The 118490-nt window shown below is 32.1% G+C and overlaps 1 long non-coding RNA gene across 1 annotated transcript; it reads right to left on the bottom strand.

Annotated features, from left to right (window-relative positions):
- Positions 1-35890: 35890 nt before the first annotated feature.
- On the bottom strand, positions 35891-104218 carry LOC135193351 (uncharacterized). Its single transcript, XR_010309174.1, has 3 exons — positions 103929-104218; positions 69817-69839; positions 35891-35912 (listed from the first exon to the last, which is right to left on the bottom strand). It is a non-coding gene; the product is annotated as an uncharacterized LOC135193351 (long non-coding RNA).
- Positions 104219-118490: the final 14272 nt, after the last annotated feature.

The raw sequence follows: 118490 nt of genomic DNA, 5'->3' as shown, positions 1-118490 counted from the left end.
GTACCTATTTAAAGCCTTAGATATATCAATGGGCGGTGGTCACCACTTACCATCAGGTGACCCATTTGCGACCTAACAATAATAAAAAAGAAATCACTGCCCGTTCCCATTTTATATTAAATATAAGAAATGTAACATTTCGGTATCATCACATATGTATCAGGTCTTCCCTCTTTTTCATTCGATCGGTAATAGAAAATAATAACGCGGAAAATCCAGATCACATCACTCATTCGATCCTTTTTTTTTTCCTGACCCATATTTTGCTATCAATATAATAGAAACAGGTCAATGTAACAGTTATGGAACGAACCAAAGATTGATTACCGTTATTTTAAGATCCGTCCTCGAGTAAGTTCGAAGATTTATTATTAAGAATTAAGTAGATCCGAGTACTTATTTCTAATAGCTACTTGATGAGAAGTTAAGAAATTGACTTTAAACCTTGGGTCAAATGAATCGGGACCAAATTGATCGCCTTAATTGGATTCCCGTTCGAATGTATTGTTGATATATTGACGTTTTCCTTTCCTGAAAATTTTATTTTATTAATAAAAAATATATATACGTAAATATATTTTTTATCATCTAAATAAAGAGTATAAAACTATAAACGCATGTAAACTACTTAAAGTTTAAAAAAAACTTATATCGAATACCTTTCAAGCTTTTAAAGTTTTTAACGATTTCCAGCTGTCTGTAAGTTTTAGTTGCCAGAAGGCTTTATATAACATTCGTGTTTAGATATTAATTTACATATATAGATGACATATTAAATGAAACTAAATAATAAAGCATTAAAATAAAAGCCAAACCAGAAAAAAAAGCATTTCGTTTTGATAAGTAACAACAAGCACTACGTATACTTTAAAACAAAAAATAAAATGAGATAACATTTTTTTATGAAATATTGATGGCCAACATGGCCCATAGACATTGGCTCTGTAAGAAATTTTAATCATTCCTTACACATCCACCAACCGTGGGAACTATTTTATTATAGCCCACGTATCTGTAGTTACACTGGCTCCACTCACCTTTCAAATCGAACGCAACAATAAAAAGTATTGCTGCTTGGCGGTAGATTATATGACGAGTGGATAGTACCTACCCAGACAAAACTTAGAAAATTTTAACGACGTTCTCAAAAAAAATATTAAAGGGTTATGAAAATGCTAAATCGTTACGAATTTGCTGCAATTTGTTATTACGGAATAACAAAACCTAAGGTTATTAGCATAATTCACGTAATTATACGTTTATCTGAGTCGTAAGCTTTGAACAGCCCTGAAGGCGAGGCCTTCTAGCTCCCCAATCAATTACGAGGGTTTTTGTGACTCATTAATATAGATTGGTCATTGAGGCGTTAACGATTGCTATTAAATACTTTCGATGGATCAGCTTAACGTACTGGTCTTACAAAAATATATAAATGAAAAACATTTACGGTCTTAGTAATAAACGTCGATAGTGGCTTAATAGTGTGTTATTGACATATTCCGAGCATATCGAGAGCCGAGATGGCCCAGGGGTTAGAACGCGTGCATCTTAACCGATGATTACGGGTTCAAACCCAGGCCAGCACCCCCGAATTTTCATGTACTTAATTTGTGTTTATAATTCATCTCGTGCTCGGCGGCGAAGGAAAACATCGTGAGGAAACCTGCATGTGTCTAATTTCAACGAAATGCTGCCACTTGTGTATTCCACCAACCCGCATTGGAGCAGCGTGGTGGAATATGCTCCAAACCTTCTCCTCAAACGGAGAGGCCTTAACCCAGCACTGGGAAATTTACAGGGTGCTAATGTAAAAAAAAATTACATATTCCACCTGTTCCGACCTACTTGACTGCCTCATGGTCTATTGGCGAGCTTATACGGCTGCAGACCCTGAGATTCTGGGTAGAAAATTTAAATCAAATCAAAATATAATTTATTCAAGTAGACTTTACAAGCACTTTTGAATTCGCATTTGACAGAATTGTATTAAATGTAAATTTAAGATTCGTGTAGATTCTACCTAGAACCGGTAAGATCACAGATTACTCTTTTTCAACTGTTGACAAACATAATTATGTCAATTAAATATAATTAAATTCATATTATTCCTAAACCCTGAAAATCAAAAAGTCTTAGCTTTTTTTATCACCCATATAATCTTGTTGTTGAATAATATGCCTTATTTATTAAATCTTCTATAACAAAGTTGCATTCCAGTGCCACGGAAAACGCGCACGCGAAATCCGCCGCGCATTTAACAAATACTCGAAATACCTGATCCTGTTTGAACTGCGAGTGAATGCATACGATCGGAATATGGCGGATCTGCTATATATACGATACGATCACTTAGGACATAGGGCATATGTTTGTGCAAATTTATGCCAAATAATATTATATCCTACACAGTTGGCTAGTCTCCTTTGAGATTGGACTTCGTGACTCAACATCAAGAGATTACTTGCATAATCATTTGTCTCTTTCTGTTATCAGTGGAAAGAAGAAAACAGCATTATGAAACTATACAAAGACTTAATTTACTCGAATTGTTAATATAAATGATTATTTGCGTTTTATGGATATAGTAACGATTTAAATTTCATAATAAACTGATTTAACGAAGAAAGTCGTTGTCATAGCAAATTTTTCTAATGATTTCCACAGACAAACTTATGACATAGTGATATTAAAAATGTACAATTTAATGTGATTGGTGATACGTGAAGCTGTAATGAGAGTAACTTGCTTAAACAGTTACACATTTGGTTTTAGGGTTATCTAGGATCACTTGACACGTGTAATTAATTAATATGTAAAAAAGTGAGCTGATGTTGGTTACAGGATATATAACTTATAAATTAATTAACAAACAAAGTTTTAATTATATGGTTACCCAGGAGAAAACATGGAATATTAAAAATGTACTTTAATGTACCACGTGAAATTGTAGTGAGGTTTGATTTATAGAGGAGGTGAGTTTCAGGTTTATTCAGGGTCTTTAATAAGTTTTATTCATGGGTTCCCCAGGGAAATTAAAAATTAAATAAATTCATATTCTAGTGTTCCAGTTCTAGTGACAACTATCAATTATCCGGGAGAAAAAAAAATTCCATGTGACTGAAAAGTGAAATCGTGGTCATAGCTCGTTCAACATATTTACACAAAAAGGTTTAATTTATCGACGTGAACTGAACGCGTCGCGAAATTGCATTTTTCGCATTCAGACGGAACCTTTTAAAATATTTCATTGCGGTTTATAATTTTATTTCGCACTCGCATTTGAAATCCTCTTAAAATTCACTAACTTAACCCGATGCTTTTTTAAATTGAAAATATTATTCGATTTAATGTGATTTCAAGGAACGTATTAATAAAGTCAAAATGAAAACTTTTAGGGTTAATACATCACTTGAGTACGTTGGGGAAAAATGAATTGATATGACATCAATTCATTTTTCACGTTAAGTAATACTTTTCACATTTTTACCTAATAGGGTTTTAATTTTTAAACTGTAATAAAAGACTCTTGGTATCTATAAATTTTCACCAATTGTACCTAATCTTTGAGATACGATGATAAAAATCTCCGCTTTACTCCAAGCGCTACGGAAACAGAATAAGATGGCTAGACGCTTAAGAGCGTAGTTCACGCTAACTTACAAGAAACAAATAATATTTATTGCTGTGTCGTAGATAGTGCTTCTAGAAAACACTTGAAGTGTAATATATTTTTCATATACATATGAAATAAAATAATCATATACTTTATTAAATATCTCGTAGAAGTATATTTGAATTGTGATTTTATAAGCATTAATAAAATAATATACAATAATAAATTGTATTTACCTTTAAAAAACATATTTTTTTTATTATTTTCCACTGTCGACTCTTTAAGTCCCCAAAAACAAAACTATTTAAAGTTTATAAAAACGAACTCATAATTTTAATAATTTATATAATATCCCAATTATCTTTATATAGTATTCGTATAAGTAAGATTTTAAATGCGTCATCATCACAGGCAAGCATTAGATGACATTTTTGACGAACGGCTGACGAATTTATACATCTTCCTCAATTGACCAACCGTACCCATATCCATATTGTAGTTATGATATGTTTGATTAATTAATTATATTTATAAATATTCAACTTGATAAACTATTATCATATATTTAAGTGCATAATATTTTTTAATAAAATTTGTTCTTTTTGTAACGAAGTTCTTTCGTACTTCTTATATTAGAGTGAACTGGCAGAAATCGTCACGTAAGGAAAAACGTTGCCTCTTTTCTTTCGGCGATCTTTCCTTCTCTTTCTCCTTCTCTCTGTCTCTTTCCGATCTGTTTTGTTATTGTTTGAATTCAGATGTCGGTTTAATGATAATTTTATTTCTTGTTATTATTCTCAAACGTTGTTCGTATTGAGTGTCTATGATACTCCTCGTTTCTTTTATTGATAGATGTTTTGTAACATATTATTTATATAATAATATCTATGTTATTTATATAAGTAGGTCTTAATAGTTACAGAACACTCTTTATTTATTCCGGATTTACCTTAGCGTTGTTTTGTGGATAATTTATTTAGGCAATAAGCCGTTTGTAGCGACTTCACTATTTCGATCAATATTTTTATCGAATATATTTATTCGATTTTTGATGAGTTCTACTAACAAAAGTCGATTTCTTAAGTAATTTAACATTCGCTATTCAATATAAAAACTATTTGGTCTGTTTGTTTAAGTACATTGCATTATATTATCACAGCATACCTCGGTTATAGTTCCGTGTGGTTACGACGGAGTGCTGTTTAGTTTCGGTAGAATAGAACCACTTTATCTCGACCCGTGTACGTCGTGAGAGCCTACTAAGTGCATCTACCAGTACCATCAAGCACTTAAGAATTTCCACTACTCGTATTTTGTCGGAAAACTAACACTAGAAAAATATTCTCAAGTTTAAAAAGGTCAAATCCCATTACATGCAGTGTAGAACTACGGTGACTCCAAATAGAAGCTGACAGAACGTTAGGATTTTAATATAGAAGGTAAAGCTATTGATACCCAGCCTGAGCTCTATCTGGCCGCGAAGTGTAACGGCTATTCTCCAATGGGAACGGTCGCTGTGTCCAAATGTGACTAGGGGAACTCCATCACCATCAAGTCGAATTTATTTATATGTAACGGTAAGTAAATAAAATATTCATACCATGCGTTACTTTAATCAAATATGCAAGACATTCGTTGTTCAATTTTACTAAGAGCTCCATTTGTTACGTCCACAGGCTTTCGTTTTTGTCCCCTACATTTTAATTATCTAATTAACGTCCTGATAAAATCTAGTGTGCGACATGATTTCAATATACACTCGTATAGAACATTTATTCGTATTCAAAAATCGAATCACGCTTTAAACATTCGTTACCAAAACAAAATCAACATAATTAAAATCCGAGAATTTCAATGTTAGATTTTTTTTTTTTATTTCTTATTCGCAAAGATCCTGCTTTCGGCGCGAGTAATCGCCTTTTTTAAATTCAGAAATCTTTCCTACGGTTTTAAAATTGTGAGACTCTCGAAGCACACATCTTGAGTACGTTTTAAATTTTTCATAAGAAGTGGTTATTGCGAGACACCACTCTCTCGAATTTTATATTTTAAATCTCGAATATCTGCTAGAGTAATCTTTACTAACATGTACAAAATATTATATTTTATATTGTACAATCAACATTATTAATATTAATATGAATGTAACCTATACCCTGTACAAGTTAGCTTGATCTTTTTGACAGACGGGCTAGTGATGGGAAACAGAAACCTCCGATCGTAACAATAACTTAACAATGATCTTTGATAATGATTGTAATCGATATTTGTAACAGATACTGCCTGTCATTCGTGTCCTATCCGTCCGACCGATGTAACATTGTACAAGCGTCTATTATTTTCAGTGTTCCTATTTAAATTTTACTTTGAAGCAATAAAAAGTCTTAAAATTTTCTGATAACGCTTGAATCTTTAGGGACTTTTGTGTTATATGTATTTTTTAATATTTTATACAATTTTTAAAATTATTTAATTTAGAAAATAATATGTTCGTCATTGCAAAGTTATGTCGATCAGAAAAATTTACACCCGTCAAAAAGATCAAGCTAACTTGTATAGGGTATAGATCCGTTAGTTTTCAATTGTAACTCGGTGTTTGGTGCAAGCGCGTCCGGGTAGATACCCTCTTATCTTTACATAGTATAAAACAAAGTCGCTTTCTCTGTCCCTATGTCCCTTTGTACGCTTAAATCTTTAAAACTACGCAATGGATTTTGATGCAGTTTTTTTTAATAGATAGAGTGATTCGAGAGGAAGGTTTTTGTATATAATACATAGACAATATAGTTAAGTAACACTGATAATTTTAAAAGTTTCTAATGTGATGTCGTAAATTTATACATTTTTTTGCGCTTACATTGGAAACGCTGGCTGAACCCTACTAGATAGATCAAAATAATGTACTACAGAATTGTACACCTCAAAAATGTCTACAAAAAAGTCCGCGATGGTATATGTCTATCTCTTAAAGATAGCCCACAATAACATTTTTTTGTCATTTATTTTTTACCACAAATATTGGCCAATTTTCGAAGCGATTTTAACCTATACAGCATTAATCCTTATCCAATTAGGTACCTTAAATAAATTGTGCACTCAATATAGATCAATATGGCCCTTTACAGCATGTAATTTAAATGAATATTTTCGAAGATATTACAGTTTTAAAACGCAGGGACATAGCGGTTTGTCTTTCCTAATAAGTGAAAACTGTGTGCGTTGTACCTATTTGTTATCACTATATAGTATAAAACAAAATTGTTGCCGCTGACTGTCTTTTTCTGTCTATGCTTAAATCTTTAAAACTATGCAACGGATTTTGATGCGGTTTTTTTTAATAGATAGAGTGATACGAGAGGAAGGTTTTTGTATATAATACATAGACAATATAGTTAAGTAACACTGATAATTTTAAAAGTTTCTAATGTGATGTCGTAAATTTATACATTTTTTTGCGCTTACATTGGAAACGCTGGCTGAACCCTACTAGATAGATCAAAATAATGTACTACAGAATTGTACACCTCAAAAATGTCTACAAAAAAGTCCGCGATGGTATATGTCTATCTCTTAAAGATAGCCCACAATAACATTTTTTTGTCATTTATTTTTTACCACAAATATTGGCCAATTTTCGAAGCGATTTTAACCTATACAGCATTAATCCTTATCCAATTAGGTACCTTAAATAAATTGTGCATTCAATATAGATCAATATGGGCCTTTACAGCATGTAATTTAAATGAATATTTTCGAAGATATTACAGTTTTAAAAATTGCGGATCGTAGCGTTTGCGGTGGTACCGGCCGGCCGGTTCGGCGGGAGCGTGCTATAGGCGCGTCGGATGCCGCGGTTCTCCCTGTAGCACTTTGAATTTAGCAGTAATCGGACGCGGTTATTATCGGAGCTCTCTAGCGATTGAAATAACAATCCATACTTCCATACTAATATTCTAAATGCGAAAGTAACTTTGTTTGTCTGACTGTCTGTCTCGCTTTCACGCCAAAACTACTGGACCGATTTAAATGAAATTTGGTACACAAATAGTCTAGAGCCTGAGAAAGGACATAGGCTTTTTATTTGGAAAAAGTGCTGTGAAGGGTTGAAAAGGGGGATGAAAGGTTGTAAGTTGTTGAAAGTATTGTCATGTTTAGAATTTTTAGAACTAGAAGCATAAAACTTATATTTTAGGCTGTACACTTATAAAATAACATAATATCATGACACCCACTCGGGAGCGAATTTTGGATATTCTACCCCTAAATGGGTGAAATAGGGGTTGAACGTTCGTATGGATTTCTTTAAGTTAGAAACATTATTTTATTTTTGGGATACTGATTAAAAAGGAGTAGATACTTATTTAAGTGTTTCTGCATATTCTACCCCTACGGGGGTGATATAAGGGTTGAAAGTTTGTATAGAAGTCCGTCATTTTTAAGATAGAAACATGAAACTTTATTTTTGGGATACTGAATAAAAATGAGTAGATACGTATTTAAGTGTTTCTAGATAATCTAACATTAAGGGGGTAAAATAAGGGTTGAAAGTTTTTATGGGAGTCAGCCATTTTTTAAGTAACAAACATGAAACTTTATTTTTGGGATACTGATTAAAAATGAGTAAATACGTATTTAAGTGTTTTTTGATATTCTACCACTAAGGGGATGAAATAAGGGTTGTAAGTTTTTATGGAAGTCGTCATTTTTTAAGTTAGAAGCATGAAACTTTATTTTTGGGATATCGATTAAAAATGAGTAGATACATATTTAAGCGTTTCTTAATATTTTACGCCTAAAGGGAAAAAGTAGGGGTTGACATTTCGTATACAGGTGTTAGTCTGGAAGTCCGTCATTTTTAAGTTAGAAGCATGAAATTTTATTTTCGGGCTACCGATTAAAATGAGTTGATACGTATTTAAGCGTTTCTGGATATTTTACGCCAAAGTGGAGAAATAGAGTTTGACATTTCGTATATAGGATAGTTTGGAAGACCGTCATTTTTGAAGTTAGAAGCATGAAACTTTATTTTTGAGCTACTGATTAACAATGAACAGATACGTATTTAAGCGTTTCTTGATATTTTAGACCTAAAGGGCAAAATAGTTGTTAACATTTCGTATTCAGGTTAGTCTGGAAGTCTATCATTTTGAAGTTAGAAGGTCGAAATTTTATTTTTGGGCTACCGATTAAATATGAGTTGATTCGCATTCTAAGGGTTGAAATTCATACCAATGTGGTATTCAAAGAGGTATTACATTAACGTAACATTTTAAATTAATTTGTAAATATATTCATATTCTACGCGGGCAAAGCCGCGGGTAAAAGCTAGTATATTATAAATAAAACAGCAATATGGCGCATTTCGATTTGACTAACCATTCAAACAAATATATTATATATATGTCTATATTGGATCATAAATTTATTATGTCGGTTTTCCTTGTTTCGCTAAGTTTGATATTAATGATTGTAGATTCATATTAGTTATTTAAACTAATTTAAAAGAAATATTCACAACTTTCATAATTCATTCATTCAACATTCATAATTTCCACCAACCCGCATTGGAGCAGCGTGTTGGAATATGCTCCAAACCTTTTCCTCGAAGGGAGAGGAGGACTTAGCCCAGCAGTGGGAAATTTACAGCCTACTAATGTAATGTAAAAGAAATAGGCGAAGTGCGATAAAAATGCCTTAAACAAGTAAATTTCCTAACGATTACTTATTATGAATCTTCGTTCGTTTCTCTTGGACCCGAATAGCGTTCAAAACATTTCTCGAGCGACAAAAAACCCAGAAAAAGTGGTAACTACTTGGCATGTGTTGCAAAGATTAATTTTTAAGCTGAAATGTCTCGCACGCTTAGATTCATACTAAGCCATAAAACTTCAAAGAAGAATTCATCATTTCAATCGACAAAGTTTTTTTTTACAAACAAAGTTTTCCCGAAGTTGGTGGCGCATTAGAGATGTAAGGGATGATTGATATTCTTTACAGCGCCGTTGTCTGTGGGCAATGGTGACCACTTACCATCAGATGGCCCATTTGCTAGCAAATCTCATAGACAACGTCTATAAACTATTTTACACACCACTGGGCCTATAGGGCCCTGACCCACCGGGTCCAAATACACTGACACGGTAGATGCGCGCTACCGCTGAGGACATGCCCGGGCAAGGAAGCCTCGAGGCCCGTAACCCGCTTGGCTTAGGTCAAGCAGGAAGAACCAACACACAGCGACTATAAACAAGCATTATTTATTAAATATAAAAATATTATATATCGAAGAGTATCTTAAACAAATATTTACCAGTGATAACATCGGGCGTGCTCTGCAAATATACAAAGTACACTATCATAAATCGCGAGCGCGCATATTTTTTTCATATCACGTTTTTTCTTTAATCTTAGTTTATTTCCTATTTTCCCTATTGAAAAAATAGACACAAATAATATATTTGTATATTATTGGACTTACAAATGATGTATAGCAGTAGCAGTTGGTTATCTCTGATTTTACATTCGTATGAAGAAGAAGCACTTCGTAACTACGGTTATCTTTATAAGGTATTCATAAAAGAAGAAAATTATATCGAGTGATTTAAAAACAAAATCAAACAATGTGTTAAAGTATTTTAGTAATGATTTATTTGGTGATAGGCCTTGGTCCAAGTCCGTCTAGATATCACCCCCTGACCATATATTCCACCGTCAAGCAGCAATGCATAGTTGTGTTTCGGCTTGGGATATAACATCTTAATTCCAAAGCTTGGTGGCACATTGCAATGAAAGGAATGGTTAATATTTCTTACAGGCTTACTAATGACTTACCAGTGTCTCTGGGCGGTCGTGACCACTTACCATCATGTGGCCCATTTATACGCCCTTTATTATAAAAAAAAAGAAATTCAGAAATCCAAAATAATATTACATCATTTACAGATAGTTTAAAGTTACCTCTCTTCTCCTATTTTGCTGTGCCCAAAAATATCCAAAACTATCTTATTATGATAAGCTTTAAAACACACTTTGTCTAATGTAATATTTAATAATTGAGTAAAAAATATATTGACTGTGTTACATAAAAAAAATCCTAATCTATCAACGAGTTAGGAATCAAAACCTGTGTAGTATGTTACTAGTACTTATGTCAGTTTTCCCCGTGCTTACAAAGTAACCGATCGCCGATGAAGATTACAGCCAGAGATTTCAACGTACGGATTTCAATTTATTAAGATAATAGTAGCAATTGCATTTTTTTTTAAGATAATAGGTTATAGTGCTCCTTTTTAATGAATTACTAATGTTCCTATATACCCCTCTAAGCAAACTGAAAGCTTGTGCTAGGACTAGGGACGAAAATAGCCCAAGGAGTCAGGATCGAACCTGAACTTATCTAAACTATTAAACTATTGCGCTATTGACATATTCAAATTTAATTAAAATGACCTTGAAACCTTTGTGGTTGGTTCCCAACTGCCTCGGATTAAATAAACACTGTCAATCGTATTGGCACACAACCTACCTGACTTGGTTTTCACGGCAGCGAATCGTGCCTTAAACTAGCCTTTAATATCTTACCGTGCACGTCCGCTGTGCATTGAGGGTCACCCGATGAGGTTTGTTAACGTGCTCCAATGAACGTCCGAACAACATTGGCAAGCGTGCATACGAGTGCTTAGTCTGCCATAGGATATCACGGAAGCAAAATACTTGCTGTGTCTGTGAGGGTGCATCTGAGATGCACATAACTTTAGTAGTATTTCAGGTGTTCCAAATCTGAAGCCAACATATATTTTAAAGTAATATTTTTTGTTTTATATTATTAGATATGAATGGTTCATAATATCTTATTCATTTTTCAATAAAGGGAATATCTTAATTCTTAAAAAAGGATTTCAATTAAGTAATTTTACCAAACCAATGCCTGTGATTGTTCAAACCCAGGCAAGCTAAATTTCCTGTTATAATAGTGCTTATAATTCCTCCAGTGCTCTGCGAATATTATGTTTTCTATTAAATAATACTCCTTTTTTATATATGAAACTAGCTGTGCCCGCGACTTCTTGTGCGTTTGAATTTAACAAAAAAGTTATTGTTGTAGCCTTAGTTACTCCTTAGTTTTCATTTAGCAAAAAGCAGTTATTTTAATACTACAAACAGACACTCCAATTTTATTATACGTATGTATGTATAGATAATATGAATTATTAAAAGTACTAAATCGTTGAACAGAAGGAGGAAAGAGGCGTATAAATAGAGGTGGAGGATTTAAGTCCATTACATTGGTTTTATTTCGAAGCCTCGTTTAATACGATGACGTCAATCGTGAACAATCGTAGGTTAAATAACATGAGATTGTATTGCTATCACAAATCCTTGTTCTGATAAAGAGTTTCTATCGAATAAGGTTGTATTTCACTTTGTACGTCATTTAAAATAGAATTAATTATTGTATTTATTTTTTATAAATGTATCGAACGTTTTATACGGTTTGGTATTTGTAGTTAATGTGCATACTGGATTTGAATATCATACAAGGTAAATTATAATAAATGGCAAGCTTAAAATAAATATTTAAATTATTTCCCCTGAATGCAAAGCGAAACGAACTGAATGAATTTCAATCCAACTAACTTTGCTGTAACTATTTAACTAACGATCCGAATCGGAAATGTTATTAAAATATTTCGTCATAATATTTTTGACATCCAAACTTTATTATTTTTCATATTTATCGCCTATTTATTACTGTACATCGGGGTAAAGTCAATAAAAACTTTGGTTCTTGCGTTCTCAAGTAAGTATATAAATAAATTATTTACGTGAATAGCAATTACCAGCCCACTGTCGATTGCGTGTCGAATATCTGGACTCGACAGATCAAATTATAGTATTATTTGTAAGCCGAGATGGCCTGGTTAGATGATTTCAATCTTAGATTGTGGGTACTAACCTAACCTGCACGAGTAGTGAGTTTTCATGTGCTAAATATATGATATTATTTCATCTCGTGCTCCGCAGTGGAGGGAAGTATTAGGCTTTTATGATAGGTGTTAAGTGTCAGTCTCTTTATGCGGTTATACAAATAAATATATTAAAAATATTTACTATTACAACTCTTTGCTATGTACGTATGTAAGCTTTACAACCAGCCACGTTAGAACAGTATGCTGAAAACTTCTATTTAACTCTAAACTTTCTAGTTAAGTATTTTAGTATTCAGTTTTAGTATTCACGGGCACTTAAACTTAAACAAAAATATAGTTCTTTTTTTAAAACGATCTTAAAACTTGTGTTTGATATCGAAAATAATCTTCATATGGAAATATTGAATATTACAAATATATAGGTATAGACGTTGCCTCTGTCGGTGACAAAAAGTTAGTCCAGCAAATATTCTTACGAAACATTATTTAATTTCGATATAAATAATATATTCAATAATATTATATTACCATTTTATTTAAAATCACTTCATAAATAATAATAAAGTTAGTATCAATAAAAACTTTTTTTTTCGTGTTTGTTTTATAAATTTGTTGCTGCTACATAATGTATTATGAAGACTTTTATCCATAAATAAATGACTTATTTTCTCTATTCGAAAAACGAAATCTCCTTTAAGATAATGACGTCATCATCTTCGTCGATAGATAGGTGAAATAACATCAGAGTGTATTGCAATCTCATATCCTGATAAATAGCTCATATCTAAAGAGGTTGTATTTTAGTTTCTACGTCATAGATAATAAATTATATAAATGTTTATCTATTGTTCGGAATTCAACCGAAGCATATACCTAATATGAATTGTTTCAGGAATACTTGTATACTCTTTATTTTTATTGGTAACATAAACTGTGACAAACTGAGGTGAAAGTGGATCTACAGCTTTGATTATTTATATGTCCACATAGACAGTCAACGGTAAGAATACGAAAAAAATAGAGGCCAGTGGTTGACCACTAAGAACACTCACACTAGTAAAGTGGTGTGCCGTTTGGCGAGTGGCGAGCGTAGCTGTCACGCACACAAAAATAATAAAGTTGACTCGTTTGATTTAGATCTTTCGTAGTACGACACTTTATCTAGATACGTATATCTATTTTTAATATATATTTTTTTTCGTTTAATCATGTTTAACTTTATTTATAATTGTTTAAGATTTCCCTGAGTATACGTTTGTTGATCTCATTAATTGTATAATGTTGCCTATTTGATTTTATGTATGTTAGTCTTTTTTTTTTTATTTTAATATATGTGTAATTAGTATCAGTGCAAACTTAGCTGATGCATGTAATATTGTATATTATTATGCCATAAAAAAAATTATCTTAGCTGTGGCGTTATTCTGTGATAAGATACACGAAACTTACTTCAGCACACGAGGTGTTGCAATGTCATAGTTTGATATGCGTCACTGACTATAATAATTATAAAATATATAGGATACACGTATCAAAATGGCGTATCACCGTAAGTCGGTTATCAACATCACACGAGTGAGATAGGAAGATATTCCTTTTATTTACATAATTTCTTATTTTTTATAAATGTAAGGAAGTATTATTTTGTTATTTCGATTGATAAAATACCGCAAACCAAATTGTCATTAAAATTATAACCTTTTTTTTTCTTACTACCTTTGACAGTCGCATAAAAATATCACAGACTAAAAATGTTTCTGAATAAAACTTTAATTATAAAGCTAAAATTGAGGAACATTCACGAAACCTTCGAGTCATCATATTATTTTGGTTTTGTAGATAAAAAATAAATTTGTATGTGTAATTCTCTTCAAGTGGGCTTAGATAGATTCCCACGTTATTCCATAGCTTTATTCCTCGCACACAGCGATTCATTCTTTTGATAAAATATTACCACTAGTACGAGCTAAGCTCGGTACAATGAACGCGATCCTTTTCAATTTTTCTAAAGATATTTATTATATGAGAAACCTATGACGCCAGATTTAAAAGCTAGTAGATTTCAATGATATTAAATAGTATTTCTATCACAATTAGAACAATTTATTTTTTTAATCTATTACGGATATCGAGATGGCGCAGTGGTTGGTATACGTAGACATTAACCGAAGATCGTAAGTTAAAATTCACTTAGTGATTTTTTACGTGGAGATAACTTTCATTGGATGATGATTGTATAAGACACAAAATGTTCTATAATTATAGGTTTTTTAATTTAAAGATAGAAGTCGTTTCTTAAGACAGAACTCAGAAATATATATCTGAATAAAATGGGGAGTACGTTTTCAATTATAAAATTTAAGATATAAGACTACTAGTTAACATAACATTATGTAACAGATATATTTCTTTAATAATATTATAGGTATAAACGAATACACAATTTCTCGCCACGCCATCCTTCCGCCCGGACTGTGTGAACGCTCGCCTCACCTCATTTTCTCAAGAGTTTATTAAATCACCTTGTTAGCTGTATCTATATACTTTACATTGCTATCTTAAAACTGGAATTCATTAACAAAAAATGGTTGAAATTAATATCTTTCATATGAAAAAACAATGCATGACAATTATATTGAAATAACGATGTAAATTAAATATTTTGTGGTATTTTTAAATAAACGGTTTTTTAATTTAATATTATTTACTAATAATATATATATTTATAATACATTGACATATTATAAAACAAAGTCTATTATCTGTGTCAATGCGATAAATAAAAAAACTACCCAACGAATTTTCATAAGAATGGACCTCCAACGGACGTTGATTCGTGAGGACGGTTTGTGTATTATTCATAAAGATTTTGCGCAAATTGGCTAAAACATGACAATAGTTCTCGTTGAACCAATAGAGTTAAAATGTATTATAATATCAACGTTCAATGAGGATCCTCATTCTACCCATGTCAAGTTCGGACGAGTAAGAAGTAGAAGTTGGTTCTCTAGAATAAAATACTAACTTCTAGAGTCTTCTGTTTATTTCATTTCAATTCAATTTATTTCCTTACATTTGACAGACGGTTGGAACTTATTCCAACACACTAATCCAGTGTGGAAGTGGACACACATGTAGCAGAATTCTATCTGACATATGCTTTTTTCTTCACAACGTTTTCCTTGCTTCTTAACGCATATTCAAACTTTAGTTAAAATCAGATCCAACCACTCAGCCAATTCGACTCAATTTCAATAGATTCTATTGTAATATTACAAAAAAAATATCAAAATATAATTTTATTCAAGTAGACTTTTACACGCACTTTTCAATCGTCATTTTACAAACTATATTAAATGAAGATCCTACCGTTTTGGAATGTAGATTCTACCGAGAAGAACTGGCAAAAAACTCAGTAGTTACTCTTTTCTAATATTTAAAATACAAAGTTATGTTGATTAAATGCAATTATATTATATGTATATAATATATCCTGCTTGGAAGTCAACAAGTATTAGCTCCACGTTTTTAATCATCTATATAATCTTGTATTGAATAATATGCTTTTCTTATTAATGTATTTTTCACAAATTAAATGAATTTATGAATTAAAAATATTTGTAGAATTTTAGTATAGAAACGGATACCTTTCCCTAAGAAGGATTTATTGACTTTGTAGAGTCTCAAACTGCGTTATAAGCTTAACATTACGTCTCGTTTACATACAATGACTATCACCGATTCTATCGAAGTGATCAATATTACTGTGAATAGGTACATAATATTTTAATATAAATCTTTAAAATACAAATAAAATGAAATTTATGATTGAAAGTGATTATAATTGTTTGTGTGATTAGAATCATAAATAAATCTTATGTTTAATTTAACCCCCTTTGTTACAACCTAAAGCTTAAAATACATGTCAAAACAGTGTAACGTACATCGAGGGTAAATTTATTTGAATAAATCAATACTTTGATCCTTTAACCTAGTTAAAGTTGTTTTGGTAATCAGAAGAACTTCATTGTGTTATTTTAGTAGCATAGTATTATTATAAAATTTGTTAACTCATTGGTGTAGTGGCTAGCGAATTAATCTAAAGATTCTGAGGTTCTGGGTTCAACCCACCAGTCGATACATTAAAATGTTATTATGTCATACCCTGAAGAATTTCTTCTAACATACGATGCTTCGAAAAGCACAAAAAGACTTTCGTTCTAACGTCGACCTTTGTGGTCGTTTCAGATTGCCGTCTCATCAGATTATGACAGTAAATGATCAAATATATCATCTGTATTTGCGCACAAACTTATCATTACTACTATAAAAATGTCAAAAAATGAGCAAGACATTGGCACTGTAAGAAATATTGACCATTCCCTTGGAAACTAAGATATATGTTCTTTATACCTGTAGTTACACTGGTTCACTCAACCTTCATACGCAACCACAAGAATACTGAGTACTGCTGTCTAGAGATAGAATATCTGATGATTAGGTGATCCCTACTCAAACGGGCTTGCACAAAGCCCTACCATCAAGCAAATGATAAATTAATAAAAGTATCCAACCCAAATGTCCTGTCCTCTACATATTATATCGATATACATTTTTAATAGACATTCCTTGCAAATTAGAACGTGCAAAAGTTTCAATGACATGCGGCCCGCGGCTCGAAATCCGCTTGCCTGAATAAAAACGAAATTCAAAACAGTCATTCGTAAGTGGGTCGGCTAATACATCAATCATCCCCTCATTGCCCCGAACAATTTAAATTGCCCCAAGTAATACGCGACAAACTAATTTATTTGCCGGCGATATTATCCCACATTACTTACCAATTCAAATGATTACAGCGGATATTGCATACGCAGGCTGTAATGTTAACGAAAACATCTTTGATTGATTTGTCGTTTATAATATTCACGATGAATTATGATTACGAAGTTGGATATTTTTTTTATAAATCAGATGATTATTATTCGTTGGAATCAGCTAGAACAGAATTGGTTCCATTTTTATTTCCGATCATTTTTCGTATATATAAATGAAAAAAATATTATGTTAGTTTGTAAACGCACTTACTATTCCCCTACAAAAATGTAATGTTCTTGCTTCCCGAGGCGCAGTACTGTTAACTGGCATCTTTAATATATCTGGCTAATCATTAATTCTGGACAACTAAACTAGTAATTTTTTTAAATTATTATTCGACTCTGAGTTTGATCTTTAATACCTGCAGCCTTATAGCTTCCCAGATAGGGATCTTAAAAATACTGATCTCTCTGACGGACGTTTTCTTTATAAAAATATTTAACGTATTACAATTTATATGTTTAGTTGTAAATATTCACAATACACCATAAATATTGAATTTGTTAAATTCATAAGACATACCTTACACTATGGGTCTCGTACGATGGTATCGAAGACATTATGTCTCATGTACCAATTAAATTATCCGGGCCCTTCATCCGTCAAATTGAAATCCAGAAATTAATAGAAATGATTTATGAATGAGTAGTAACTACCAGGACTTACTAACACAAAATTAAAACTAGTAGCTAATCTAGAATCTGTTTTTTTGTTTTTTGCTACAAGATGGCCTTACCTATATCCTCTAAAAATTTTACTACTTATCTTCGACAGTACAAGCCTGTCTGGGTAGATATCATCCGCTCATTACATTTTCTACCGCCAAATAGCAATACTTAGTATTTTTGTGTTCCAGTCGGAAATTTGTATAAACTAGTATTGTACTACAGGCACAATTGGCATAAAATTTAAGTTGCCAAGATTGGTACCGCATCGAAGATGTAAGGTGTGGTTTCTATCTCACGGCACAAATTATTGTGCTCAATTGTTCGTCCTCCTACATCTATACAAATATTATAAATGTAAAAGTAACTCTGTATGTCTGTCTGTCGCTCTTTCAAGGCTGAACCGAACCGAATTTGATGAAATTAATAAAGCTACCTCTGTATGCATAACACCAGACACCAACTTCTAAAACGCGAGCGAAGCCGCGGCCTACAACTAGTTATTCATTAACAGCCTACGATTTAATCAATCGATTTTACAAGATAAATTAAATGTCAAGCTGTCAACGATTCGGGTTGTAGACTGTAAAGAAATGTATCGTCAATGACTCAGTTTTATGACTCTTTTCTATGCCTATCACCTGCCGACTAACCCCTAAAACGCGAGTGCGTTCGCGGGCGACAACTAGTATTCCATAAAAATAAGTTATCAGCAATAATCGCATTAGTATTAATGAAAACGGCAATAAAAATATATCTCCGCTTCGTAATTTTTACTCTTTGTTTATAAATTTTAAAATTGTAAGATATAAAACTTAGATGTGAACTGTCACTCGACGGTGTTACGAGCGACTGATAAAAACTTCGAGAAATATGGATAACCGAGTTATAACAAATAACATTCAACATTGTTTTGCGTCATTTGCATGACTAAAAATGCAGACAGAATGTAATAAAATTTTAGGTGTTGATAACTTTATTATTTGAATTAATTACTTTCGGAAATATTGTTATATAAGAACAATTATATTTAGCATTGATTAACTTCTGGTGTTTATTCGAAATTAAATTAAATTTTTATTCGGACAAATAAAAAAATGAAGAAACTCGAAACTCACTGCCACGCGTGGGAGTCAAATGTCAGAATGAGTACGACATTAACTAGGTATCTATCTGTACTTATAAAATAACATTTCCTGAGTGACTGATTCATCATTGCCGAGTGTAAACTATTAATGTTACGGCCATGAAATTTTCCTACATCCACTAAACAAGGAATTTAGAAATTCTACCTTTAAAGAGATGAAATAGGCATTTTTGAAGTTAGAAGCACGAAAGTAGATTTTTGGACTACATAAACATAAAACATAACATAATCAGCCTGTAAATTTCCCACTGCTGGGCTAAGGCCTCCTCTCCCGTTGAGGAGAAGGTATAGAGCATATTCCACCACGCTTTTCCAATGCGGGTTGGTGGAATACACATGTGGCAGAATTTCATTGAAATTAGACACACGCAGGTTTCATCACGATGTTTTCCTTCACCGCCGAGCACGAGATGAATTATAAACACAAATTAAGCACATGAAAATTCAGTGGTGCCTGCCTGGGTTTGAACCCGAAATCATCGGTTAAGATGCACGCGTTCTAACCACTGGGCCATCTCGGCTCATCTCGATTTTTGGACTACTGATAAAAAATCAGTAGATACGTAGTTATACAAGCGTTTCTGGATATTCTACCCGAAGGAGTAAAATACACACCAATGTTGTACATAAAAGGGGTCTTAAATTAACGTAATATTTTAAGTTAATCTGTAAATATATAAAATTCCACGTGAGCAAATCCGATCCGATCAATAACCGATAAAGAAACGAAGTGAATTCTCACAGAATCGCACCGTTGAAAAGATTTTATAGAAATTGTAATGAAATACTATTTCCGAAGTCCAAACGAACAAACACGTGATCATATTTTGTTTAGTCAATTGCAAGATGTGTTATTATTTTAGAAAATATCACACACTATTCGATTAAAAACGTACACATAAAAACTATATAATATATATACACCGAAGCGATTTAAAATATACTATGACAGTCGTCGGAAATGAAAATAACATCTTTCAAAGACATGAAAGAATCTCGCAATCAAAACATAATATGATTTTTCTTTACAATGCGAAAAAGGGAAATACATTTGAATTCAATTGAAATAAAATCTATGTTACAAATAGAATAAAAATCTGTTAATTCTGTTAAAATTGAATTACACGATTTTGTGGTTATGTTCAATTTACTAAGCCAGATAGTTCAGTGATTTGTTTAATAACATCCACGGACTCACAGTTGCCTCTGCCTTGTTTTGCTTCATGATTTTTGTGGCGTTTTACAATTTTCTTATTGACTAAACATCAGCAGATCTTTGCCGGGGTCGCCGTTCTTCTCAAATGACGTGGCCCACACAGATTAATTTTATTTTTGAGGGCCAGTGATTAGAACACGTTAGAGACGATTCCCCAAATTTGCTTAATTTGTGTTTATTTTACATCTCGTGCTTAACGGTAACGGAAAACATTTTGACCATAGCTGTATGTGTTGAATGAAAATTTGCAACAAGTGTATCTGCCAATTCACATTGGAGCAGCGTGGTGGAATTATCTCCAAACCTTCTCCTTCAAAAGCCTCAAAGGACGAAGCCCAAAAGTGGGCCATTTACACACAATAACTTCATACAATTTTTTTAATCATAGGACAGAAACGAAACATACTAAATAATAATTATTAAAAAATAAAAACTAACAAACATTAATCTTCAATTAACAAAATTCTTATACAGTTAAATTAAAAAGTCAACTCGTTTTAATAAAAAGTCAATAAAGGAATGCAAACCTAACGTGAAGGGATTATCGTTTATCCAATAAAAGGGTGATGAGGGTAAACAATTCCTATCGACTTTTAAATCTGGTAAGGCATGTAATACATGATACAGAAAAAAAAACAGGGATATAGAAAACGTGTCATTTACAGGATCCAATCAAAGTAAATTATTTAATATTCTTTAGAAAGCAGTTATATTATTACAAATGGGTCGGTATCTATAACAGGCGATCTCATCTTATCCCAATTTTACTTAGGGTCGGTGCAGCATGTCTTCTTCTTCCATACTTTTCTGTCGGACGTCATCTCACAAGTAACATTCTTTCTAACCTTTCAGACAATCCATCAATCGTTTCTTTGGTCGTCCCCTACCTCTATATCCATCCACATCCATGCTCAAACCTTCCTGAACGTGAGGAAGGAAGGTCTATAACAAACGGTTAAACTTACAGAAAAAAATCTCGGATATCTGAGAAAGTATGCTTAGAATTCGTCGTTCATTTAATTGGTGGTAGGTCTTTATGCAAGCTCACCTGAGTAAGTACAATACGAATTATACCGCCTAAAAGCAATTAATTTTGTTGTGTTCCAGTTGGAATAGTGAGTGGGCTAGTGAAAATGCACAAAGGACATACAACCTTAGTTTCTAAGGTTGGTAGCTCATGGTGATGTAAGGAATTATTAGTATTTTTTAGTGTTAACGTCTTTGGGCGGCGGTCAACAAATTTTATAAAAACAAATCAACAGACCGACAACCGAATATTTTCATGAAAAGCTGATGTTATTATGGTAAGTATGTCTATGAACATAGATAGAAAACATTTACTTACTAACAGAAGAACCAAAAAATATACAATTACGAGTATGTAATTCACTGTAATATGCTCATACAAACAGAATGAATCTCTATCAAATGGATGAAATCAAAGTTTAAATGAACGAAATATTTCAGTCAGTGTCTCCATTAAATGACAACTATATTGAGGTACATATACTGAAAATTAACAAATTAAACTAATTACCTAAGCCATAAGGTTAAAGGGTGCAAAGTTTGTATAGAGATAAATTGATGTAAGATGGTTTTAGTACAACAACAGAACACTTATATTATGCTAATTTAAATATGTATGTCTGACGGTGGAACTAAATATTATTTTTGAAATTTTTGAAGTTGAATTAAAATACATTTCAGAGAAGTAACCTGAAAGTTGCAATATTCGACGCACGTTACTTTGTGACAAAATGTAATTATAAATTAATTATTTCGATTACAATTTGAATTGAATTTTTCGCCTTTTAAGAATTCTATTCTTCCAATTTACAAGGGTCACGATACGTCCCCGATTCTATCCCGATCAAACTTCGAACGAACCCAGACTGCATCGTAGGGTTCATTGGATAGGAAAACGAATACACGTCAATGATTACACTTCGATTCGATTGCGATTAACTGACAATTTGTTAGCAGAATTGATCCACAGATAATTTTTTTTTTAATTTAAAAACTAAGCCTAAAAGATTTCTACGTTCTACAACATCATTATATTTTCAATATAGAGATCCTATATATATAGGAAATTGGTTAAACATTCCATATTCAGGTTAGTCTGGAAGTCTGCTATTTTTAAGTTAGAAATTTTATTTTTGGGATACAGATTAAAAATGAGTTGATACGTATTTAAACGATTCTGGATATTTTACGCCAAAGGAGGGAAATAGGGGTGACATTCCGTATTCAGGTTAGTCTGGTAGTCTGCCATTTTTAAGTTAGAAATTTTATTTTTGGGATACAGATTAAAAATGAGTTGATACGTATTTAAACGATTCTGGATATTTTACGCCAAAGGAGGGAAATAGAGGTGACATTTCTTATATACTCGTAGGATAGTCTGGAAGACCGTAATTTTTGAAGTTAGAAGCAGGAAACTTTTTTTTGATCTACTGATTAAAAATGAGTAAATACGTATTTAAGCGTTTGTTGATATTTTACGCCTAAAGGGAAAAAGTAGTGTTTGACATTTCGTATATAAGTTAGTCTAGAAGTCCGTCATTTTGAAGTTAGAAGCATGAAATTTTTTTTTGGGCTACCGATTAAAAATGAATTGATTCGCATTTAAGCGTTTTTGGATATTTTGCGCCTAATGAGAGAAATTGGGTAGACATTTCGTATATAGGATATTACGGAAGTCCGTCATTTTTGAACTTAGAAGCATGAAATTTTATTTTCGGGCTACCGATTAAAAATGAGTTGATTCGCATTTAAATATAATATACTATAATTCGCATTTACATAAAAATGAGTAGATACGTATTTAAGCGTTTCTTGATATTTTAGGCCTAAAGGGAAAAATAGGTGTTGACATTTTGTATACAGGTTAGTCTGAAAGTCCGTAATTTTGAAGTTGGAAGCTCGAAATTTTATTTTTGGGCTTCCGATTAAGAATGAGTTGATTCGCATTTAAGCGTTTCTGGATATTCTACCCTAAGTTTCTGGATATTCTACCCTAAGAGCTGAAATACAAACCACGTGGTATACAAAGAGGTCTTACATTAACGTAACATTTTAAGTTAATTTGTAAATAAATTCATATTCTACGCGAGCAAAGCCGCGGGTAACAGCTAGTTAAAATAATTGTATTAAAAACTGCGAGCAACCTTTGTCAAGTTAACGAGTCCTCATTTACCTTTGTAAAGACGAAATACACCGCATCAAATAAAGAACATATGTAATTGTGAAAAGTGAAAATGAAACAGTAGTGGGCTAGTGTAATTCTTAGTTTTTATAAAGTAGGTAGTAATCAGACACGATCGCCCTTAGACATTTGTCCCGTAAGAAATATTAACCATTCCGTATAACACCAATATCCCACCAACCTTGGAAACTTCTACCTCACCAAAAGACAAGGATAGCGAGAATTTGATACGTACGATTTAGTGATTGCCACTCTAGCTGCCATCTTGGAACAATACTACAAAAGAGGTTTTAGATAATATCCAGTCTCTCTAGTCTATCCGACGTCACTTAAGTAAGAAGTCACTAAACTTTTGAGTTTGATGAATGGTTCACGATTTAAAGGAACTACCACGTCAATCTCAACTATTTTTTTCAAATCGCAAAAACACTAAACTTATTATCGATATTCCAGTATTTACCGATTTCTTTATCCATTTTTCGGATCACCATCTAATTGGGCTTGCGCACTATAGCATCACCGCTATCATGTGATGCAGGGGGGGGGGGTATAACGATCACGTTATTAGGGGGGTCCCCTTGCGGTGGCATTGCGTATCAACTCAATGGCACCAGATATACCAGAAACATCACTAAAAAAATATCGGTGCCCTTTTCGTATTTGTAGGGCTCTAAGGGATACCATAATATCTCCTATGGAGATCCATCGTAACCAAATTGATTAAAAGGACATCATCATGATCATGCAATTTTGGGGTGTGTGTATATGCTTATTTATATTACGTAGCGTTTACCTTTAAAGTAAGCAAAACCGCATAATTTAAACATCCAATTAGTTGAACGTCTTACCAAGGGGTCAACGACTGACTTACTCATTAAGACTGCTTGAACAATCAAAGGGATCATAACAAAAACTACCTCTTTGACCGCTAACCAATTCATCTACCGTTGAGTAATTAGTTTTTCCTACAATTGTTGTCTAGCCTTTTGTTAAAGTTACTTTTAAATGAACACTTCTAGTGATATTGACATTGCTCTTGCCTTTTTTCATTGGTTGACATCACATAAATTACTCTGATCCCAATGTAAGTAGCTAAAGCACTAGTGTTATGGAAAATCAGAAGTAACGACGGTACCGCAAACACCCAGACCCAAGATGACATAGAAAACTAATGAACGTTTTCTACATCGACTTGGAAATGGAACCCGGGACCTCGGAGTGGCGTACCTATGAAAACCGGTGTACACACTATTCGAGCACGGAGGTCCGTAAAAATTTATAAGTGTGGCAATAATTATACTCACTAGCAGGATATTACTGTTTAGCCGTTGAATAGATTATAAATGGATGGTAACCATACTGGCACGGTATCACAAAGCCTTATGTTGATTTGTGGTGTTGGTTTATAAGCGTTTAGCTTAACAAATTAAATCACGACAAAAATTTTGAGCAATTATTTTTATTGTCAGGATAGGCTTCCCCTAATTTAGAATTATAGAGGTATAAAGCTGTTTCATATTGTTTTAATCTTTTAATGGTTCCCTCATTGGGTTTAATGGTTGCGTGTATTATAATTTGTGAACCATTTATCAAATATTCAAATATCCCTCGAATTTGTGTTTACCTAGTCAAATGCGAGTCGTACACGTTTGTAGAGTTCCGTACTAATTAATTATATATTAGCCTTGATTAATAAATGAGTGAAATCTAGTATTCTGTATTTGGGCTTGAATACTAGTTTCATTCAACAAAAGTACAAAATTACGTATTAATTTGCTAATGTTAAACAAAATTAAAATGTAATGGGTAAATGGTTACAATAGTTTATTACAATCCAACAGACAAAATTTCAATCGAAGATCGAGGTTCAGTTTTTATTTAATTCATCTTGTGGTTGGTGAACGAAAACATTGTGAGAAAAATTGCCTGTGGCCCGTGCCGCATAAAATTCTAACACATGTGTAACTCCAAACTAAATTTGTCTTGGTAGATCTTTGTACAAACCCGTTTGGGTAGTAACCCACTTATCTGATATTAAGCCGCCAAACAAATTTTTTTAGCATTGTTGCGTTCCGGCTTAAATGGTGAGTGACACAAGGGAAAAACATCTCAACTCCTAAGGCGATGTAAGGAATGGTTTACACTATTCACAGCGCCGACATTTATAGGTGGTGATGACCACTTACTATCTGCTGGCCTCTTTGCGCGTCCTTCTAACGTTGAATTAATAAACTCTGCTCCTTCAAAACGGTAACGGTATCGAATAATTGATCTCAGATTTTGAAACCAGTAAAAATACGATTCTCGTATGTAATACGTCCAAGATATCATTAAAATATTTTACAACATTTAATCCTTTTACGAAAGCGCTGTGAAGTTCTTGCAATAATATTAAATCGTTCACTGACTCGACGGGAAAATATAAATTGTTACCAAACACATTAAAGAAGACAGACACGCAATACACTTTTCTCTTTGAATGTACTAATATTAACAATAATAAAGCAGTCCGAACAAACATTGCACGGTGTAATGGCTGTGATTAAACATTATTAATTTTATTCACTGCCAAACATTGCGTTGCATTTTCACCTTTATAGCGATGTCCATAAAGGCGAAGTGTACGAAGTACATGTACGTTCATAACCCAAATAAGATTAATGAAAAATGATCGCTCGTGTTTATAAATTTCGGATATTTAAATTCATGCTGAGATCCTTAATGTGAAAGCGTGGAGGAATGGTATTGTTGATTTGTGCGATCTTTTTGGAACGAGTTACACGCAATATTAAAGTGTATCATAACCTCAATAATTTTAAAAAGTAAATGAAATAAATTACGTAATTCACTCCCAGGTATCTGCTTGAACATTTCGATGAAATAATATAATATGTAAAACCTATTTTAAGTAAGGCTTCATTAAAATAAAATAAATGGAAATGGAATACCCTCTAAATATTATATACGATTCAAATCTGTTGGTTTTTTATTAACTATCAAGAAACGACACTGAGTATAATAGCCATTCGCACAAGATTGTGACGTTTATTTACTGAAACAAATGATTTATAAAACTGACTCATTTATAATGATTTTTTCGTAAGTAACGCTGGTTAAAAAGTGGTAAGTATTTAACCACTTAGAGAAGAAGCGTTTTTGGATAAAAAAATAATAATATTTCTATCACATTGAATATTATTATTAAAAAGATTATCTTTAGAACGGTGTGGAACTTTCTTAATTCCGACATAGTATAATAACAAAAATTAATTACTTTTATTGTACAAAATATAATTTACATAATAACATAATCAGCCTGTAAATTTCCCACTGCTGGGCTAAGGCCTCCTCTCCCGTTGAGGAGAAGGTATGGAGCATATTCCACCACGCTGCTCCAATGCGGGTTGGTGGAATACACATGTGACAGAATTTCGTTGAAATTAGACACATGCAGGTTTCCTCACGATGTTTTCCTTCACCGCCGAGCACGAGATGAATTATAGACACAAATTAAGCACATGAAAATTCAGTGGTGCCTGCCTGGGTTTGAACCCGAAATCATCGGTTAAGATGCACGCGTTCTAACCACTGGGCCATCTCGGCAACAACAAAATATAATTTAGTAAGAAAATTTAATACGTCAATGTGCTATAACAGACATGATGTATGACTTTTTAAATTACGTTCTTAATAATATATATATGTCGGAGAAGCAGGATACCGAACAGTTGGGTTCGGGGATTGATCCGACATTTGGAACAATCATAATAATAGCAAAGGATTACAATAATTCATCTCGATTAAGAGCAAATGGGTTTGCAAGCAACCATCGCATTCCAGACGCTTGTCAAAACATAACGACTCGCGTTGCCATGACACTTACAACTCCATTCGGGGTAACCCGCTCTTAAAAGTAAATCAGCCATCAAACATTATTGCCAACTATTCATTAATTATCCAAATCAACAAATCAAAGTAATCTCGCCCCGTTATATATATATATATACTATTAATACGTGAACATTGATAATAATGATTTAATATTTATTAAGTATCTTTTTTATTAAAGGCGTAAGACAAAAATATTTGTCCCAGTGTTTATAGGGCGATAGCTGCTCATTAAAAAACGATTATGGTTTTAATTTTGAACAGTTCTAGCCGTAGATGTGCAGAAAATTAAAGAGGATTATTGATTGAAATTTAATAAATTGTTACAAGTCAACAGTGAAAATAAAGTTACTGGCCGGTTAAAGAACGGTGATACGGCTGTATAAGAAAAACCAAATTAAAGTAAATAATGTATGCTATTTGTCATTATAAATTTCATTTAAATAAGGTTTCATCATTTTGGGCCAAATCTATTATAGATTTCGACATAGCTACCTAAAAATAAAAAATAAAAACTTTTGAAAAAAAACGTGGAGTTTCGCGGTTGACTCATTAGTTTATTATTAATAAAAAGCTATTCATCTAAAATGACCTCATCCCCCCTCTATTCCTCCACATTACACATTCATACCATTATAATCGGTTCCCTTTCAGCTTTCCCGTCACGGTAGATACTTCCAACTTCATCTTACTTAATCATGTCATACTCTATCTGTTCTCGTCTCCCACATCAATTTCTAGACACACCTCTCAACTGAATACCTTCGTTTGTTGTCTATGACTTTAGTGGCCTAACACTCCAATCTACAACAGACATACTAAAAGTTTTTGGTTTGATTTTGTTCTCATTAATCTTTGTGCTATTACTAATTCAATTTGAGAATGTATTCGATTTTCGTCCAAAAAGTATTTTAGCATCAGAGTACAGACAAAAAATATTTTTAGAAATATAACGCGAGCTTAACGATGTGACTAAGCCCATGTTAAGAAGCCGTAACATCGAATACGGTAAGTTCTATTTTTATGGAGCAACGCACGCGGAGTTTATGTGCCGTTTACTCGCTTTCTAAACCTTTGACCCTGACACATCGTTACGATATCGAGATCAATTTCCATCACATCATACGGTTATATTTTTACGAATTTCCCGCTGTCAACTCGTAAAACCTTTTCGATGAAATATGAGTAACAGACTTTACACGTCAAGACACGACATCTTGTCACAATTGAGCAGAAAATAATTTAACCTAATTTTCTTTACCTTTAACACAATTAAGATCATCACGTCATATGTGTATACGTTTTACTAGCAGTGTTATTCTGTAAGAACTCACTTCTTATTTCACTTGTGAAATATTAATAATCTTAAGGTTATTGTTTGATATTGATAAAACTGTGAAATCTTTAAACTAAAACGCAATGTAAAGTGTCAATAAGTTATTTGTAATATTCTTAACGACGTCATAACGGTGACACTAAGCCGGGTCGGGTCGTAAATTTGTCTAAATGTCCCGTCGTCATTCGTAGATCAAATTGATTGAAGCGTACGTATGTTGCTAATCGCGTTCACACTAGTCGGTTTTAGCCGATCGCCTGCAAAATCGACAGCTATTTGATCCGTCTGTACAGACTTAATGAAATAGACCTAAGAAACATTTCAATTTCCATTCGTTTTAATTTTGTTTTGGTTAATTTAAAAATCGAATTAAATAATGCTAATAATTTTATGTACAAGTGTTTTACAATATTTACAATAAATAACTGAATTTGATAGACAAAGTGACAATCGTAATATAAAAATAAGAACTGAAGATAACCTTATAACACCAAGATTCCATCTCCGTAAAAATCAACATAGGTGATGTTCTTCATTTGAATTATTCGGTCTTTTCGATTGGTCTATGACGCTATAATAAATATTAACCATCGCCAATGCCCCACCTTGGGAATACAAGCCACATTACATCGTAGTGTTGTCCCTTGTGTCTGTATTTACTATGCCTCACTCACGTCGTCATCGCGTCTAAAATATATGCCCAAGATACTTTGGATATACGTATACAATGCAAGTGTATTGTCAAATAATTAATTAAATTAAAATTATAAATTCATAATATAATATATATATTCATTATGATTTTATACAAATGAAGCTATTTGGAAATTATTTTATTATATTCGTCGAATTTCAGACTACGTTAACTGAATTTTTTTTCACGGACATATTTGGTTTTGATGTGTCATATTACTCGCGCTCCCGCATGTGTGGGAGTGATTTCGTGAAAAGATGAAAAGGTTTAATCTCCAAGTGTGACATTTAACATGAGTCTAAAATGTTTTGTAAATCTTTTTTCAAAATAACTTAAATTAATGTTGCTATTTAGTAAGCGGAGAAGTTTTAATTATTTTCAACGATTAGTAACGAAAGTAACTTTATATGTCTAACTGTTGCGCTTTCCGGGCTAAACCACAAAAACGAAATTGATGTCATTTGGTATGAAGTAATCTTGAACTCTAAGGGTCCTTCTTTAGGGTTCAAGATTACTTCATCATCATCATCAACTCCTAAAACGCGAGTGAAGCCGCGGCCGATAACTAATAAGAAATACTTATTATATTTTGGATTTGTCACAAAAACACAAATTCTCTTTGCATCTTAATAATATTAGCTAGGTAAGAATTTATCTCTAAGTTTTAAACAACAGTAAAATATTTCGCAGATACTGTATGATATTTTTTTATTTGCTTACAACGTTACGTATTTTGTTTTCTCCGAAATACTTTTCGAAGTTTCGTCATTTAGAAAAAGTTTATACAAATATTTTTATTTGTGAATTTTCCCTTATTACATTTCAACCTTTCGTCTTGATTTCTCGCATGAATTGATCAAATATAAAATGTTTACTCGCAATCTTTCGAAACATTGACTTCTTTGAATATTTCATGCGAAGCGTTACACCAGTGGGATCTGAACAAAAACACATTCTGACAAATTTAAAAAGAAAGTGTTAATTCATTTTCATTTTTTTTTATATTTTTTCGAATTGATTTGTCTATTGAAACCCTTAAATTACTTTAACTAAATTGTTTGAGTTTGAATATTTCTGAGAATAAAGATAAAGAACCTTGCGCACCTTAAAAATATTAATTTACGGATAATACAATTTTACCGTTCAAAGTATTATTCTTTGAATGGTAAAATTGGAGTTATATCCTTCCATCAAAATATCTTTGTCAGCTTTCTTAAACAAAAAAATAAATAAACAAAATGATAAAATTGAGTTTGAATTTAGAACTCCAATCATATTATGTCATCTTATAAATTTTAACATTGAGGTCGTAATCGTGTATTTTCGCATTATTTGATTTTCTTAGGTTAATATAGTTCACGTCGTGTCCGACCCAAACAAATTGAATCTTTATGGATAAATACTTTATGTATATATTGGATAAAACATTATTTTTCTATACATAAATAAACATTATTTCGATGAATTATTGAAATATTTTTAAATATTTAAACTATGAAGGTAGCATTTAACTGACAGAGAATGATTAAAAAAGAGCATCATGGTTATCAATTTTGAATTAAGAACTTGATTATTAAGAAAGTAATTAAGTGTAATTAAAAATAATTTATTTAGAGTTTAAATTATTATAGGGAGTCGAATTGTCGTAAAAAACATAGAACTATTTTCTGGCGAAAAGAATAAACGGTTATGAAATAATCGCAGTGAAAACCCAAATATTGGGTAAACAACATGAAATGTGATCACGAAACTCATGCTTAACATGTCAATAGGCAAAATTTTAAGTGGCTGAAAACAACGTAGCTCCTAATAATGATATAATATTATAATGAAAAAACAATCCGCTGATTCTTTCGTTGATTTTTCTCAGATTATTTTCATTTCTCAACCGGTGTTAGTTTTTAAATTTACAATCAATAAGGAAGTGGTTTTAATTCGTTTTTTTTTTTTTCAATAAATCGAAACTCATTATTAGACCTCTAATGTATTCCTATAATATAAAATGCAATCAGAATTTTTTTTCTTTTATTAAAACATTACGTGTAAACTAGATTTCGTATTCTTTCAATATTATCTCCAGTTTAATTCCACTATACCTCTAAAGATGTTTATCTTACGTAGTTTCCGAGCACATGTTGTTCCCATTATCAGGTTTATTTGGTCTGCTTCCTGTTATTGCAAGGTCTGTTCGTCGCAGAGAAATTCCTGATCTGTGAAGTTCATCGACCTACAGAACTGTCACTTTTTATTGAAATATTTTTTTGATATATGTTAATTAAATTGTGATAGATTTTAAATCGGATTTTTTTTATACTTTATTATTTTGTCCCTAATTTACTCAAAGAAAATACATATTCATGAAGATGAGAATATTTAAGATTTTTGTATTTTTTTAAATGTTGATGAATGAAACGAATTTTGAAAAACGGCAAGCTTGAAGTCCAATATGTAAAAAAAGGCACGGCAATTGGTTGAGAAGACTACGTAGTTTCTGGTCATTTCTCTTCGGTAGAATTACATTGTAAACTTAACTTTACATTTAATAAATAATCTACTAAAATTATTATATATATATATACATTTTTGTGTAGTTAGGATAGACGTGATAAAAATAGAGGGGAAGTGTGAAGTCATATAATTAAGGACAGGAACTCTCGCTCGTATTATAACATCCGAATAAAATAAAAAAATAAACTGATTTAATCTAGATTCAATAGCATGCGAGATTCGAAATCTTTTGTACTGTATATATTTTTAACGACAAACATATAAGTATTTACTTCAGAATATGTATGAGGATAAATAAAATAGAATAGCAATTTGAAACTATATGTTAATGTACAGATTCTATCTAGACTCAATAAGATGAAGGTGATTACGTTAAGCGTATTGGATTGCATTTGAATATCTTTATTTAGATTATATAAATTTGTTGTAATTTTAAAGCAGTTCACATAGTAAGTAACAAAAGCTTTTAAAAGGAAAGTGGCTACAATTATCACCTGATTCAGAGCAGTACTTTGTTATAAAAGGGCAATTATTGACTTTTCATAATATATATAAATTGTGATAAAAAATTTAAGTACACGTGACAAAAATTTACTTGGTGGTAGAGCTTTGTGCAAGTCAATCTGGGTAGGTACCACTCCCTCATCTGATGTTCTACTTCTACATTGTGGTTACTGGCGCACTGGCGTTGTAAGGATTTTACCCGTCCGTGTAAGTTTCCAAAAATTTTAATTGCATCTATTCTATTTTAATTTGCCTGCACCTAGTAAGTAGTCCGATAAAGGAATGGAGATGGCTCAATCAGAATCGTCTCCAAAGTGTATCCTATAAAAACCCAATAAGCTGGCAACTCGACGTCGCTCAAGGGTGTGTAGTCTGCTATGAGAGCTTTTCGTTGTTAATTAACCTACGGGCTCTTCGGTCGACTGAGTCCAAAGCTTCCAGATGATATTTGGCTGCACCGTCCAAGAGATGACTGCAGTACTCCATGCGGGATCGAACTTGGCCAGTGTAAAGATTAAGTAGCTGTTCAGAGCTGAAGTACCGCCGAGCCATCTGACTATATCTATATGTAACGTTTCTATGAAACTTTTAATTAAAATAATAATTAAAATAAATACTACTCGGCTAGTATCAGGTGATAACAATTATTTTATATTTTAAGCTACATGATAAACGGCAATTATGCATGTTCTACATACCTCTGTAATACGGCATATTACCGTAATCTGATTCTTTTGTAATACAGTCGCTATTTCATTACAGAAATCATACTTGATTTGAATAATTATATTCGCTTTGAACAGTCCGTTTATTGTGGATTGATATGCTCTACATTGCACGCAAGTCTTAGGAGCTAAATAGCCATAAATATCAATGAATGTAGCAAACTGTATGAAATGCTATGTGTAATTCTAACTATCGGAGAAATATCAGAGCCAATTCTTAGATGTAAAATGATACCTACTAAAAACAAGGTATATTCTAATCGACTTGAACTTTAGACATATGACGGGAAAGCCGAAGCTGATAGTTGGCAGAAAATACATGAAGAGCGACAAACTGATATAGTATGATGATCAGAATATGGTAAAGTGGAAAAATTTGTAGTAGAAAGTGGACCCGGTAAAAGAAAGATGAAGAAAATTCTTTATTATATTTCGACTATTCGATTTGTAACATTTGATTTCAAATTTGGCGGTGGTAGTCACTTTCCATCAGATGAGCCTCCTGCTCGTTTGCCACATATAAAATAAAAAAAAAAAAATATTCAAGTGTTGCTATGGACATAACACTCACATTGATTACATTGATAATACAAATATATGTTGTGTGTTTAAATCTTTTATAAGTTAAGCGGCCATTGAAAGGACATTATATACCTACATCATTGTTTAAAATATTAAATTAATTTTAAAGCTATCATCGATTTGGAAAGTAATTTTATAGAAAGATATAGTCAGTAACTCAGTAGCCACTCCTCTCCAGAAATTTAACTACTACGTATTCAGATATAATATACATAATATTAGTGCAAACTCTGCTTATACGCGTGAAATTCGTCATCTCTCTTTAATACGTCAAAAAAGCATTTATTTCTTCGTCCTTGCGAGTTCTATGATGACGACCATTTAAGACTGTAACATTTATGTCATTGTCAAAATTTTACCGGAAATTTAAAACATTTATTTCAAACGGTGAACCTTTAATATGCCAATCGACAAGGAGATTGAGCGACTTTAAATTAGGAAATAAATTTTAAGGCCATTTTTATTATGCCTGTTTTGAATTGATTAAGTTTTTAGTTTAACTCTGAAAAATCACTAACAATAATCTTTGACCGTCAAACCAATTTTGAGTAAAAGCTGTAGAATTTCTTACTTGATTTAAAGCAACAATAAACTCCATGACATCTGGTCTAGGCCTATTTAAATATACGAGTGACTAGAAGAATTCAAATTAAACCTATTTTGAACAAAGGAGTCCCCAAACTCCTGAACCAGCTGCCATTTTCGGAAAAACTCACCAAAACTTTTTTTCACTTTGACTAATGACAAATATCTGGAATCGGATCCAACGTGAATGTGATGGAATCGATGTATTTTCTGATTCAAGATTAAAATAAATATTTATTTCTATGTTCAAAGAGACTTAAATATACATTACGAGTATTTGTAAGATGCCAAAACCTTTACAAAGATGTTCCTGTCTTCGATATCGTTTATCTTAACAGGCGATCTTGCTCTTAACCGTATGGCAGTCAATTTTAATCTGAATAACTGGTTTACATAAGCGTTCTTTAATCCCGTGGATGTCGGACGGTTTTATCATTACATATAAAAGATCTGTTTGATCCTTGTAATGGCAATTTCTTATGAAATACCTTGTAAATGTTAATGTAGTATTCATTTATATTACTTATTTTGTATACGTTCGATTTCGTTTTGTTTAATCATTTATAAACACAAAATTGAATATGAGATCGCCTGCATTGTCTTGCCTAAAAGAAGATTTATTAAATTTTGTATATTTGCTTAAAATGTGCAGACAACTAAGATTTGGCTGGTTTGGGAACTATAATTTATTTGATTTATTTACATTCTGTCCTGTAGTTGAAATGGTCCAATAGAATGTTGATAACTTCTTGTTATGCTATCATTTATAGTAATTACTTATTTAATTTGAAATCTCTTTTAGTCATTACTTCCATTACCTTCACGATGCAACGCACGGTTTTTGTCGTAAAGTCAGAACAAATAAATTAACAAGTTTGCAGTGTGCCACGTTTATCTAAAAGTTTTTACTTGCATTGATTTATATCGTTGTGTTCAAAATAATGACAACATCAGCACCAGGTGATGTTGGTTGGTTATTTATCATGATTTTGAAGAAGGTGCTTCAAATTGATGATTCCTTTATGACACAAATGTCTCTCTCAAATTTCACGTTTAACCTCTTTTAACCTGTCGTCAATCAGGACATTGACCCTTTCTTATATAAATATTTCTACAAAATAGCTTCTTAGTAGTATAACAATTTTACCAATAAAAATATCAAAAGGATTTAGTTGAAAAAATATATTCTCTGCGATCATAAAATAAATGAAAAATATTAACCGCACGCTCGAGCATACGTAACGCCTGATCCAATAAAACAGGGTTTTGTAAATATTCAGCCGGAATTTTTAGATAAGATTTTTGATATTGTATCTTTCACCTTTGGTTTGGGTTCAAACAATTTGAGGTAATTTTGAATAGAAGATATGAAACCTTAAAGATAAAAATAATGCATTAACTCACGTGATACCGCTACACCGCGACTTCGCCCCCTGAAAATAAAACCAATATATTAGTGTTATGATAGCGTGGTGTTGCTGTCTAATCTCAATAAGATTAAACTTTGAATATTTCGATTGATTGAAATAGAGGTGCACATTTAGCTCAACCGATTATATTTACTGAAATTTTGCACAGTTTTTTGTACTAGTTTCCTAATTCAGCATCGCCCGTGGGAGGCGACAGGTGTCACGTGGCCATGTAATAATCTCTTCTTCTGTCTGATACTTTTTAGATTATTAATCCCGACTATTGCCAGGACTATTGCCCCTGCCCCTGGCAGTTAAATATTTACAATTCAAAAATGGTTCATTGTGAAGTTTACTTGAAAAAAATAATTTGATTTGACCACCTATATGCTAAAATTTCATTATGATCAGTTCAGTAGTAAGCGTAATAAACAAACGAACTCACTTTCGTATTTATAATGTTAGTTTTTTTTATATAAAAATGCACAACTCATTCAATGCATAGATATATTTTAAATATTTTTGAAACGAAATTATATTACGTGGCTTATAGTAGAGTGAGAAATGGCTGGTAGATATCGACAAGGAAAAACTGTCCAGGCGACCTGATACTGTCTTCTTCATTCTCTTCCTCTCTGTTTCTTCTTCCCATTCTCTTTAACTGTCTATCTATATTTATCTTAATAGAAACCTTATATAATTATACGGTTTAAACTTATCTTATTTAAACTTATTGTTAGTGAATGATTTAATTCCCATAGGATTTTTAATAACAAATTTATTTCTTATGAGTTTTTGGCAAACGCAAATTTATTTAACTATCTGTTATCCTCTCTTTTTAACCGATTACGAAAAGGAGGAGGTTATCAATTCATCCGTATTTTTTTTTGTGTTTCAAGGTCTTTTTTTTGCTAGGTATATTGTAGTGTTACAGTGTACACCGACTCCAACTACCAATAATTGTAACAGCATTATATTATCGTAAATCGACTTTTAAGTATTCTAATATTTTTCATTTCATTTTACTTAGGAGAACTCTATAAAATATTTTGATCATTGTTTGTTATTCATAGGTATGTGTTGAGTTAGATTTAAAGTGGGTATGTTACCTATCTTCTCGCGCGGTAACTCACAGATCGTACCTACATATTGATGAGTAGAAAAAGTAAGTTGATTATTAAGTTGTAGAAGAATACGAAATCATAATTTTTTCACTTTTTAGTGCATATTAATTTGTTTTGGAATAGTGTTTTATTTGAAGTCGGTTTTTTCTTTGTTCAAATTTTTGTTTATTTATTTATATCAACATGTCTACAACATTATTTCGAAATTAGAATTTAAAATTAAAATTTGTAACAAAACTCTTCGCACGTATGTATTAATATTTTATTATAAATATATTCAAATAGCACATTAGTTACGTGCGAAATGTTATTTGTTCGAAAAGGTCGAATCGACTTTTTGTCCCTTGTTGGATTTCGTAACGTCAGAGGGAACTTTTGACAGTAACAGTAAATTAATTACATCAGATGTAATTTTCGTCTTAATTGTTAATATATTCGTTCCGTTTTCAGTCGAAACAAAGCAGTACTTTTTTCCGAAACTATAAGAAATATACTGTTGAAACTTGGTAAGCAGATGTATTCTATGAACCGCATTAAGATTTTCTCACAAAAACAGAAAATAAAACAATAAATTTTGGGGGTACCCCATACTTAGAACTGAAAGGAAAGAAATTTTTTATCATCAAACCCATATGTGTGGGGTTGGTATTGAGGTTTCTAATATCATTTACTACGGAACCCTTCATGGGCGAGTCCGACTCGAACTTGGCCGCTTTTTATACCTAAAACCTAACATCGATAACCAGCGACGCCGCGGGCGAATTCTTATTTATTATAAACGTAATAAAATTAAAACAAATAAAATGTATGTAGATTAGTGTATGATGTTGTATTGTTAGAACTCCCAAAAATGTGCACAATTTAAGTTAAATCGGTTGGGATTTGGACAATAAATAGAAAATTTATATATCAGTAGCATTTTTTTACAGTTAGCATTGTCTTCTACTCATTTTACTATCAGAATTTATATTTATTCGCATTATAATAATTATTATATTCAACAGTCATGACGTCACAAAAAAAAGTAATGCAATATTGTACCGTATTTTCTTCATATGAAAATATTAAGCGGTGTAAATTTTCATATAATATCGCACGTGTTGTCCGTCTGTGATATTAGATGTGCACGTGGTCAGATCCTATTTTTTGTGTATATTGATCATACTGTATTGTATATAAAATAATATAAAAAAATACTAACGAAATATATAATTTTAGGTATTGCTACTCAACAATGCTAGGCATTGCTGGTTGGCGGTGAAATATATGGCGGTAGCTACCTACCCAGATGTCAAATGTACTTGCACAAAGCGCTTGAAACAAGTAAATAACAGGAAGTATGAAAGAAACTCACGTGACAGAAATGTTGAAGGAAACCGTTCCCACGTTTAAGACGTAATGCAGAAAGATGAAAATCATACTAATTCAATTCTTGCGAGGCGGATCAGAAAATGAACGTCGTAACTCGATGGCAAGACTTACATACATAAGTCCTTATTTGTAACGTCACACTGCTGCAACTGTCATGTGTTTTGGTTATTATTATTTTCATTACAAAAAGTTACCAATATTTTTTGTTAGTTTAGTTTTTCTTAATTTACTGTTTTTATTTTTATTAGTATTGTGTTAATTTGTCCATGAAGAAAATTGTTTGTATTTTGAAGCACGATTTGAAACCAAAGGTGTTGCACTTATGGCTCATTTATCGATAAAGTTTTAATTATATAACAACGTGCGATGAGCCAAATGGGGAAACAAACATCCGTACATACAAACTTTCGCCTTTTTAATATTAGGATGATATACGGACGATAACAAATGTGATGATGACGAATATCTTTTACATGATTACATAACATTAGCAGCCTGTACATTTCCCACTGCTGGGCTAAGGCCTCCTCTTTCTTTGAAGAGAAGGTTTTGGAGCACCACGCTGTTCCAATGCAGGTTGGTGGAATACACATGTGGCAGTTCGTTGAAATTAGACACATGCAGGTTTCCTCACGATGTTTTCCTTCACCGTCGAGCACGAGATGAATTATAAACACAAATTAAGCACATGAAAATTCAGTGGTGCCTGCCTGGGTTTGAACCCGAAATCATCGGTTAAGATGCACGCGTTCTAACCACTGGGCCATCTCGGATATTTGCGAGATTAATAATATAACTTAACCAAACAGCCGAGCGTTAAATTTATACTAGATATAAGTACTATAATAGAACGAGATTACTTGAACCAGCAACATTCAAATCGCTGAGCAGCCATATAATGTTGAGTTTAGAACTTACACACGTAGAATCCTCACCTTCATACTCGCAGCATATTTATTTAATTTTAAAGCAAATTTTAGATATTGTTATTATAGTTAGGAATTATGCTTTTTCCTTTAGTACACATTTACTTTTGATAGATGTATGTGTGTGTTTGTGTGTGTGGTGAACTGATTGATATCTACATAAATAAATACTATAAATGCGTTAAATTCGTTGATTTGACAGCTTGTTTCCTTGCACAGATCCATAGATATGACGGAATTTGTTTTTTTTTTTTAAATGCCCTCCGCATTTTTTTGTTTTTAAATCCGAGGTAAAAATGAAGTATCAAAAATTAATATAGGCTCATAAAAACACTTTTTAATCATCACGTTACAGTGTTAAATACATTGTAAAGTTACCACCTGTTCGGAAAATAAATACTACCAAAGTGGCAAGAAACTCAGTAGTAGTTGTGTGCTACAGGTTAATTTTTTTAATAGGTCTATTTAAAAATAACGTAAAATCGAATATATACTAATATTACAAATGCGATAGTAACTCTGTTACCTCTTTACGCTTAAACCGCTGGAACGATTTAGACGAAATTTGGTATCCTTTTTAGGGTTCCGTAGCCTAATTTAGATTCGTTATGTCTGTCTGTCTGTCCGTCCTTCCGTATGTCACAGCTACCTTTAAGAAACTATGAGAACTATGCTGTTGAAACTTGGTAAGTAGATGTATTCTGTGAACCGCATTAAGATTTTCATACAAAATTAGAAAAAAAAAAAAAATTTGGGGTTTCCCATATCTAGAACTAAAACTAAATTTTTTTTTTTTATCAAACTTTTGGTGTATCTATGTATAGGTTTTCAAAAATGATACTGAGGTTTTTAATATAATTTTTTTCTAAACTGAATAGTTTGCGCTAGAGACACTTCCAAAGTGGTAAAATGTGTCCCCCCCCCTGTAACTTCTAAAGTAAGAGAATGATAAAACAAAAAAATATATATGATCTATATATATAACCATGCAAACTTCCACCGAAAATTAGTTCGAACGAAATCTAGTAAGTAGTTTTTTTTAATACGTCATAAATAGAAAACCGCAATTTACCTTCCTTTCGATCAGCACAAATATAAATATATAAATAAAATCAGATAATTTCATAAACATAATCCTTATGCATCGTGAACCATTATTTTTTAATAATAAATCTGTAATAGGTGCCTAATTAAATAATAATTACGCTGCTGCGTTGATGCTACGGAAACCTTTATGGGCGAGTCCGACTCGCACTTGGCCGCTTTTTTTAATTGAACCCTCGAGGCGGTAAAATGGAGGTTGTGGGCTGTGTGCTATAGGTAGTTTTATAAATTTCGCACGGGTTGAGCCACAGGTTCAGCTCGTATATTATAAAATAACACTGAAAAAAGTTTTATTGCTCAAAGTTGAGGATGATTCCGAATTCCTCTAGACCGATTTCGATTTCGACCACACTCAGTAAAGCCCTCTCTCGACTGGCGATATATTATAGTGCTTATGTGGTGCATACTCTATTCTCTATTGCTTTAGGTACAGGAGAGTAAACAACCGCCAAAAAAAAAACAGGTTACAACTATGAAAACAAACACTTTCAAAGAAAAAAAAAAATTAATGCAATGTTTTTTGATACTGGCAATCTTTAAATTAACTATTTGAATTAGATGATATTATAAAAAAAAAGCAAAGTTTTTTATATCGTACTTAGCCGAAGGTGTATTATATATAACTTAACCTTAAATTTAAAAGGTTATATTTGATGCAAATATAACCCGAAAGTACCCTGGGCCAATGATGCTGGCAGAAATATATGATGTCTATTTATTACTGGAGTGGAATAATATTTTAGCCTTGCGTGGGTCAAATATACCCCTAATTGTTATGCTTTATCATATAAATTTTATTATTCTAGATCTTCAAAGATTTTACTTCAATATACATATGATTAAAAAATAAAATAATATTCAATCATTAAACAATACTTTTATTGTTTAATGATTGAATATTATTGTACTTTAATGTTGTATATTTTCGCGAGAATTTTAGTTTAATTTTATATCAAATTAGATACATACATATATGTATGTCTGTAATGTATTTATATATTATGTTTATATCTACCTTCTACTTCTTTATATAGCTTAAGGTTGCCTGGAAGAGATCGCTGTTTTAAAGAGTTTTTTTTTACATATTAAACGAAACCCGCTGCGTCTGTCTGTCGTACGTCATACGGTTTTCATCAATGGACGGAGTGATTCTCGAGAAAGATTTAGTTGTAAAATTCATAATGGTTTTGCACAAATTGCCTGAAATATGTCAAAAAACAATCGCGTCGACTGTAAGTTTTATTGGCTTGCACTGCATAAACCAATTGTTATAATATGAATTACAAATTCAACGATTTATATAGTATTCTACTCGTGCAAAGCGGTACAAAACGAAATATAAATAATTGTGTTATTAGAATTTGATTTTGATTTTGAGTTATTCAATTGAATTAAGAAGTTTTCTCTTAAGAATTATGAGCCTGTGATTGTTCGTAGTTACAAAAGTAGGCAAAGATTAACTTAATAATCAAACAACATTTACAAGCATATTTAACATACCGTACATATTAAATATACCTTAACTTTGAACTATAAATTTATTTAACACGATATTATGCGCAATGAAATAAAACAACAGAGAACCCGGTTACAAAATCTAAATAACAATTTGTAGAGAAAATCAAAAATCAATGCTATGTCAATTATTACATGTAAACTATTCAATCGATACTGTCAAAGTAACTGTGTAAATATTAAAAGACAAAAAAATTATCCTCATAAGTAGAAATTTTGGACAATATTTCACCTTAAGATCAAAAAAATATATGAAACATTAAGTGCATCCTATAATACTAATACTAAGTACATATTTAGAACACTTCTGCTTTGTACATAAAGCTTAATACACGTGGGTGCTATAAGTCGCGTCCTGTAAACGGGCTCTCAGCCGAATCAGGGTCAATAGCCACTCATAGTGGCTGACGTTTACACGTTACTGATAACAAACACTCCATGTAGTCACCGCTTTAACCGAAGTCGGTTAACGACGATAACGTTATATACGTGAAAGCTAGGTCTCGGAAAAATATCATAGTGTACGAACATTGCAGTATCGGACAATCGCTAGTGTCAAAATGTATTATAAAAAAACAGATATTTTGTTACATTGCATGTAATATTATAAATTTGATTGTAAAGATAATTTCAAAAACAGTTGGCATTTCTCTGCAATTGCAATCTCCGAGAAGTATTTTTTTTATGGCATAGGCTGGCGGGCAAATGGGCCGCCTTTAGTGGCACATTAGTACTGTAAGAAATATTAAACATTCCTTACATCAACAAGGCGCCACCAATATTGCGCGTGTTAGATTTTTTTTAGAGACTTAATACATTATGTCAGGATATTTTAAGATGATTTCTATTTCTTTATTATTTTATTATATTTTAAGGTTATAAGACAATAAAAGATTATATATGAAACACAAATATTTATTTAGCCATTATAATAGCTGTAGTAAACGTAATATTGTATCAATTAATAATTACAATAAAACCAATTACCTTAATCAAAATCAAAATATACTTTACTCGAGTAGGCTTTTACAAGCACTTTTGAATCGTCATTTAACAAACTATGTAAAGTAAAGATATTCTGGTTCGGAATGTAGATTCTACCGAGAAGAACCGGCAAGAAACTCAGTAGTTACTCTTTTTCAATATCCAAAAATACAATCATGTTAGTTAAATACAATTATACTAACTTTGTATATATAATACTAACTTTGTATATATAATACTAACTTTGTATATATGATACTAACTTTGTAAATTGATAATTGCAAAAACACAATTCATATATTCATCATCAATAATTTAACAAGCAATTACAATTATACTATATCACAAAATTATATCGTACCTTAAAATTTTAGCACCTTGTTGTTCCAAGAATAGTAAAGTAAAAAAGTGTTCTGTACCGAGCTTCCATCACTTATATAAGCCTCACTACAAATCACGTGACTCACAATATTGAACAGAAAAGTCAAAGTACCCTCTTATTTAATATCAATGTTATCAATACAATTCAAAAATAGCTTAAATTAAATTATTGTTATTACATAACTGATTAAAACATACAATACACAGTGTAAGCCTTGTTTGTAATTGTCTAATTATTTATTTATTTCTTACTTAATCCTGACACGCGCGAAGATGTTATGTCCCTTGTACTTGTAGATGCACTGGCTTACTCACCCTTCAAACCGAAACAAAACAATACTAAGAATTACTGCTTGGCGATATAATAGGTACATGATGACTGAGTGTTAACCTAACCAGACGAGCCTTCACTACACCCTAGGGCCAAGTGAAGTCATTCAAAAATTACAATTATTTAATACTATATAACATGAATATTTTACTACATACTATATTACAATTATAAATGACTTTTTAAAATTATGAAGAGACTCACGAAGAAAAAAACGCAAATAATTATTTTGTAAAAAATAGACTTTGATAATCCATAATTCAGTTTATAAAAACAATATTATGTATTGAGTTATTCATGAAACTTATAAAATGCAAATTTCTATTTTTTCCAATAAAATTCATTCTTTTAAGTGACTTTTAAATAGCCAACGCCTTTTACCGACAATGTATTTATAAAAGAGATATATTTTTATGTACATGTATTAAAAGATATTTTATAAATTTTTAGTATGTTTCATAGCAACACTTAAAAGTAAATTTTAGGTTAGATATAAGGCAGATATCCCGAGGTTCTGGGTTCAAACTCCAGGTCAGGCTAATAAAAATTTATTGGTCAAAAATTCAAAGTAACAGCCCGAAGTTTGAAAGTTGGACAGACATTTTTAACTTGGCCGTTTCATAGATTCAAGTCATTTGTAAAAAATACATTGGTAAAGAAGGCATATTATTCGATACAAGATTATATAGATGATAAAAAAGCGTGGAGTTAATGCTTGTTGACTTCCAGGCAGGAGACATAACATACATATATAATTGTATTTAACAAACATGACTGTTTTCTAAGATGTTGAAAAAGAATATCTACTGAGTTTCTTGTCGGTTCTTCTCGGTAGAATTTAAATTCCGAACCGGTGGTAGCTTTACTTTAAATTGTTTGTTAAACGACGATTCAAAAGTACTTGGAAAAGCCTATTTGAATAAAGTATATTTTGATTTTGGAACACGTTTTGTCATATTAGCCGTTCGATCGGATTATGAGAGTTACAGAATAGAGAGTGCACCTGTGTTTAGGTACATCGTTGTGCACTTTAATAAGTCCTGCGTCGTTAGCTGGTCTCACATGAGATTAGCCGCGATAACCGAAATCGGCAGCACCATATCATCATATATATAACGTACCAATAGTTTTATATACAGCCTGAACATTCATAGAAATTTCTATTTGATTAAACTAAATTAATAAAACGAATGACTTCGTGATATAATACACTTTGGGAATAAAACACTACTATATCCTTCCTTCCAGAATTCAAATTGAAAAATGTATAGTTGCATTGCAAATATAATTGCTGAAGCAAAGGAGAAACCACCAGCTCATTTCAGGTGAGGTGTTTCTTTCCGAGATGTTAGATTTTTCAAAGGTCAAGTGTAAAGCGTACAGATTTAGAGTAGGACTGGATACGACGAGCCGTCCCACCAAGCGTGCCCGAAGTTTGTGCTATACGTAAACTGAATGCTCTACTATTTTAATTCGTGTTCCTGTAATTGTAGACTGATGATACTCTAGAAGTAGAGAATCGAATCAATAAAGGTCTACTAAGGTTATATAAATTTGTTGCTCAAAAAAACTGTAATTAATATTATAATATTTTGCGATGTTTAAATATTGCTGAGGAACCGTCCTTGTAGGTATAAAAAATATTTTCATACTACATAATCAGCCTGTAAATTTCCCACTGCTGGGCTAAGGCCTCCTCTCCCGTTGAGGAGAAGGTATGGAGCATATTCCACCACGCTGCTCCAATGCGGGTTAGTGGAATACACATGTGGCAGAATTTCGTTATAATTAGACACATGCAGGTTTCTCACGATGTTTTCCTTCACCGCCGAGCACGAGATGAATTATAAACACAAATTAAGCACATGAAAATTCAGTGGTGCCTGCCTGGGTTTGAACCCGAAATCATCGGTTAAGATGCACGCGTTCTAACCACTGGGCCATCTCGGCTCTCATACTATCCTACTCTAAATCTGCGGTAACGCTTTCATTGAATAAATATTTTTGACTTCTGACTTGACTTTGACCCTTTACCTTACCCGAAGACTGTATGCTGTCATCAAACCTATTATCACCTTCATAAAAAGCATAGTTCACAAGATCTATTTGTGAATGAAATTGCTAATCCAGCTCAGTAATTGCCATTAAATAAATCAAACCATTACCTTCGGGTCATAAATAAGAATAATGTTTTCTCTGATAGCCCTATTAATGCCCTATTACTGACCAGTGCCGTTATATTGTCGAGGGTAGAGGTCACTGCTATCGTTCATATAGGTTGAACCATATTGACAATATGTATGTGTGTGTGATTTTTTGACTGTCTTCAGAAATACTATGGATGTGAAAGTTAATTTGTTTATTAGAACAAAGATCTTAGACTTAATGACTTTCATTAGAGCGAACTGGCTGAAAACGTCACGTAAGAAAAAAGCGTTATGTGACTCCAGGTGAATTTTTCCTCTCATTCTTTTTGTATCTATCTCTTTCTATTATCTAAGATTTTATAAAATATTATTTAAGCTTAGTTTTTGTTATTGTTTTAATTCACACACGTGTGGCACGCGCGACGATCAATACATCCAACCTTTGTGAGCGCACAGTGCGTAATGCCAATTTGAGTCTTGCGTTTCAATGTTGATAGGTATTATGAGAAAAATTTATAATTCATTCCAAATTTAAATCACTATATTTTTTTTTTTTTTTCGTTAAAAGGCTTAAGTTTTTATTTGACATTACGTTAACAAAAAAATTGTCAATGATTGAATTGATCCTTTTAATAAGAGATTCAAGTTTTGCACACTATATTATGTTTAGGTAACTGATAAAATATTTTAAATATTTCGTTCACAATCACTTTAAGAAAACTCGTGAAAACGGCTAATCCGGCATAAACGCTCTTAGCGCTCTTGTTAGAGGTTTGTTAATATAGATCAAAAACTATTTACGAAATTTTGGTTGTTTATTTTATGGACTCAATTATTTTTATTTTATATAAAAGTAAAATACATTGATTTTATAGTTATTTTTTACATTTAAACTCACTCTACTTTATATTGTATTGTATAAACGAAAAGCGAACATAACACAATAAGTAAGCGTGACAGTTATATACAATTATATTTTTATTTTTTATCAGAAGGGTTGAATCTGCGTTCGTTTAACATCAGCTATTATAAACACATTTTGATATACAGCACTAAAATTATGAAAGATTTGTCTAGAAATACAATTCATCACGATCAATAATATAACTAAAATGTTTATATAAAATCAAATCCAATGAAATTTTCTAAAAACGAATCTTTGAACAACGATCTGATATCCGAAGATACCTTGTTGGAAAAGATTGATATGTCAATTATTTATTGATAGTATTTACAACAAACCTATAAAAAGGTTTGATCTTTAATCTAGATCAATTTTCGATTAAATAGATTTTTTATAATTTCGACAGTTGATAAATCTATTCAAGATTCTTTGTTTATTATAGACTATAGAAAAATTGTAAAGTATTTCGTGACGTATGCGAAATTATTGGAAGTTATCTAGAATTTATAATATTGTAACCATAAAATGTTTTTATTTCTATAACTTCTGAAATCGATAGATTCTCACATAATAAAATCAAGTAAAAAGCGTAGTCCTTGAAAAGTTACAAAATAAAATATATAACTTTACGGTGAAATAAAAATAACGTTATTTTAATAAAACCTCTTTGTTACAAGCGAGATAAAGCTGATATCTGTCTTAAAAGAAAACCCTAACACCGATATCTTACCCGCGCGACCTAAGCACGAACTATAAACAAGGGTTCGCGTAAAATATATTCGCAAAAAAAAATACCTACGGTGACCTTTTAGTTGTAGCGAATGACGATAGGGACGCAGTCTGGTGACCACGTTTTGTATTTTACGAAGATTCAATAGCACATATTTTGACATTAAATTATAGCTAATCCTAGTAAATGTTGCCCGTTGTATATGTACCAAACATCATGATGATATCATCCTAACCGATTTAGCCAAACAGAGCAAATATCTCATGACAGACCAGCCAACAACAACAACAACAGCACATAATATTATAGTGCACAAAAATGTGCGCGAACACAGGTCCACTCTATAATACCTCATTCTCATTATCCGATTGGACGGCAAATCTGAAACGATCGGAAAAAATTTAGGCTCAACGAATTTGCATGTTTTCAAAGACACAGGATTGCGTCGGATGTAAATCTTCTAACGAGACAATTTACCCAAATATCATAGCGATGGCTTGAATATTATGTTAAGTTAATTTAATACGACGCCATCTAGTGGCGAGATAAGAATTTAAAATTGACAGGATCTACGCCAAAGAATGACTCACTCTAAAAAACAAAGCTAGTTTTTTTAAAGTATTCTATCATGGCAAATACAATCAAAACATTTCATCATGAGCTTTAGTTATTTTTGTAAACATTTCGAGATTAGATTGACCGTGGGTTTAAAGTGGTTAAAACATCGTAACGGAATCCGCTTTTTTCATAAGAAAATCTGAGTCATGTTCGGAAGTACGCGATAAAAACGTGGCAACGTGATGGATTCAGTTAAATCCGTCTTCTTGACCGAAGAGGTAGTAACGTAAAAAAACCTTCAGAACTTCAATAACGAATCTACATCAGATGACTTGCTTTGTATTAATAGATTCCAACAATGATATTAGCAATCTTAAGTCCTACTAATCATTCGCAATAGTCTCCTTCTCTCTTGAGGAGATGTGCAGCTTATTCCGCCCCGCAGCCTTAATGTGGCTTGGTGGATACCCATTAAACAAACACGTAAGTTTCTTCAAGAAGCTTGTCTTCATCGCCGAGCATGATATACATATTAAAAACAAATTAAGCACTTCAAAGTTCAATAGTACTAGCCCGGGCTTGAACCCGAAATTTTCGTTTAAGATACACGTGTTCTAGGCAATGGAGAATATCGGCTTTAATACTAGGTATTTCTAACTAATAATAAAAATGGTATCTGTTCTAATACTGCGGCTCAATATTGAGTAATGATAGACAAATAAAGCAATCAATCGCCGGTCCAAATAAATGAACTGACAGCATTAAATGAATGATTGTTGTTTTCAATGGTATCATTTTCATTATCTGTATTCATTGTATCTTTACTACACATTGATTTCATATGAATGAATCATTCAACAGTCAATTCAAATTTTATAATTAATATACACAGTATAATCCCATGATCATATCTGAGGTTCTAGGTTGTAACTCTGAGTATCTTATTGATCCTGTAAGATTTTAATAAGTTTTTTTTAGATAGTCCATTTTTCCATTCGCCTACTTATATAAAAAAACACCACACACACACACACGTACATGTATTGTCAGTAGATGTTAAACTATTTTGCATTTCAATAGTCAGTTTCAACAAAAAAATTATTAAAAAAGTTATTTGAAAATGGAATGATAGCCTATAACATAAGCTCACGTTAACGCTCTGTACCAAAAGTTGCGAGGGAAATACATTTACGAATTGTAATACTCGAACGTGCGCTCGGAAACCGTAGTAATCTTTTGCGGGTAAATGTTTTGCCCTTGAGGCCACCATTAATGGTAAGAGTTTCTGGCAATGCGAACAATAATAAAATAGCCGGTTAGCGGATAGTGGGAAGCGTTTGGGCGAAAATAGTTTTTATTGAATAATAAAAACTAAGAGATGGATTAGTGAGTTCTGGTTCAACTAATATTTATATGATTTTCGGTTCAGAATTTACGAAATAAAGCTTCTGTTACGCAGTGATGTTCAATCAAAACAGAAGACTGTAGACTAACAATAAAACCGCTGTTTTTCATCTGATATATCAATATTTCTACAATACGTATATTTATAAACATATTAATTCTTTATGCAGAAGGATTTGTATCTGTAACACCCAGTGACCAGTCATCAAACCACAAAACATGAATACTATTATATAATATATTGCTACGTTCCATATTTCCTTGATTGTCAGTATAATAACGGCATAAGTGTCATATCATTAAACCCGTGGTTGGGAGCGCGTTGATATTCTAACAATTGGTATACTTTATGTGATACAGAAAGATTACTCTTATCTGGTGGTAAGCTATAAACGCAGATTTCAATGACTTAGGTTCAAGCCTCGGGACCGGGATCTGCTTATAATTTAACGCATAATTTTTCGTTATATATATTTTATGGCATTGGTTGGCGGATGAGTATATGGGCCATCTGATGGTAAGTGGTCACCACGGCCCATAGACAAAGGCGCTGTAAGAAGTATTAACCATTCCTTATATCACCTATGCGCCACTAACCTTGGAAACTAAGATGTTATGTCCCTTGTGCCTGTGATTACACTGGTTCACTCACCCTTCTAACCGGAACACTACAATACAGAGTACTGTTATTTAGCGGTAAAATATCTGATGAGTGGGTGGTACCTACCCTAGTGAAATATCGAATATCGAAGTGAATTTCAGTTAAATTATACAATTCTCGAATCGAAACATTGGATGAGAATTGAAAGTTTTATTGTAAGTTGACAAGATTATTCACAATTTTTCACCAGATTACAATCCAGTGAGATAGATTGTTATCAAACGACATTTATAATATTACGGTGACATATTATGTATATATAAACAAAATTTATAATTACGGTTAACAATAAATCGATCCGAGAACGTCAATTACGATTTTTGCTGAGAAAATATTTGTCATAGTGTCTTTGAAGAGAATTACGGGTACATCATAACCATCGTGTATAATTTGGCTCGACGCCAAACTACGTGTATCCTGAAGCATGTTGAAACAAATTGATAAAATATATTTAAAGCTAATATTCTCTTAATAATATAACAAAAATGGCTCTTGATATCGACGTTCCTTAGTGATCCTCGTGGCGTTATTCGTAATCATGCCAATAGAGGTGATGGACTGATACTCGTTCCTTGGGAACTTAAAACTTAATATGCGTACTTTTGTGGAACACTAGATGCCTTAACACAATGGCCCTGTCTCATATCAGGGAAATTGCGTTGAGGACTCCGGCTCTCCACCACCGCCACCGCAGAAACGGCTGATGCGAAAAAACGATGCAAATATTCATCTCTTATTCTTCCATTCGTCTTTGTTCCATTCGAAATTGAAACTCTCAAACTTGGAGTAATAGTGCAAAAACCATTTCAAAATCAAAAGTGAAAATCAAAACATTCTTTATACAAGTAGGCTCAAAAAATCACTTTTGAATCGTTATGACACAGTGTTGAATTAAATTGAAAGCTACTACCGTTTCGGAAAGTAGATTCTACCGAGAAGAACCGGCATGAAACTCAGAGGTACCCTTTTCCATTATTTAATGACCTAGTATATCAATAAACAACATTTTTCTTATATATTTATTTTGCCTAGAAGGCAATAGTATTTATTGCCTTCTAAGTCCACGCTTTTTTATATTTAATCTAATCATTGCTTAAAGTATAACACGTCTTATTGCCTCCACTGGTGATACGAGGGCTGATTCATTTTTCGCCAAGAATATTGGAATTGCGATTTAACAGGGATAATCTGGTAGTATACTTACCACCATTTTTCGCGGTCATGAAATATTTATAAACTAGCGACCCGCCCCGGCTTCGGCAGGGGTGCAATGCTGTCACTAAATATACTACAGAATGTCTTACAACGTTCAGAGTTTTTCAGTCGTTATACAACACAAACGCTATGTCTCTGCGTTTTAAATCTGTAATATCTTCAAAATATTCATTTAAATTACATTCTGTAAAGGGCCATATTGATCTATATTATGCATGTATTATACATGTAAACCTTTCTCTTGAATCAATGTATCTTTTAAAAAAAACCGCATCAAATTCCATTGTGTAATTTTTTTAAGATCTAAGCATAAATAGAGACAGACAGCCGTAAGCGACTTTGTTTTATACTATGTAATTATAAAGCGTAAAACTCATACAAGTATAAAAATAGAAGTTGTTTTAAAAAAGTTTTCATTATATTAAAAGTAAATTTACGCGAAGCGCGTGAATATGCTGGTAGAGAGAAAATGCTGGCTGCAATACCGACTCAGCAACAAAAACGTATAATTTTCACTTAGCCAACAAGTATTTCAATTAAAATGCATTTTAGAAGCATTATACTCTAGTGACAATAAATTTAAATATTACAACCAGTTCGGAAATGCTAATACCTAAACTAGAGAAAAAGCGATGCAAAAAATTCTGTTGGAATTTTGCATATTTTATAATTATTTACAAATTTCAATACAAGAAATTATTTGACAGAAGACGATAATTTCATTTCAAACGTATGATCTCTATGAAGTTACTAAATGTGGTAGCTTCACATTTAATTCAACATTACATTAACAGCCTGTAAATTTCCCACTGCTGGGCTAAGGCCTCCTCTCCCTTTGAGGAGAAAGTTTTGGAGCACCACGCTGTTCCAATGCGGGTTGGTGGAATACACATGTGGCAGTTCGTTGAAATTAGACACATGCAGGTTTCCCCACGATGTTTTCCTTCACCGCCGAGCACGAGATGAATCATGAACACAAATTAAGCACATGAAAATTCAGTGGTGCTTGCCTGAGTTTGCTTTCATGAGGTTACTTGAATAAAGATTTTTTTTTTCGTTATAGATACTTTTTGCACACAACCGTTCCATTACTTCTTTTTAAATTAGCCATGAGGCCTTTTGGGTGTTGCGACCCTGTAATGTAGCCCCGAAAATGTGTTACCAACTCCATGCAACCGAGTATATACGAGTATAGAACACCATTAGGAAATACAATGTGACATCAAATGTATCTGGTGATCATCCAAGCTGTCCATGTGCCAATATTTTAGAAACAAATAAACTGTAACATTTATCAGTACGTATTCTTGAGTTTTATTGGAGTTTTCTTGAATGTCTGAAACAATTAGATGACTATGTTAAAGTTCAGATTCTTTCAATAGTTTTTTATTCTTGTACAAAAGTTACCCAGTTTATGATTTTACTATTATTTTTATAGACGCAACGTACAACAAGTGAAATTAAAATCTGCTAGATTTTTATAGTATTTTTTTTTTTTTTTGTTTTAAGTAACACGATCCGGCGTTTTTAAAACATCGCCGGACTAGAAGGATAAAATTGCGGCCTGTAGTTCGTATGCATTATAATATTGATGCGTATAGAGTACCTATAATATGTTATTTTATGAAAATATATTATAGCTTAGACATAATTATATTATATAAATTTTGATAATGGGTTCAAAGCCAGGTAAAAGACACTTAGATTTCATGTGTTTAAATTAATTAATCTCGTGCTTTGGCGTTAAGAAAAACGTCGTCTGGGAACCTGAGTATCCGCCAAACGGCATTGCAGAAACGTGGTACGATAAGCTCCAAGCCTTCTACTTAAGAGGAGAGAAGACTCTTTTTCCAACAGTGGGATATTTAACAGTGTGAATTTATTTTTAAAATAAATCTGTATTATATACAAAAGTATCCTACATATGTCCTTCTTCGGAGTTCAAATTTGCTTCACATCAAATTTTATCGAACTTTGTTCAGTGGTTCAGCCCTTAAAGAGCAACAGACAGACAGTTACTTTCGTATTTATAATATAATAATATAGAGATAGCGTAAACGTACATAATAACCTTTACAGGAAGGCGATTTTGGACGTACAAAAAAATTTCGCTCTTTGACATTAAAAAAAGTGTTTGTTTTTTTTTTTTTTGTTTATTCCTAACTTAATAATAAAAGTATGGAACTGAGTATGTTTGGTACGCTTTTACGTCTTAACCACACAACCGATCATCATGTTCTCTATCTAAAACTTTGCACACTCTAGGAGCGGCACAGAAAATGACAAAGGGTATTAAAGGACCTCAACACGCGGATGAAGCCGCAGGCGTAAACTAGTTCACAATAATATTAAAAACCAATATTATTTATTGACAGAAGATATCTGTGAGCTCTCACTTCGCCAGACGCTTTAAAACTCGGGGAAAATTGAAGCGTCTTAACCATAATAGCAATCCTCAACTGCATAAATATCATTTGTGTGGTCAGTTTAACAACATTTTACAACCAAACCTAACTACGCTATCTCAACGTATTGCGCAACCATATTTAATAAATCCTAACACATAACACTATTTATGCTTATAAAAATAGACAGTGTGTACAGATAAACAAATGTTGGGCTTAAAATAGTATTAATATAAATTCCTTTTAACATTTATCTAAGTATTTTGGCTCCAGTTAAATACTTGAGATCCCGATTTCGTGGGCGCTTTCCATTTCTATCTACACTGCCAAGATCAAGGACAGAATACTTAATCTCCGCGTATTTATAACCCCGATAAACAACACTTGAAAATTACATAATATGTCTTATATACAAAAACAGATATTGGTTTAATTGCAGTTATAGATAAATAGCCTTAGACGTCGTTTTGATCGATCGTCATGATATGTATTTTTTCATAAAAAAATATTGGAAAAGTTATCAAGTTTTTCTATCGAAAAATTCTCAGCTGCGGAAAGCACGAAAAAACCTCCTGGTTCTGCGCCTGAACTCCTTCCGGTCGTGTTAGATTTGTATGAAGTGCAACTGTGTTAGTGCACACGCTTTTGATCTCCGAAATCCAATTTACGTGAAATTTAGCAAAGTTACTCCTTTCACGACGTCGACGCTCACTGAGAGATGACTCTTTTGAAATTTCAATTTCATGGCGAGGAATACATGGAGAGCTAGTACAATATGTTATTTATATTTATTAATAATTCCACGTTACTGTAACACTCATGTTTAATATATGTGACAGATAGATGATATAATTTGATTTATAATTCGATTCATATATGTTTTTAGTTACTCAATAAATATTCGTCGATCGACGTTTATTAAAAAAGGAAATGCGAGATTCTGCGGTGAAAAATATCAACGCTCCAATAAACGTCGAATTTGTTCGAGTTTATATACGGAGATTTTGAATTCACTGTTTTAGTTTATCGGAAGTTCTTTGTGTCACACGGTTTTATCTCTACTTACGCCTGAGTTGAAGCGGTGGAAAAACAGATCGTTTTTGTCTTTGCCCGGCGATTTATTTGTCTCCTTTTTTAAACGATTTGTTAAACGCATTCGCTTTAATACCACACGAGAATATTTAGCTATATTTTCTAAATTATTGGCATATTTTTACACTTAAATTTTACCTATTTGTAATTTTAGACTGTTAGTAAAACATGTATAAACAAGTATATGACAGCATATGACAAAATCGTGTTGATTGAAAATTATCCAATAGTTAAGATTAAGTAATTTACTTTTAATACATCCTTAAACCAAACACCAACTCTTGATAGTGAGGCAGCACCCTAACGTCAAAATTATTAAGCATCAAATGTCAGTGTCAGGCAGGCAACGCACACAGAGCTGACTTTCAATAAATAATATAAGGACAAGCTAATGATAATAATTATTAAAATAAAGTTTCAATAATGTTCCGTGGTATTATTTTTTAATTAATAATAATAATAATTTCAATCAAGCGCAGTTATCATTTCGCTTCGTAACGTTCGAAAGTGTTTGTAAGAAACTATTAAGAGTATTTTTTTAATGTTTTATTACAATTTTCACAGCCCTAGACGCTGATAGATTTATTTATTTTGTTTAAGGTCTAGAATGACAATTATAAGACATATTAGGTATATTATTATGTCTACGATTTCTTTTTTAATTTATATTTAATTACATTTTTATCCTTAATAACTAACTGTCAAGTAGCCAGTGCTTAAAATCCTACCTTAATAGCACGTTACGAAAATACCTAAATATGATAGAAATTCCATACAATGTACTCCATTCTGTGCAACCTTTTAAAATTGATATTTTTTCAATCAAATTTAATCCTACGACAATGTGAAATAAAACGTATGCCCTTTCGTTTGTCTCACAGGATTGAAGCCAAATTCTATTAATACTAGTTCAGAAATAGCCGTTATTGCAGTCTGTGATAACGCGTGAAAATATCCAGCACAATGAACTACCATACCTATCTGCCGTTCGTATATATTGATATCAGAATATCATTGTTAAAATTTCGTTCTGAAAAAAAAGTAGATTCAACCGAAAAATACTCTTTAAACAGAGTCAAACTATATAAAATGATATAAATGAAAATCAACATATATTTTTTCGATATCGATGTATCACAAGAAAGATAAGATTATTCAATCACTTTTTTTTTTGTAACATTTCATTAGATATCACAAAAACCATCAACGATATCTGAAAAATTAATATGATATAAATTGTAGAACGTATTAAAAGCGATAAAAAAGTATGTCATAACAATTCTCGTATTTTATTAGAGAGTCGAGTATCACAAAAAAACACAAAATTTACCTCCTCATTCAAGATGGCGGAGAAAGCCCATAGGAAATATTTGTCGACAATTTCAAGTAAAGCTTTTCTAAGCCTCCCTACACAGTAACGAAAAATCTGCCTCCACAGTCACTTGCTTTATAAAATGTATGACCGTACTACAAAAAAAATAATACTTCACATTTTATGGATATTAAAAAAGTTCATATTTTATCTGTTAAAATATTTCTTGAAATATAATTTTTCGTTTATAACACGAACACACACGGATTCGACGCCACTGATAGGTTTCTTTACGCGAATCTAAAAACATCTTTATCCCAAACTAGAGTCGAAGATTTTATGTCTCGTAGCTATTAAACTAATCTCTTTACAACCACAAACTCAATATGGCTTAAATCCAGCGGGTAAAGACACTTTAAGATAAACTGTAACTTTTATGGACTTTTTATAACCTCTTACTCTTTTATTACTGTAGTCGTTATTAAGCCGGGAACATTATAATACATTATAGAAAAACATATATAAAACATATTTAATGTCAGTAAAGCGACAATATGGCATATTTTATTATTTACTAGCTATCCGTCCCGGCTTCGCATGGAGAGATTAAGAGTCTACATAAAATGTTAATAACCAAATACATAGCTATTTATCTTAATTATATTACGTCGAGTATTCTTTTTTCGAATTTGAAATCAGTGCTGAAAAAGGTAATACGTATGTTACAACTCAGAAGCGATAGATGGCGCTGATTGAAAACGTCTTTTTGCTGAATCACGCTGTCCAGATATTCGCTACTGATTATATATAGTGTAGGATAAATTATATGAATTGCCCCACCGACTACGTTCTGAGCCGCGATCTCATAGGAGACACCCTCAGGACGAACGTCAACCCCGAGCCCGAAAGGGCTCAAACTTCAAGGCTGAGTCTAGTACTCGTCCCAACGTCCGGTGACGCTGTGAAGGCCAGTAGGGCTAACAGCACTACAGCATTAAAAAAAATAATAATTGTGAATTGTTCTTCCCGTCGACGACGGCGTTCTAAGCCGAGATCCGGCCTCGCAGGAGGCACCCAATTCGAGTGTATTCTGAGCCCTTAAGTGGGTTCCTAACGGCCAACATCCAGGTTTGATTATTCAAACTCAAACTCAAAAACTCAAATTCCTTTATTCAACATAGAAGCATTATACTTACTTATTGATAGCCAAATTAAACACTACCACAGGTTCGGAAAAGGAAACACCCTGACCTGAGAAGAACCGGCGAAAGAAACTCAGCGGGTCTTTTTTTTTTGTCAATAAAATTAAGTACATATATTGAATATTAGAAATATATTGAATTAGAAATAGCCAGGAGGCGATCGTTTCATTCCCAAGGTGTGCTATCAATCATAAACTCACTAATTGTATAGTTGTATGTTAGTTCCTTGTACCAATGCTATGAGAATCACATTTTCTCATAAAATCATTGATATTTTTCCGTACATACAAAACATTACAGAATATATATTGAGAAGCAACAGTTAATATCTTGATATCTTTAAATTTATACATTAATGATTCTTGGGCTCCTAGGTTATAGATTGCGCGAATAGCCCTTTTCTGCAGTACAAATATAGTATGGATAGCGGCTGCGTTACGCCAAAACATAATACCGTAAGACATTATACTGTGAAAGTAACTGAAATATACTAAGCGAGCCGTATCAACATCGGTAAATAATCTAATTTTTTTGACCGCAAATGCCGCAGAACTCAGTGTACTCGCCAATCCGTTAATATGGGGGACCCATTGCAACTTGGCATCAACAGTAAGGCCAAGAAATTCAGTTGATTCAACTGGATTCATCGATACCCCATTAATAAATACAACAGCTTTTACATTTTGCACATTTGGTGTACTCAATTTTACAATTTTTGTTTTTTTATTATTCAGCCTAAGATTATTTACGCTAAACCAGTGTACTATATCAGAGATAGCATTGTTTACATCGTCATACTGTACCTGTTTTCTATTAATTTTAAAAACCAAAGAGGTATCATCAGCATCATATTATAAATCGCCTCTCCGCTCGGTGACGCTGTAGAGTCAATTAGGACACACAGCAAACTCAATTTGAAAAAAGAAAATGTAATTTGACCATCCGGCAGAGTCTTCTTCGACTCGTCCACCTAGTGACACCTTACACTGTGTACAAAAGCTACTCCTGCATTCTACAGTCAATTAAAAAAAATCAAATAAAACATTTGAAAGCACTTCCCAAGTTTCATTCACCATTTGATCCCCGGTAATACCCGAGGTAAATAAACACAATTCTAACTAAGCACCCGTTAAACAATTTTATTAAATAAGAGCGTCTCGTATTTTCAAAGTATTCAAAGAGAAAATGATTTGATCACTAATGGATTTTCGACTTCAAAAGATTCAAAATAAACAAACAGTAAAGTTATCAATATTATTCATTGTTAAAGTCACGTTATCAATATTACGAGGAGAAAGAGTAAATGGATTCTTATTAATCGAACTTTTGTTTTGTGTAAGGCTTTGCAGTTATTTATTTAAAGATGTTTTTCATGTTGTTTAGATTACCTGCCTTAACATTGTTCTATAGCAATAATTATCACACACGAGGATATGACTCGAAATGGTGCAGCAGTCAGAACAGGCGAATCTCAAATCGAGTTTGCGGGTTCAAACCAAGGCCAAGTACCACTGATTTTTCACGTGCTAAATTAGTGTTTGTATTTCATCACGTAAATTTGCATGTGTCTATTGTGTTTGTAACCTATGACATCCTATTATTATTAAAGGAACACATATTTTAATTAAACTTTTAGTGATATTAAGGTCACCATGACTGGGTGACCTTTTAACAAACCAAAACGAAAATTAAAAGAGATACATAAAACTAACTTAATTCCCTCGTTATTTGCAATTAGAAATGTTCAAAATTGAATACGACTTTGAATACACCTAGTGGAATAATAATGTTACAGTAAATAATAATTACGTATTCAAATTCATGAAAAATCTACAACAGCAATTAGCTATACTTTGTCACTACAAAAGATTTAGTATAACACTAGCAGCGCCTGCGTCTTCGTGCGCGTTTGAGTTTAATAAAAAAGCGTGACTTTATTATTATTTTACATATAATTCTAAAATAAAAGTAGCCTAAGTTACTCCTTATTACATCAGCTATCTGCAGTGAAAGTCCCGTCAAAATCGGTCCAGCCGTTCCAGAGATTAGCCGGAACAAACAGACAGACAGACAAAAATTGTAAATAAATGTTATTTAGGTATATGTACCGTGTATACATACATATGCATTTAGTAAAACGCGGTCCTTTTAATATTACACACAGACACTCAAATTTTATTATATGTATAGATTTGTATAATTTTAGGACAATATGAATCTAAAGTTTTATTATAATGTTTTTTATTTGAGACATATAAAACAGAGAATTGTTGAATTCAGTATTCAAGTAGGTTTAATCTCACTTTTGAATCGTCGCTTTGTAGTATTTAATGAAACGAAATGCCTCCGCTTCGGAATGTAGATCCTAGCGAGGAGAGCCGGCAAAATATTCAGTAGTTACTCTATTTCAGTAATTCTGTTAGTTGTGCCTTTAATGACACTGGTTACATTTAAAATCAAAATTCATCCACGCTATGTTTTGAAAAAAGCGGTACCTACCTGTGGGGACTAACCTACCCATGTTTATGGATGTTGTTTTGTTTGGAACTCTTATTTTGTTGTTTTGTCATTAAAATAACTTCTGTTTAATGGTTTGTTTTATATAATGTCTTTTCCAGGTTTTAACGGTGAATTCGAAAGTTTCGTAGCAATATTAACGTCTTTGAAGAGTTAATATTTCTCATTAAAAGTTTTTTCAGTTTATGTTCTGTTTAAGTAATATTTATAATATTTTATAAATTTATTAAATTCTTGGTGTCTTTGTAACTTGGTGGCGCTTTGTGCAAGCCCATCTGGGAAAATGATGGAAAAGAGTAACTACCGAGTTTCTAGCCGGTTCTTCGTGGTAGAAACGTGTACTGATAAAAATTAAAACTAAGTGTCATTCTTAGTCTTGTCACAGGATTGATAAGCGATTACACTCATATCTATTGGATTGGAGGACTTGAGTGTAAATCGAGTTTTGGCAAATACATGAACGTCTTCAGGAGCTACCTTATCAAAAGTAACGGTGAAGCTCAGACACTGTGGCGTTACAAATTTGGATAAAGATGATGAAGATGATGAAGATGAAGACAATGATCTGATGATGATTTGATTTTGAAGCATCAGCCGTTTAGTAATATGTATTATTGAGAAGATTTTTCAAAATGGGCATAGAATTATGATAGTTTTGCTTTGTACGAAACCTTTAAAATATATTCACTTATATTTTGTATAACAAATTTATATAAGCCCTATTTAATCGGCTTCCCGATTTTTCAAAAGGAAAGAGCTTTTGCAAACTAAATTAAATATGATTCAAGCAGAAGTAAGTCCTTCACGTAACGTCGGAAACATTTGTCAGGACGATAAATGTACCGGTCCATCTATTCGCATTAGTAGGATCCGATAAAATTATAGGCCACGACACATTTACCAGACGTTGTACGACAATTTATGTCTCCGTGAGCTAATAGGTTGCCAGTATTATCCAAGTGTTTATTCGACAGAGGAAAATGACCATTTCCTTCCATAGGAAGCTTTTAAATAAGCTTCAATGCTTGCTTAGTTATGCTGAAATAAGCAATTTGCGAAAAAAAATATCCGTGTAAGTATCAATTATTATGAAAAAGGCAATCAAAATGTTTAATATTGCTTTAAGTTAAGGCAACAAATATGGAAATTTGCCTCGAGAATTTTTGACATCATTGTTTAAAAGAGGATCTAAATATAGACATTTCTTCACCTTTTTTTTCTTATTTAATTTTGGAACTTTTGTCCAAAACAGGTACCTACGTCAGTCCCATTGTCCTTCTTCCTTTTGTTTACACATTATTTATAATTTATAGCTAATAGATAGAATTCCAGGAACATCCTAGGAGATTCTGATAAAGGATATGATAAAATGCTCGGAACGAATCCAACATCGAACGAACATACTTTTAAATTAGTTACGAGTGACTTTCTCTGATTCTGAGTCTTGTCACATTCCATCAACAAGTTATAGAGATCATCGATCATGCTGATCACAATTAGGAGAATCATTTTTTTTCATAAGGAATCTAATACTTTTTTATGTCCAGATCTAAGAGGATGAGCTATAGTAATATATAACCAGTTTATTTTGTATCTGGTAAACCGAGGTGTGTGAGGAGGCTCACTTTGGATGGTACGATACCAAATCCCCTTATTTTTAGATATTTAAAACTTCAGAATAATCTGGTTGTGTGTTAATTTGTCTTCGTGATAGAAATGCTTCGTTTACTAAACGGTCATTACCATTGATGCCTCTATGGGATGGAATCCATTGTAAAATTATATTATTAACATTATTGCATTGAAATTGATACAATTTTCTTAAAAAAATATATTTGTATATTATTCTTAATAGTATGGGTAATCCCCTTAGTCCTAAACACATCGAATTTTATCAGTTTAGTAGATGGAATCACAAGTCATATATTTTAGCAGAAGTCGTCAAACAACAATTTCGGTTATGGACCCACCGTATATATAATCAATTAATTACCGGCCGTGGTGGTTTACGCGATATTGAGGACGTGTTAAGCAAAATCAGCTATAGCAGCAGCGGGCGACCGCGTATTTCACGACTGATTTCACCGACTGCGGCAGCCAATCATAGTGTTCCATCATCATCAAAAAATATCCGAAGCGAGGTGTGGCACAACCACCGTGCTTATGTCGCTTCGGATATTTTTTTATTTACAAAAAACTTATCTAACTTTACAGTAATCCAATGCGTTAAGTTGACTACCAAAACATTATTGTAATAATTCCTCAATTTACATTTAAATTTAACAATATAAATCAATTTATAAAATACCATGACTAATAAAAAATAATTCAATGTCAAAATAATAAAATAATCCAAAATTAAATATACACAAAATAACATTCAATAAACAATAATAAAATAAAACATTTATATTAAATTTAAAAAAAATAATTCATTTAAATTAATATGATACTCACCAATTATTTTGTGATGAGCTTGAAAACCAATCCTTAAATGTCTAAACACAAGATTGAATATTTAAAATCTATATTCGATCACACGAATTATCACGAAGATCAAACTATTCATTCATTCTTTTGCGATCACCTATTTTTGTAGTTATTTCATATTGGTAACAGATGTGCGAAATTTTATTGGAGTAACGATTGGATATCATAGTCTAATTATAAATAGGAATGTTTTACCCAGAGCTAGGAATAGGCCTCATCTCTTCTTGCGAGTTTGTGGATACACTTGAGTCCACCCGACACATAAAACGACACGTAATTTTTTATTCGACGCTGAGCATAAATTCTTACACACATTAAACTCATTGGTTTTAACTTTTCCGATTGATAAATTCATTAAAAAGTATTCGTTAAAAAGAAAACATTAATAATTAAAGCATATTATTCAACACAAGATTGTATAGATGGCAAAAATAGGTTGAGCTAATATTTGTTGATTTTCAGGCAGTATATATATATACACACATAATTGTATTAAACGAACATAATGTATCTCGAATGTTGAAATGGAGTTGCTCCTGAGTTTCTTACCGATTCTTCGTTAGAATCTACATTCCTAACCGGTGGTATCTTTACTTAACATATGTAGTTCTGAAAAATAACGATTCACAATCCTGCTTCAATAAAGTTTATTTTATTTTTATATTGAATATGCCTGCATTTAAATTAGAAAGAAGATTAAGATACTCTAACTAAGCCATCTCTGATTCGTAAACTAATTAACAACAAAATATATTATGGTCCACAGTGAACAATTCTCACTATCAAAATCAAAATCAAAATATACTTTATTCAAGTAGGCTTTTGCAAGCACTATATTATTTTAAATTTATATTTATTCAATGTAAAACGTTTGAAATTTTAAGTTAATTTTTATTCTCGAGAAGATTATAAAAATGAAGCATTCCATAAGGAGTTAATTCAATTCAGACCTCCCTCGGCCCGAATTTTGAGACTTATTTCGTAAATAGAATTTAAATTCACATCACGTGCAGCGGCAAACAATTTTTTTTATTAGTAAACTACGTTGTAATAACTACGAATAGTATAAAAGTTAACTAGAGAAAGTGTTCTTGAATTGTAATTTGTGAATTGCTAAATTCAATAGGAATACCGATAAAAAATTTCTATCAACATCGAACATGTAATTGTAGGAAAAGTTATTTTATTTGATCGAATTTTCGTTAAACTTAAGCATCAAATGAAAAAAATAATCAATAAATCTGCCACATTTAGACAAGACTTTCTATTTTCGTAAAGGGTATGAACTTATCACAAAGCAGTGTTCTAAAACCGCTTGCTCGGTATAAAAGTAAAGTACCAGCTTCTAAATATATCACTACTGGACTCAGGTCTCCTCTTCCAAAAAGGAGAAGGTCTGGAGCTTATTCCACCATGCTGTTCTAATGGGTCGATGTATACACGTTGCAAAATTTCGTTCAAATTAGGTGCATGTACCTTTAGGTTCTCTCATGATATTTTTCTTCATCGACCAGCACGAAATAAATTCTAAACTCAAATTAAGCACATGAAATTTCAGTTCTGCTTTGAACCCAATAATCGGTGAAGATGCGCGCGTTCTAACCACTGGACCTTCTTGGCTCATACTTGGTATTCACAATTTCAAATAACACAGGCGGAATTCCACAAAAACATATGCTTCACTGTCAAACACAAGATGGGATTTAAAAACCAGTTAACCATAAACTGTCAGTGATGCTGGTTCAAGTTTGATCCCGCAACCTTCAATTAATATTCACGTGATATTATCCACGAGACCATTTTTTTATTTCTCTTTTCATAGACTTAAGTTTAAACTACCTAGTAGAGCATAAGCATTTATGATATTTATAGTATTTAAATGTGACATGGTTTTAATTTGTAAAATTTCCTAACGAATCAAATCACAAATTTATTAACTTTTGGAAGCTTTATTGGATTCCGTTTGATTGATGTCGGTTCATACGCAAACAAAAACTTTTGTATTTATTTATTTTGTAATAAAAAAAGGGACGTGGACAGAACGGAAACACAATAACACGAATGATAAATGTCATTCGGTATGTTATAGTTGGAATGTCGTATGTTCTTTAAAATTATAACTATTATAATAAGATGAGCGTCATTTCGGAGATAAAAAGCAAAGATCAACATGTAAAGCAGTAAACGTTATATTTGTAGTTTATAAATGGAATGTTTTCTTATTTCATATTTTTTATAACGATCGTGTGTTGCAACTTTTGTTTACACTTTTTTTAGTAATTTAATGGAAAACAATAACTGCGAGAATCCCTGACTTCTTTGCCATTTTAAGTAAGAGCGGCTTGTTTCTAGCAAACACATGTGGCAGATTCAAGTTTGACACACACACACACATTCACGATGTATTCAGTCAATGAAATTCAGTACTGCTGTGCTGGGGCTTAACCCGCAACCACAACACCACCTCGGCTTAGTAACAATTACTTTTTATTTGTTGTTTGATAACAAACTATTAGTTTGTTATTCGAAACACAACAATTTATACGCAAATAGAAATTATGTATCTCCAGATTTTGGTAACTTATCTTAACTAATATTATAAAGGTGAACAGTTTGTTTGTTTGTTTGAAAGTGTTCATTCAGGGTTTAACAATCTGAATATTAATTAATTATAAATAATAGCCCTTAGTTATGTTCAGAAAGTTTAAAGACAAAAGGTTATGCCACGATCCATTGAAGTAGAGCATACTTAAGGTGGGTGATACTGCTCGTACTTCTTCTTGGAATAAGATTTTATTGATATTATTGATAAACCTGACGGATAGAAATGAAAATGTTCAAATTAATTTGTAAAATAATAATTAGGCCCTTCCACTCCTTTGCGGCCTTAGAGCTTCCAGACCTTTAAATCTAGCTTTGTCCTTAATCAGATATAGTTCCAAAATTATAAAAAAATGCGTAACATCTTTCATTGAGTTTTGTTTTGGTTTGTTTTCTTTTTCGAATGTATTAAAGGACCAAAGTTTAACTAAGTGGTTTTATTTCAACGTCCTAACCGTTACGGCGTGAGCTTGTAATGGTAAAAGGCCCGTGAGAGCGTTTACAAATGTCGTCATTATACGGAAAATAAGGAAATCGTTTTGAGAATACTTTCTTAGCAAGTGCCTGGAATACCGATGATACTTTAAATTAATTTATATATCAAGTACCCGCCGTTAATTCAAATATTTTTAGCATCCAGAAGTATGATTTCATAAAAGCCTCGAAATTTTAAAAAAAGAATCATTAATTCATACAACATACATACATAAACAGCCTATAAATTTCCCACTGCTGGGCTAAGGCCTTCTCTCCCTTTGAGGAGAAGGTTTGGAGCATATTCCACCACGCTGCTCCAATGCGGGTTGGTGGAATACACATGTGGCAGAATTTCGTCGAAATTAGACACATGCAGGTTTCCTCACGATGTTTTCCTTCACCGCCGAGCACGAGATGAATTATAAACACAAATTAAGCACATGAAAATTCAGTGGTGCCTGCCTGGGTTTGAACCCGAAATCATCGGTTAAGATGCACGCGTTCTAACCACTGGGCCATCTCGGCTCTTATTATTCATACAATCTGAAGTATATTGCTGACTTATTTACAATCAAAAATCCAAATGACACAATCGAATACTTTTAAAAAAATCACAAGTTGAGTACAAAAAAAAATGGCTTAAAGAAGCTGTTCTTAAATAAATCTACTAACTTTTACGAACGAATGTTAAAATTAGTGAAACTTGAAGGTTACTAACCAAATTAAAATTCAACAAACTAGTGCAGTGTTATCTACAGTTTGATCCTTTTTTGGTGAAATCGTCGACTGTTGTAAGTGCATGTGTTTTATTTTAAAACTAGCTGTGACTGTTTTTTTTAATTTAGTCTGATTGCATGCGTGAGGGCTGCGCGCGGTTCTGGGCAGTATTTGCACTTTCCAGCGTGACTTTATTATTATTTCATATATAATTCTAAAATAAAAATCGCCCAAGTTACTCCTTATTACATCGGCTATCTGCCAGTGAAAGTCTCGTCAAAATCGGTCCAGCTATTACAGAGATTAGGCGGAACAGAATAGAACAGACAGACAGACAGGCAGACAAAGATTGTAAAAAAAAAATATTTCGGTATATGTACCGTGTGTAAATAGTACATACATATGCATTCAGTAAAAAGCGCTTATTTTAATATTACAAACAGATACTCCGATTTTATTATACGTATATAGAACAAGAAGAGATTTATTGAAAAAAATCTAAAAGATTTGTTTATTTATATATCATGTAACGCTGTATAAGTCCTAGTGGTTTTGACAGCTAATTGAAAGGCTCCAAGAGTGGCTTCCCACTTAAACACAGAATGACGTCGAAACGACGCAGTACTGATGATTGGTATTCAACGATACCGACGATTTTAATGGATGTTTGAAGTTATACTTCTTTAGGTACTTTGTAAAGTAACAGCCTGTTAAATAAGATAATAATAATAATAATAGAATAATGGCTAAGACCTCCTCTCTAAGGGAGAGGAGGCCCAGCTGTAAGAAACAATAAATTTGGAATTTCATATAAAATTAATGAGATAATTGGAATTATGCATCAGATGCACTTTTAATAAAATTTATCCCGTACATCCTTTGTATAAATAATCTTTAATGAATGAATCGATAGAAAGCCGTCTTCAAAGTCCGTTTTTTTTTATTCCAAAACGTCGTAAAGTTGTGTTTATTTAAAGGAATAAATAATTAATCATTTGATTGTGCCATTTTTTCCAGTTTTAACCGAAATCTAAAATATAATATCTATCTTTTTTACGATCGAATTATATATAATTAATTTTTAACTCTAATCATTTTTATTCGACCTTTTTTTTCATTGCATTGTTGTTTTCTTATAATTCTGAACTAAATTCGTTTGACTTTGACTTAGAATTCCAAATTCAAATCAATGTCATATTAAGACTAGAGGACTAAATAAAAAATCAGTTGTCGACGTAATATTGCACAACTTAAACTTCCGATAAATTGTATATAGTATTTGTTGATGTATATTATACATTATATTAATATAATTTTATTACGGTATAATCGCAATAAATATTATCTAACCTGCCCTTCTACCAAGCTACTCATACATAAGTTTATCCACAAAGTCAAACTTAAAGTCATAAATCTATTTTTCAAATATAGAAGTTTATTGATTGTCAAAAGTCTCACCAGTTCGGAAATAAACACCTCAGACTTGAGAACCGGCTAAAGAAACTCATTTTTATATCATAATTTACAATAGGCTATTTGACTAGTTTTTAAATCCATTTTATATTATTTAGTAGAGGTTAAGGAACTCAGTAAAAGTTGTGTTTTTTAATTCTAGTTCATATTTGCTGAAAAATATCAAATTAAAAAATTAATATTTAAATAGCGCGCAAAAACGCTACTTTGACTATATGGCGTTGCCATTGGGTCGGTTACATCACTTGCCTGTATTGTAATCTGTGGCACATATAATCCACATACAGTAGGCAAACGAGGTAGCAAGTGACGTCATCATAAACCGGACCAATCAGGAGCGTTTTGTGTCACGTGACGAACGTTTAAAAAAATGCAATTTTGTTTATGGATGTTTGAATAAATTAATTATTATTTTCAACTTTCGTTAATAAATAACCATTTTTAAACTTATAATATATACTGATTACAATAATTGTCACTTTATTTTTCGCATTGTCAAATAGGTATCATATAACAATAAAAAAAAATCGTTACATAAGTTATGTTAAGCTTAGTTTTTAAAATTATATGGGTTATTTAGGTAATGCGAAATTAATTATTTACTTGGTGGTAGGGCTTTGTGCGAGCCCGTCTAGGTAGGTATCACCCACTCATCAGATATTCTACCGCCAAACAGCAGTACTCAGTATTATTGTGTTCCGGTTTGAAGGGTGAGTGAGCCAGTGTAACTACAGGCACAAGGGACGTAACATCTTAGTTCCCAAGGTTGGTCGCGCATTGGTGATGTAATGAATAGCTAATAATTCTTACAACGCCATTGTCTATGGGGGTAGTGACCACTTGCCATCAGGTGGCCCATTTGCTCGTCCGCCTACCGATTACAAAAAAAAAAAAACTTTTAAAACATACTCTAATGTTCAAACATTTTACCTAAAACAATAGATACAATTTATACAATAAACTACTAACGCCATCTATTATTTAACCAGGCAATTATACTCGTATAACGTATCATCGATTTTAGTATTAAAATATTTTATGTATTATTATATGCGATATATATATATTGCAAATAATATATGAACCGTTAAGATTTATTATAGCAAGTGTGTGTTGATCTAGTGTACCATATATGGACCCAATCACACGGTTTCTCGGTATGACTCAATCCGTTAAAATTTCTTTATTATACTGACATCTTAACTCTATAACGTATAAGGTAAGTTGTTTTATATCCAAGTAAATGAAATAAAACTGTACTTAATTACGTACTTCAATTAAATTGATGGAAAAGAGTAATCACTGAAATTCTAGCCTGTTCTTGGTATCATAATTATAGTCTACCGCCAAAAAGCGATTTTTAGTCTTGTTGTGTTCGAGTTTTAAAAAAAATAGAGTTTCGTTGCAATAATATATAAGAAAGTATTCAATATGCGTGCCATGCACACACGAGAGTGTTAAAAGCGTCATCCCGGATGCCGTCTCGGCTTACCCAAAAGTTAACCCCTCGTAAATACCCACAATAGATGTTTTGACATCAAGACTTGAACCGAAAAAGAACTCAATGTATTATTAGAATGCACTTTTGGTACAAACATCAATATGAATAAGTTTTTACATAAATTATGTACTAGCGCAAATATAATGCACTAGCTGAACCTGCCGCTTTACCCGCGCGAAATATATTAAACTTTATCTACACGCCCCTCCCATTTTACCCTAAAGAATATGCCTATCTCCGGGACTCCAACTATCTCCATACCAAATTTCATCGAAATCGGCACAGCGGTTTAAGCGTGACACAAACAAACACACATTGGCATCTACAATATTAGTAAAGATATATTTATTGATTGTACTGTCCTCAGCATCAATTGTATGCAAAATTTGCATCTCAATCGATCGAATGACTGATTTAAAATTCGTTGCAAGGTTTTACCCACACCCAACAGGTGAAGTTTAAATCAATGATTGTAAAATGACCGAGTCCATCGCACTGAACGATTCACTCGTCACAAACCAAGCCAGTCATGTAAATTAAAACTATTAAAAATTTGTACATAGAGCTACAATTATTTCTTTTAATATATTTTATGAATGTAATCATTTATCGCCCTTGTTAAAATCTGCGTGATTTATTCACGAAATATTAATGTATATATGAATTCCGTTTCGAATAACATATACAACATATAAATAAGACTATATATATAACAGTATATGCTAAATTAATCACATCCGTAAGCTGCTTATAATATGATATTATCATAATATGAAAATCTCTTACCAAGAAGTACTTTTTGCGGAAATCTGTAAAATAAAAAAAAAGTAATTTACTCTATTTTATATTAGTATGATATTATTATATGTTACTGACACAATCTGTTTACAACGATATTATGTATATTACAATAATAAACATATCTTTTTATAATTTAATCAGACACAATCATTGTATAAAAACTCAAAAAGTAATGATAAACTTTAACACCAAGCAACTATATTACTAGGTGGTGTTGCTTTATGCAAGCCTGGGTAGGTACCACACACTCATCAGATTTTCTACCGCCAAATAGTAGTAGTCAGTATCGTTGTGTTCTGGTTTGAAGGGTGTGTAAGCCATTGTAACTACAGGCACAAGGGACGTAACATCTTAGTTCCCAAGGTTGGTGGAGCATTGGTAGTGAAAGGAATGGTTAATATTTCTTACAGCACCATTGTCTATGGGCTATGGTGACCATTTCTTCTTGTCTATTCGGCCTCCTCTTGACTAGAAAATGCTTAGAGCTTATTTCACACTGCTCCAATATGGGTTTATGGTGTATCCACCAAACTTACTGGAGCAGCATGTCGCAACCTTTGCCTTTAGCGGTAAGCATGAATGAATTATAAAAAAAGAATTAAGCACTCATAAAATCAGTACTGCCCGGGTTTGAATTGATTACTTTTTCAATTTGCAAACAAATACGCCATCTTGAAAAAAAAATATATATATATATATATATAAAATAATTAATGTCTATGAAATTTTCTAATAAGTTAAGCCCTTTCGTATTACAACATATAATTGTCCTATAACATTTGTTAACTTCAGTTGAGGTTGATCGTTATCGTGTGTACAAGTAGTGTCCTGTTAAAGCGAGGTCAAAACAGTTAGCCCATTATTAATGTCAGCATAAATGTCGGAAGAAACCATGTCTTAAAATACATTTTAAGACATGGTTTCACAATAGCATTCTGTAGCATTTAATATTACATAAAAATTATAAATAGGCAAAGACATAACATTTTACTGCCATTATCTTCTGTATATAAAAATATTTAGCTGAGCCTTAGGGTTAACTTTAGGGGACCAATAAAAAAGTGGTCTAAGATATTTTATTCCCATTAAGATACTATTATCACTTACATGAGAATTACACTTATAACAAAACATTTATGAATATACAATTCGACAAAAAAAAATTGAAATGACAATGAGTAGTTGTTTCAAATATAACGCTTAACTAAGAGACATTTTTCTATATTAAGTACTAATTTAACGTATTGTCTTAGTTTTAATTATTTATTATTTAAAATATACTTAGCAAGTTATTTTTTAAAACGTTAAATGAGTTTACATTTTTTATATGTGTGGGTAGTTCATTATACAGTTTTTCACCTTCATAAGTGATCATTGTTTTACCGTAATTTCTACGAATCTTGGGTCGAACGAGAAAACTAGCTCGACGTGTGCTACGATTGCCGCTTGACACATGTTTGTTGAACGTTATATTAGTATGGATACTCCTATTTAGTGTTTTTCGAATAAAATTGCAAACGTTGTATACATAAAGGTTTTTTATGTTCATTATTTTTGTTTCATCGTATATTTTTTTAGTATTTGTTAGAATACATATAAAATAAAAAAAAAACAGTCAAAAACAATTTTTTAATTCTTCAATAATATTTATGCTCAAATTTCGAACAGTTATCGATACTAGTAAATTTAGAGTACACCGATTTATAAATTATATTTTCATACGAATAAAATCAAATTTAGGCTTAATTAATTATTATGATTTAAACTTCTTATAAAACATAACAGGATTAAATTCAATGTAAAGCTACCATCGGAATCTAATTTCTACCGAAAATAATGGATTAGAAACTCAATAAGTACTCTTTTTCATAAATTCAACTCGAAGTCGACTATATCATGCATTTTAAATTGATTTCGTGTAATTTATTTAGTCAAATTTGATCAATGTATGATCATTTTAAATTAGATTTGATCCTTCAAACAATCAATTCATTTCATTAAAAGTTTCAATAGCACTTTTCCGGAGACTATACGAGTTTCTCTTGTGAGATTATATTGAACAAAAACATTTTGCGTGGACTTTTTATGTGATCCAGTCATTAGGTACTCCAATTATATTTTACCTTCCAGTAATAATGAAATAGGCAATCCATTACGTGGAGAGGTCCAAAGCGGAATGGAAATATTGTATAATGTAGTACTGTATAATGAAAACAATTTTTGTCTTTTCAATATTAATACCCTGATTTAAAAAAAATTCTAAGACTTTTCTAATCATTCAAAGAATGAAAGATTCTTGATGAAATGTATAGATATAAAAATCTAGATGAAAAATATATTCAACGTCGAGGCGGAGGTAATTTATAAACATATGAAAACCTGCAATCTTTAATAGAGCAGTTGTTAGATGTATGCGGGAAATCCACTAGGAAATCTTGGCTATTATTGAATATAAATACTTAGGCCAATATCAGACTTTCTTCTACATCATATTTTTTAAATCTTAAAATAATAATTTAGTCCGGCAAATAGTTCCACCTGAGTAAACAATCGACATATACTTAACCCTATCTATTAACCATTCTCCACAAGCTATCGAAATTAAATGTTACATCCATTGTGTTTTTAATAGGACACGCTCACTGCATTACAAGGTTCCTAAGTCGCGGTAGAATATTCAATGAGGGGGAACTTAACCAGATTGATTCCGAAAAAAGCGCTGTCAAGTAAAAATGCTTAGGCAATAAAATCAAATTGTTTGTGCACAATACCATCAAATTTTATTAGCAGATACCAAACATTGATTCGTGCACGAGTCAGCTTAATTAATCATCTGATTATAATTCGTGATTCGAAACGATAATGGTTTTCGATTGTGGCAAATAATTGAAATTATGTTCTTGCAATCACGAATAGCAATCTAGCTATTTTTATATTGTTTTGTCATATTTGTCAGCTGAAAATTATACGATGATTTTGTTCTTCTGACTTCTTTCATCCACGGCTATTCTTAGTGGAGGATCGCTAAATATCGCGCTAAGTACGTAAGTACTCTCTGATTCTTGACTCTTTATCTTATCCGAAGGACTGACAAATCGGATCTGACTGAAATCGATTTCACGTGTAGCACCAAAATAAATCCTTACTTTCCGAGACACAGCTTAAGCGCGACCAACTTCCAAAATTTGGGTTTACTTGCAGAATTTATTGAACCCCAATATTTTTTTATATTGACCTCATTTTAAGTAACTACTTAATAGACTAAAGATATACCAAATATAATTTTCGAGTTGAGAATTCCTTGAGTATTTCAAATCGTTTATAATAAGGATTCTTGTAAACACATCCATAAAATCAGAATTGTAAGTAAACTATTATTATGTTCACTGTATTAATCAAAATGATTTAGATGATCATGATGATGTTTTAAGCAACCGATTTATATGCATTCGCTCAGAATTTTTCTCTTCCAATCTTTAATTATTTTATTCTTACACATAGCGCTACGAAAACATTTTGGTATTTTTCTTCTAAATTCAAATTCTATCTGTAAACAATAATTACCCAGAAAAAGTCGGATAAAAAGTGTAGGATTAACGATTACAAATTCTTAATGTAAAGTTAAACTATTATCAAACTAGTGTTTATTAACTTTAAGAGCTGTTAGCATATCTTAGAATATAATTAATGTAAATTAAAGGCTGAGCTAATTATTAAGGAATATCAGAAAAGCAGTTGTGAACTGAGACAAATATTCTATCCGATTTTTGTTTTACAAAATATACATTTATAAATTGTTATTTTATTTTTCATGACGTAGCGAAGAAACTCCAAAATTGACATCTGAGGTTGTATAGCCATGTCGTGCGTCGGTCTAAGGATTATATTGGAAGAAAGTGCCTTGATATGCTTGTACCTGGAAGCGATGGCTGGATGTCGTGAAGCAAAACATTAGAGCCAATGGACTTAGACAGAATGACGTTCAAGAACCTGCATATTAGAGTTGGCTTACTCGGGATGCAGACCCTGACAATAGCTTGGATTAATAAATTCCAGGCAGAAGAAATTATACCGAAAAATAGACCTTCATTATTTATCGCTGTCTTGTCTGTTTATAGTATCGTTTCGTTATCGTGTTAAATTATTTATTCGTGTATGAATATTCATTAAGATACGCGTTTATTTGATGAAGTGTTGCTAACGCTTCTTAATGAAACCAATAATTTATAAATTTTCACTCTCATCCCTAAGTTAAACATTATTAACTGTTTTATTACGACAATCAAAATTCGTGAGTTATGCGGAGTATTAAAAATAGTACGTTTTTTATAAATAAGGAAACAACTAAAATATGTTGCATTCCCAAACTTGTGATTTTAATCAGAAATGAATACTCTACTAAAATCTTAGACTTAAGAGACTTGTAATCATTCAAATATCTTCTTAATATTTTCAAGGTTCAAATTGTTCTATCTACCATATTATACCATTAACCATATTTATAATATAAATCATACGCAAAAGTCATAATTGGTAGTAAAAACAATGTAAAACTCATAGGACCGACTCATAACGCTCATTGCAACGAAAAAAATAATTCTGCTTATTGCAATATCTCAAACTGAAATGAAAAAATATAAATGCACAATACTCTTTTTTTTATTGAATTAATTTTCTTTCTTTTAATAATTATATAATTACTTAATGTTACACTGACACTGAATAAGATAGTAACTCGCAATAGTGAAACTTCAATTACTAAAACAAAATTATTAAAGAAAATTACCCAATTAGCAATTTATTTCGTAATTTAGGTTTTTCAGTTTTCACACTTGACTGTCGGGAAAAGATTTTGGGTTATTGTTTTTGTACGTTTCTATTACATTAAATCTATTTTTGAAAATTACAAATTAATATCCATTAAACTATTTTTATAAACGATTTCCGAAATGAGGCGAAACAAACGATCATTAAGGTCCCAAATAAACAAAATTAATTAATTAATTAACTATCAAAGAAATAATTTCGGCTTTTTACGTACTTTTTTTTTACTATAATTATATTTTTTCTCTACACAATTTCACGTCTGTTTTGTTGGAATTAATTGTTATAATTCTCTGACTTTTCCATACAAAACCAATTTGTATATCGTCAGCGGAAAGACGACGAAGCTCTAAAATTAATTATTAATTAATTTCAATGTAATTATGTACTTAGGTAAAAATAAATCTAGATAAATTATATAAAAGCAAACCAGTTCTGGTAAATAAAATTGTACCAGTCCGTCTTGACCCGTGTGATGTAACTAAGGAATTTTAAGCGCTCCATCATCGAATACATAAGCGCCTCAAACACTTGTATGTTGGCGGATACCCAACCTACTAGGAAACGCATTCTCAGGGAGGTTTGGCGTCAGACAAGTGAATGACCGTCTGTTCATTTTCCACTTTGCCGATTCCAAAATAAATAAGGTAAGAAGAAGCAAGTGATGACAATGATCATTGTAAGAGGTGTATTTATACTAATATATGTGCGTTTCCCCCTTTTTATTCATTTGAATGACTGAAGTATTCTATTTATCTATACAACATCATGTAGCATGCTCTAACCCAAAGAGGCGGAAGAGTAGCGTTTGACGCGGGCGACCGCGCTCTTGTTGTAAATATCGTCAGTTCAGAGGAAGAAAAGCAGAAGCGCCAAAATCGTGTATTTGGGAAATAAGGTTAATTTTTTTCACTTTAAATCCCATTTCACAAAACGAACTGACTGATTAATTTCAAAAATTAAGATTAATAGCAGACTTGAAAGAGTAGAGATAATTATCTATAAATATATACATACATATATATAAAGGCAATTTTTTTATTTGCAAATTAATTAGTTTTAATATTACGTAAAAACATGAATACAATATAACGCCTATTACTAATTACAAGATTTTATTAAAGATAATAAAGCGTGGAGTTATTTATTCGCTGATTTTCATCCTAGATAAATAAATTGAAGCGTATTTAATTAAAATGCCGATATAATTTTGTTGGTAGGAAAAAAGTAATTAGTAAGTATGTTACCGGGAATGCAGTCTGTCTGGTCTAGATACTCGCAGACCATCTGATAGTAAGTTCCTCTACCCATTGACACTGCAAGCAATATAAGTGTCCTTGTAAATTGGTGTGCGGCTCACTGATCCTGTCAATATCGAAATATACTACTTTTTTAAAATATCATTTCACAAGTTAAATTAAATTTGAAGCACCGGCTTGGAATGTAGAATCTACTAAAAAAATTGACATTTTTTTTTACATTAACAGCCTGTAAATTTCCCACTGCTGGGCAAAGGCCTCCTCAATGGCAAATTCTCGTCTGCGCATGCTAGTTTCTTCTCTATGGTTTCCTTCCGAGCACGAGATGAATTTTAAACACAAATTTAGCACATGAATTCAATGTTGATAGCCCCGGGTTTGAACTCAGAATCATCAACTAATAGTCACGCCTCGTAATCACTGAGCCCGGCTCCATTAACTCAAAGGGTTACTAAAATAATATTGTCTTACTTATAATATTATCAAAATAGACGAAGTTGGGTTGAACAGACGGTACTTTGCTTAAATTTTGATACAGCTGTATTAAAGTTTTCTTCGTTTCGCATATTTAATTCGGTACAGTGAAAATTCAAGTTTGGTTGATCGGAGATTAAATTAAATTGAAATTAAAATAAACAGGAACATATTTTAAATCAAACTTTATTTACACAATACTAGCTGAACATGCGGCTTTACCTGCGCGACATTTATTTAACTTTACCTATAGCAACAAACCATCACCCCCATTTTACTCCCTCGAGGGGTGACTATGTTCTCTCCGGGACTCAAACTATCGCCATAGCAAATTTCATACAAATCGGTTTAGCGCTTAAGCTTGGAGAGATAGCAGACAGAGTTACTTTCGCATTTATAATATTAAGACTTGCATAGACGAAATAAAAATATATAAAAATAAATAAATTTGTGGAATTTTTCAAATCATTACTTTTCATGCATAGAAGAGCCGAGATGGCCCAGTGGTTAGAACTCGTACATCTTAACCGATGATTTCGGGTTCAAACCCAGGCAGGCACCACTGAATTTACATGTGCTTAATTTGTGTTTATAATTCATCTCGTGCTCGGCGGTGAAGGAAAACATCGTGAGGAAACCTGCATGTGTCTAAATTCAACGAAATTCTGCCACATGTGTATTCCACCAACCCGCATTGGAGCAGCGTGGTGAAATATGCTCCAAACCTTCTCCTCAAAGGGAGAGGAGGCCTTAGCCCAGCAGTAGGCAAATTTACAGGCTGTTAATGTATTACTTTTCTACTTACATAATGGCTGGAACAAGGTGCTCCTTGTGCAGTATAATTTATCCTGCACAGTACTTTGCAAACACATCTGCGATCATTCCGTGACTATGTTCTACACCCAATCAAAGTGCCAAAGGTTGGTAACGCATTGGCGATGAAAGGAATGGTCAATATTTCCACTGAACACCGTCTGTCAGTCAAAATCAGATGGTAGGCTTATGAATTTTTTTCAATAATTCTATTTACTCTGCAATACACCAAAATCTACATTAAACATAATTCTAAAAGTAAAAATGAAAACTCAAATCGTTTTGGCGTTTATCTGTTAAACATAATTCTTACCCCAGACTCGTAATTTTATTGGATCCGACAAGTCTTTTAACAATATGATAAACGTCTTTAATCCCTTTTACAAGGTCGAGCAGCCCGACTATTAAAATGTGTCATTAGGTAGCATCAATCAGCCGTGAATAATGAAATTTTTGAATAAAATTCATTTTAAATTGTCTATGTATTTCGGTGGGCTTTATTAAAAATTTAATAAGTGACTTATCAACGCACAATCTTTACTAATAGAATGATTGAATAGATTTAAGCCCTAAGAAAGGATATCAGTACTTCTTTTAATTCACCCCTCGAGGAAGTAATACAGAGGATAAAAGCTTTTATATTATAATACTTAAAGCGTACCATGTTTTAAACGGCTGTAAAAAGTATGTTTGATGGAGTTTTTGAGTATAAAAATGTAACCATCAACAATACTGAAAATACGTGTTTATTATTAAAATATTTTCAAGTATTGTTGTTTTCCGGTTTTGTGAGTGAGTGAGCCGGTGTAATTACTAGTTACAAGGAATAAAACATCATAATAGTTTGGAAGACGATGTAATTAATTATTAATATTTAATATAATACCAATATCTATGGGTCTACCTACCAATTTAAAACAAATAATATTTAAAGAAATTGCATTTTTAATATTACAAAGAATTCAAGCGCACCCCCCGGCATCGCACGAATGCTATTTATTAATAAAGAAAAACCAAAAAATAAATTACCTCTTTATACTATAATATATAGTTGTATAATATATACAATGTTACAATTTATTTTCCAACCTTAAGCACGGCTGGAAGAGATCGCTATTCTACACAGGTCATTTTCATTTCTTGTGTATATTCTGTCCACTTTAAGTCTTCACACATTTCCTTGTTCACTACCTACATGTGGAATGCCAACCGCTTTCGATACTGCAATAATAGTTAGTGAGTGTTTATTTAGCGCTACTGTCACTTCCCTGCTGACACTAAAAGCGAGCTGAATGAAAACGCGACTTAACTTTTGTTGCATTAGATAGAATAAAGATTTAAGCGTATATGTACTTACTAGCTACCAGAAATATCTGCACGTGAAAATGGTCATTTTTTTTTTTTTATTTATCTTTAACTGAAAAACTAATATACAAAAATATTTATGCTAGATAGTACATCCTATTTCAGGAAAGGTCTTAGTATATAATATTACTATATGAGTGGGTGCACTTCGCAATTTCACTAGGTTTAAATTTAGACTATTGACGTGACAAGCGTAACTTCATGTTTTTATTTCATTATGGAAACTTGAGTTATATAAATAAATATCATTTTTTATAGTAATAATTTTATATAGTAATATTAATATAATTAATATAGTAACAATTATAGATCTTTAAAAAGCAATGATTTTTTTAGTCGACAGCATAATATATCCGCAAAATTCATATAATCGAGATATTTCGATATTAAATCCATAAAATTCAATGACATGAAGGCGGCCATGTTTGACGTTTACGGGTGCTTTCAGAAAGTTTGTTACAAATAAAATTTCGTGCAGGGATACGTTAAACTCAATGGAAACTTATCCACAAAAAAATAATTAGTCAATTATATAACATAATTGTTTAGTTTTATTTATTTTATTTCTCCGCCCGTACAGGGTCAATATATTTTAACGCGCGCCATGTCTCCGAGAAGAACCGAGAAACTCAGTAGTTTTTTCAGTTGCTTTCTTAAAGTATAGACTATTTAGTGTTGCTAAATATGCTGTATTTATTAATATTTTTTTAAAAATTATTGACGTTTATTCATTGGTGAAGTTAAAAATACCTTTGGAATATTGCCTTGACCCGGGAAGGATTTATTGACTTTGCGGATTGGGGCAGTTAACTTTATAAGCTTATCCTTGCTCTTCGAGTTTATACAATGACTATCACTAATTTTATCAAAACGATCAATGTGGTTACGAATATTTATATGAAATATTGTTTTAAATAAATTGTGACGCAACTTTGAGAACTCCTACATAGTTAAAAACATGATTAATGGACGTTAAAAATAACCTTAAAATAATAAAAATAACACCACACTATTTTTTGCTTTAGTTTATTGCTACCTTTTAGTTTATTAAATGAAGTCTTAAAAATATAAGAGTTGATTAATATAATTATTTGGAAGTCCTGAAGTTGGTTTTAAATATATTTGCGATTGGAAACTTATTCCTTATGGTGTATTTTTAATTATTTAAATCACAATTTGTTCTAACATCCTATATCCAACAAATGTTACTGCTATGTTTAAAATAATTTGAAAACATTAAAGGCACACAAAGAGTATGAATTATTAGTAATCAAAAAAAATACTTAAAAATAATTACTATCGGACCCTTGTATTAAAAATAAAAATAAAACTCAGACATCTCAGATTATACTGATTCCTCCTCATGAAAAAACTGAAGATAACAATAGCAATAGACTAGGTTCGAACTTACGTGAATTAAGTATCGCATTGATGTTCTTAAAATGGTGTATTCATATATTTTTATATCTTGTTGTTGACGTTTTTTCTTCTGTTAAGCGATGCTCACATCTGGTACCGACATTTCCATTAGGAATACTGTCGTCTCTTTGTAACTTATTCAGCATTTGTATTGCTCATTTAATATAGCGCTTAAATATCGAGTTACGTTGCAGTCAAGCCTGATAGTGTCAATCCTTGTTTCAGATAACTATTTTATATATGAGCTGCCTGTTTCGTCTTGGCTTAAATAGGAGTTTTATTTAAAGATATGTATATATATTGACGTTTTTATATTAACTATTCTTTCTTAGATCACCAATGCACCGCAAACCCTGGTTAAAATTATCCATTGTGTATACTGGCTCACTCTCCGTTCAAACCAGAACACAACAATACTAAAAATTGCTGTTTGGCGGTAGAATGACTGACGAGTGACTGGTATCTACTACAAAGCTGCTATTAAGTAAACTAACAGCCTTATTTAAAATTTAATACTTATGTCTCGTTCTATCACATCGATTTCATATTCGAAAGAAGAAGACGGAGCATTGTTTAATTAATCATACTATTGAATGTCGATCTGAAAATATCGACATAAATACGTAAATAATTCACGCGTTTGGAATTCGTGTAAGCTGTTCGATAATTTTGCATGATTCGTGGAGCGATTCGATTATGAATAAAATTTACTGGCGGAAAACGTAAATATAGGAGAATTACGTAGCCGTCAGAAGATTTCTTATGAAACTTATGGTTGAGGAAAGTTTGTTATGTTAAATTGAAAAAGTTTAAAACGTTCCAGAATTAAAAGATTTCAGCTCTTAGTATCGCAGTTTATCGTTATATTGAACAACGAAGTTATATTTTATTTATTTATCGGATTTAGCTAAAACTATTTATTTAGTGAATGACAATTTCGATAAAATTGCTAAATGGTCAAAATCTTTTGGAGTAAAGGTAAACCCTACAAATACCCAAGGTTTAATCATCGGGAGTTCTAAATTAATATCACGCATTTCTTTTCCTGACTTACCCACTGTTCGCTTGGATAATGTTGACATACCGTTTAGCACAAATTGTAAAAATTTTGGGGTTATTTTTGATCAACATATTTGGTCTTCGTAAATATGATCACATCTCCGACTTTCGCAAAAAGCTCAAGTAGCTCCCAATTCGCTATCGCAGGAATACTCATATTCTCCATCTTCTTTACTCAATTTTTTTTCAACCTTCAACTCCGCTCTATTTAAAGGAGAATTTAAAATGTTTATGTACTACTCATAATCGAACGCTTCGTTCTGAAGATAATTTACTTTTAAAAATTCCTCCTCATTCGACTTCATTCATTTACAGTACAATATAAATAAAATGTATATTCACTTAAAATAAATAAATAAAATAAATACTATCTTGTACTTTAATGTTGTATTTAGTTCGAGAGAATTTTAGTTTAATTTTATATATAATTTATATCTAATGAGATACATATATATATGTATGGTTGTTAGTATCTGATACTGTACATTATTTTATTTTAAATATATTTATATTTCACTGTAATGTATTCATATATTATGTTTATATCTGCCTTGTACACCCCTACCTCTTTCTACATCTGTTTCCTTCCTCTACCCTAAGGTTGCCTGGAAGAGATCGTTGTTTAGCGATAAGGCAGCCTCTTGTGCATCTTTCTTAAATGTGATTCAACTTTATGTTTACTGGTGTACAATAAAGAGTATTTTGATTTTGATTTGATTTTACTTTTAACTTAACTAATTTATAACATTAGTAATCATATAACTTGTTAAAGTTAACACGATTGTAACTCAGTATATTAAATAGTTGAAATGCACTAGACAGGTAAATTTGGGCGACACGTGCAGCCAATTTTCTCCTTTGAATATATCATTTAAATTCCTGCAATCCAGCTCGCTGTATAAATGAATTAGTCTTAATTTTAACACATTCCGTAACTTCTGAGAACATATTACTTCTTAAAATGTCAGTATTTGTTTTCTAACTATGTTGGTAACGGTAAATAATTCCTTACCTTTCATTTTTTTTATTTTTAGTAGGTTAACTTGATGGTAAAGCTTTATGCTAGCCCGTCTGGGTAGGTACCACCCACTCATCCGATATTCTACCGCCAAACAGCAGTACCCAGTGTCGTTGTGTTCAGATTTGAAGGGCGAGGGAGCCAGTCTAACTACAGGCACAACGGACATAACATCTTAGTTCCCAAGGTTGGTGGCACATTGGCGATGTAAGTAATGGTTAATATTTCATACAGCGCCATTGTCTATGGGCGAAGGTGACCACTTACCATCAGGTGGTACAAAAAAAAAGGTAGGCAGACATGCATATGGGATATCTAAAAGTAAATAGTCACCATCCCCAGTCATTTCCACTGGAAGAAATATTAACCATCTTCTTCATTTCCTTACATTGTTATAATATTCACCATTGCCTTCAACATCAATGCACCGCAAACCTTAGGGAATATGGGTAGATACATATATTATGTACCTGTGTTTGTAATGACACTGACTCAGTAAACCTTTAAACCGGTACACAACAATCCTACGTAGCATTGCTTAGGATTGTTGTGTATGGTGGTATAGATGAGTTTTGATACCTACCCAGGCAGACTTGAATTGCTTTACTATCTGGTCAGCTTTCTGATTTCATAATAATTATAATAATATAGTCTTTCACAATTAACATCTGCGTAAAAAACAGAAATTTTTCGAAATAAACATCGATAAAAATAGAGATGTGTCGTGGGATACCCGATTGGAATGAATTTGCTTTTGCTATAATATATAATGTATTAAATAAGACTAAATTTAATCAATTCACAACGTTTAAGAATAATAAAATTAAAAGAAATAAAATTGCCATACAAAATTAAATGCCACAAAGAATAAGTTAAAATAATGTTATACTATATGATATGTAATAGAAAGAGACAGAGATATTGAGAAAGAGAGAGCTGAAGGAACATAACGCAAAAGCGTGCAAAATATTACGTGATGATTTCTGACAGTTCACTCTACTGTAAGCCGCATAAAAGAACTCCCTTCCAAAAATTGATGAAGAATAATGACTATTATTGTTTCGATCTTCGTCGACATCTTGCCATGTAAGATCATTGCTAGCTGACTTCATGACATCTCGACCTTCGGGAAGAGTGCTTCTCATTATAGAGAAGCGCTAAAGTCTAAAATATCCCTGACATCATTTATTCAAAATCAGAAGCATCTATCCCACTTTTTTTTTATGATTTAGGTAGGCGGACGGGCGATTGGGCCACCTGATGATAAGTGGTCACCACCATCCATAGACATAAGTGCTCTCAGAAATATTAACCATTACTTACAAAACCAATGCACCACCAACCTTGGGAGCTAAGGAGTTATGCATTACACTGGCTCGCTCACTACATAACTATAAGACTACTAAGTATTGCTAATTGGCGGTAGAATTACTGATAAGTGGGTGGTACCTACCCAGACGGACTTGCACAACACCCTACTACCAAGTAAAATGAATATCAGAGTTAAACACTGAGTCAGCTTTCTGAGTTGTACCCTATAACTGTTTTATTTGCTGTGCTCTATTTTTAAATTCTCTTGTACCAATAATAACCAATGATAACATTTTTTATCCACTTCAAAGTAATACCAGAGTTGTATTTTTACTTCTCATAATTCATGACTTTCTTCGTAAGATACATTAAAAAGTTACGTATATTTTTTTCTAAATAATCTGAGCTAGGATTTGACTATGTAATCTCCGTATCTTGATTTATAGCTCACTCGTTCTATCATACAATTCGCTACACGCGGCGCTAGAGAATGACGCAAAACGATTTATAGCTGAATGAATCTGTAAATTCACTAATTATGTTACGATCGGAGCGTTTGATCTCCCAGATTTAAATTTAGTTTAAACCAAACAATTTGACCAGGTTAAATTAATGGACGACAAAAATCACTTTTATTGAAACATTAATTCGAAATAATCATAATATTCTTTATTCAAGCTCTTAAAATAACCGCATTGCAGTGTCAAGAATGAATACTGAACGATACCAATGATTCGGAATGTTGAATCTACCGAGATGAAACGGGCAAGAATATCAGTTATTACTATTAAAGTAAAATATTGTTATTCTAACAAGATTTTCTGCCACTAGAAATTGTATGCGCAAAAGGAAGTCATGAATCATCTACGTCAGTAGGTATCAGTCATTGAATTGACCTGAGGAGTTCATCGAAACAACTAACAGATTTGCAGAATTTCAACATAGACAAGCTCACGAACTCCCAACTGTACAGAGGTGTAAGAAAGACGAAATTCTACTAATCTGACCCTATTAGTGATACTACACTCAAAACTGCATTTTTACAACCCGATATGCATTTTGAATGTACTATACATTCGAGAACTAACAATGCAATACTAGCATTTTACTGCGTAGATACGGACTGCCCGATATGTCTCTTTAAAATTTCGTTTTATAGTTAAAATTTAGAAAACTTCGTAAGCGCGATGCAAGCGACGCTCACGGATTGGTTAACTCGAAATAATATTGTGTGCATCGATGGAATACGTGATACTGGTGACGAAAATAGCGAAGGCTTTTGACATCAAATAACTTTACAGTTATTAATGTTTCGATTAATTGTTAAATATAATGTTTTTTTAATTAAAAATTATGACAATAATTATATCCCTTATCAAATAAGGTGACAGATCAAAATATTCCGCGATAAAAAAAACAAACAATTAGTTTTATATTGATAAACTATAAATATAAATATATCGTAAAAATAACTGTTTCGTGGAATCAAATCGATCGGAGCCAATCAGCGTTGAAGTTAAGCTTTTTATAACGAAAGGAATGGATTTGTACTATGATGGGCAAGTGGATACAACACGAGAGCTCAATTCAAAGCCAAATCATTTAAAAAAACATATATCCGCCAACCCAAAGTACAGCGAGATTGTATAAGCTTCAAATCCTGTTAAACTGTGGAGGCGTTCTCCCAACAGTGGGACAATTATAATTACATATTAATATTACGGGGACAGTTTTAAGGTGATTGACCTCTCAATATATAGACTCGTACAAAATTATAAAAGTGAAATGTACCGTAAAAAAAAAACAATAAACACCACTATGTTCACTAGAAGCTGAATAGGGTGAAAATTTACATTGTCAATCGAAACTGCGTAAGCATAAACGTTGTTGCAAAGAATTTTAGGCTTTGTAGTAATAATTCTCAGACCTAACGTCAAAATCACGTCAAAGTAGATTAAAATGTTTTAATCTGTTTATGTCATATAGATGTATCTACGTTTTTGTGTGTTAACTCGTCGTATTTCTTTCATGAATTTTATATTAGATCCGATGTCCGTTTATTGACAGGTCAGTGCTTGGGTTAGATTGATAAAAACGGAGCCAATATTACATTTGTTTAGCGTTACCGTGGGCGGATTCGTATCAGTGGATTAAATAACGAATTAAAACAGAAGTCACTATTACTAACTATAATACAGATTCATAGTTTTATTTTATGATATAATAATTAATTTTATTTATTTGCAGTATTGAAGAAACACTAAATAATGAAATTTCTAAATAAAGCGCCTTTGACAATGTTTAATGCGTTAATAATTTTACTCTGAATTTTTAATACCAAATACTTATATTTGAATTTAAAAAAAAAACAAGAAATTTTGTTACTAAGAACCAGTTGCAAGGGATTGACATTGAAATAGACGTAAAGTCAAAAAAAAAATCTCCAAATTAATTTAAAAATAGCTGAAATTTTCAACCATATTTGTTAGAGCACAATGGAAAAATTGCAGCAGAAATTGGAAATTGTTTTCCAGTCCATACAATTCAGTTGACAATTAGTAGAGCTAAAAGTGAACAAACAATCTTTGATTTCGAAGGTATTTCCAGATTTCACCCCTCGATGTATATTGTGTAACTTAGTTTGCTCTGACTTTTGACAATTATCTCTTAGATTATAAAATAATTGAGATAGATTGCGCATAACATTAATACGTCAATAGTTAACACTTAATTGACAGCACTTTTGACGTATAAACAAAACGGCGCGTCGTTTCGAACCACCGGGAATTTTGTCTTTGAAAATATCGAGTCTTCCCAAAGTCAAGCAACATAAATATGTTTAAAAAAAGAGGAAAACAACGACAGCTGTAGCTTAATTTGATTGATCTTCATTAAAATAAACAACATCAGTTTTGCCTTTATACTTTGCAATTCCGATAGTTTCAGAAAAATTACGCGACATACATTTACACAAACAAACTCGTAAAAAATAGTATTACACGATGCATAATATATATGATGATGCATATTATATCAATGTAATGGATTAATTTAATATCACGAGATTCAATCCTCATTTTACTATACGAAGAATGGGTAGCTTTATAATTTGAACCTAGTACAGATTAATTAAGCATTCAAAAAACTAAGATACGAAGCTCTAAATCTTGGAAATTAAACTTTGTAAAATGATATTTATAATCTGCATCAATTAAATAGGTAAATATTACATAATTATCATTCTACCCTTCTATAGAACACGTTGTGAGATCTTTAACTAAGTAATCGGACAATTGTGTCCTCACAAAAACACAATTATACCGCGCAAAACAATTATATCATACAATTTGCATGACAGAGAACCAAACCATCTGCGTAGATTGACACGAACTTCCTGAATTAATAATAAGCGCGCGTTATTTCTATGGCTTCGTTTGGATTCTGCATATTAAGCACGTTTCCTGACGATGTTTTCCTTCCGAAAATAAAATCATAAGCACAATCCATTTCCAGTGCCAGTCTACAATACATCGTTTTAAATATATCTTATGATCTCGTCAAGGATAAATACTTTAAGATTAAATTGTTCAATGTAAGACATGTTCGCAGTTTCTCACGGTAAAAATCCAATCATACATGATTCGTAGGAAGTTCTGGTTCTAGAAACGGTATGGTACGGACAATGGATCAACTTGTACTGGTTAAACGGTTAATTCCAGTTCGCGATACTGTCTAGATTTTTTCCTAAATATATTGTACACTAGTTGAGTATAACGTCTAATAATAGCTAGTGAAAATTGTTAGCGTGTGTGCGGATGCGTTAGCGCGTTTTTATCACGTGTGGATGCAAATAAACATGCGTTTATGTTTTGTGAGTTATTTTCAGAAATGTATATATTCGATAATTTTACCTACACTTATTAAACCCAGCTGGCGATAGTTTATGTCTGTGGAATCATAGCTTCCCCGTGCGAGGCATCGGTTTCGCTCTTAGCAAGTAAGCAGTAAAGTAAGTTTACTTGATATTACGGCTCTGTGCAAGACCATGTGGGTGGGGTACCATCCACTCATCATATATTCTACTGCCAAACAGCAATTATTATTGTTTTTCCTGGCTGAAAAGGTGAGTGAGTCAGTATTAGGAACATATTAAAGGCACAATGGACATAACATTTACGTTAACACGATTGGTGGTGCAGAGGGAACGTAAGGAATGGTTAATATGATATTACTTTTTATTTAATGTATTAGATTTTTTTTTTTTTTTTAATTGTAATTAACTTGCTCGCATTATTCTATGTATTATTTAATTGTGGAAACTTTATTGGTCAATGATTTATATTTTTTGTTTTTTTTTTTAATTATGTTAATTTGTACTGTTTGTTTCCCGAATAAAATAAAATAAAAAAAATAAAAAATAAAAATAAAATATTTCTAACAGTAGCAATGTCTATACACAATGGCGGACACCTACCAACGGATGGCCTATTTGCCCGTCCACCTAAATAATGAGTATAAGTACCAGATATATGTAATGTAATGTACCCACTGCTGGAATAAGTCAGCTCTCATCTGGAGCTGAAGGAGAAGAATACTGCTGCAATGCGCGTTTGTAAAAAGACATGTGACAGAATTGAATAAAGACAGAAACCGTACCTTCGACTAATATTCTCGAGTAGCTAGACTCGGATAGTTAAAATCTATTTACCCATCTTAAGATAATCTGATATATTTGTTTTTTGTTTATTTTTCAATTTTTATGATGTTGTTGTCCTGACCGATTTCAGTCATGGCTATCAATCTCAAGAGATAGCCAACTACGTCAGACATATTATACACACAGGCATATAACACAGGTGCACGCTCTGTTCCCTCTCATAATCCGATGGAACGGAAAATCTGAAACGACCATAAAGAGTTCATGCGCTGGACCAACATCTTTACGTGTTCCCAAGGCACGGGACTATACATAATTCCAACATCCAGACTCTGAGCTCTTACTGAGAATTTTTCGACAGAAAAACTCAAAACCCTTTATCGGCCAGATCGGTTTGAACCTCGGAACCTATGGTAACTCGCTGACCTAGTGTATCAGTATGCAACTGATGCACTAGTTCAGCGAGTTTTATATTCTATAAATAAACTTCTTTATTAACTAGTTTTCTAGTTTGGTTTAATTGGAAATCGTAATACCGACGAACCCCAACTAAATCCTTATTGTAACTAAGCGAACCATTTCAACTGGTATCTGAAACTTATTTAAGGTATTTTAGCGGATAGTTAAGGCACCTAAACGTTGCAACTTCAATTAAGTGTTCGTACCAAATCAACATTGAGTATCGAACTTTGTTCTCATTCAAGTATTGAAGATATTTAATTGATTCCTTTCTAAATTTGGAATGCAATAATTGTTACATAACCAAAACCCACAATATTGTATTATGGATATTTGGAATACATAAAAACAAGTCATGGATACATAAAAATATATTGAATGTTTACTATTTTGAATTTATTTAATATAGCTAATCATGTCACTGGTAATAATTATATTGAAAACGTGAAACTATTGTAAGGACATTAAATTAATAGGTTCTTTACAACTTTTCATGTATTATTAGTGCGGTCTTATTTTATCAAATGTGTTCCTTCGTATGAGAGCCGAGATGGCCCAGTGGTCAGAACGCGTGCATCTTAACCGATGATTTCGGGTTCAAACCCAGGCAGGCACCACTGAATTTTCATGTGCTTAATTTGTGTTTATAATTCATCTCGTGCTCGGCGGTGAAGGAAAACATCGTGAGGAAACCTGCATGTGTCTAATTTCAACGAAATTCTGCCACATGTGTATTCCACCAACCCGCATTGGAGCAGCGTGGTGGAATATGCTCCATACCTTCTCCTCAAAGGGAGAGGAGGCCTTAGCCCAGCAACGGGAAATTTACAGGCTGTTTGTGTTCCTTCGTATTCCCTCGTTTTTATTTATAATTACTTCCACACAGAGACCAGCGACTGTGCTGTTTTATTTGTGTTCCTTTTTCTATTATAACACGTGGCACAGATACTTTTAAGTTATTCACGTCTATATACAAATGATAAATGATTCATCATCGTCATCATTATCATCATAATTTTGGAAACCTTATCTCTTCGGTATCGTGGAATAAATTGCTTCTAAATCTAAAGATGTCATACGAACCGACCAAGAGAATTTTCACATCTACATCTACAGACAGGAATCTAACCCATAAACAAAAAACGTTCTCATGGAGGATTATGCGAAGCAATAAACCGTAAATTCTAAATAAAGGACAATATATATTTCGTAATCTAGGGTTCCAGCGCCTAATCAAAAATTTGTATTAAGCCTAAAAATTAATTAATTGTTGCTAAAGTATTTACCACAACCTTAACTACACAGTTTAGAACCTCAGACAACTCCTCATTTTCAACTTTGACATAATCTATGACATTTTGCTTAGTGACATATTCATGTCTAAGGATTTTCGTAATAATATAGACAATAGTGAGAATTGTTAGGTCCAAATGAACCTAATACAAAATAAAACCTTTATTCTCTGACAAATGTTAAATAACTTTACCAACTACGCTGATTACTATCAAAAACTTTGTATTTATGGTCGGGCATCCCGAGATAGGTGCCATTAGTACCCTCTATACAATCCAATAATCGTAATATATTCTACTTCATTTCTCACTTTGATAATCGCTTGACCTCTTGATCTGTCCTCTTTATGATCTTCTTATTACTAAGTTACCATAAGACGTTATACTTTGGCACATTAATCCTGTTTACTGGTTTCCTCCTGAAAATATTTCGTTAACTTTATAATGCTTAGCAAATACTTTTGTATAATTATCAAACAGTTTCATCAATTTTTCCCCGCAGAATTATGGTTGAATAACATTTATAATACACATACATTTATGAGCGAATACACCTTTATTAATATAACTTCGCACAACAATTAACTTATTGATAAACACTATCCAGATCATTAGCAGCCGATAAATTTCCCACTGCTGGGCTAAGGCCTCCTCTCCCTTGGAGGAGAAGGTTTGGAGCATATTCCACCACGCTGCTCCAATGCGGGTTGGTGAAATACACATGTGGCAGAATTTCGGTGAAATTAGACATATGCAGGTTTCCTCACGGTGTTTTCCTTCACCGCCGAGCACGAGATGATTTATAAACACACATTAATGAGTTATTGTACGACAATTATTGGGTAATGTGTCCAACATATAAGGGATTCGACAGCCTTATTGGTCTAGTGGCTAGCTCTAAGGCTGCAGATTGGGATATCTTAGGTATAAGCCTTGGGTCATAAGATCTTTCTGTAGACAAATTCTGAGACAGTAATGTAGAAATTGGCATTGTACAATATCACGTAAAATCATTGGTCCTGCGCTTCGAACTCTTGGCGGTAGCATCCAATTGGCCCTCCCATCGGATTATGAGAATCATGTTAATGATAGATAGTTTACACTTGTGAACTATAATATCTCCCGCCCAGTTGAGTATTATCTCTGAAGATTGGGTGCTTTGGGCTAAATCGATCATGTCATCCTAATTCGTATTATGAGGATGAGGTTATGAGGAAAAAATGAGAGTCATATATCATATGGCGTTACTATATCAAAAATTGTTTGCCAAATCACACAAAATCTAGCACTTCGATTCCTATTGAACTTTTATATTGTAATGTTAATAGTGTAGTATGAGAAATATTTTTTTTGAGATGTAGCAAATTTTATCAAGGAAATAGCCGGTCCGGGTGCTTTATGAACAAAAACAAACGTATCATAAATATAGCAGAAACGAGAAAACTTTATATATAAGGTTTGTATTTATACATATATATACGTATATATATAATAGTTTATGTTAGTATTAGCATTCATACTTTATGGTTAGGTACGGTACGGAAAACAAATGAACTTTAACTTGATACTTTAGTTGAAACTATAAGCGTTTTCTATACATTAAAATAACCGTTTTATGCTTTGCTATTCGAACAATAGTATTAAAGCGATTGCAAAATATTTATATTAAACACTGAATTGGAAACTGAAAGATGGATCAAGTTACGCTGTAGATGTGCCTCGCATAAGTTTTCTTAGGAATATCTTGGTGCTCGAAGAAAGGCGCGACTTCTCCCTGCGAATAATCGTATCGAGGATACTCTACATGGCGTTGATGTGAAAGAGCTTCTGAGAGAGTTTCTGTGAGAGAGTGAGAACGGAAAATTTCTATGGAGTCGAATTGGAAAGATAATATGAAAAAAAAAATTACTAGTGAACGCTTCAAATATTACGTCAACCGCAACCCCTTTTTCTTGATACGGTTTTTGTTTACCTATTCATAGCTCTAAAAGTATCCATTACACATCCTTATAGCCTATACAAATTAATGATCGAGACTGGGATCGTTAGCACATAAACCAGATACAATGACCGCACAGAAACAATGTCAGCACAATTACTCGACAGCTATAAAATCCGCAGAGCGACAGAGGATGTATGACGTCATAAACAATTTAATTTTGTTGTTGTCCTATATCACAGCACTTTGGCACGTTATCGGGAGATTGTGCGTGACATTAAGGTAATGGATTGGTCAATTCAACGAAGTCAGCTCCAATAATTCAATAAGGGCATTTCATGCAAACTAAATCGCTCGCAAAACCCAAACAAAACCATAAACTTCAGTTAAACCAGTCGACGGAAGAAATGTGTTATCGTTTTCTCTCAAACGCACGCAAAATTATATATTATCGATATTTTACAAATTTTTCAAGCTTTAAATTACTTTTCAAGCATTAAAATGCAAGCAATTTTGAATCGTCATTTTTAAAAATTAAATTAATTTAAAAGGCACAACCGGCTCGGAATGCAGATTTGCCTCGAAGAACCGGAAGAAAAACCTCTCCTTGTTACTTTTGCGTGCCAATTAAATAAGATTTGTATTTTAATGAAATCAATTAAAAACCGAATGCAAAAACTCAATACCCCAAAAATTCGATTTATGAGCACGCTAGTTGCAGCATTTTATTGCTTTCAATCGAAATGTCTTTATTATCTAAATCTAGATTTTTCACTCCGAGGTCCCGGGTTCGATTCACGGCCGAGTCGATTTAGAAAAAGTTCATTAATTTTCTATGTTGTCTTGGATCTGGGTGTTTGTACCACGTCGTTACTTCTGATTTTCCATAACACAAGTGCTTTAGCTACTTGCATTGGGATCAGAGTAATGTATGTGATGTTGTCCAATAATAATAATTATTATTTGATTATTATTAAATCAAAACATACTTTATTCGAGTGGACCTTCACAAGCACTTTTGAATCGTCTGTTTACAGAATTAAATTAAATGTAAATCTACTACCGTTTCGGAATATACATTTTACAGCCAAGATTTTAAATACAAAGTTATCTCAATAAAATACAAGAAATTCATATATTAAATCCTGTCTGAAAGTCAACAAGTACTACTCCATGCGTTCTTATCAAAACTTTAAATTTTAAAATTAAATTTTAAAGTTATAATTTTTAATGACTCATTTGTTAAAGATTTTTATAAATATATTATTGTGTATCAATTTTTAGTGGAAAATTAGTTGATAAATGGATGTAACAGAGGCCTAACCCCAACAAGCTACCACAGGAGATAAATTAATTGGAACTAACATGATATGCCCAAATTTATAGTTTGCAGAAAACCCTGAAACAGATATAATAATATTCGTATATTCTACGACGTTAGTTATCGAATATCAAATCAATGCTAAAATAAAATAAATCAGTATTAAAACCCGCTAAACAACGTTGATAAGTAACACTGTTAAAGTTTTAAAACTTTAATCAATAGGATTAAAAGTTTAGTTCGAACTTACAAGTACGTAACTTTGATGTCTATTGAAGAATAATACCGATTGTCTTTCTTATTTAACAAAATATTATTGGATCTTGTTCATATAAAACAAAAGAGAAATAATTCATAAATAATTTTATAATTATTTAAACTAGTAAGCTATAAATAAGCTGTGAATCTGTAAAGATATTTTTCTATGCAACGAAAGTAAACTATTGTAATTTCAGTAGTTCGGGATGGCAAAATAAAATTATGTTTTACAATGATGCTCCAATCTCTCTATGTTTCTTTACAATCCCTCACAATCATCCAATTGTTTTCCTTATGACAGCTCAATCATTTTTAAAATAAGAAACAGTGTTACATGCCAGTATTAAATGTTATTCCATATAAAATAATATTAACTAAAGTTGTACAAATTATTGATCAATTAATTACAATAATAATTGTATATATTTATAATATGTGATATCATTAATGATATAATTAATTATATCCTATGACGTAGAACCGTATGGAGGCTAGGGCTAGTCTCTAACACTATGATAGATCAAATCATTAAATTGAAACGATAATAAAATGTAAATTAAAACATATTAATTGCAATAATCATCAAGTATTATCATTTTAATTGTTATAGTTATATTATTTTTTTACGTTATATTTTTTATAAGATTTTAAATCAACATGGTTATTTTTATTACTACAAATACAATATACGAGAACAAGACATTCGTAGATAATGTCGAAATACCGAGCTCCACCAAATAAAAATAAAAAACATGGTAAATATCCCGTTTTAAGCACTTATATTTATATTTTATATTAAAATTTACGTACAAATAATGGCATTTTTATATTGAATAAACCTACTAACAGGAGATATGACCTATGAGGCTACGATATGATTTAGTGGTGAAGTGTGCTTTTGTAAGCCTACTATAATAAAATATATTTAATTAACAGCAAGACTTGATAGCATCAATTGCTTAAATTCATATTTGTATATACAAATATGAATTAAATTTTTAATTAATTAAAATTATTATTTTTATTAATTGTAGTGAAGTAGGCAATTTCGACTTAGATTACATTTTCATTTTTATCTTGAATTTTTTTTTTTAATAATAGAAATTAAAATTATTTATCCCCAATAAACCCCTGTTTCCCATTAGAGTCTAATTCTAAGAAAAATCGAAATATTATTCAGATTTGTCTTAACATACTATTGCAAAACCGGTACTATTTTTCATACCCTTTTATTGCTACTATTATGAAATAAACTTCAAAAATAACATACTAATAGTCGTAATAAATACCCTTTGGTCTGGCGGCTAGCTTATGCGGTTGCAAATAAGGTTTCGGGTTTGATTACCTGTCGTAGATAATCGCGGCAACTGGATTTGATACGGACTCAAGAACTGTATCGCTAATTGCAGTCGAAGCCATACGACGTTCAAGAGTAATGTAATATATTCTGCATACATTTCTGGAATCAAGCACCGACCAATCAACCTCTCGACTATTCTGATTTAATTAAAGCAATTATATCCGAGTCTAGCTGCTCTTATCTGCTTATAATATTAATTATCTGGACTTTACGACATAGCGGATATCAGACGGAAAATATTATAGTGTCTAAGGCATTCTTAGATATTAAGATCGTTTTAAAATTTATTCCAATTTTAACCTACTTTACTATTTAAAATACAAATTTATATGATTTAATTATTTTATACAAACTCTTAATTCTTTGTTAAATTATTTTATGTAATGGTAGGTCTACACTCACGATCCGAAAACACAGTACCGCATTCGAATTGTCACAACTACTGTAAATAGATAGGTAGCCGATAAAAACCATCCAAACAAACACTGTAAGTATTTTCTAAGTCAGCCACTATATATAAATTTGGCAAACCAAACGTTAGCGCGATTCAGATTTTTTTTTATAGAATTATGTTTCTTTAAGTTTGCGTAGTCAGCTCAGGGTTATCGATTATTTATTATACACACCAAACTTCAGTACATTATTTTGTACTATTTTTATAGTTTGACAAGTTAATGTGCCATATTATGATAGAATATGACGAAGTCTTTGTCTGATGGCCCGTCGAAAAAAATTAAAAAACATAGATATTTTTTTCTTTCTTCCTTCCTGTACAAAAATATAAAAACCGGTCATATTTTATAATTAAATGATTTGAAATATGAAACATATTGTAAATTAAATAATTTATTTGTAACATTTATACAAATATTTGCAAATTTCTACGTCGAACATAAACAATTTTATCATACGAAATTTTATTAAGCTTCGAAAAAACGTCAGCTCGTCAAAGTTATTTATTAAAAATATTCGTTGCGTCAAATGTTGATCAATTAATTCCTCCGTTTGTGGTATTTGATTTGAATTAATTTACTATCAATACATATATATTTTTAACTTAACATAGAAATATCAATACGTATACAATTAGAATTCGTGTTTTGTGGTTTCATGAGGAAATGTTGTCAACATCCTTTGTCTATTTATGTGTTATTTATTTATTCACTAAATATTCGTTCAAGATATCACGTTCGAAATATATTTCTCTAACTTATCTGCTAGACCTGAGAGAATTTCTTTCCACGAAAATCAGCTTAGAAAATGATGTATGTAGTAAATACATCTACGAAACCACGTGGGCTGAACGCGGGTGGAAGATGTTAGAACTGTAGGTAAAAGGAAGCTTGTATAGACGTCACAAGCTTCGAAGGGAGTCGTTATCTATGCTTCATGTATATTTTTTTATATTGACACTAAATATACTATGTCTATATACAACGGTCACAGCTTTTTGTCCATAGACAATACAAGCGAACTATGTCCCTGCATTTTAAATCTGAAATATCATCGAAAATATTAATTTAAATTAAATGCTGTAAAAGACCATATCGTTCTATATTAAATTCACTATATATTCAAGGTACTACAAGGTATCGCTTCAAATCGCTTCTTAAATAAGTCATTATTTCTCATAAAAAGGAAGAGATAAAAAAGGTTATTGTTGGTTATCCCTAACAGATAGACATATTCCATCGCTGCCTTTTTTGTAAACCTTTTAAGGTGTACATAACTGTAGTACATTATTTTGATCTGCAATATAAGTTACACAGAGTAATAGTCAGTAACGTTCAATTACATTTTTATATTATATCCTGCCTATAAATTATTAAGTACTAAGCCGATGCCTTTTTGTCTTTAATATAATCATGTATGGAGTAATTTATCGATGTCTTTTTTGACATGAGTTGTAAATTTTTCACTCTACTCTTCTGAGTAGCTCACTCTTGCGAGAGTGGTCGTAATTATGGATTACGCTATTTGATATTATTAATATTATTTTTATTAAATCTTCTTATAATATTCAAGAAACATTCCCCTGTAAGTAGATATAGTACAGATAAGAAAAAATATCTTATATTATATAGCATACATACTAAATTTTAATTCTGAACACGAAACGTTAAAACCAGAATGAATTAATTATATTATTGACACCTAAGTAATTCAATGCAATCAACTTTTAAAAAGTTTTCGCTCCGAATGTTTTTTTTTTTGTTTATATATTAGGTGAATACAGTCACTGTTCATCACATCTTCTAGTATAAGTTGTAAAGGATATTAATTTAACTCACAAAAAATATATTTTACGAATATTTCCATAAAATTAGAGCTGAAAATTACATCCGCATTCCCGGTAAGTAAGACTTTGCAGTTATTTGAAAGTAATACGAGCCAACATTCCTGTCAGTTCCAGAGCGTTAAAAGTTTTTGATGTAATAAATTTAAAAATGAGTTACCTCATTCGCAAATTATAATTATTTATTATTAACACTTGGTAGCCCACCACCATGCTATGCAAGCCCCAGTCTGGAAAGGTACCACACAATCATCAGAATATTACCGCCCTCAAGGTTTTTCATTTTGACCTAAAGGTTGACTGGCAGAGAATGCCTTCAGGCATTAAGTCCGCCTTTTAACCCATTAACTTTATGGTGGTAAATAAAGCACTTAAATAAAAAAAAATAAAAAATATTCTACCAGCAAACAGCAATACTTAGTATATTTGTGTTTCGGTTTGAAAGGTGAGTGAGCCAGTGTAACTTACAAGGGACATGTCATCGCAAGTTAGGAGGCGTATTGGTGATTAATATGAATGGTTAATAATCATACCGGCGCGAATGTGTATGGGTGCTAGCGACTACTTGCCAACAGGTAGCACTGGCGACAGGCCAGGCGCCTATCGATATAAAAAAAAAACTTTATTATTTTGGGCTTTACCTATCACATTAGCTGACTTGGTTATTTAGTAATTATTTTAATAACTCAACTGCCTCATTAGTCTAATTACTAGATATAAAGGTCACAGATTCCAACGTTTGTGGTTCATAACCCAGGTCGGGCCAAGAAAACTAGGGGTTTACAGTCGGAAAATACTCAGTAGTAGCCTAGAGTCTGTAAGTTTGTTGTTGATGCCTCAGAAAGCACTTAAAACTCTTTAAAAACTCCAGAAATCCGTCGAACTCTTTCCGGTCATGTACGTGTTAGGACAACCTGTGTACTATTCCAGACTGAAATATTTTGTTTTTTTCTGTACAAAATTCCGTTCTGCCGTTTTGCGTATGAGAGTACCATAATTACTTTGTGGTAGGGTTTTGTTAGGAAGTCTGGTTAGTTCACTCATGATATATCTACAGCCAAACAACAATGCTTATTATTGTTGTGTTCCGCTTTAAAGGGCGAGTGAGTCAATGTAACTACAGATACAAGGGACATAACATCTCAGTTCCCAAAGATGGTGGCGCATTGGTAATATGAGGAACGATTAATATTTCTTACAGCACCAATATGACAGTGGTAACCGTTTACCATCAGGTGTCTTATAAGTCAGTCCGCCTACCTGTATGATATAAAAAAACTTCCATCCAACGCCTTTATGATCAGATACTTTCGCACTTATAATCTTACTAAGATTGTTCATTATAGTTACCCTGTATCGTTTGTCAATGAGATCGTCATCCTCTGTTAAATTAAAACACGGTTAACCCGCGAAATCGGCTAAATGAAAGCCAATAATTTAATGAAATCATTTTCCATCGCAATATAGTTGATTACTTTCGAAATAAAAATTTAATTATCGACCATGTTCTGGTTCTATCTTTAATTAAACAATGATTCACGTCACTGTTTTTTGGAACAGGAATTTCAATGAATATTTTATTATTGATTGTATTTAAATATTAATTACTTGTTCTTATACATCAAACCATATCAAAATTAAAATACTCTTTACTGTCCACCAATAAACACATACTTTAGTCACGAGAAAGATGCTCAAGAGGCGGTCTTATCGCTAAAACATTGATCTCTTCCAGGCAACCTATATATCCTAATGTTGTAGCTCGGGAAAGTCCAACACCTGGACGAAAACCTCCATTCCTATTCAAATGCGAGTTGACGAATACACATGGACATTTCTTCAAGATAAACAGACAATACACCTCTTTTAATACATATGTCTGTCCTCTAAAATATCGCGTGCACTTTTAAATTGACGGCTGTTGCCGAAATTCGGTCAAACACAACAATACTGGGTACTGTTGTTTGGCGGTAGAATAGGCTAGATAGGCTAGCACAAAGCCCTACCACCAAGTAAGCTGAACTGACCTATCCTTAAATCTAGAACGGGTTGGTGCCATCCGACAGCCAACTCGAGCTCTCCACGCGCTCATTGGTTAAATCTCACTTCCGTCCCACACATATCAGAAAATCGAGAGGAAACCTACACATAAATTTTTTTTTAAATAACTTACCTAACCTAACAAGAAACTCTTGATTATGGTGTTATATAAATATAAGCCATTTTGTCCACGGCGGACATTCTCAAGAGAGAATATCTGGGTTATAATATACTATACAAGTGTGTTTACTTACACAAATACCAACATTCATTTCTCCTATACTCCATACGACTAATATAAGTGTAAAATAAATAAATTAAATTTAAAATCCGACCGACATACCAAGACTTCAGGCCTAGGACTAATAGGGGACTAATTAACTAATAATTTCCAGACTTTTCGAGGCACGAGAGTGTAAAATTTCCAGCTAAAAAAAATGGGCAATTTTTATTTTTCAATCATGGCTATAGTATCTCGGTCGGCAGCCTTAATATATTTTAATTACTATAACAAAACAATAAAGTAATTTAAGATTCGTTTGTTTGAATTCAACAAAGTTTTAAACTGTATATTTATCAAGAACAGTACCTCGTTGAAAATCTTTTGTTTCTTAACTGACTATTGTGAAACCCCAACTTCAAAATAATTGAAATAATCTCAACTAATATTATAAATTTTCAATCCAAAAATTCAGATTGTGCTGCCTGACAAGAGGCAATAAAATGTAGGGGCATTGAAATATTATTAATGAGATATAACAATCACAATATGATACTAGTGGATCTCCCGCGAAACTTGCCGTTTATTCGGAATTTTTTAGAAATTTCGAAACCTATGACAGGTTTTGTTTTGACTTCATTTTATTATAAATTGCAAGTCACTCGTCTACATTTGGCGCCAAAATGATGAAACCTCTTTTAAATTAAATTTCTAGTATCAAATACATTAGTTCAGTTAGAATTGGAGTTTGTCGAAAACAATTTTATTTTATTTACGTTTTTAATTATACATTCATAGCGCCGCTCTCTAACCGGCCAGTAACTTTTTCAAAATATTTTTTTTATTAATTCGTAACAATTTAATAAAATGCCATCAAGAATTCACTTTATTTTTCTGCACATGTACGGTTGGAGCTCTTCAAAATGAGACCATAACCGATTTTTTATATGCAGCAATCACCCCATAATCACTAGGACGAAAATCAGCTTACGCTTATCATATATAACATAATAACGGCAAAAATATATACTGTAAATGAAAAAATGTCTTAAGAACTAGGTATGTCATGATACGAATGATACCAATGTCTACTAACAGTGGTGACCAGCTTTGCCCTCCTAATTGAGACGACCGTAACTACGATTTTTATGCAAAATGAGTTAATACTTGATTCGGAATCAGCCTGATGAGATCTACAATCTCTTCTTTATGATGTTTTTGATAAAACTTACAGAAACCGAGATAATGTTTAGTATAAGCGCCGTAATTAAATATTTTTATGTTTGTTGCTAAATTTAAATACCGTAAGTTCGCCTACGTTTGTTATGTTTGAATGAGCTTGATCATTTGTAAAAAATGAGTACAAAATATAAACACCGTAAGATGATATACCGCTGATATCTGAACTGAATTATATAATATAATATTTCATCTTTACCGTTGTCATATTTAGTAAGCGATAACCTATTTGATATTTTTTCCTAAATATAACAACCATATAGTAATATTATTGGTTTTAAGACGCGAGGGGTTGAGGTATGTGCTTAGAGGACGTTGTATCGCCAGAGTTCGTGGGTTTTTATTTTTAATAACAATGGTTCTAAGGCAATTCAACAGATATTTTTATTGAATTATTTTATTTTGTTTTGGATGTAATTGCTTAATACGATTGTATTTTAGTTGGCATGAATGGTAAATGTAGCCTAATTTGTTTTTTTTGTGATAGTGTAGAGTAATAGCAAGTCTATAAGTACGTATCTTTGAGTCTCGTATAAAATCCTTTATTGTTTTGGTGTTATGCATATTATTAAGATTCTTTTCAAATGTCTTACTTTACTGATATTAAATTATTATATTTTTGTTGCCGTCAAATGGCGTCCCAAGACCGACTACTTACTTTAACAACTAAGCCTAATTTTATCTTACCTCGTGAGGTAGACACAGAAAAAATAAAAAATAACTAGAAAATAATGCAACATTGAGCAAAACTAAATCAACTGATATTAAAAAAATATATTTAAAAGACCTTTCAAAAGGCGCCCATATCATGCAATTAAATATGAAATGTCATACAATATAATATAAACTTATCATACAAATTTGTTGAAAATAAAATATTCGATCAATCCGGTATAGATTTAGAATGTCACGAAGCCTTTGATGAAAATATTGATATTTTTCATGATTCGGATAATGACAAAGACAGCGATTATATTTCTGAAGCAGATGAAACGAGTGGATTAGATGATGAAAAAAAAGAGCAAAGAGATCAAAATCATACATGAACGGAAAACATTTATTGAGGAGGGCAGCAATGACTGTGACCCCGGTGAAAATTAGACACGGAAAAAAATACCGAGGGTGTAAACCAGCAGACACGTGATAAATATGTTCGAAATGAAAATCATGGGACTAAAAATGAGGAAACACGGAATCAAGTGAAAGACATTAGATTTAGAGAGGCACACATTAAAAATCGTAAAACTAAAAGTCAAAAGATAAATACAGTTATACGTACAAGACCAAGTGATAGAGACTAGGAAATAAGACGCTCGAAAAAATAAGACTCCAACCATGTGATTTCAAAAGTGCCTTCCACTAATTAATTACTTAAGAAGTAAAAGTTTATGTTTTTGTTTATGTTTCGTAATAAATCCTCATAAAGAAAACTTACATACATACATACATCAACAGCCTGTAAATTTCCCACTGCTGGGCTAAGGCCTCCTCTCCCTTTGAGGAGAAAGTTTTGGAGCATATTCCACAACGCTGCTCCAATGCGGGTTGGTGGAATACACATGTGGCAGAATTTCGTTGAAATTAGACACATGTAGGTTTCCTCACGATGTTTTTCTTCACCGCCGAGCACGAGATGAATTATAAACACAAATTAAGCACATGAAAATTCAGTGGTGCTTGCCTGGATTTGAACCCGAAATCATCGGTTAAGATGTACGCATTTGAACCACTGGGCCATGAGCCCAACAGTGGGTAATATTAACAAGCTGTTTTTACCTGAACTTTATTGACGTGCAAAGGATGAATTATATATACAAATGAATCATGTCAAAACACATTGTACTTGGCCGGATTGTAACTCACGATCTACCGCGATTAAAACTGACACGTGTATCTACAACGCAATTACAAGAGTTAGAGGTATCGGAACAATTAAACCGAACTAATAGCAGCGCTTTGTCGATTTAGGAAAATCCCTTTAACGGTGTTAATTTGTCCGTGAAAAATTCCAATAGATTCTTACAAGTAATGTCAAAGTCAAAGTCAAAAATCTTTATTCAATATAGAAGTGTTTACACTTGCTTATTGATAGTCAAAAATCTACCACCTGTTCGGAATTTAACACCTCGGACCTGAGAAGAACCGGCGAAAGAAACTCAGCGGGATATTTTTTTGAGTGTTAATTGCTCATTTAATTAGGTGATATAATCTCACGTAATTATTAACGTAAATACATATATTTATGATAACTTCGGTATTACGTACGGTAAGTATATTGAAATAATCTTTATTTTTTTAATTCGATACGAATATTTTACCATATATTATGCGTTGATGGTATAATGCCAAACAGCCCACGACAATATTTCTCTGTCTGAATTCTATGATAGTGCATACTCTTTTAAGTTGAACTTTTTACATTTATTATTGACACTTATTTAGGTTCTTTAATAGTAAAATATATCACATACTCCATTTACTAAATTTAAAGAATGCGTACCTAATATATTAATTTACTTTTTCGTCATACTACTTAAACAATAAATTAAAAATCCTACAATATTATTTTTTTATTTACATACATAGTGAGATCAGTTCACATAATCTATTTAAAAATATATTTTAGTTATTTTATTTAAATTATACAAAACGATCTAATATTATAAGTCAATTGGTTCACCTAGGGATCGCCATAATTAATATTACAAAAATTTAGAGTCATTTACTTATCTTAATATGGAATGTTATTTGATATTAATAAAACAGGAATATTATTTTATTATTGACTGATAGAGAAATGACAATAAGTACATTAATTGATACTAAACGAAGGTTACAGCCCTATCATTAACTTTGTTTATTTTTTCCTTATTTGCATAATAAGTTCTTCAACATAATTTATTTACTCATCCTTTTAATCTAGAGTTCAATTTATATCATTTATTTTTAAAAGTTTATAAACTTTATTGATTTATTTTAGTCAATTTATTTTAATAACAGCAATGTATACTTTAAATTAAACAGTTATAAAGACCAGAATTATTTTATTTAGTTGGTAATGTTTGCCGAAATTAGTTACTTTAAAACAACAATAAATAAATCACTTACATCTTGCATCAACATTATTATTTTGTTTAACATCAACAAGTACATATTATTTTTAAACTTACTTTGTTCTCCTTAAATTATAAAAATCATTACAAGCCTAAAATCATTAATTAATTTCATATGAAAATTATTCATTCAATTAATTCAATAGTTGATTAAAACACTGAGCTAATTTTCTCGTTCCACATTTACAATCTATTATAATACCTCTAAGTTATTATTACTTAGAATTTCAAAACAATTTCATAAAACGTATTCATATGAGCAATTTACTCTAAGGAGTTCAAGACATAAATTATTCATAATAATTAGGTGAATTACTATGCGTTGACACTTAACAGACACTAACTATACATAATTACTTACAATTCAATTGGTCCTTGACTCGAAATTCGGCGACCCCCAATATTCCACTTATCTCCTTAAATTAGTTTAGTCATTGACAAAACACTACGCGAATTCACTTTTTAAATAAAAATAAATGTTATACGTTATATTTAAAAATGAAATCATGATTAAATCGTTGATTAAAAACTACATTTTTCATGAACAGATTTTAAGTCACATCTCTTTCGAACATCGTAAGTTTTATTTAGTTTTTATTTGAAATTCGCGCGGGTTCAGAAGATGCAGCGACACGGGCGCACGCAGAGAAGTTCAGACGTCAAATGAAAAGAGCAAGGAACGCTCCCGCATCGTCATTATCAGACGCTATCCCGTCGAGTTTTTGCGACAAAACGATCCGTGTCAGTCAATTAAGGAGGATTATAACGAGAATGAACGGTAGCTGATTTAAAAAAAAAAATTGTACAATGTATTTACCACGTAGGTTTTATATCGAGAAATTCGCGTGCGTCCCACGTTAATTTTCGCAGTTCCTTTGCAATAAATCTCGCGATTACTTGAGCACTGAGAGCGGATTATCCAACTTTCTACTTTCGACACATTTTTTTTCTTCGAGAGATATACTTTGTATGGCGCGTATTTTCTTAACACTCGGATCTGTTGGATCTTCTTGAATAAGTTTTTTTATCATCACTACATCTCATGCGTGCATTTGAGATCTCTCGAGATAATTTTAGATTATCCACTACATATATCAAAGGTTAATATGTACGTGTGCATCTTTATAAATGTGAATTCATCTGTGAAAATTGTTTTAAAACTGCATAATTGTATACACACTTCATTGAATTTCTCTATAACATAAACAAAATACGACACAAACACTTCTAAATATATAAATTATTAAACCCGAACATATTATTTTAGTTTTTATATTCATATTTACAAATTAATAATATTAATAAAGAAAACAAAAAAAAAATTGTAAATAAAACACAAATTTATAAGACCGTATTAGCAAAGTGCGAGAATGACTTTTGTGTTATACATTTGGCAATAGACACAACACAACTTTCATAATTATCATATAATTAATCTTCAATACTGACGCCTAGCACAATTAACATTTTTATACAAATAACACATTACAACACTTATTTAACAGGGATACGTTTTTAAACGTGATTAAACAACTATGAACACTGATAATGCTATTTTCAAGTATCTCGTTACGCTTGACTAGAATGTTGTTATTAATATGTATCTATAATATGGATATCTAATTTCGGAACTGGATATGGATTCGGATATATGAATAATATTTGACCGGTTTCAGATACGGCTACGGATACGAAATTATTTCGTATAGTTTTAGTTATAAATATTAGATTATTTAGAAATTACAAGAGTGAAATTTGCAAGATACCAATTTATGTTTATTTGGAATTAGGAATAATAACAGAAAACTATATAAAATTTAAAAAAAAACAATTTTACCTACTTTCTTTAAATATGCAAAAATATATATATAATTTTTTTATCGGATTCGGTTACAGTTTCGGATAGATTTTTATTTCGGATATCGGATAATTTCGGTTACGGTTGCGGAGTTAAATAACATGCCTAATTTTACGTAATGTTAAGTAACAATGTTCCACTGCTAAAACCTCCTCTCTGCAAAAATTTTTTGATTCCACCACGATGTTCTAACGCAACTTGTTGTGTACACGTATGGCAAATCCCTCACATGCAGGTTTACTGTATCTTAAGTGATTGTTGCCCGGAAACTTCGGTTAAAATTAAATTATTCTATCTTTACTACACTTTACAAACGGTTTATCGTTTTTTTTTTGACTGAATCACAACTGACTACATAAATATTACTGTCGATTTTCTGTACAGAAAAAGCTTAAATTTTCAATTGATTGAAATTATGGTTTGTACGACCTTGTGACCTTTGGATAAATAATGTAAAAGCACGCCAATGACTGGATGCCAGTCTCTATTAACTAATTAGCTCAAAATATTCATGAGTAGCATACATAACTCATCCACGCTAATCAATTTGTCTGTTAAAAAAAAACATAGAAAATAATGACATTTCTGTGTATTATATAATACACATTTTTAAAAAAAATATCTCGTATATCAATGTCGGTAATCTTAGAATTTGTTACAAGTGAGTTCGATGACCGCGTGATATCTACTTAACAAATTATAATAGTATAACAAGATCATATATGTTTTACATAATTGATTATATGTTTTGATAAATGTGTGTGTTATTTTTAATGTATTCAATAAATATGAATACGTATTTATCTCTCTTTTTGATCTTTAATTTTTTTAATAAATCATAAGCTTCGTGTAAACTTATATGAGTTAAAAATACGATGTATTTAATTTAAAAAAATTAAACGATAATAATTTTTTTATAATGTCGGTAGGCGGACGAGCAAATGGGCCATCTGATGGTAAGTAGTCACCACCGCCCATAGACAATGGCGCTGCAAGAAATATTAAACATTCCTTACACCACCAATGCGCCACCAACCTTGGGAACTAAAATGTTACGTCCCTTGTGCCTGTAGTTATATGGGCTCACTCACCCTTCAAACCGGACTTCAAACAACTATACTGAGTACTGCTGTTTGGCGGTAGAATATCTGATGAGTGGGTGGTACCTATACAGACGGGCTTGCACAAAGCCCTACCACCAAGTGATGATATCCACCTGACCCATTCGAGCCACGACGGCTACTTACGAGGACTAGCCTGTGGTTCCAGATTTTACAGGGCCCATGTGCACTAACGTAGGTAAGCTCTCTGATTTCTCATAAAATAACAGTGTGGATCCTTTTGATGTCCACCACATCGAGAATGATCGGAGAGATTTAAGCAAGACGACAAGACTTAATAGAATAAATTAATATTTTTTTAATAAATGCAATAATTTTTTTATTCATACTTTCTTTAGATTAGCCTAAGCTGGGTTAAGACCACAGGACTTCTCGTTACAGCCTTATAACCTAGCAACTAAACTATAGAGGCAGTCAATTTAAACGATAGAGTATCGTTTTACTGAATTTATCGCTCGAAAAGCAGTTTTCATGAAAGATTTAATTTTTAACTTAAAATAAATGAAAACAAGGCTAGAACGTCATACGCTATAACTGACTCCAATATCAAATAACTAATGAATTCAATCAAAATTACTATACAACTGATATATGTCATAAAATCATAAAAAATTTACTTTCATGCAGTATGCTTACAATTTCAACACGCATCGGTTTATTTGGTGTCTGTTTTTGTTGAAAAGAGTACAAAAGACATCTCAGACACCATAGACCTATTATTCCGGCGCGTTGATGACATAAGAAGCGGCCAGTACTTCTTACAGTGCAATGTGTATTAGTGAACATAAATACTTACCATATACAGGCCATCAGCTCTTCCGCTTTCTAACACCCTATATGTTGAATGTCTTTTGTTTCTAAAAAGACTTCAAAGCCATTTGACCGATCATTGCGACACTTATTTTTGTATAGATATGGTTATTCTTCTTTAGACCACTAGAAGGCATTGCGGAGCTTCCGCTTATATAATGTCATACATAAGAAGGTCAACGTCTGCCGGTTTGTTTTTGCAAATAAAACACACACACATATTATTTGTATTACATTAGTAGCCTGTAAATTTCCCACTGCTGGGCTAAGTTCTCCTCTCCCTTTGAGGAGAAGGTTTGGAGCATATTCCACCACGCTGCTCCAATGCGGGTTGGTGGAATACACATGTGGCAGAATTTCATTGAAATTAGACACATGCAGGTTTCCTCACGATGTTGTCTTTCACCGTCGAGCACGAGATCAATTATAAACACAAATTAAGCACATGAAAATTCGGTGGTGCTCGCCTGGGCTTGAACCCGAAATCATCGATTAAGATGCACGCGTTCTAACCACCGGCCCATTTGTATTAAACATTCTATTATATTATGTGAGTTATATACTCGCTTTCCGTAACAAGTTGAAAATTGACACACGTCCGTTTAATTGACGAATAATAAGGCTGACCAATACCAAATTGGTGATGGCGGTGCTCATCATGAATTGTACACATCACGCGATTTTCGGTTACTATCTATTTACGACTGTTCACGAATGAATGACTGATAAACGTTGATAATTACATGGATATCCTGATGTTGTATAGGTGTATTAACGGCTGCTTCGCAATATATTTATGGTAAAATAATGTTTATACAGAAGAATATACTAATGTATTCCATAAAAGCTGTTATACATACTATTAATACAAGAAATAAGAATAAACTTGTAACCCCTACTTTCCGTTTGCATACGGTACAGAGAACGTTTTTGGGCAATGGTATACGCATATATAATAAGATACCGGGAAATATAATCAATTTACCATTTACAAAATTTAAGATTAAATTAATAAATAAATATTATTCATTAAAAGAGTAGTTTTTAGAAAAAATCGCCTGGATTTAGGATCGGGTTCCATCACAGGACACTAATTATTCTAAAAAAAAGCATTGTAAATCTGTTTATTTGAAAAGGGCAACTATGCGAGTCTCTTGCCGTTTCTTCTCGCTGGAAGCTGTTTTCCAAAACGGTGGTAGTATTTTAAAATCGACGATTCTAAAACGCTTCATTGTGAAGTTTACTTGAATAAAATTGAATTGATTTGATATATACTCGTATATAAACGGTCATCAACGCCCATATTTATTGTGATTAAACAAAGTGAAACAACATTATATCCATTAAAGTTACTGTACAAATCATGACCGCTTTAATTGACACCTTATAACGCGGTGAATGCTAGCCGCATTTCCCCGTTGAATCGCAATTCCGATCCTCTGGGCAAAAAATGAACCAGCCCTCTTGTCATTAGTGAAGGCAAGAAGGCGAGATGTTAGACCATTAATTATTTTTTTACCCTACTACTCCAAGGGCCAAGTAGTAACATACACACAAACATCATACAGAATGGTTCCTGTAATTCGACTCAAATAGACATTACCAAAATTCAAAAATATAATAAATTAATTTCCTTTTACAATCATTTATACAATTGTAAAAGGTAATTATGATGACTGACCTCCGTGGTCGAGTAGGGTTGTACATCGGTTTTCATGGGTACGCCACTCCGAGGTCCCGGGTTCGATTCCCGGTCGAGTCGATGTAGAAAAAGTTTATTAGTTTTCTATGTTATCTTGGCTCTGGGTGTATGTGGTACCGTCGGAACCTCTGATTTTCCATAACACAAGTGCTTTAGCTACTTACATTGGGATCAGAGTAATGTATGTGATGTTGTCCAATATTTATATATTTATAAAAAAAAATATTTCAGACCATAATCAGAACTGAATAGTGTTCTGAGTGGATTTAATAGAAATACGTTTAATATACATCAAGATATTATTAGCGACAGAAAGCGGTAAATTATGCTGTATGTAGATGTACGTTTAGCCTAAATTCGATAGTGACGTATAGCCCTTTCAGATATGCGAATAATGGCCTCGAGTCGGAAAATTACAAAACAAATTTTGTAATCTACTTCGATTAATTCAATGTTAGTGTCATTTTCAATTAAATATTTATAAGTATTTCCTAGTGAAAAGTAGCATAATGGTTTTAAATGTAGACGAGAAATCGTGATAGCAATTTTCTTCGTGTGTCATTTTAGATGGATATAAAAATACAACGAAAAAGGTTCTAATAATTGTACTGACGGCTCGAGACGATGACGTCACGCCGTTTGACGTCACGACATACGAATCCTACTTAAAGTTTTCACAATTTACGTTAAAATGAAACCTAATCTCTATCTCTTTCAGCTTCTATATAATATAAATTGTTTGCTAAGTTAGTTGAAAGAAATGAGGATTTATTTATTACTAAATAATAGTATTAATTTGTGATTACATTGATCAAGGTGCGGCCATGTAAAGTTACATATTATCCAGGTAATTTAAAACGTCCTTAAAATACTCTATATCGTAAACGCACAGCGTAGAATCGCAAGCTCGTTTCGTAATAATCATTTCAGTCAAAAGAAAAACGGAATCAGGAGAACATCGAATACAATACCTGACATACAATAACGACATGACGCATAATACTGTAACGGTACCATTTAGTGCGATACCGACTTTTCTCCCACCTTCAATAAAAATGGTAATCAGTGTACCATCATTATTTTTATCGTTAAAATTAAATCGTAATTCAAACACAAAGGATAACGAAACAATTACATTATTTATGATTTTTAACTACTAATAAATCCTTGTTGGGGCAAGGTATCCGTTTCTATAGGAAAATATATTTAACTTGATATTTTGAACTTTGAAAATTCATTATTCATTCATTCATTCATTTGAATTTTAATTGAAAAAATGAAGATATTTTTAACTTTGCCGATTCATAACTTCGAATCATTTGTAAAAGTAAGTACATTGATAAATAAATCGTATTATTCAACACAACATTATATAGATGATAAAAAATCTTAGAGCTAATGTTTATTGAGTTTCAGGCAGGATATATCATAAATATAAAACTGTGTTTAACTAAGATTGTTTTTTAAATATTGGAAAAGAGTAACTCCCGAGTTTTTATCAGTAGAATCTACATTCCGAACGAACGGTGGCAACTTCACTCAATATAGTTTTGTATGTATGTATGTATGTATGTATGTATGTATGTATGTATGTATGTATGTATGTATGTATGTATGTATGTATGTATGTATGTATGTATGTATGTATGTATGTATGTATGTATGTATGTATGTATGTATGTATGTATGTATGTATGTATGTATGTATGTATGTAAAAGTGCTTCTAAAAGCCTACTTGAATAAAGTATATTTTGATTTTGATTAATAGATTTTCTTTTCTGTCTGTTTACAACATCATATTCTCTTCTTATTATGTAAAATTTAAAAAGGATTAATCGTACATAACGTTACAAAAAAATTTAGTCTGAAACGGTTCTAAAAGAATCAAAATGATACCTAAGCTAGGATAATTACAAAGTACACAGATATACTGACAATGAATAAAAGGTCAATTTTATGTAATCGTATACAATGGTGCCATAAATTTACAATGCAATTATTTACACGTTGACTATTGTACATGGCATATAATTTGCATGTTTTGTTATATGAAATATCATGAATTTATACATAGATATATTTATGTATATAATTATATTTATACATATTATATATGCGAAAGTAACTCTGTCTGTTACTTCTTCACGCTTACACCGCTGGACCCATTTAGATGAAATTTGGAATGGAGATATTTTGAGTCCCTAGGAAGTATATAGGTTAGTTTTTATCACAGAAAACAATTCCTTAAAGGTGTGAAAAGAGGAGAGGATTTTGTACGGGGAATCAATTTAAAACTTCGTTAACTTAAATAATGTTTGTGCATTGAACAATCAGGTTGATGTATTATGAAGTTTCATAAAATTCGCGCGAATAAAGCCGCAGTTACAGCTAGTTGTAAAACAAGACATAAAAAACAAAATCCGGCCGAGTTTATTACGCAAGTTCTCAGGTCCGAGGTATATCCTCGTCCGCGAGGTTGGACGAGAACTCTCCTTACGAGCAATCATGTCGGCGATACTCTGCAGGGAATCGCCGTGTAGGGCCGTAGTCTCCTTCCATGAGACTGTCATGACCCAGAAGGAGACATGGAAGCAGCGGAAACGGGAAATCCTGCTCGGCGCATTTTTTAGTATTTAATTATTCTCGTTTTTAATTTATTTCGTTGTGTCTGTCCTGTGTAAAGCAACTTCGTGTGTGGTGTCCCCCGACACGTATCATTTTTCTTGGTCTTTCTTATGCTAGTCGAAAGAGTTGTATTTGCCGTGATCTCGAACTAATATAGATCTGAACTTAATATGACAAAAAAATGTTACAATGACAAAAAAACAAACGTAAGATTGCTTGTTTGTTACTGTCGCATCTTAACTACTCGACATATTTTGTTTTGTATGACACTATATGTATAAATCTATTCACAAACGAAGACTCGCCCCTCCACGGTAAATGATTTTATCGGCGTGCATCAGTATGAGTGAGTAGCGCTCATGCTTACGAGGTGTCTTAGTGGGCGTGAGGTGACTGAGAGTAAAGATAAACAAAAAATTCAAATTAGATTATATTTGTTATTATTAGTATTAGTAGGTTATTAGTATGTTAAGACCCGAGATGGCCCAGTAGTTAGAACACGTGCATCTTAACCGATGATTTCGGGTTTAAACCCAGGCCAGCACCACTGAATTTTCATCTACTTAATTTATGTATATAATTCATCTTTTGCTCGGCGGTGATGGAATCGGAGCAGCGTGGTGGAATATGCTCCAAACCTTCTCCTCAAGGGAAGACTAGTAGCAGTGGGTAAATTCTAGGCTGTTAATGTATATTTGTTAAGTTAATTTTACCTGGAGGGACGCGCGCCTACACGAGTGAATAGATCTATACATACTGATACAAAGAGACCACCCTTCTAGAATATAAATATAAATTAAAATTCCGGTGACCTATAATAGTAATTGCATTCCAGTTGAAAAGTAAATTTAATATTCATATATCGTGCTAATGAGTTTAACAATAATTCGATAACATATTTCGCAATGAGAGATTGTTTTATTGAAGGCTTATTTTTAAATTATTTATTAACTTTACCTTCGGTTGAATGAATTCCGCATAACCTTATTATTCATAATGTACTCATGATAGTAAAAGACAAGACATTTATGCGTTTAAATTATTTATAATAAGACATTTAAAAGTAAACCCCGATTAAGTAAAAATCTGAATCTGAAAAGTTAGTACGCGATTTTGTTTTTCGAATTCGATACTATATTTTTATTACAGAACTTAGAACTTAGAGGACACCATATGGGCTTCAGAGTGACGTCACATAGCCTGCGGATGATGAAGCCGCTTCTAAAGATACATTCGTCGAATTATGGTAAACAGTTTAACAGTTATAAGAGATTAATAACATGTTATGTAAATAAAATAATAAGTTTAAATCATATTGTATAAAAACATATACAATAAAAAGAGACAGAGATAAAGGGAAAGAGAAGGAAAGGTCGTCGGGGGGGGAGGCATTTCCTTACGTGATAATCTCTGCCAGTTCAGTCTACTGTAAGCCGTGTAAGATTTCGTTACAATAAATAAAAGCAGCCAATACTTATTAATCCTTGCCAACTTCTTGAATACTTCAAATAGTATCACGTAATCTCTTTTTAAATCATCCCACAAGATTACATTGAATGCAAAGCTACCGGTTCGGAATGTAAATTCTATCGAGATGAAATTAGTTGTTACTTTTTTCCGCCAATTAATAAATAATATAAAATAATATGTTAATTAAATACAATTTAAATGTATACATCCTGTATGATATCAAATACAAAATTTAAGATTTTTAACTTCTATATAATCTTGTATTGGGTAATATGCCCTATATTAAAGTATTTTATTTTTTCATTTTCAAACATTGCAAGTATGAAGAAATTCAGTAACAAAATTGAATTTTGAATTCGTCTTCCTCACAAAGGTACATACCATACTTTACGCTTAGCAACTACAATATTAAAGTCCAAATCAGTTCTAGAACCTAAAGCTCTCAAATATAGAAAGTAATAAATTTCATTCCTATGATATTCTTCATTATTTTATCTGTTTCATTTATGATGCGAAGGTTTTAATACTTTAAACTAAAAGAAATAATCGTTTTATGGAATTTGACTGTAAGTACTTATTATAACAAAACACCGTCAGAAACGCAGCTTTCAATTTCGACCTCACAATATTTAAAAATAATTTCACTTCAAAAATACAATTGTTTCGAAATTATCTTAAGTGAATATCCTAGATAATTCCTATAGCACGAGTATCATAGTTAACTATACCCGTTCCATATATTTTTTTAAGGACAAGAAAACTATTCTGTAAGACAAAACTCAAAACTCACCGCAGCACCCGATCGTGATATGTCAGAATTTGACATGACAACTTTAAAATTAACAACACTTTTACGAATTACTATACACACATCAAAAATGCGTATCATCGTAAGTCGCTTTAGCTGAGACATTTTTAACTTTGCCGTTTCATAAATTCAAATCATTTGTAAAAAATACATCGGTAAATAGGCATATTATTCGATACAACATTATACGGATGATAAAAAAGCGTGGAGTTAATACTTGTTGACTTCCAGGCAGGATATATTACATACATATATAATTGTATTTAACTAACATGAATGTTTTTTTAAATTTTGAAAATGAGTAGCTAATGAGTTTCTTGTCGGTTCTTCTCGGTAGAAGCTAGTTTCCGAACCGTTGGTAACTTTACTTAATATCGTTTGTTAAATGACGATTCAAAACTGCTTGTAAAGACTTACTTGAATACAGTATATTTTTATTTTGAGATACGAAGCGTGTTCTTACATATTAACACGGAATATGAAAGAGTCAAACAACTGTAGTCATTTTATTGTGTCGACTTTTCACCACAAAACATGTCACACAGAGATTGGAGAAATTATTACTTGAAATATTCGGTTTCATACGAAACTTGTATAACCAGTATAACTTGTTAAAACCATTCTAATTGCGGAACATTTTTTATGTAGCCGTATATTTTAATAGCCTACGGTATACATTATACTTATATACAGTTAACTAATTCTTCATTTATATTTTAAAAAAATTGTTTTGTCTCAGAAGACTCGTTTAAATATTATTATTCGCATAGTTCATATTCCATAATTTTATAGTTAATTTTTTTGATTAAAAGTTACATACTGCTTATATTTGGTGTGTTCAAAGACTCTACAAAAAATCAATATAAAAACTTTGAAGTTCAATAACATATCTTTAAAAATATCTACATTTATAAAAAAATATGTTCATTTTATTTTCTTTCAAAAAATTAAAAGTTTTTTTTTTACTTTATAAACCTTATAATATAATAAAGCCGTTTATTTTCATGGCTTATAAATATGTTACTATATAATATATACATTATACATGTAATAATCACAAACTATAGCAGGAATAGCTTCATTATAGCTAAGCAAAGATTTCAAAGGTAAGCAAGAGATGTTGACCTAAGACTGGAAACTCAATTACTTGCATCCTAATAGAATTATTCACGAATTTGTCACGAAATCTATACTAACAGGTTCATGTATTGAACCATGTTTTAATTAATGTTTACATTTCATGTTAACGTTTATATTTGTTAAGTGTAAACTGCATTTTTAATAAATAAATATAAACATTGGACAACATCACATACGTTACTCTGATCCCAATGTAAGTAGCAAAAGCACTTGTGTTATGGAAATCAGAAGTAACGACGGTACCACAAACACCCAGACCCAAGACAACATAGAAAACTAATGAACTTTTTCTACATCGACACGGCCGGGATCGAACCCGGGACCTCCGAGTGGCGTACCCATGAAAACCGGTGTACACACTACTCGACCACGGAGGTCGTCATTCACAATTCACATAGAGGCAGGATACGCGTGTTTGTGTATACCGTTTTCAAAAACTGTGGTTAACATATTGAAGAATCAAAGATGCTTTATTGTTAAAATGAATTGATTAACAAATTTTTTGCCATAGGTGGCTAATAAGCAGTCTCATCTTGAACAGTACCTACCTGGGATCTTACAGATGCATTGTAAGATTATGAAATCAAATGAAGCACATGAAAATTCAAACCATCAATTGAACAATTAGTTAAGTTCCACGTATTCGATTTTTATGACATTTCCTGCCTCGCACTGTGGAACCAGTCGCAGTTCGCCGGCGGTTTTTCCGAACCGATACGACTTGGGAACCTTCAAGAAAAGAGCGTACTCCTTCCTGAAAGCCCGGCAACGCACCTGCAAGCCCCCCGGTGTTGCTGATGTCCATGGTCGGTGGTAGTAACTTTCCATCAAATGAGCCTCCTGCTCGTTTGCCACCTCTAACATTAAAAAAAAACGTATTCCACTGGGTCCAACACTGGACAACTGGGTCACCTCAGCTTTCGATATCTTGTCAAAATATATATATATATATATAAATTATAATAAACGGCAACACTTTTTCTGCAATCTTTAAGTATTTACATTTATCAGAGACAAATGCTGTCATTACTTTTTGCGATATTTTTATTATACCTATACAAGCTACAAAAAGCATCTTCTAAATGTCCTATTAAAAGTTGCTTACAGCGCTGGTAACGTCAGTTCATTGTTAGTCAAGGGGTGATCTTTATTCGCTTATCTTAAATGTTTTGATAGCAGTATTTTTACATGAGTATCTATTTTTTGGAAAGTTAATACTATCCCATGACAATATTTATATGCAAGACCCACTCCGACATCGCACGAGAGCTATTTATTAATAAAGAAAATTATATAATATAATTTTTTTATACTCTATAACACTCAGGAATTATGTATGTTCCAACAGTGATTTTGACAGTGTTTTTTTTTCTGTATTTGATCATGAGTTCCTGAGATTACATACAAACAAACAAGTTTTAAGTCTTTATAATATTATAAAAATATTAATATATATAGATGTAGAATAAGTTACTTTTAAACCAAAATAATTATTAAAATATACATACTTTATTAAGAAAGGTTCTTAAAACCATTTTTAACTGTCACAAGATATAATTTTACTTCAAAGTTACCAATGATTCGAAATTTAGAAAAAAACAGTAATAAACCCAGTAGTTACTTTTTTCCGCCACTTTTATTACTGAGCTTATATCAATAAAGTACAATCAAATTTATAAATATCTTGCCTGGATATCAACGATAAATAACTTCACGCTTTTTAATCAGTCTTATTTATCAATGCTTTTAACTGTAAAATTTAGTAACAGACCAGGTTAATAACTGTGGAATTTTATTATGGAAACGAGCACTGCACCTCAAGAAGGTCGTATTGACTATGCGAAGTAGGCAACTAGGTGTTTTAAGTTTACCTTTACTCCTCATATCTATTCAATTATTGTCACTGTTTATTTCAAAACGATCTACACAATTGCGAATGTACATAATATTGTTGTAAACATATCGTAAAGCAACTGTAACTGCACCCTCTCTATTAAAAACATCCTGAAGGGAGTCTGGAGCTCCAAGATTACTAATAAGCCGGACAATTATTTTTTGCATTATGAAAACATTTTAAATATCTGTTACCCGTTACGTCACCCCAAAGGTGAGTGACATAAGACTACTATGAAAATAAATGTATAAATATCAGTTAATGTCTGCCAGGAATGATAAATTTAGATTCCACTGTTCTAAATTTATTGCCAGAAATGCTTTATCAATAACATTTAGATCATTAGGGAAGTCGCTTTGCCATTAAGAACTAAATTATTTATTGTATACCACACACACTCACACAAATACAAATCGTCAGAATTAGCTCGTGTCTTGTCAACAGTTAAAAATTATAAGGTATCATCAATAAACAATACAATATCATAAAAACCTTTAATATAAAAAGGAAGAACATTATATATATGAATATAAAATATGTTATATATTATATGTAACAAAAATAAAAAAGAACCCAAAATTGATCCTTGTGTAAAACTAATAAGTTTTAACCCGTATTGTATTTTTACATTAACAGCCTGTAAATTTCCCATTGCTGGGCTAAGGCCTCCTATCCCTTTAAGGAGAAGGTATGAGCATATTCCACCACGCTGCTCCAATGCGGGTTGGTGGAATACACATGTGGCAGAATTTCGTTGAAATTAGACACATGCAGGTTTCCTCACGATGTTTTCCTTCACCGCCGAGCATGAGATGAATTATAAACACAAATTAAGCACATGAAATTTCAGTGATGCCTGCCTGGGTTTGAACCCGAAATCATCGGTTAAGATGCATGCGTTCTAACCACTGGGCCATCTCGGCTCTTTTATTGTTAAAGTTCTATATTTATATAGAAGCCGTTTAATCGTTTAGCATCTCCGTAATTTTTAACTAATTGTCAAAATGTTTATAATATGAATTTCTTTAAGCGATGTTGCAGAAAATATTACGTAAATAAAATAAGTGGATAATTACATTATCATTATAATTTATCGTACCTTGAAAATCTGGAATATTGACATTACAATTTCGAGGCCGAACTAGTTTACAATATTAAGTAGGTAAGTAACTTTTTGTGTTTAACCTTTTACTGATATAATTATAAATTTAAAATAAGAACATATTATTTAATTCTTGATTTTTTTTTATTTAGTAAGGCATTGGAACATATTGATCACCTGATGGTATGTGAACAAGTAACCCTCGATACTGATAGAAGTATAAAGTCACCCATCGTATATTTGAAATCTAAGACGTTATGCCTTCAGGATTTCTAGCGTTTTAATCTAGCGACAACGCCAACAAAACATCATGTACACTAAATTGTTAAGCAGCTTATTATTATTCATGGATTTATTTTATTAGTATCTGGATGAATCTATTAATTAGACAT

The sequence above is a fragment of the Vanessa tameamea genome, chromosome 6 (genome assembly GCF_037043105.1).
Source record: "Vanessa tameamea isolate UH-Manoa-2023 chromosome 6, ilVanTame1 primary haplotype, whole genome shotgun sequence".
NCBI classification, from domain to species: domain Eukaryota; kingdom Metazoa; phylum Arthropoda; class Insecta; order Lepidoptera; family Nymphalidae; genus Vanessa; species Vanessa tameamea.
The sequence above is the reverse complement of the archived record's forward strand: the minus strand, read 5'-3'. Positions and strand labels throughout refer to the sequence as shown.